Raw genomic sequence first — 115,426 nt, 5'->3', positions numbered from 1 at the left:
TACAGGTGATTGACTCTGAACTGCCAGCTGAGATAATGGGCATAGGACTGATTGCTCTTTCCATTCCAGGTTTCTTTCATACATTCAATAACCTGCTTTTCCCTAATAACAGGCAGGCTGTGTCCCACAAATGCTAGGTGATGGGTGAACCACAGATGAAATACCCATTACGTCTAGGTTATGTGCCAGTTCATTGAAAGAGCTAGAAAAGCAACCTTTTGCAAAAGGTCAATTGTATATAGTTTCCCATTATCTGAATAGTGCAATCCGCAGGAAGTTTTTAAGCCAGGAGATATGCACTTAGAACGGGTTCTGTCTCTCTTTGAAGTCAGCTGGACTCAACTTCCTCGAGTGTAGCTACCTCTGCTTAAGCGCTCAGGTGCACTAAACATGCCCAAAGAACAGCATGGATTACTTACAGGTCTACAGACCTTGAAAATGATGGGCAACCTTGGCCTTCTTAATGTAGTACATGGTGACTTCATCACCAGCTATCGTAACCCTCAAACCTATCTTTTCTGTAATAGGCCAACTCCTACCAATGTGAACCACTCTGCACCATGCTGCTGGTTCAGACTAGAGCATCTGCATCAATGCTTGGACCATCCATAGCTGCTGGAGCCTCTGTCTGGGGAGAGATGCTCAGCTGTTGAACTCACCTGTTTTAGTTTTTGGTTTATGAACATGCTTATATCCCTGCCCTGGAGCTGTAATGCTGTTGAGCAAGTTACATCTAATGCGTTTGCTGCCTGCCAAAGGGCATGAATTTGTGCCTTGTATTTCGTGGGGTAGCCGAGAAATGTGAGTTTTCTGCTGTGCTACAGAAGAGACAACCTTGACTTCAGCTCTTTTGCACAGCTTGACTTAAGTTTAGCTGGGCCACAGTGACTGAACTGTCAGTGTTTCCTTGGCTACTCTTTTTCTTAGCTCCTACCTGTTCCTTTTTTATATATAATCGACCCTTCTCTGTGCTGCTCGCCTCTTATCCTTTCCTGCTTCTAATATTTCCCCCTCTGCTCTCAACAGGTAAGCAGGCCCTAGCCATGTAGCAGTCCACTGTTTTCTTTTGTGCAGAACTTCCCTGATTGTACTTGCTTCTTATACCTAGTGCTGAACATTAATGAGGCTGTAAACCCCTGTTATTCCTAAGCCTATTAGAGGCTTCAGTGGATTATAGTATGATATTAGCTTTATCTCTATCAGCTGATGGCAAAAAGTCACAAGAGTGATGTAGTCATCAGCCCTTGCTACTCAAAGAGCAGCTTCTCTTCCCTCTCTCCCCCCAATTTTTTTTTATGAAAGTGGGGAGGGAATTTTGACAATGCGCTGTTTCCCTCCCTCAGATGCAAAGATTATTTTTTGCTTGCAGTGCACAGGAACAGACTTAAATCCATGCATACATGTAAATAAGCCCACACACGAAAAGGCAAGTGCCTGCAGCTAGGAGCTACATAACCAAACATTGTGTTAGCACTGCTCAGGCAAATCTTTGCTTATATGCATATTTGAGGGGGCTCCTTTGGACCTGTGACTGGATTTTAAAGTTCTGTCCCTGCATAGTGTGTGTGTGTGTGTGTGTGTGTGTGTAAAACATGTGTTTGCTCAGTTACAAGGACAAGCAGAATGAGTGCTTTTGCATTCAGCGCCTGCTTGCACATTTTCCTGTGGGATATGGTTGGTGACGGAGACCAGAATGTTGGAATGCAGGGGCCTTTGGCTTAATAGTGCAGGGCTCTTCTTATGACTACACTTGGAATTAGGGATATCCAACAGAGGGCGCCTGAAAGGAAAAGGGTCATTTCAGACCCTCCAAGTGTCCCTATTCTCCAGGGACAGTCCCAGATTTACAGAAGCTGTCCCACTTTTCCTTAGGACAGGTATGTCCAAAGTCCGCCGGTCGGTTTAATCCGGCCCCTGTGGTAGTTTATTTCCTGGGGTAAAATCCTAAAAAAACCCTCAACTTCAACAACTTCAATCCTCAAAAAAGCTCAACAACTTTGGAGTAAAATCATAAAAAGGTCAACAACCCTGGTTGGCCCTTTGGTCAGCCCTCACAGCCCTCCACTTCATCAAATCTGGCCCTCTTTGAAAAAAGTTTGGACGCCACTGCCTTAGGATGTCCCTATTTTCATTGGAGAAATGTTGGAGGGTATGGAGTCATGTGACCCCTGAGCCAAGGAGATAAGTAACTATACAACCTTTAGAAGACATCTGAAGGCAGCCTGTGTAGGCAGGTTTTTTTACTGTTTTATTATGTTTTTTTTCTATGTTGGCTGGAACAACCCAGTCAGATGGGTGGGGTATAAATAATAAAATTATTATTATTGAATAGAATGTCTATTTTCATGAGAGAAACGTTGGAGGGTTTGCACAATGGGCCTAGGCTTCAGCCCCTGCCATTCCTTTGCCTGCCTGTAAAACAGTTGAAGACCAGCAGGTCCTGTGCAAAACCCACAGCTGTCTTCTTCTAACTATCACCCCTGGAGCACCCAAGGTAAAGGCATACCTGCCTCTTCCCAGAACACTTCTGGCCCTTCATAACATAGCCCAGAACTAGGTGAGAGTGGCTAGAGAGGAACCAGTACAGGATACTGGCAGGACGTATGAACATCAAAATGCCAGCTCATTCTCTCTCTCTCTCTTTAGAAAAACCCAGCCTACATTTAATCTGGATTTCGCCTAACTGCAGAAAAACTGATAAGTGAAAACATGATCTGTAGCTGCACTCATTACTATTACGGAAGCCTTTAAGCATTTGGGAGAGGGGTTTGTTAAGTGGGTGGTGGTGTTTTGGTGGGTGGTCTCTGTCGTCACACACACCCTGCTTCCTTTTGCTCCTGACCTGAGCACCACCTCCCCATTTTGTTCTGGCAGACTCCAATACCGAACAAAAGGCACCTATTTCTGCATCCTGACAGCGCACTTGAATTTCAACGGCCTGGTTAGAGGAGTCTCTGAAGACCTGGTGCAGGCAACCACATACAGTGGGAGAGTACACAATCAGGACATGAGGGCATCTCTAACTGTTCTGTTCAGCATCTCCTGATGCTGTGCCGCCTGGGGCGACATCCCGCCAGGCCTTCTCTGCCCCTTCAAGATGGGGGGGGGGGCTGAGCCCCATCCAGTGGCGTAGCATGGGTTGTCAGCACCCGGGGCAAGGCAAATAATTTGCGCCCCCTAACCCGTGGATTTGCGCCCCCTAACCCTAACCCCCAGATGTTGCGCCCGGTGCGGCCGGCCCCCCCTGCACCCCCCACGCTACGCCACTGGCCCCATCCCAGCGGACATTGGGGGAGGCGCTGTAGAAGCCTCACCCCCATGGAGTTGGTGTGTGCCATCATCCACACCTCTGTCATCCAGGCAAGCAAGAGGCATGATCACATTCCACCCAGGCAAAACCACTTGAGAAGGGGACACAGCTGGAAAGAGAGGTCTGGAGGTGGGCCAAAGGCTCTCTACCTTGGCTATGTAGGAACTGTGGTAAATTTGCCCCCCAGGAGGCCTTGTGGCTGGCAGCGTGTGCTTCTTACCCCACTGAGCTCTCCAACAAAACTGCTCTTCTCCTCGCCCCCACCCCCCTCAGATCAGTATGCAAGAAGAAAAGCAACATTGCAGCTACAGGCAGAATAGAAAGCAAAGGCTTCTTTCTGTTTTGCGGCTTCCCTGAAATATCTGCACACCTTTATGTTGTCGGCCCTTTTGATCTTGGCTTGCAGTCCATGTAGCTGCTGGTGCCAAAGGCTTGGGGCTGCAGAGGCTGTGCAGAGGAAGGCTGAAGAAAAAGTAGGACACCTGAGCTTACAGGAGAAGAAGGAGAAGGAGGAGGAGGAGAAGAAGAGGAGGAGGAGGAGTTTGGATTTGATATCCTGCTTTATCACTGCCCGAAGGAGTCTCAAAGCAGCTAACATTCTCCTTTCCCTTCCTCCCCCACAACAAACACTCTGTGAGGTGAGTGGGGCTGAGAGACTAGCCCAAGGTCACCCAGCAGCTGCATGTGGAGGAGCAGAGATGCAAACCCGGTTCACCAGATTACGAGTCTACCGCTCTTAACCACTACACCACACAGACTCAACGTGCATCTTAGTATTGATGTAGAGCTGTCTATTGGTGTTTGTGCATCTCTTACCATTCAGGTGGGTTCATTAACCTCACTTTCAAGTCCATTGGGGCGGCTTGCTCATGCGCAACACACTTTGCCAGGCTTGCCTGTTACATATTTGTTCCATGGAGTAGCCACTACAGCAAGACACAATGGGAGGTTGGTCAACAGGAGCCTGGGGTCAGAAGCTTCTGGTAAAGACCCTAAATTGGCACTGTTGTTTGGCTTGCTCACTCGAGCCAAGAAAAGAACCTGATAAGCTTGGCTCCTCCTTAGCCAAATCTGCTGGATCACAGCTTTTGCCAATCTGTCACTTCCACAAACAGAGGCAGGTTGTTCAACTAGATGACCTCCTCCTAATTTAATAAATACTTATACAGTCTCTACAATTTTCTAAGCTCTCTTTCTCCCATATGTTGGAGATATAGATATAGATATAGATATAGATATAGATATAGATATAGATATAGATATAGATATAGATGATATAGATATAGATGATATAGATATAGATATAGATAGATATAGATGTAAAAGGCAGCTCCTGCCCATGCAATCACAGTCTAAGGGACATGAAATGAAAGGGGAAAAGGAATGCAGAGGGAAGAGGAAAGCAAGCATTGGGGCATCTAAAAGGTAAAGGTAAAAGGAGCACTGGACAGTTAAGTCCAGTCAAAGGCGACTATGGGGTGCAGTGCTCATCTCACTTCAGGCCAAGGGAGCTGATGTTTGTCCACAGCTTTCCAGGTCATGTGGCCAGCATGACTAAACTGCTTCTGGCGTGACGGAAGCCAGGGTGTATTGAAACACCATTTAACTTCCCACTGCAGTGGTACCTATTTATCTACTTGCACTGGTGTGCTTTTGAACTAAGTTGGCAGGAGCTGGGACAGAGCAATGGGAGCTCACTCCGTCATGGGGATTCGAATCACTGGCCTTCAGATCGGCAAGCCCAAGAAGTTCTATTCCTTCCCTGGCCAACAGATGGGGTCAGGTGTCTCTCTCCCTTGCCGTGTTTCAGGTCTCCTTTAAGTGTATCTGAGGCATAGAAACTTGGATGGAAATTCAAAGTTTTCAAAGGAATGAATCACTAGTGCAAGGACTGGGAAACTCTAGCCTCCCAGGTGCCACAACTACCATCATCACTGACCATAGGCCCTGTTGGCTGGGGCTGATGGGCACTGGAGTCTAACAACATCTGGAGGGCCACCTGTTCCTTGTCCCCCTGCACTAGGGTAAACAAGTCAATATGAACATATCAGTAGAGATAAATAACGTTTTGATTATGGAAATATGTGGAGTACCCATTAGGATAATCAACAAACAGCATGTGGTGTGAACTAATAAAATACACTTTATAGTCAAAACAGGAATTGCTGAGATTCAGTTCACAATTTATGGACAAGGGCTCAGATTCTAAAGACTGTACAGAAGAAGTCCACTCATATGTGTATGGAAGAATCCAGAGCCTCAGCAGTTCACTCCACTGCAGGAAGCAAGCACCAATCTGCATGTTGGTCTTCAGCAGTCCTCAAGAACCTGCCAAAAGAATCACTAGACCCGGAGAATCACTTGGCTGAATCCATTCTCCGAAGTTAACAAAACGCATCTGAGGAGGTAAGCCCATTGAAACGTTAGAAAAGGCAAGCTCTGTGCCGATTACTCTGCTACAGCCTTTCCCTGCCCCCATTTGGTGGTTTTAGACTCTGACTCTCACTTGACTGTTTGGACGGTGGTCAAGGATGATACTAGTTGTAATCCAAAACATCTGGATAGTGCCCGACTGTGAAAGGCTGTTCTGCTACATGAACTTGCAAAGAGTGCCTTTAAATGTAATGCTAATTGTAAGAATGTGTAAAATACATTGACACTGCCACATCATCTGGGCAGCTTACCAAAAAAAAACCGCACAAAAAAAACCTCAATAAAATGTAAATGACCAAAGCAATTAAAACATATCAACACAACTACCCACACAAACAGCATAAAATAATTAAAAACAGCACTAGAACACAGCTCGAGGAAAAAAGCTTGATCCACAGACAGAAATAAAATGTCTGGGAGAATAAAAAGGACTTTTAACTGATGCTGAAAAAAATTTCATTAAGGTAGGTGCTAGGCAAGCTTCCCTGGGGAGGGCATTTTTTAATCAGGGCACTGACCCTCCCCTAAAGGCCCTGTCCCTATTGGCTTGTTGTTTAGTCGTTAAGTTGTGTCCGACTCTTCGTGACCCCATGGACCAGAGCACGCCAGGCACTCCTGTCTTCCACTGCCTCCCACAGTTTGATCAAACTCATGTTGATAGTTTTGAGAACACTGTCCAACTATCTCGTCCTCTGTCATCCCCTTCTCCTTGTGCCCTCAATCTTTCCCAACATCAGGGTCTTTTCCAGGGAGTCTTCTCTCCTCATGAGGTGGCCAAAGTATTGGAGCCTCAACTTCACAATCTGTCCTTCCAGTGAGCACTCAGGGCTGATTTCCTTCAGAATGGATAGGTTTGATCTTCTTGCAGTCCATGGGACTCTCAAGAGTCTCCTCACCCCATTCAGGGAGGGAAACTGGAGGTCTCTGATTAAGATGCATTAGAGTTTCTGCAGGCAACATGTTCACTGAGCATTCATCCTGATTTGCTGGCACAAAGTTTGCATGGAGGTTATACGATCTCCTCTTGATTGAGTTTTTGTTCTGATTTGTATGTGGGGATGTTCTAAGCCAATGAGAATTCATCCTGATTCATTTGTGCAGAGGTTATACAACGGCCCATCAATTGAACGCTACCCTACTCTCTCTCTTTTTTAGTGCATTTCCCCTTCACTTTCTTAACCCCAGATAAGTTTGTGGGGTTTTTTGAGAGGACTTGTTGCAACAGAGCACTGACAGAGTGAATTCAATCGCACAAACCTACATTTCCAGTACGTGATTGAATTCCTCACTGGAAAACAGTGACAGTTTGGAGGCAGCTCAAAAGTGTGGCCAAGTATATAGGGCAGGTTGTGATCCTTCAGGAATTCTGGCCCATCTAAAAACTGAAAAAGGCATTGCAAAATATAGACGTGCTGGTGGCTGAGCAGCCTGACAGAGCATTTGAGATTTCATTATCTCTGCTTCCTTGAGAAACTTGCACTCCAGTTGACAGGGCAGATGCAGGTGATTGATGGAACATATAAAATAATGTGAGAGGAGCCTTGCTGGCCTATCTAGTCTAGAATCCTCTTCCAGACAGGGAGCAACCACATCTCCCTGTGGGCATCTCCCACAGTTGTTCCCAGCGGCTGGTACCCAGATATGGACTCTGGCCATGGGGGGAAGTAAAGACCCCTGCAAATAGATTCACTAAGTAAGAACATAAGAAAAAAATCTGTTGGATCAGGCCAATGCTCCTTGCAGTCCAACATCCTCTTCTCTCAGTGGCCAACCGGATGCTCGTGGCAAACATACAAGCTGCGTAAAGAAGTCCTTTCTTTTATCTTCCAAAATTAATCTTCACTGGACATCTACAAGTTCAATTGTTATACAAAAGGGAGAGAACTGTTTCCCTGCCCACTTTCTTCATGCTCTGCATACTGTACTTTTATTCACTTTATTCTATTTATTAAATTTGCATGCTGCCCTTCATCTAAAGATCTCAGGGCAACTCTCCGCATAAAGATACAAAATACAGATGCAAAATACATAGTAAAAGCAAGAACAAAAACAAAGCAGACTCATAACGCGCCATCCCATAAACACATTAAAAAGGTGGATAAAAGAAGAGAAACGTTTTTGCCTGGCTCCTGACAATGTATAGTGAAGGCGCCAGGTGAGCCTCCCTGGGGAGAGCATCCTACAAACAGGGAGCCACTGCAGAAAAGGCCTGTTTTCATGTTGCCACCCTCCGGACCTCTTGCTCGCCTTTTCTCCAAACTATCAAATCACAAACATAGCAGCCTTTCCCCATAGGGGAGTCTCTGCCTTCCCTTGACCATGTTGGTTGCTCTTTTCTGAACCTTTTCCAGCAAATGGGCTTTACACACAGGGGGCTTCGAGGTGACCTGTTTACATCCCAATTTGTTTGCTGAGTGGTTAGATTACACTGGCTATTTAGACAATGTTACATAAAGCAAATGCTATCTCATGTTTTCCAGTGCGTTTTCCCGTCACTTTCCTTGTCACAAGAAGAAGAGGAGAAGTCAAGTCTTTGGGGGGAAGTGGGTTTATTGTACACCATCTCCAACTCAAATTTAACTGTGCAACCTAAGCAGCAGTTTCGAAGTGTCCACAGTCCTACCACTGGCTTTATAATGTCACCATAATTAATTCATGTGGCTCTGTGAAGAATGCTTCCTGCGTAATAAGCATTTCATTGTAGTCTGTGGTCTGTGCGGTTATCTTCCCACTGAAACAATGTATTAAAGAAGGCTGCTAATAAATCACATTGAGCTAGAAAATAGCAGCAAAAGATTATTTGGAAACTGAATGCAGAGGAACATCCTTTTCCCCTTGAGAACTCTGTCTTAACTGTTTTCGGATCTGATGATAAAAAGCATCCTATCTGAGAAGCTGACGGTGCTTTTAAAACAAATGTCTGCTTAAGGAATCTTTAACTTCTTTTTTGTCATTGATACTGGTAGGTGACCCAGGGGTACTGTCAATGTGGGAGAACAATGAGTGGTCAGAGGGAGAAGAGGAGAAAACTGGGAAGAGGAGGTGGCAGAAGCTGAAGAGGCAACAGGGCTGTGTGAGGAAGGAAAGTCCGTGACAAAGAGAAGTCTCTTGGGAGAGACCAAGAGACAGAGATGAGTCAGGCTGGTGAAGAAGCAAGGGTGTCTGCCCCTCCTGCTGCTACGAGTTCCCCTCCCCCCTGGTTTCCCCGGACCAGGAGAGGCATGGAACAGGAGGAGCAAAGGCAGGCATGCTGGCGTAGTCTCAGATTGCTTGGGGGAAACCCTGGAGAGGAGGGGACTTAGACAACTGTTGGGAGGCAGATGCCTACTGAAGAGAAAGTGACAGGAGATGGAGACCTTCAGGCAGTTGTCACCACTTCCATATAAAAAATATGAAAATCGGCCCCACCTTCAGTTCTTATCAGCTGTCCAGGGCACAGGTCCTTTGCTGTCCTGTATCCCTGTGGAAGATCTTCCCCCAGCCAATTTTTCCAACTTTCTCATTCCTCTCGCACTTCTCTGCCCCTTCCATTGGTGTTTCCAGTGAAGCTGGTTTCCTTCCCACCATCCAATTTGTCCCCTTTTGCAAGTAACTGGCAGTTAATGAGGAACATTGCACTGTGAGGAAAATAAAGTCTGTTTAGTGTCTGTATTTCATTGGCCAATGATGATATAACCGTGGCTGAGGTAGGGTGACTTTTTAACACTGCCTTTTATGATTCTGTCATTATCAGGGCTCATTCAGACGGCACCAGAGCTTATTCCAATCACGTTCTCAGAGAGCAGCCATTGCCGCCGGTTTGCTTTCGCTCCTCTTGTCTGAAGGAATGAAAGCAGCCCACTTCACTCAAGAAGTTCCATCCGCCCTCTGCTCCCCAGAATGACCCGCCGCTTGCACAGGTGCTAAAGTTTCCACGGCATTAATTGGCTGGGCTGTGGCGGCCAGATCGCTATCTGAGTTGTATAATTGGATTTTTGCAAGTTGGCAAGATCAGCCCATTATTCAAACATGGAACTCTAAACGCAAAGTAATGGCTACACAACTTAGATTAAAAGAGGCTGGGGACCTATTAAATATTATCTCATTTGAGCAAATAATTAGATTCCCCCCCCTTCCTGCCACACTCAGGGCCTTTGCCCAATAGGTACTGCTAAAAACTGTCAGATTTCCTGAAGCTGAGAGGCTGGTTTGTTTTCTCTTAGCCACCTGACCATAAAGTAGAGCATTAACAGAATTAAAATGCAAGAGATTTTTTTAAAAATCCCAAACATTTGCATCACTGAGTGCACACAATGAGAGCAAGCATCAAGCTCCAGAATCTGAGCCTTGCAGAGTCTACAAGGTAGACAATGAGCGGCTGACGGCCCCTCGTGCTGGGTATTGGTGGGCGTGAATTGGGTGGTTTCCTTCCACTATAATAATGGGGACAATGAGCCTCTGATTGGAATTCTCTTCCCAGCCCGGCTTCTATTAAATCATTGTAGCAGCCTCCTATTAGCCAGCTGAGCACTGGCTCATGCCATCCACATGCCATAGCCAGGGGTGGCCAGGGCTGTACCACTGGAAGCCATCATTGGAACTGGCAAGGGATGGTTAACCCTATGATGCACAGGGCATTTCCGATTTCATTGACCGCTTTAGCCACTGCAGGGAGAGAAATGCTTTGAAATATTAAGAGTGTCTGAGTTATAAACAAAGCTAGGTGATTGGGGGGGGGGGGGAATAAATTATTTGTACTTTGCCTATCCTAACAACTTTAGAATCTCAATTCCTTCAGATGAAAGTTTAGAATGGGCTGAATGCAGACATAGCCAGACTTAATGGAAACCTCATGAAATCTATGGCTAATTTTAACTCTCATTGATTTTAACTGGTCCGATCTAAACACAGACAAGTCTGGCTCCAACCCAATGTTTTGACTGATGCTGTTCAAATGGGAGAGATTGTTCAGTTAAAGGGAAATCACTGCTCAGCATCCCATTTTATAAATATACATATACTTGCAGTGCTTTTCCCCCCAGGGGGTACCCAAGGGTACACAGTACCAGCAACCTCCTTTTTTGATGTTAGAAAGTGTAGCACTTACTGTAACAACTTCATGGTGAGTACTGACTTCTATTTTTCTAGAAAAAAAACACTGTATACTTGTTATTATATACCAGTTCTATATAACAATGCTGTTACCATCTTGTTTGCAAAAGAAGTCCTCTGTGCGGTGTGCATATCTCCACCAGCACAGTGGTTTTTAAGCCCCCAGTGCAAGCTATCCTTTGTTCACCGAATGTGTAATGAAACAAGCCACACCTATTTCTGAGCAATTCATTTGAACTCCTAGTTAGGATTGCCTGTCAGGCTTCAATATGTAAACCAGCCATATAACCTAAACCTGTTGATTTTCAGCTGTCTTTCTTTCTTTCTTTCTTTCTTTCTTTCTTTCTTTCTTTCTTTCTTTCTTTCTTTCTTCTTCTTTGCATCTCCTTCTCTCCTAATTAAGCAGATGAGACATGCAAACTTCAAAACATTGTGCCTGCAATCCTGAGAGTTACTGTTACACGTGCTCAGTTGCCCACCTTTAACTAGAAGGACTTTATACTCTTACTGGCCACCCCAATCTCTACCGGGCAATGCGGAATTCCAGGGGTCTTGGCACTTAACCAGGGTTTGTGTTTCCTTTGGGGGGAGGGGAAGAGGCACAGTGCAGACCGTAGTGTCTTTATGAAATATGGTTTATTCACATGTATTTACACCCGAGTCAGGGTAGAGAGGGGGGACCAAGCATCACATTTCAAGAGGAGCTTGTTTCCCACAACTGCACAGCATTGAAGGCAGCCGAAGCACCATATTTGCGTCACCTTTACACAGCATGTCCATCCAGCATTCTGCATCACACAGGGGCCCATCTTTCTTCCCCCAAACGCTTGCTAAAATGCAACCCAAGCCTCAAAAGGATACTTTTTTCCCCCTGCAGTGACATCACACCCCCTTGTAACCCTGGCTCCCTCCCAGGTCTGCTATTGTATTTTTGCTAACTAACACACAGCTGGGGGAGGGACTCCACTCCTCCTCTTGTCTGATGTTGAATGCTCCACCTTTTGTCAAGGTAATGACTCTCTCATCACCTGTTTTGTTCTTTGATAGCACATCTCTCAGCCACATTTTTGTGTGCTTCCTCCATGTGAGGTCTGGGGGGTGGCAACATGAAAACGGGCCTTTTCTGCAGTGCCCCCCCCCCAATTTGTGGAATTCTCTCCCCAGGGAGGTTCACCTGGCCCCTTCCTTATATATATTTTAGGAGCCAGGCAAAAACATTCCTCTTCAACCAGACATTTGGCTGATTAATATTCTACTTTTAAATGTGTCTGTGGGAAGGGGAGGTGTTATTGTGTTGCTGTTTTGTTTTACTTACTTACTTGTTTCTATCCTGTATTTTATTCTGTGAACTGCCCTGAGATCTTATGATGAAGGGTGGTATAGTAATCCAATCAGTCAATCAATCAATCAATCAATCTTGAGGAAGCTGCCTTGACTTATTTTTTAGGCCTTGCTAAATCCATTGAACACACTCCACATTTACTAATTTCAGAAATTATGGGGAGAACTTGGAACCCAGGAATTTTAGGGGATCCTTGCCCCCTGCAAACCCATAACAATACCTTTTTTAAAAAATGTTTTAAAATTACTATGTACTCTGTCACAGATCTATGGTCACTCCCTACAGCAAGAGTAGGGAAACCTTTCTCAGATCATGGGCCATGTGGAACTGCCTTCTGGGGCACATGATTGTGATGGATAGGACCATAGGCAAATATGGGCAGAGCAACAGAGGTAACCCTTACTTTTTGTACAGTGGCCTACATTCCAGCCATGCAAAGGCCAGTGATTTCTACACAGACACTCCTCTGACCAACCTGGCTTGATTGGTCTTCTCCCAAATGTCTGGACTGCCATATAGGTGACCAAGAGTCAAAGGACCATCATGCAAGACATGGCAGAAGACCTTTTGGAAATAGTCCTGCAGTAATCAAAAGGCTTTATGAAGGACAGAGGCAAAGAGTTACAACTCAGTCCTCTGTATGTTGACTCAGCAAGTTGTACGGAGGGCTGTCAATGTGCATCAGGCTGAAGCCTCAGGCACAAAACTATTTTAAAAAAACAAGAATAGATTCCTAAAAAAAAAAAAAATGCTCTCAAAACCTAGAACAAACCACGAGGCACTGGAGCATTAGATTTTTCATACATCAAAAAGATGTCTCAAAATCTCAGCTTCCTGAGTGGCAGCCCAGGAAATGCAGCTTTTTTCGTACCATTGATTTCCACTCAATGCCTTTTTGTCATATTTTGTATTACTAACACACAGCAAATGAGCTGTTCGTGCAAGCTCTAAAAGAGCAGAGAAAATCCTATACAAGGAGCCAGGGTCTGAAAAAGGCGGTATGTTCAGACTGTAATTTGTCTGACTGCCCATTCCAGGAAATATCTGATGTAACCAAACCCTGAGCTCAGTGCAATGCATAATTAGCCTCCTCGCATTGGAGTCATCGGATCTAGTGATTAACTGAGATCGACTCTCAAGCAAGGGGAGAAAGTAGGTGAAAGCTAATGTGTTTGTCACTGTGACCTGGGTCATCCATTAATGTACATGAAACTCAAGTCCCCTCCATTCCTGCAAGAAATGGGAGTTTACTCTTCCTCCTAAACACATACTCCTGATTTCCCCAGTTGAAATCTAATTCCTGCCCTGGCCATGTTACCATTTGGAAGGAAGTATTTCAAACTGCCATATGTTCATGGGAGAATCTGTGGGTTTGTGGTTCTTAGCAAAGAACATAGATGTAATTCCGGGCTACAATCAAGCTCTGCTTGGTTACAAAAGGTCATTGGAATCCAGCCTGTTACCAAGGTTCTCAGGCCCCCTGGCACCCTGGAGCATGCCCCTGAATTCCACGACATCGAGCTTCACTCTGCAAACTGTGTGGCTTTTGTAAGCATGACAGAGGAAGCTCATCTTGGCTCCCACTAGGTATCCTCCCTAATAGGAGATAAACTTGCCTTCATTGTCTGAGAAGAGAAGGTGCTTCAGATGTATGCAAATGCCTTAATCTGCAACCAATTCCTGTGCACATCACCAACCCAGACATGGACCTCTATTTGGCCAAACAAAAGCACCTTCTCAATGAGCAAGCAAGTCCTGGTTTTTACTTTTTGAAATATGGCAACCCTAGCTATTTGCATTTCTTAAGTTTAGGATTCTCCATTTCCTCTTTGCTTTTGTACACAACTCTCTTTGCACTGGGTGCTTTTGCAGTTGGTGCTCAGGGTCTGGACTTAGTCTCCCTATTCAATTTTCATCTGCTGCTTAAGGCTGCTGCATACTGCTCTGTTGCAAGCAACGCAAAAGTAGCCTACTTCTGGCTACTTAGCATAGGTAAAGGTAAAGGTACCCCTGCCCGTACGGGCCAGTCTTGCCAGACTCTAGGGTTGTGCGCTCATCTCACTCTATAGGCCGGGAGCCAGTGCTGTCTGCAGACACTTCCGGGTCACGTGGCCAGCGTGACAAGCTGCATCTGGCAAGCCACTATTTACACTATTTAGCACACGGAACGCCGTTTACCTTCCCGCTGGTAAGCGGTCCCTAATTATCTACTTGCACCCGGGGGTGCTTTCGAACTGCTAGGTTGGCAGGCGCTGGGACCGAGCAGCGGGAGCACACCCCACCGCGGGGATTCGAACCACCGACCATGCGATCGACAAGTCCTAGGCGCTGAGGTTTAACCCACAGCGCCACCCACGTCCCCCTACTTAGCATACATACGTTTTATTTTGCAAATTCCAACCTTTCTCCAGTCAACCTTGCTGACCTTTTGTTTAGGAAACCTATTCCTTACGTTCTTGTCCCCAATGGGCCATGAGGTTCAGTCTGCCAGGATTCCATGGATTCCATGGAATACTTCAGGACCCAGCAAGCATCTCCTCCCTCCCTCTTCTACCCTGTCCCCTTGCCTCTTCTCTGTGCTGGTCCATTTCTTCAGGTCTAGTCAGGAACCTAAAGGGAATACAAAACCATGTGCTTTCCTTTTAGTCATTTTTCTGTTCTTAACCATGGTAGTGGGTGGGGGGAGGTTCAAGGAGAAGCCAGGCTGCTTTATTGCGTACTGTACCGCATGGGGTTCAGGGTAACCAGTGAATGTGTGTTACTTTTGGTCTCCCATCATAGGCATATTGCCCATACCATTTGTATACTAGTTTTCCCTGTTGCATTTAGGCCTCCAGGCCACCTGTCACATCCCCAGTACCCTCTCCTTATATAGCAACAATAATATTCCCTGCTTCCATCTATTTTTGCATCCATAGAGATGAGCAATTTTAACCTGTTAGTCCATAAAATTTTGACAATTTTATCCTCTCTAGCCATTTGAATGTTATGGATTTTACACATTTTACTCACTGTAATCATTCTGGTGTTTTATAATAAGCCTTCAGCTCTACCCAGATTTGGATTTGGTGATCTAATACTCACCCCCCTTGGTAATTAAGGTGCAAGGCAACATCCATGAAGAATGCCACAACTCGAGGCCCACATTCTTGAATAACCACATCTCTGTGATTCCATGTGTTTGCATTTGTGCCGTGTGTAAGATGTGCTCAGGTACAACAAGCCTCCCTACCACAGTTTTCAGCAGGACTGGGGAACTTCAGCTCCCTTCAGTCCCACGAAATATGGCTGGGGTGGGGGGGGGAGAGACAGGAGTTACAGTCCAACAACATAAGGAGGACCACAAGCTCCCCAGCACTGGTCTTCAGCATCCAAGGATCTCACTTGAAATTACCTGCTAAACCAGAAATGCCACCTATCCCAGCACTGTGGTATTCTAGCAGTAGTTTATTTGGGTGGGGTTTGCAGGGCGGGGGACTACCTCTCTTTGAAGCTGCTATTCATCCTGGGAAGGAAGCACTCCTTAGAATCAATGGAACCTCCTGAGCTTGAGGACAATTTAACTGAGACTGCAGCACCATGCTGCCTGGTTTTGGTCCTGATGACAGCTCTCCCATGACTGCTATTTACACTTAGGAGAGTGGGAGGGGTGAAATACCTCCACATATTTCATGCTTGGTCCTGGGCTTGTCTCCTGCCTACCACAGCAGTACATATACAGCTTCCTTGTGCCTTGGAGCATTTTTTCTGTCCTCTAGCTCATGGGTAGCCAACATGGTGCCTTCTAGTTGTTGCTGGTCTACAGTTCTCATCCACCCTGGTTGTTGGCTATGCTGTTGGAAGTTGGAGTCCAACGCCATCTGAAGTGCCCCACACTGATTACCCCTGGTCTAGTCTACCAAACCAGGCTGCCAATAGCACAGTATTACAGACAGAGGTGACCACAATAGGACCATGTCCATGGGACTTCTTGCTCTTACATGAAGGTGCAACAAAGCATGCTGCCTGAGCCAATTGTGGTGAACATATGGCAGGTTTGTGTCTGATCATATAAAGGACAACACACACATATGCATGATGGTGTCGTGTTCTGGACTTCACCAACACTGCTGCTACTGTTTTTGGGGTCTCCTCTTGGACACCCTTCAGTCCTAGCCATCACAGCCAAAGACCTGGGATGATGGACTGCAAGCCTGCACCTCTTCAATGAAGCAATATTTCTTTTCCTCAGCAATTTTATTAGGGAGGCAGAGTTAAAAGAAAGTTAGCTATCTATTTCATCTCCTCCAGCACTATTGTGTATAATGACATTTGGCAGACAGCCGATCTGCACCCTGTCAGAAGTGTTGCACCTCATCTCCCTTGATTGGGGAATTTTATGAGCAGCATGACATCATGGGGGTGGGGGGTGGACAAAACAAGCGGAAGCCAAAGCTATGCTTTGTGTCTTCAATCAGCAGTAAGAGCATGTCAGTCCACCATCAATTTCCTGGTTCTCCATTTTAATTAAAAACTGAATTTCCTGAGAAGGTGTTAATTCCCCACCATTGATGCATTAAAAATGCATGTTGAGGGAGATGTGATGGATGGGGGGGAGGTCAACTTGGGGGAGACTTAGACTAAATCAGCAGGTCATCCCAACTGCTGGGAAGGGAAGGAAAGAGTCAAAGGGAAACGACTGGTGCCCAAGGAATGGATTTCATATCTTTTCCACATTGGTTGACCAGAAAGCAAGGATAGGAGGGGAGGGAGAAAAGGGAAAGGGGCAAAGAAGCAGGATGGCAAGGGGAAATGATCAAACAAAAGAAAATGGCACATGGCAAACAGGAAGGCAGGTGTCCTAAGTATAGCAGGCGAGGCATCATTTTGATCAGGGCTGGAGAAACTTTTGCCTGCCAGAGGTTGCTGAGCTTCAGTTCCCACAAGCCCCAACTACCATGGCTGATGATCAGGGTGCTGGGAGTCATAGTCCAGTTTTGTTTGCTTATTCAAAAGAAAACTCCCTAAGCTGTTGAATAAGAAACTGGTGTCTAATTGCTGCTGTGCTGTCAAATAAATTTGGGGCTACCCCATATCCTATAATTCATTGACTAGGAGTCCTTTATTCCCAACACATTCCCTGTAGCTTTATTCTTTGCTGCCCTCCAGTGAGGTTACCTTCCTCAACCTGCCCCTCTGATCCTCATTCTTCCCCCAAACATATTGCCACCGTCATCTTCAGCAGCTATGCTAATTTTGGCATCCTTATAATCTTCCAGTGTCGTATAATTTGTCTCTAGATCTTTCATTCCCCTGGCCCCTCCAACATATTCTAATCCTGTAGAAACAACTTGCTTCACTGTGGCCAGGAGCACACCAAGCTTCATTGAATGCTCTTAATGAATGGAGATCTAATTAAGTCTTTGGTCCTCAGCACTCACACATGGGCACAAACCTCATTGGTCTTGGTGGGATTTACTTCTGAACAAACAAGCATGGGATCTGGAGGCAGATCTGTTAGCCTGAATGTCTCATTTCTTATAGACTAATGATATTTTAAAAAGTAGTCTGGAACTACTTTTGTTGGGATAGAAAAAAATAGCTGGTGCCTTTTTTCTTTTTAAATAAAAGTAAACAGCATATACCACCTAACCATTGTTCTCTGCTCTAATCTGGGAAAATAACCACTCAGCTGATTCATTTCAATCACTAACCTGGTGCATAATGCCCATATGCCTGCGGGTGGCGCTGTGATCTAAACCACTGAGGCTCTTGGGCTTGCTGATAGGAAGGTCGGTGGTTCAAATCCATGTGAGGGGGTAAGCTCCTGTTGTTCTGTCCCAGCTTCTGCCAACCTAGCAGTTCAAAAGCACACCAGTGCAAGTAGATAAATAGGTACCACTGTGGCAGGAAGGCAAATGGTGTTTCTGTGCACTCTGGCACTCGTCATCTGTCCCATTGCGCCAGAAGTGGTTTAGTCATGACCCGGAAAGCTGTCTGTGGACAAATGCAGGCTCTCTCAGCCTGAAGCAAGATGAGCACCTCACCCCATAGTCACTTTTGACTGGACTTAACCATCCAGGGGTCCTTTACCTTAACCTTCTTTACCTTTTGCATGCCTGCATTAAACAGGTGGGTACCCACTTCACCCTACCTGTGTGTGTACAAAAAACTGTTTAGATTGTGCTACAGGATAACCTTGCATTGTGAGAACTTTGAACATATGCCCCTAGGGCCAAAGCAATGAGATCGAGTTCTCAAAAGAGTCCGCTCCTTGCCTCTACACCAGCGTCTTGATGGCGCGTTCTACCCCATCTAATTCTCCCCAAACGACTCCAGCGGAGACCCCACCTATTTCCTAAACAGCCCAAAGCATAGTTCTAGATCAGCACGTCGGACAGCTCTCGGCGCCCTCGGAGCGCTTAGCCAAGCCCGGCGTCGCGGCGGGCACGCCCCCTTCCAGCCCCGACGAGACCTTCCGCCAGCCTCAGCCAGACGACCCCTCCTCCTCCTCTTCCTCCTCCAACCCCTTCCCTTCCGATCCCACCTGCCCACAGCGAAGATGGCGGAGGCGGTGGCTTCAGCCGCCTACGCCAGACGGGTGGGCGCTACCACGGCAGGGAGTGGGAGGGAGGGCGGAGCGGACCATCGGGGCAGCCGGGAGCCATGTTGGGGCTGCGGGAGGAGGCGATGCTGCCGCCGCCGCCGCGGAGCAGCCAGGCCCGCAGGGAAGGCAGGAGCCGCCGCCGCTTCTAGATAGATGGTGGTGGCGGCGGCGGCGCAGGCGGAGAAGGGGGCAGAGCCAGAGGCGAGGCGGGGCCGGAGCAGCGCCAGGCCCGGGCAGGGGGGCGGGGAAGGGGCCGAGGGACCATGGCTGAACGGCGGCAGCAGCAGCAGCAGCCGGGACTACCAAACCGCTGCCGCCGCCGTCCTCGCCAGTGCCGCCGGCTGGGGCTGCTGCTGCTCCTTCTCCTCCCTTTGTTTCCCCTCAGCCTGGGGGAGCCGTCGGACAGAGGGGGCTTGGGCTGCGCCCGCTTGGCTGCGCCTGGAGGGCCGAGCTGCGAGCTGCGCTGCTGCGCTCTCGTCGGGGGACGGTGGGGAGCCTCCTCCGTAGCCAGTGCCCGAGGGGGCGGCTGGGGCTGCGACGGCACCTTCTCTCAGCCCCCGCCGGGGGCCGGCGGTGCCTCCTGGGCTGGCTACGTGACCCCACCGCCGGATAAGAAGAGGAGCCGGCGTCCAGCGAGCGCCCCGGGGGCGTGGGGCAGCTGCTCCCGCTGCTTGTGGATTATAAACGCTTCCGCACTTCTTCCGGATCCCCCACGCCCGGCGTGGTGGTGCCACCGGACTACCCGGGAATGCCTTCTCCAGCGAGCCAGGCTCGGGGCGGACTGGGAGCAGGCGGGCACCTTCTCCAGCCCTTGCAAGCCCGGCGTCGGAAAGCCGGACAATGGAGCTTATAGAGAGACTAGCCGGGCGGCCCCATCCCAATCCCGCCTGCGCGCACCGGGTCTCCACACCCGGAGCCGGCGAGTGCGCCTCTGCGGGCAAAGATTTCCCCGCGTGTGGAACGACACGGACGCGCGTGGGCTGCTGAGATCTGACACAAGAGCGACGAGAGGAGCCGCGACGCCGGCGAAGCCCCTTTGGCTCTCGAGAATGCGCCTCCCTTCTTTTTCCCGCTCGCCCTTCTGCGGGTGGCTCGCCTTGCTGACCTGCCTCCAGCTCCGCGCGGGGCAAGCGGGGCACCCGGGGGCTTCCCGTCGCTGTGCCGGCGGCGAGTGCTGCGGAGCCGGCCAGGAGCAATGCAGCCTCCAGCCTTGGGGAGGGAGAGGTTGGGCAGGAGCTGTTTCAGCACCACCACCGCGCAGGACAGCTCCCGGCGTCTCGCTGGGCGCCCACCCAGACGGAGAACGGAGGAAGCCGGAGCTCTGCCTTCTCTTCCACCCGCTCGACTCCACCAAAGGCTGTTTACAAACTCTTTGTTTCGGCGTGGGTTTTAGGAGTCCCTCCACTCCAGACTTCTTTCCCTACCTGCCGCTAAAACCTACTCACCCAACTATGCAGAATGAGCTAACCCATTCCTCGTGTGCCAAGAAACGGAGGAGAGAGGGGGCATTGCTCCCTTTGCTAAGGACTCGGAGAGCAGCCAATCGCCACCCGCTCTTCCCTCAGTATAATTACCAGGTCCAAGTGGCCGAAAACCAGCCTCCCGGGACCCCTGTGATCACGATGGCAGCCCAAGACCCCGATTCAGGTGAAGGTGGGCGCCTGCTCTATTCCATGGATGCCCTGATGAACAGCAGGTCCCTGGAGTTGTTTAGTATCGATTCCCAAAATGGCCTCATCACCACCACTGAAGTTTTGGACAGAGAAAATATGGACCTGCACTACTTTCGAGTGACTGCGGTGGATCACGGGGCTCCCCGTCTTTCTGCCACCACCATGGTTGCCATTACAGTGGCAGACAGGAATGACCACAATCCAGTATTTGAGCAGAGTGAGTACAGAGAGACTATCCGAGAAAATGTTGAAGAGGGCTACCCTATCTTACAGCTGAGGGCCACAGATGTGGACTCCCCACCCAATGCCAACATCAGGTATCGTTTTGTAAATGAGCAAGCAGCTCACTCTGTCTTTGAAATAGACTCCCGGTCAGGGCTGATCACCACCAGTGGGCAAGTGGACAGGGAGAAAATGGAGAAATATTCTTTAGTGGTGGAGGCAAATGATCAAGGTAAGGAGCCTGGCCCTCGATCGGCCACAGTTAGAGTCTATATCACAGTCCTTGATGAGAATGACAATGTCCCACAGTTCAGTGAGAAGCGGTACATAGTCCAGGTAAGAGAGGATATCAGACCCCACTCGGAAATTTTGAGAGTTACTGCCACTGACTTGGACAAAGACAACAATGCTTTAGTTCATTATAACATCATCAGTGGGAACAGCAGGGGCCAGTTTTCCATTGACAGTGTGACTGGGGAAATACAGGTAGTGGCTCCTTTGGATTTTGAGGTTGAGCGGGAATATGCACTGAGGATACGTGCCCAGGATGCAGGGCGGCCTCCTCTGTCCAACAACACAGGCATGATCAGCATCCAAGTAGTGGACATCAATGATCATGCTCCCATCTTTGTCAGCACCCCTTTTCAAATATCAGTGTTAGAAAATGCCCCTTTTGGCCACTCGGTGATCCACATCCAGGCTGTGGATGCAGATTATGGAGAGAACTCTCGCCTGGAGTACAAACTCACTGGGGTCTCATCTGACACCCCCTTTGTGGTGAACAGTGCCACTGGGTGGATTACTGTGAGTGGCCCCTTGGATCGAGAAACAGTGGAGCACTACTTCTTTGGAGTAGAGGCCCGGGATCATGGCTCCCCTGCGTTGTCTGCCTCTGCAAGTGTCACCATCACTGTAATGGATGTAAATGACAATCGGCCTGAATTTACCCAGAAAGAATATTTTATCCGTCTCAACGAAGATGCTTCCGTGGGGACCAGTGTTCTGAGTGTCACGGCAATTGACCGGGATGTGAACAGTGCCATCAGCTATCAGGTAACAGGTGGGAACACCCGGAACCGTTTTGCCATCAGTACCCAGGCAGGAGTGGGACTAATCACCCTCTCTTTGCCCCTGGATTACAAGCAGGAGAGGCGCTTTGTGCTGACAGTGACAGCCTCTGACCGGACTTTGCATGACACTTGTCATGTCCATATCAACATCACTGATGCCAACACCCATCGGCCAGTGTTCCAGAGCGCCCATTACTCAGTAAGTGTTAACGAGGACCGCCCTGTCGGCAGCACTGTGGTGGTGATCAGTGCCACTGATGATGATGTAGGGGAAAATGCCAGGATTACCTACTACTTGGAGGACAACATTCCTCAGTTTCGCATTGATGCAGACACTGGTGCCATCACGTTGCAAGCACAGTTGGATTATGAGGACCAAGTGACCTACACCCTGGCCATTACAGCCAAAGATAACGGCATCCCTCAGAAAGCAGACACCACCTATGTAGAAATCATGGTGAACGATGTCAATGACAATGCCCCTCAGTTTGTTAGTGCTCACTACCAAGGCATCATCTCGGAAGACAGCCCTCCCTTCACCAGCGTGCTCCAGATCTCCGCCACGGACCGGGATGCCCATGCCAACGGACGAGTGCAGTACACCTTCCAGAATGGGGATGATGGGGATGGAGATTTCACAATAGAACCCACGTCTGGGATTATCCGCACTGTCCGCAGACTGGACAGGGAGAGCATCCCGGTCTACGAACTCACTGCCTATGCCGTGGACAGAGGCATCCCTCCCCAGAGGACACCTGTCCATATTCAAGTTACCGTGCAAGATGTGAATGACAATGCTCCTGTCTTCCCAGCTGAAGAGTTCGAGGTTTTAGTGAAGGAAAATAGCATTGTGGGCTCTGTGGTGGCTCAGATTACAGCTGTTGATCCAGATGAAGGGCCCAATGCACAGATCATGTATCAGATTGTGGAAGGCAACATCCCTGAAATTTTCCAGATGGACATATTTTCAGGTGAGCTCACAGCCCTGATTGACCTGGACTATGAGAGCAAGGCAGAGTATGTGATTGTAGTCCAGGCCACCTCTGCCCCCCTGGTCAGCAGAGCCACAGTCCACATCAAGCTCATTGACCAGAATGATAACAGCCCCATTCTTAAAAACTTCCAGATTCTCTTTAACAACTACGTCTCCAACAAATCCAACACCTTCCCTTCTGGGGTTATAGGGAAGATCCCTGCGTATGACCCAGATGCATCTGACAGACTGTTCTACACCTTTGAACGAGGAAATGAGCTGCACTTGTTGATTGTCAACCAGACTAGTGGGGAACTCCGGCTGAGTCGCAAGCTGGACAACAATCGTCCTTTGGTGGCCTCCATGCTGGTGACCGTCACAGGTAAAGGCAGTTTCAGTGCTTTTGGTGACTGTGGAAAGGTTGCATTTCCTTGACTTATGACAACTGGGCCAGCCTTTTAGCCATGTTAAACGGCGCCAGACTCTCAGTACTGGATGATTATGCCGGGGGTGGAGGATAAGGGGGATGGGGAGAGACTTTGATGGTAATTATGCTGGTGGATCTTTTATTTATTTTCCCCCTGCTTCCTTTAGGGCGTAATAGCTCAGTGGGCTACCAAAAAGGCAAGATTTGATTGCTCGCTATTATCTCGTGGCAGACTCATTTCATAATTTATTAGGCAGAGCCAGGTTCCTGCCCTGAAGAGTTTACAATCTAAATTAGATAAAGTGCGCACAAAGGAAGGGAGAACGGATGCAAATGGGCTGAGACAAACCTGCTTGTTGCGGGGAGGATTAAAAAAAGGGGGGAATGGCTGGAGTGGCTTCCCGGCTCTTTTCTTGGCTTTCTTTTGTTTAGTGCTGGAAACAGCTCACTAAATGTAGAGTGTGTTCCAGCAAGGCCTTTGCAAGAGGAGAATCTGCGTCTGGGTTTGGTTGCAACAAGTGATGTAGCCTGGAGAGCTTTGCCTTCCTAGGAGCTTTCCCCACAGCTGTGGAACTTAATTGGAATTGGGTAGGAAAGAGGGAGGGAGCAGGTTAAGGGTTGCCCAGAGAAAAAGATACCACCTAGTGCAGGATTTCTGAGGCACGGTTGCTGTTTTGTTCAGACCATGCTCCTCTGTTGATTTTAAATCTCCCAGCCTTCCATTGAACTAGCCTGGACTAGCTGGAAGCAGCATGATGACTACCACAGTTTCCACAGGGCTTGTGGGTTTCTGGCACAGTGGTTTAGCATGCTCAGCACCAAAAAGTACCTTGGCTGCAGACAGGGGGTGGGGGGGAAAGGATTTTGTTCTGAGATTTGGTGCAACTGTCCATGACTATCTGTCATTCTGGCCTTCCCAGCAAGGAATTGAGCGGCATGGAAAGATCTACTCTTGTTGCCATGCTGAAGGGAGTTCCTTTTAAATTGGCTTAGGGATATCGTGATGGCAATGATGGCTTATTACCCTCAAGCATATGCCAACAAGTCTCCCCTCTCCCAGATCTCAGCTTTCCCACCTGCAAACCGTGGCAAGGCGGAGTTACTTTTGCAAGCTGCCTTGCTAGCAAAATGCAAAAAGAAGAAGAAAAGAAAGTGCCAACCCATTAGTTTTTTTGGTAATATATTTGAATGCCAATTAGAACTTAGCCTCGGAATTGTCTAGGATGTCAGGGCTCAGCCTTAAAAGAGGAAGTAGTAATGAAGACAGTGGCTCTGAGCTTAATCGGGCTGTCTTTCCCTTGCCCAATAACAGCCTTTGCACATCTGGCTTTGAGAGTTAAAGGCTTCTGGGACAGAAGACATGACATCTGGTCATATATTCAACCCCAGCACCTCTTCTTTTAAGAATCCCATGCTAGACATGTCCATTAAATGCATCTCTAAGCCTATGGATCAGCTGCCTTTCTCAAGGTCTTGACTCCCTCTCTCTCACGGCTCAGGTACACATAATTGAATGCTTTGGAGTTTTCTCTTAAAAACAAGTTGATCCCCCATGGCCAAACTGATATTACTCTAGCTGGCTCTTAGATGCTGCCTCAGACCTAGGCACTGAAAACATCAGTCCCCCCCTTGCTGTAAGATGGAAAATTGTTCCCAGTGCCATTTGGAGTCTTAACAGGCTTTGCCCAAGCCACAACTCACTCATCTTCATCAGGATTTGGCCTGATGGTCAGATTTCATCAAAACTGCTCTTTTTCATTTAATTCACTTAATTGGTCATGTTAACATGTCAGCACGTCTGTCTTGGCTCCAGTCCCTTCTTTGTCCTCCCTGCCCCCCTACTAAACATGGGCTTGGGGGTATTAATTCTACTCCTTTTTAATGTTACCTTTATCATTATCGATTTTGCCGGGTCCATTTTTAAAAGGCCCATAACTGTACTGGCATAAACTAGTTTTGTGCCTGAGTGTAATACCATAGATGGCACTTTGGTAGGTCAGGTCTAGACATATAAAAAACAAATGTGTCTCTAGAAAACTTCCCCTGCACTGTAAGGAGATGTTATTTTAATTTTATTAGTGAGAAGCAGTCATAGGAGAGGAATTACACCAATAGCCAAAGGCCATCAAGGAAAATCTACGTTACGGCCAGGAATAGGACATAGATTGCTTGAGCTGCTCCAATCTCTCGCTCTTTCCGTAAGGCCACCCCCTTCCTTCTGTTGCTAGCAATAGGTGTGCTTGAAAATGGAGCCTAATTATGCCAAATAACCCAACTGTGACTTGTGCAAACGGGTGTGGGAGGAGGCCCCTGTTTATGGGGAGAGACAGAGGAAGGAGGTTGTATGTATCAGTGGCTCACAGGCTTAGTTACCCAGCTGTGTCTAGGGAGACTTACATTATTCATGACTTTCCCCACATCCTTAGCTATCATCTAGCCCTCTCCTATAACCCCCACCCCCCGACTAATTTAGGGAGTGGGCTCGGAAAAGGCAGCCCTTGTTTCCTTCAAAAGGATGGGGGTGCGGGCAATGTGTTCTGCTGGGGCTCATTGCTAGATTGGGGTTCTTCAGGGGTTAATTGTAACTGCAGGGCAGGGCGATATCGTATTCAGGCACACAGGCAGGCATTGGGCGCTGATTACTGGAGAGCTAAGCTGACCTTTTCATGCTTCTGCCAGGGTGCGCTGCTGACGCTGGCTCTGCCTCCCTAACACACTTAACCCCGCACAAAGGCAGGGAGAAATCACATTTTCGGGTCTCACATTAAACTGCCTTAGAACAACAAGGCTCTCTCGAAAGGACAGCGTTGTCATTTCCCCAGCTTCCAGTGTGGAAATGAGGAGAGAAAAGGCTAAGCTCATGCAGGCGAGGAGAAGCATGGAAAGGGAATTAGGCAAAGGAGCCCTCCCTGGGGGCAGGCGAGGAGGTGGGGGAGAGGTGTAGGGGGAGCGGGGGGGGGGGGGCGCTGCGCCTTTTGTTGGCTCTGGTGGTGGCTGAGGATGCTCAGGCCATTTTGTTCAAGCAATCCCTGGATTTTATTTTTGTTGTGTTTTTTTCTTTTCTTTTCTTTTTTAAAAAAGAATCTATTGTTTGTGGAGTACCTCCCATGCCAAGTTGATCCAGTGGAAACAAGTGCCAGAGCTGGTGGCTGGAATCAATGCACAATTAGTCATGTCTAGGAAAGAGGAGGGAGCAATTTACGAAAAAGGATGTTAATGGATGGAAACCCCAGACTTACTACCTTGCTCAATAATGCACAGGCCCCATGCAGAAATTAAGATGGCAAGGCTCAGTCTGTATCATGGGGCACACATTTATTTCAAAAGATCAGCAACTGTTGTTATTATTACAGTCGTACCTTGGTTCTCGGACAGAATCTGTTCTGGAAGTCCATTTGACTTCCGAAAATGTTTGAAAACCAAGGCATGGCTTCCAATTGGCTGCAAGAGCTTCCTACAGCCAATCAGAAGCCGCGGAAGCCCTGTTGGATGTTCGGGTTCCAAAGAATGTTCGCAAACCAGAGCACTCACTTCTGGGTTTGCGGCATTCAGGTGCCAAAACATGTGAGTACCAAGGCGTTCGACAATAATATTGCAGCATTATTATTATTATTATTATTATTATTATTATTATTATTATTATCTTTCATTCCTTCTCCTCCCATGAACTCAACAAATTCCAATAGATGAAACATTTAACTGAGGGCCAGGCTGGACAAATTATTAGTTCTGCAAAATGCTTTTTTTAAAAAGTAAGTTGTAAGTGTGTAAATCTTGATATGGATTGGGGCCAAAATGGCGGGAAAGTGTCCCCACCCTCCATGCCAGGGTCCTGATCCAGATTAGGTGCCCCAGTGCCTGCAATCTCCTTTTTAAAAGACACTCTTGCTGATGGTGCCAATGGCGTCCGATGACTGTGAGAGCTACAAAGCCAGGTTCATATCTCAACTAAGCAGCTGATTCAGTGCCACCACTTTTGGAGCACTCATCGGTTCTGCTTTTGCTGTGGACACATGGAGATGGTCTCACACAGCAGAGAGCCACCGTGGGGAAAGGGTGTGCATCGCCACCCAGCTCAAAAGACACATCCCAACAATTCAGGAAGGCCCAGAGGAGCATCGCAATGTGGTTGAGCACCCATGCACAGATCCCCCATGTGCTAAAAGTGTAAAGCACTTTGGAGAGTCAGCATGGTATATACATGATACTAAGATTATAGCCTTAAGCTCGTCAAATTACAGGGTGAATGTGTATACTATCCTAGCTACTGATGCTGGATCAGAAGATGCTGTCATGAGTGGGTTTAATCCTGTTCATGCGAAGAATTAAAATGAGAGGTGTAAGCCAACGCTATCCCTTTAGGAACAGACTTAATAAAGCTATTGATAAATAGAGAGAATGAGCTGCATCATAGTAATAGGCTTGACTAAAACTTTACATTACTACGATCAAAATGCTTCTTCCCAAAGGGAAGTGAGTATGAATCAGCTAACGGAGTTTCCTTGGAAGTGGGAGGGCAGGATTCCTCCCAGATTCTTCAATTATTTCTGTGAAAGGCCTCATGTCAAAACAGCTAGTGCCGAGGCGGGAGCTTGTTCCGTAGAGACAGGAAGTGCAAGCGGATGTCTGCTGCTGCTTCTGCTGCTGCTGCTGCTGCTGCTGCTGCTGCTTAGAAAAATTAATTCTGGAGATCCAAAGCTGCCTAACCAGCCTGGGGGTGGGAAGCTCTTCTAACAGACCAAGGGCAAAGCTTGATATTACAGTGGTACCTCGGGTTAAGTACTTAATTCGTACCAGAGGCCCGTACTTAGCCTGAAACTGTTCTTAACCTGAAGCACCACTTTAGCTAACGGGGCCTCCTGCTGCCGATGCGCCGCCGGAGCCTGATTTCTGTTCTCATCCTGAAGCAAAGTTCTTAACCTGAAGCACTATTTCTGGGTTAGCGGAGTCTGTAACCTGAAGCGTATGTAACCCGAGGTACCACTGTATAAGGAAGATGAGACAGTCACAGAAAAGAAAAGAAAAGAAAAAGCCCTACTCTGTATGCAGTTCCTTTCTCCTTCTTTGTAGCCCTTCGTTCAGAGATCTGACTGGATCCTTTTCTCCACGCACGCTCCGTGGGCCAAGTGTGACAGGTGGATGGGGCCAACCCCTTCCCATCATCCGATGTGCCAATGACACAAGGTGACCCATTTTTGCATGCACCAATTGTTGGGGCTTAGGTGCTCTGCTCCTGAAACACCCCTTTGGTGTTGCCCCTCCCCCTTCCAGCAGCAACGCTGGCTTCCAAATAAATCCAGCACCCCTACCAGGCACAGCTGCGTCAAAGTTCTTACTCTTCATGGGTGGGGCCAGATCGGTTGCTTCACCTTTTACGCAGCAGTCGTGGGTTTCATGGGTGCACCAGTTTTGCACTGCTGTCTGCAGCACAGGGAAGGCATCGCGCATCTCCAGACACCCAGTGGGTATGTGTCAGGGAGGCATGGACCCAGTCATGGTTCCCTGGCACACACACTAAAATTCAGAGATGTGCACTAATGTTTTCCATGTATACCACAGCAGCCACTGGTATAATAACACTGGCAAGCACAATTGGCAAGCCTAGCATGGGGCTTGAGATTCAGCAAGCAGGAAAACTGGCTTGGGAACCCTAAGGGCTAAGCTCCACACAGGCCTTCCAAACGACTTCTGGAATTCGGCTGTCAGTCAATTATTTGAGTGGCGTTGTAAAACCACAGCGGGTTGCATGCAGCTTTCCATCATTCCTTCATGCAAACTGGGATGAAGTCACTTAGGACCACTGACAATGATCCTATGGACTGCATGTGGAACCGCAAGGACTGTCAGAAGTTTGCATGCCATCCTTTGCAACTTTGAGTCGGATTTTTCCTGAGGTGGTTAAAAACAGGTATCAGGGTGAGGAGATGGCTGAAATTCACATTGTAGAACGTCTTTGAAGATCTGGAATTCTCAAGCTGTCATGGACATCTAGAGCCCCCGGAATGCGCTTGCTGTCAAGACTTCAACTTGAAAAGCTTCATGTGTGTTTCTCCACTGTAGTCAATCAAATTACCCTGGAGCTGAGTTCACCCTCTGCTTTGTGCCAGATGTTTCTCTGGAGGGGTCCCATCTTTGGGATTTGCTCCCTTGTAGGTCTGCCAGAGCTCCAGGCTAGTCATTTTCAGGGTGTCATGCAAGCTGCATGTATTTAGGTTAGCTGTTAATTAACAGTTTTGTAGTGTCCTTGGATTGTGTGTTTTAATCTCCGCATTTAAAGTTTCCAAGGCAAGAGGCACTTTAATTAAATTAGTAATAATGCATCGTGAAAGCCAAATTTGACCTGATTTGCAAAATCGCTTAATTCCCCCAAATAATCACCAGGAACTTTAAAGAGCTGTGGATGCCTTGCAGAAGAAAATAACAAGGGAGGGGGGGACCAAGTAAAGAAGCATTTGCTTCAAAAACAAGCAGCTTTTGTTTTTGCCATTCCTCTTTTTTTCATGGGGCAGTGAGCAATCGGAAGCATTTTAACCCAGAGGTATATGCCAATTAAATTTGGTTAGTTGACATCCTGGTACATGTGTTTAGAATTGCGAGTTTAGTCCACAAAAATCCCATGAAAACATACAGACTTGAAAGATGAGTCATTTCCCTTCTTTTATGACCTGAAAATCATTGGTCTCTGTGTGTGATATCCTTCGTGCCTGCCTGGGCAATTATGGGCGCCTCCAGGCGAACTGCTTATACAGAATCCATCCTGATTTGCTTGCACAAAACTTAAACAAAAGTTAGTCCAGTCTTTGGGGAGCATCCATCGCGACTTGCTTGCAGGGTGTTTATGTGTCTTCCCATTAATCATTCATTCATTTCCAGTGTGCTTTCCTAACCACAAGAAGTCTGCTGGGTTGTCTGTTGTTGTTTTTAAAGTGGATTTGTTGCACCAGTGCTAGAGTGCTTTAATCAGCTTAAATTGTACAAATCTAAACTTTTTCTTGAAAACAGTGGCAGTCTGGCATCCCACATTCTTGTTGCTGTCACTACTGCTGTGACTTGGATTTAATGCTGTATATGGAAGAGGAAAAGCTCTTAGTCCTGGTGGGGATGGGGGTTGGGGTGGGGGGAGCACATCCTGCTGAAATTATTCTGATGTAGGGCTAAAACATTGCACAGTTATAACCACACACCGTTAACTGTCCCCTGGAGTGCTTCCGTACTCAAAAGCCAATATGGATGGTCCCGCATTAGGGACCAATTAGTTCCATCCACTTGGACACAAATTCATGGCCACAGCATCCTTTTGTCAAGGCTAGAGTGCTCTTTTGTGTGTAGTCCAATTGCCCTGGGTAAACCGATCCGCCAAGAGGCATCATTTCCCAGCACTCAGTGTGTGTTGAAAAATAGAAATGCCGTCGAGCCAAGACCAATCTCCTTTACCAGTCACTGTAGCATGTGAACGGCATGAAAAGGGAACCAGCTAGTGCAAATGTTAGGACAAGATCAGCCCCATTTCCCAGTTGCTTTCCTCCTTGCAGCTGCTCCTGAAAGTGCTCATGTGCATAATCAGGTGTATGATTTGACGGTGGTGCATAGATCCCACATATCTATCTATCTATATGCGCAAATGTGTCGCTTCATTTCATAGGCACCAATTGGCAGGGATGGTGTCAAAGTGGCCTAGCATTAAACACCCCTGACAAACATTTGCGCAGGAAATAACACTGCGAAGCCAAAAAAGCAACCCCAGCTCTTGTTCCAATCCTCACATATCAAGTGCCTTTCCCAGCACAAAAGTATTATTTGTGCCAGGGGTGGCACCTGCCAGATCAGAAATGGTGTGCAGTTATCTCCTCTGCCAGGCCAAACAGCAGCTTGCAAGATGGGCAGGCATGAGAGGAGAGAGGCTATTCCTAGAAGTCTTTGGACTATCTTCTCATGTTGCACTAAGAGGATCATATACCAGGTGGTCCAGCCCTACCTAGGACTGGGACCAGTTGGGGTTCAACCTTCCTGATTTGATCTTCTAGATACTCTGAAGGTCTTCCACTATTGAGTTGCTAGTGCTGAACCACAAGTTACCCCTGCCCCAAACCCCTCCTCCGCACAACTATTAAGGGTGTAGTAGTCCATCTGGACGCGGGTGGCACTGTGGGTTAAACCACTGGGCCGCTTGGGCTTGCCTATCGAAAGGTCACGGTTCAAATCCCTGTGATAGGGTGAGCTCCCGTTGCTCAGTCCCAGCTCCTGCCAACCTAGCAGTTCAAAAGCATGTCAAAGTGCAAGTAGATAAATAGGTACAGCTCCGGCAGGAAGGTAAACGGCATTTCCGTGCGCTGCTCTGGTTTCACCAGAAGCGATTTAGTCATTCTGGCCACATGACCCGGAAAAACTGTCTGTGAAAGCGGACAAGTGCTGGCTCCCTCGGCCTGTAAAGCGAGATGAGCGCCGCAACCCCAGAGTTGTTTGCGGCTGGGCTTAATTGTCAGAGGTTCCTTTACCTTTACCTTTTAGTCAATCTGGCCACCCTACAGCTATGAACACAGCTGAATTTTTATTCCAAGTGTGGATTTTAGATTGGGCAGAGTTCTTGTGTGAAAAACCCCAACTTCCTCTAGAAACAATGGACTGGAGAAGTAAATTGAGTGGGTTCAGGCTTATCATAGATTTGAATGACGTCCGGTTTGGGCCTTCCCCTTTTGCATCAGCAGCCATTTCACTGAATGCAACTGATTTGTTGACTTCTGTGGTAGTGGTAGTGGCGCCCGCCCTGTGGAACACCCTCCCATCAGATGTCAAAGAAATAAACAACTATCTGACATTTACAAGACATCTGAAGGCAGCCCTGTTTAGGGAAGTTTTTAATAACTGATGTTTTAATGTATTTTTAACCTTCTGTTGGAAGTCGTCCAGAGTGGCTGAGGAGACCCAGCCGAATGGGCATTGTAGAAATAATAAATTATTATTATATATTATTATTATTCTGTTCTAGGCTAGGCTGAGAAAATGTAATCACTCTTGTTGTCTCTTAAGGGAGAGCGTCAATGGACCATGCAGTGATGCATGTGAGCATCCACCCGCATTTAGCATGTGGCCTGTGTATGTTTTGTAAGGAGACGAAGAGGAGCTTCCTTCCTGGGGGAATTGATCAAAGCAGCTGAGCATTGATCCCTTTCCCCATTTGTATCATCCAGTGCCATGGATCCACTGGCTCATCCAGTACCATGGCTACAAGGGGTGGCTACAGGGGGTGCTAGCTGGGGTGTTGTTGTTTTTTGCCCTGGGTGAAGCCTCCAAGGCATTAATAGCCCACCCTTTAGCCCAAAAGGTTCACAGAGTATCTTCTGAAAACCACTTCTAAGATGGCCAGCAAAACAGGAAATGGGAAATGGGGTTGACGGATCAGCAGCATCCCTGACCCTGAGATTTCAGGATCCAAACCTGAGACCAAGGGGTGGCCCCTGGTGATGTCACAGGGACAAACCCTGGAGACAGAGGTTAATTGGGAGAGGGGAGGGGAGAAGGGAAGACACCTCCCAGAGTTAATTTGCAGCCAGTTCCTACCAAGCTGAAGCTTATAAGCTGCAGGCACAGTCAAATGTGTCAAGATGTGTGTGTACGCAAATGTGCATGCTGGGAGTGCCAAACTGAGTCTTTGACCCGGATGAAATAAAGCCTAGTTTCACCCCTGGGCTCATCCGCACTTCTACTTGCCCTGCCACTTTCCCCCGGGGAAGCCCCTGCTTACTGCTGAATCAGCAAACGTCAATTGGGTTTTCTCTGGATTGACATTAGCTCTGATTTAATGCTAAAGGGAAAGGGCAAAAATGCTCAGAGCCATGCCTAGAGAACATGGGACAAGCAGGAAAGTGCTCGGACCTGTGATTTCTAGGCAGGGGACAAGCATAAGTGTGGATGCTCCCTTTGCCACCAAGTGCTGCCTGGGTTCACTCCTGTAATATTCCAGGAGCAGAGGAACATTCCGCTTAGCTCTGTGCAACCATAACCCCACTCTAGATGCGCATAAATGTTCAGCGAAAGCCACCGTGACCTGTCCATGCAACCACTTGCTGTGCCTGCCTTCGTGTGCCTGCAACTACATGTTGAGGAAGCTCCCTGTGGGAGAGGGACATGAATATTCACCAGCCTCTGGCTCTTCATCAGTTGCCAGGGCCTGCGTTTGTCGAGAATGGCTGAGGCTCTCTGATTAAAATTACTCCTGGGGGGGTTGGCGCTTCCAGCAGGCTTTGGGCTGCCTTTGTGTGTCGATTGAAAGGTGGGGAGGGGGGAGGGGGTCCTCCTCTTAACCATCTGCTTCCCTTTAATGTTGAACAGATTGTGAGTCTGGGCAAGAGGCCGGAGCTACCAGTCAGGATTGCACTGCAAGCGCTACTCGCAACGTAACACAGCCCCTAAAAATAACCCTCGTAGCGTACATTTGCATGTGTGCTTCTGCATGTGCATGCGCACCTGTTCTGCCCACAAGACCACCTTGCTTGCACACAGTGTTTCATGATGACGCATTGTTCCCAAGAAAGCTTGCGAGATTGCCAGCTTACCACTATGTGCTCGGAGCTATGTGGGGAATGAATTGGTCAGAAGAATTGACCGCTCCCTTAATCCTAGAGACCTCTGTCCAGAACTGAATGTGTGGTAAATGCTGTTCTCCTCCCCACTTTACAAGATATTTGATGAGTGCTGATATGCGCTGCTTTCCAAGCCATTTTCTCCTAGGTGGGTTTAATTTGTTCACTCACTTCTTACAGAAGAGCCAGATGACATCGCCGTCGAATCCCTACATCCAATGTTCTCTCTGTTGCCCCTCCATTTATTTTTATTTTTATATTTAAGACTATCTATAGACTGCTTGATTGTAAAACAAACAACAAAACCTCTAAGCAGTTTACAAAAATATAAAGTATTAAAATTATAGATAGAAAGCAGGCATTTTGAAATGTTCAAAAGATGGTTAACAGCTGCAGCAGTTAAAAAGAAATAAAACATGCGTAGCTTTGATGTGTCTGGATACAGTAAAGGTAAAGGGACCCCGGACTGTTAAGTCCAGTCGTGAATGACTCTGGAGTTGTGGCGCTCATCTCGCTTTACTGGCTGAGGGAGCCGGCGTACAGCTTCTGGGTCATGTGGCCAGCATGACTAAGCCGCTTCTGGTGAACCAGAGCAGTGCACGGAAACGCCGTTTACCTTCCTGCCAGAGCGGTACCTATTTATCTACTTGCACTTTGATGTGCTTTCGAACTGCTAGGTTGGCAGGAGCCTGGACTGAGCAATGGGAGCTCACCCCGTCATGGGGATTCAAACTGCCGACCTCCTGACTGGCAAGCCCTAGGCTCTGTGGTTTAGACCATAGCGCCACCCGCGTCCCTTTTTATGTGTCTGGATAGGCAAGGCTAAATAAACATGTTCTAAGCGGGCATTCAAAATAGCACAGTGAACTGCTGCAGTCAAGCCTTCCCAGTCCAGGAATGCTGTGGCTATTGCAGAAATCGCAGGTGGTAAAAGATGCTTCTACCCACCGAGACTACCTGGGCCTCCAGTGACTGAGCTGGGTCCAGAAGCACCCCCAAACTGTGTACCTGCTCCTTCAGAGGGGGTGCAGCCCCATCCAGGGCAGGGAGTTGACCAGTTTCTCTGCCAAAGGAACCACTCACGCACAGTGCCACAGTCTTGCCAGGATTCAAGCTCAGCTTATCTTCTTTCATCCACCACTGCATCCAAACACTGGTCCATGGCTCACACAGCCTCTCCTGAGTCGGATGCTATGGAGAAATAGAGCTCAGTGTTGTCAGTATACTGATGGTCCCTTGCCCCAAGACTCCTAATGACCACTGCCAGCAGCTTCATAGAAATATTCAGTAGTCCTGGGGATAGAACCACCAAGGAAGCAGAAATCGTTCTCCCAATGCTCCTGTCTGGACTCAGTTCCATAGGAAGGGCTGGAACCACTGTAACACAGTTCTGTCCCTCAGTTCCCATTCTATGAAGCCAGTCCAGGGGGATACCATGAAAAGCCACAGAGAGGCTGAGAAGCAAGGTTGCTTTCTGTTAAGTTCATCCATCAGGGCATCCAATGGCAGCTCAGTCCTGTGGCTGAGTTGTGTGACATGGCACTTTAAAGACAACCACAGGGCCCATATAGAGTGGCAAAATGCAACTGTGACTTCTCTTTGCTACTGAATCTTTAATAAATCATTGTGGGCAACTTCCAGGCACAACTGGCCATTTAATTAGTTGCTTCCTACTCAAAGCCTAAGCAGTCCCATTCTCCTCCTCCTCCTCCTCCTCCTCCTCCTCCTCCTCCTCCTCCTTCTTCCCATCATCATCATCATCATCACAATTGCACAATTATGATAATATATAAATAGTAAGGTTGCTTGGGCTACAAGAAGGAAACGACTAATTAAAGGGCCATCAGGAAACGATTAATTAAAGGACCAGATGGTGTCTAATATTCATGGGTTCCAGAGAGTAGGTGATGGCACACCAAAAGGTTGATTGCCTCCCAACTTCACTGCTTGAGATGGCTGTTCTGCCTTGCCTCCTCTCAGGAAGGCAGTTTCTGCTCTGCAGCTTGCTTTGCATAATGAGTAATGCCATGCTCTGTGTGGGGAAGGCTTTTTTCTTCTCTGTTTTGCTGCATCAGAGGCATCAGCAGCCCCCCTGTCAGCCTAATGGTCCATCTAGTGCTGTCCTGCTTACTCTCTGCCTGTCAGCCCCTCCCAGAGTCTTGGGCAGGTGATTTCTCCAGCCCATCCTCCTAGTATCCCTAAGTTGTCAGTGCCAGGGTTTGAAAGCAGGAACTTCTATAAGGAAAGTTTACCCAGGTCCACCGAGCATCGTTCAGTTGTTTCCATCCTTCATTTAAACCCACTGCCATAACCCAAAACTATCCTTGTGCAGCAGCAGCAGTGATCCCTGACACACTGTGACCTGCTGGGGCAAATCAATGCTTGCTATCGATAAGGTGCTGCCTGGCCCAGATGTGAGCAGTGGGAGTGGGCACTGTAGCTGTCTGTTCCGCAAGGGCAGGAACAGGCGGCTCCAGAAAGGGGCGGGAAGAAGAGGCGGCTGGGCCTCTGGGAACAAGCGAGATGGTATAAAGGCCACGTGTGGGGTCAGGGGTGAGCATGGAGGAGCAGCGGGTGAGGTGCAACGTGAGGCCCAGGGAAAGTGTTTCTCTTTGTTCTTTGGGAGGCGAGAACCAGGAAGTGGATCTTTGGATGCCACATCGAAAAGTAGAATTACTTGTGTTTGTTTTTGTCCTTCTTCTGGTGTAATATCCAAACAGGGAAGTTGTGCATCTCTCCCACAGTGGGACGGATGATCTGCCCACAGAGCAATTGGACAGTGCTTGGGTGTGTGGTGCTGCTGTTACGTTGTAAGCATTTGAATACATCTTAATCTGGTAAATCCCTGTTGGGAATCTGCATGGGAATCCCCCTGTATGTCAATCTGAGGTGCCTACAGGAGGAGTAGCATATAGATATGATATAATCTGGTATCACAGGCCATATGTCTATTCTTTCAAATGAATTGGTAGTTTGTTTCTTATTACAGTGGTACCTCGGGTTAAGAACTTAATTAGTTCTGGAGGTCCGTTCTTAACCTGAAACTGTTCTTAACCTGAGGTACTACTTTAGCTAATGGGGCCTCCCGCTGCCGCCATGCGATTTCTGTTCTCATCCTGAAGCAAAGTTCTTAACCCGAGGTACTATTTCTGGGTTAGCAGAGTCTGTAACCTGAAGCGTCTGTAACCTGAGGTACCATTGTACATGTATACATGTTTTATCCTCACAACAACCCTGTGAGGCTGGTTAGGCTTCATGGCTGAGGAGGAAATATTTAAAGTCATTAGAAGAGATAAGATGTGGATTGTTCTATGCGCTAAAATAAAGTGTAATTTTCTCAGGGAATATTTCCTCAGTTTTGAAGGGTGAAGGACTGGATTTACTGTGGAGTGTGTATCTGCTATGTGTGTGCACCCTAAAATTTTATAACAGCACAATCACGAGAATAGAAGAAGCATCTCAGATGTCGAAGGCAGACCCTCCAGTTTGTAAGTGCACCTACAGCCCCCAAAGCATTAGCAACCCCAAGACCATGAAGTCCAGATTTAGAATTACTTAACTGTATTTCTTTCCCTGAGGCAGAGGAGTAGGTGGGGGTGGGGAAATGTCTTTCTCAAGGCATGAGGATGCACAGCAGAATTTCCTGCTTTGGTTCCACATGAGGCTTAAAAAGGGATGATTCAAAGGAGAAATGAAAGCCCCCTGTGCTCCACACCCCCTACATCTCTGACTCCGCCATCGAGAAGATTAGTTCCTGTGTTATTGCACCGGTGCCTCTATTTGCTCTCTTATTCCTCCCTTGCTCTCTTATTCCTCCCTCCACACATTCCCACCCCCCTTCCACCAGCTCTGTCTTATCTCCAGTGCTCCAGGGGTGGTTGGTGCCAGCACCTGAGGCTTCCTCTGGAATTTTCCAGGGCTGCCAAAGGAAATCTCACTCTTTGAAGGACAAAAGAAGAAGAAGGGGAAGGAAGAGCTATTTCCATCCTTAAATCTTCCTGAGCCGTTAACTTCAAACAGGAACGGGAGGAATCAAAGCGCTTGTGTCTGGGCTCTGTGGCTGCCAAGGGAGAAGAAGACAATCAGACCTGAGCCGTACAAGGAGGGGGTGCCATCAACTGCCTTCTCACTGGGTCAGCAGAAAGAGGGCGTTTCTCTCTCTTTTACAACACTGTTTCCTTCCTGGTACATTGGTTCCCATTAGAGCAGCTTCAGAGTGTGGGGGACTGGGGTGCTCTGGGGGGCTGTGATGGAAGCACCCTTGCTTATTACCCTGGCCATATCCATGGCTGGCTGTTTCTGCTTCTACCAAATTCTGCAAACATGATAGTATACCTGAAGGAGCATCTCCACCCCCATTGTTCACTCTGGACACTGGCTCCCAGTACATTTCTGAGCACAATTCAAAGTGTTGGTGCTGACCTGTAAAGTCCTAAATGGTCTCGGCCCGGTATACCTGAAGGAGCGTCTGCACCCCCATCATTCAGCCTGGATACCGAGGTCCAGCTCCAAGGACCTTTTAGCGGTTCCCTCACTGCAAGAAGTGAGGTTACAGGGAACCAGACAGAGGGTCTTCTCGGTAGTGGTGCCCACCCTGTGGAACACCCTCCCACCAGATGTCAAGGAAACAAACAACTATCTGACTTTTAGAAGACATCTGAAGGCAGCCCCGTTTAGGGAAGTTTTTAAGGATTGATGTTTTATTGCATTTTTAATATTCTGTTGGGAGCCACCCAGAGATGGGGGGGGGTGTATTACAGGGGGACTTGGACCAAGTTCCCTTACAGAGATGTTCCTGAACCATGAACACCTGAGGAGGAAAGGTAGGGCCATATCTAGTGCTTAGGCATGCTCAGAGTAGGCCCATTGAAATCAATGGATATGATGAAGGCTGTGATCCTAACCCCACTTTACTCTGGAGTCAATAGACATGACAAACTGATCCTATGTATGCTGCCTTGGATCAGATCAAGGACCGCCTCTCACCATATGAACAGCCCCGGACCCTCTGATCATCATCTGAGGCCTTTTTTCATGTGCCTCCTTGAGAGGTCTGGAGGGTGTCAACACGAGAACAGGCCTTTTCTGCGGTGGCTCCCCGTTTACGGAATGTTCTCCCCCAGGGAGGCTTACCTGACGCCTTTGTTACATATATTTAGGCACCAGGTGAAAATGTTTCTCTATCAGGCCTTTAATTAATCAGACCTTTGGCTGATTAACATTTTATGGCTGTTTTAAATGTGTTTGTGAAGACAGGGTTTTTGGGGTATGTTTTTGTTTTTATTATGTATTCTTTTGTGTTCTTGTTTTGTATTTTTATGTTGTGATCTTTGGGTGTGATCTTTACATGAAGGGCAGTATACAAATTTAATAAATAATAAGAAGAAAATGTTAATAAAAGACTGCCAAATCCAGCATTCTGTGCGAACATTCTACAACTTGGTTGTCCATCAGAAATGGATTCGTACTCAAGCAGCGGAGTCCTGCCTAGCTTATTCCCACCTCTGCTGTAGGAATGGATTAGGTCTTGAAGGTAGCAATTGAGGTGCAGGAAAAGCCGACTTCTTTGGAAACGTCAGCCATTACTGCAGCTGCAGGTGGGATATCAGGCAGAATGCAAGAGCTGCTTTTGATTTCAAGTTCAGGGCCTGATTGCTTTAAGGCAGCCTTACCCAGTCTGGTTTCCCCAGATGTTTTGGACCACAGTCCCCATCATCCCCTTATCTTTGGTCATGAGTCTGACCAGAATCGTAGTCCAGAACAGCTGGAGAGACCCACAATGGGCAAGGCCCATTTAAGGGATGGAGCACAACTTGACCGCATGGCACATGTTTTGCATGGAGAAGACCTCAGCTTCAGTCCCTGCCGTGTCCTGTTGAAATGAACAGGCAACAGAGCAAACAATACTGAGCCACATGGATCTAATAACCTTACCTAGTATAAGGCAGCTCCCCCTATTTCTGTCCTGTATTTAGGAGGTCATTTCACTGAATCCCTCAGGAGGTTAGCACCTTCTTTTAGATCTTTAACAGTCACACAATAAAGTGAACATTCAGCGGGTGAAACATTTCCTGGCCTGAGATGCCGCAGGGGGGAATCTTCTCTGCCTTTTGACAAAGCCCTAACCTCCTAGGGAGCATGCAGCATTGGCCGATTGCCTGAGCTTTCTGTATTGGTTTACTATTCTACAGACACCTCTTCAAGGGTGCTTAGCAATCCCATGGATGATGTGAGCTAATGCATTAAAGACGTCATGGTGCAGAGGACCTCTCTTAGGAAAGACAGTCCAGCCTGTGTTCAGATCCCCATTCCCTTCCAGCTCTAATGCCTCTGGCTGCTTTTAAAAAACGGTGCATTGATAGAATGTGGGAAATGCATTTGCAGCTTCTGCAGGGGGCAAGTTAGTGGAGTGTGCTGGCTAACCCGAGCTGTCAGACAGAAAATCCTCCGCTCAAATCCCAATCAGCCATGAACTCACTAGGTGGCCCTAGGCAAGCCTCCCAGCCTGTCATCTGTGTAATGCGTATAACATACCCTACGTGATAACTTTTGGGATGTCTCTGAACAAATACATTCCCTCTCGAATATTGGCCTATACAGTGGTACCTCAGGTTAAGTACTTAATTCGTTCCGTAGGTCTGTTCTTAACCTGAAACTGTTCTTAACCTGAAGCACCACTTTAGCTAATGGGGCCTCCTGCTGCTGCCACACCACCGGAGCCCGATTTCTGTTCTCATCCTGAAGCAAAGTTCTTAACCCGAGGTACTATTTCTGGGTTAGCGGAGTCTGTAACCTGAAGCGTATGTAACCTGAAGCGTATGTAACCCAAGGTACCACTGTATAGGGAGGTTGCAAAGTGACTGGAGCCCTATCTGCACGCTAAACGGGATTAATCCACACACCTACCTGTGCATCTCTCTGAAACGCAGGTAGGGTTTTGCATTGGATGTTGCTGCCTTTTGCAATCCAAAGCATTGTGGGTGGTGGCGGGGAGCCGGCCTCGATGCTCCCCCGACGAGCCTCCCTTGCAGCCTGCCGTCCAGCGTGACAAGTGGAGCACGAACCCCCTTGTGGGTCTCCCCGGCAGACAGGGCCCATTTGTTGTGTGCTCTGCCTTGAAGTCTAGGTTATGTCAGCGCTGCGGGAGACACCAGATGCAATTATCTGCCATTCTGCAGGGCTGGCAGCTCATGCATAGAGAGGGGAGCGGAAAAGATGCTCCCGCTGTGCTGTCCCTGCAATACAATGCCTCCCTATGCGCCGTGTTAACAGCTCATGACCCCCGGGCTTTTCCTGTCACAAGTCTATTGAGGAAGCTGGCTTAGGTGACAGAGCCCAGGGCTTAAGCTTGAGCCACTTTTCATTGCCAGGCTTCAACCTGGAAACAGGAGGAGTGGGATGCTGACACAGAGATGTACCTGTATGGCTTGCTGAAGATGCTCAGCCTGCCAGCCCTCTCTTAGCACCTCTTTCAAGGTCTCTTCTGTCACATACGGTCATCATATATATATATTTAAGTGCTCAAAACTACCGAGTTTGGTATAATTATGCAGTTGACAAGGCACTGCCTCCAGTATTACAATCCATTGGAGTAGTCTGTAGATGCGTCTCAGAATTGCATCTCTGCAGTGGCACCATTAATATAGGGTAAGGAAGGAGGGGACATTCCCCTTTTGTTTTTCAAACCGCAAATGATGATTTCTGTGTCATTTATTTATGAGGACATTTATATCCCACAATTCCTCCAAGGTGCTCAAGGTGGGGTACACAGCTCTCCCCCTCCTTGTTGTATCCTCACAACAACCCTGGAAGGTTGTTTATTTATTAAATGCCTATACTGCTCTTTATCCAAGGATCACGGCGCGGTTTCGGCAGAGCAATGGTAACTGGCCCAAAGTCACCCAGGGGGCTTCGTGGGTAGGTGGGATTTGAACTCTGGATCTCCCCCAAACTTGGGTCAGTGCTCTAACTGGATGATTCCATGCCCGCCCCCACCTATATCCGTGGCCAACTCACGAGTTCTATTCACAGAATGTCTTGTTATGAGCAATGCAATGAATGAGCCCACCTACTCAATCTATCGTAATGCCTCCTAAGGCATTGCTTGTTTATTTAACACCATCCAAATGCTTAGCAAAGTCCAGAAAGAAAAGGACCCCTGCCCTGAAGAGCTTACAGTCTAAAATTCAATATAGAGGAGACAAGAGAGGGAAAGGATGTAATGGCAAACATGGAGGAGAGAATGTGCATGTATTTCAGTTGCAAGGTTTTATTTCAACTCTACCACAGTGGCCTATAAGCTTTGAAGGTGGGAGAGGAAATGAACACAGAGACCCTCCAGGTGTCTTTTTTTATTGTGTAGTTGTCGTGATTTCTTGCTTGTGACAGTATCAGGGCAGTTCCATGGAATCCCACTTTCCAGAACTGTTTGTGCCTGCAAAGGTTCTAGGGCAGACAAAATGCTGTGTTGACCAACGAGGCAACACTGAATTCCTGTAACTTTTTATATTACAAATATTTGGATGTTATCCCACTTTTGTCCCACTGCAGGGCAAAAGGCAATGATGCTATGACAGTGCAGGAGCAACTCATGAAGGGAAATGATGTGTGAACAGTCCAGGATAAATCCACCACTGATGCACAAATATTGTTTTAGTGGCACAATGCAGGATACAACCCTGCAAACAGCAGCGACAACAAGGCCAGTCAGGAGAGACCCTTTGAAAGTCCTGACTACACTGTGTTGCTGTTTCTAATACATTTTTTTTTTATCGTTCCTCTGTAATATTGCAGAACATGCAATCCTCTGTTCTGATCCTCGCTTTGAACTAATTGTGTTGATGATACTGCCACGGAGCTTATTGGACTCCACTGTGCCTGTTTGCTAATGGAGTGACAAGTTGTGGCTGTTGTTGCTGTGACTCATCTAAAGCATCTGTTCTTCATATGCTGGGAGAGTGTGGAATCATAAAAACACTTTGGCAAGAACTTTATTAGATATGTTAATGGCATCTTAAGAATCATTAGTTTCGTCAAGCTCTTGAGCATCTTCCAGTTGAATGAAGCCTGACTGAACTACAGTAACTGGGTGCACATTAACTTTTTGGGTGCTTGGGGAAGGGCTCACATTCTAGATATCCATGCTAAAGGAAAAGACTCGCCTACCTTCCACCTACTGCAAGGTAACTGACCTGTGTCAATGTTGTCACTATGGTTGCTACTAGAAATTAGTTGCAAAAAGGCTTTTAAAATATACATATTTTTTAAACAGTTTATCATGTTGTTTAGGAGTGTGCTGGATTTCTTTTTGATTCATAGCTTCTAGCAGCGTTCCTCAACCTAGTGTCCTTCAGGTGACTTGGACTACAATTCTCATCAGTCCTTGTCAGCATGATGTGTATTTTGCTTTGCTAGTTACCTTGAGTGAGCTTGTCAGAGAATGATAGGGGGAAATACTAATAAAAATTTGAACACAGTCTTCTCACCCTACCCTACCAATTTGGACGCAGTCTTCTCACCCTACCCTACCAATCTTAGTCTCTCTCTCTCTCTCTCCTCCACACCCACGTGAGCCTCTGAACTGTGCTGCAGATCTGGTTCCCAGCAAGTACCAGTATACATAGAGTAATCTATGGGGAAATGTAAGCAGTTTTCTGCATGGGGCTGTGTGGAATCACATTGCTAAGAGTTGGAGCAGCTTATTTCTGGTATTTCTTACCTACTCTCCCCCTTCAGGTCCCAGAGCAGGTGACATAAAACAAAATCCAATAATGAAACAATGAATATTCAACAAACCATAAAATGACAGCAATCAACGCATAAAACAAATACAACTAATAACACAATTTACAGGGAGCACAACCAAAGACTTATGGTGTAAGTCCAAAAGACTCTATAGGGAGTGAGTTTCACAGCTTTGGGGCTGCCACAAAGAAGGCCCCGTAGGCATGGGGAGTTGCTATTGGAGAGACAGGATTCAGAAGTCCTGCAGCACACCTCAGCATGCAGAATTCATCACAAAAACCTTTAGAACAGGGCAATCTGGGATTGGGGAGGTATAATTCCTGGTGTTTTCAGGGTGTGGCACATGAGTGCCATGGCTTATGTAGCTAAAGCAGCAGCACCTAGGCCCAAAGGGGAAGTATTGGAAGGCTTGGGAGAATCCCAAAGTTTGCAGAAGCCCCTGAACAGCCTAATCAGGACTGAGCATGCTCAGTGGCCATAGAATGTGGGAGGAGGCATTATTGGTTTGTTTTTGTTTTATTGTGTATTACGTATTTTGTGTTCTTGTTTTGCATTGTTATGTTTTTAACTGCCCTGTGATTTTCAGATAAAGGGCAGCTTATAAATTCATAATAGAATAATAGAATGCTGACTGATTGTGGAGGGGGAAATGGATAACCAGGAGCAGGGGATGGAGGGGAGCGGCTGGCATCCTGAACTGGGAGCACGCCTGTAATCCGCTACTCCGCCGTGTGGAATTTGTGAGAGAGGGCCATAGAGCAGCTGAGTTGTATCCCCTAGGTCTCCAGGTAGAGCTGAAAAAGAGTTCCTGCCTAAAACCCTGGAGAGCTTCTGCCTGTCAGTGCAGACAATACTGGGCCAGCTGGAACAATGGTCTGACTCTGGACGTGGGTGGCACTGTGGTCTAAACCACTGATCGGAAGGTTGGCAGTTCGAATCCCCGCGACAGGGTGAGCTCCCATTGCTCTGTCCCAGTTCCTGCCAACCTAGCAGTTCAAAAGTATAGCAGGGTGAGTAGATAAATAGGTACCGTTGTAGCGGGAAGGTAAATGGCATTTCTGTGCGCTCTGGTTTTCGTCACAGTGTTCTGTTGTGCCAGAAGCGGTTTAGTCATGCTGGCCACATGACCTGGAAAGCTGTCTGTGGACAAATGTCGGCTCCCTCGGCCTGAAAGCGAGATGAGCGCTGCACCCCATAATCGCTTTTGACTGGACTTAACCATCCAGGGGTCCTTTACCTTTTACTTTTACCTGACTCTGGATAAGGCAGCTTCCTATATGTTCCTAGAATCTTCTCTCCCCCACCTGGTGCTAACTCAAAAGTCCTCTGTGCAGAGTTAAGCCAGCTTGCTACCTGTTGACACTTGCGGGCACCATTATAACTGTTGTGCAACCACAGCGCATTGCCGAGGGCGCAGAGTTCTGCTAATGCAGTGGCCGCTCTGGCTGGATGTCCCGTGGTGCTTTGTTATAGCTGAGAGGAGCGCACACTCTGGTTATAAATAGCCACAGCTGCACCTCGCCATTTTTCAGCTGCGGGAGAAAATATGAAATGTGTATAAATAAAAGCACAAAGAGAGCAAAGACATATGGGCAGGGAGTAATGGCTTGACTTCTTATTCCTCAGAAACTCTTTTCCAGGAGGGGACCATTCCATCACAGTCATGCCATCTCTCCCTGCTCGCGCTCTCTCTCTCTCTCTCTCTCTCTCTCTCTCTCTCTCTCTCTCTCTCGCTACAGCTATTGTCGGGGACCATCAGAGAGAGGGGGAGGTTCAGGCTAGGAAAGAGGGCACCAGCAAAGAGAAACAATTGTCCATAACACAGGTCCAAGTGTAGAAACATGAGAATCTGTCTTAGACCAAGCTGAGGCATTGGTTTATATTGGGATATGCTCTGACTGGCTGCAGCTTCCCAGGGTTTCAGGCAGGGGTTCTTCCTAGATCTACCACAGAATGCTACCATTTTAACCATTTCTCTCCATTTCTCACCCCCCACAATCTTAATTTCAGTTCTCCACATTTCGAGACCCGTATGTGATTTTATTCTAAATTCCTCGTGTGAAATCCACTAGCAAACTTCTCCTAATGAAAGCATTTGCCTGCAATTTTGCGAAAAATACTCGTTTTTGCAAAAACATTCCCCTCCAATAATGCATTTTAATGCCACTTTCACTAATATGTGTGTTCTAATGCACACTTTACCTTAGTATATGCATTTTTTGTACACTCAACTGGAGAGTTGCATTGCAAAATTCGGAGAAGTGCAAATTTTGAAGGATGGCTGTGTTTCAGTTTGTGTACTGTTCCAGAAAGTGCGAATGAGTGTCAGCGGTGGTCAGGAGCCTGAGAAGTGGGGGGATGCATGGGCCGAGGAGGCAGGTGGGGAGGATGATGATCCAGGGGGAGGGGCCAGTGATTTGTGGGGTTCTGTGCCATCCACGAGGCAGCTGCCGGTGGTGGTGGAAGAGGGGAGTTGAGAGGAGGAGACTGGGCAGCCAGAGAGAGGGTAGAAGGAGACAGGAAAAGAGCTGTGCTGGGTCTCAGAGTCTGGGGAGGCTGTGGTGCTCTCAAAGAGATTTGTGTCTTTGGAATCGCCTGAGTTACTCCCACTGTTATCACCATGCTAGAAGGGAACAGTTAGAGAGGAGCCTTCAGGTCTTTGATTGCACAGTCAGACAAGGAAGTTTAAGAAGGTGGGGAGGCTCCTATGCTGTGACTTCAATGTTTGAGATGGGGCACTGGTCCACAGTCCTAGATTGCCTAGACAGCTAGGTCAGGGGCTGATCTACTATGAAACTAATGAAGCTTAGGTTTCAGGGCCCCTAATCCTGGAAGGACCCCAGGAACAACTTTGGTCCACATTGCTTTTTTAAAAAATGGGTCTAGAAGACGCAATTTGAGTTGCACGACTCAAATTGATTTTTTGTTGCATATATTTCAACTATCTCACAGCTTAAGGGTTAGTAGCACATATGTTGTAAAGGTTGTTGTAAACAACCCCATTTGGAGTCGTTACCCAGACCTCGTTGGGGGCCCCATAACAGTACAATGGTACCTCGGGTTAAGAACTTAATTCGTTCTGGAGGTCCGTTCTTAACCTGAAACCGTTCTTAACCGGGGTACCACTTTAGCCAATGGGGCCTCCCGCTGCTGCTGTGCCGCCGCCGCGCAATTTCCATTCTCATCCTGAAGCAAAGTTCTTAACCCGAGGTACTACTTCCAGGTTAGCGGAGTCTATAACCTGAAGCGTCTGTAACCCGAGATACCACTGCACAACCCTTCAGGGCTCCAGTTAATTGTCCTCGCTGGTTTGGGTGTGTTTGGGACAAGGAGGGAGGTTTGCCTTTAGCTGTGAATGGTATTTAATTTCTACCCCTTCCCTAACCCTCCTACAGCCCCCGTCCTGCTCCAGGAAGAGAAGGGTAGCTGGCAATCGCAAGGCAAGCAAAGCCACTAGCTGGAGAGCACTTGGTGTGTGTATTTTAAGACAAAGTGACAAATAGCATGCGAGTTAAGTCTGAAGATGGAGTACTCCATTTGGTGGTGAATGGCAAGGCTCCTTATGGTGATTGTAAAACATTGCTACAGTCCTGTAAATTTCCTCCGTCTCTTGCTGAGTATCCATAAGCAACAACCCTGCCCTGAAGAGCTTACAGGCGAAAGATGTATTTCAAGGCAAATCACTCATGAGATTCTAGCAATGTTTTTTGCAGAAGTTTGTGCAGGCTGCGGAAAAGCATGCCGCAGGGACCCAGTTCTCTCCTCTGGTCTGAACCTCTGGAGTCTGGAAGCTGCAATTAATACCAATAGATGGCTAACAGGGACAGAGGGAGCTGTATTATGCCAAAACAGAGGATTAGTCCATTGGTGTTATACCACTGAGCCACAGCTCTTTGCCTTCCACTTTCCCCAGCACACGGCCTCACCTTCCATTCCAATGCATCCCTGTCCATATGGCTGTGAACAGCCCAGAGCCACCCCCTTTTTAAATTCCCCTGGTGCTTTCAGGTGTGAGTTTAATACTGCAAGCGAGCCATTGAGTTGTGGCAAATCAGTAACTGGCAACAGACTTCTTTCTTATTGGATTTTCCCTGGATTAAATGGGGGTGGGGAAATATGGGGTGGCATTTTGATGTGTGAAAAACTTGTGTGCATTAGAAACACCAGTCCCACATCCACGCTATATATTTAAAGCAGGCATAGGCAAACTCGGCCCTCCAGATGTTTTGAGACTGCAACTCCCATCATCCCTAGCTAACAGGACCAGTGGTCAGGGATGATGGGAGTTGTAGTCCCAAAACATCTGGAGGGCCGAGTTTGCCTATGCCTTATTTAAAGTGTGTTTAAAGTATGCAGTCGTCCCCCCAAGCATCCTGGGAACTCTTGTTTGTTAAGGCAGCTGGGAACTGTAGCTCTGTGAAGGCGAAACTACAGTTCCCAGGATTATTTGGGGAGGGGGAGCCATGCACTTTAAATGTGCATCAGGAGTGCTTTAAATGCATGGTATGGGCATGACTTGTGTCTGTTCCACCATAGCTATATACTTTATTGTAGAAACTTGGGCCATAACTACCTGAGAGTAGAACTCCGCTCATAGGATTCTCCTGCTGGCTAGGCTGGCCCAATGCCAAAGAGGGCAGGCTCCTGCAACTTTAATCATTGTATAGAAGCTGCAGGAGGTGGAAGGAATTCACACGAATCACCTGCCTTTTTCCACCTGTACGCGTCTGTGAGATGCATTGGATGAAGTGGGCTCTATTCAACAAAAGCTTAGACTAAAACAGTTCGTGCTTAAGTTGCTGTAGTATTCTTGGTTGGTTTCATCCGATGATTGGTTCACCATATCAGAAGTGACCCTCCACATGTGCAGTGTTCCCCTTAGCTGCCTTTATGGGGGACAGAGTGTTCTATGCTCTTGATTTGTGGGCGCTTGCGATAATCCACTTCCAGAACCTCTGCTCCTCCCTCCCCATTCAGAGACTCCCCCCCCAAAAAAAATACAGTATGCAAAACTCATATTCCCATACATAACACCACAACTTTTAGCAGTGTACTTCTGAAAAACACATTCCTGTTAAGTGACCCACAAGCTTTGGAACTGGTCTGTGGTTTCCTGGAGGATTGGTAAAAGGAAGAAAGCTCTGCCATTCTCCTGCAAAGATATGCACCTGCATTGTTCAGCCTGGACACTGAGGTCCAACTCCGAGGGCCTTCTGGTAGTTCCCTCACTGCGAGAAGTGAGGTTACAGGGAACCAGGCAGAGGGACTTCTCGGTAGTGGCACCCACCCTGTGGAACGCCCTCCCATCAGATGTCAAGGAAACAAACAACTATGTGACTTTTAGAAGACATCTGAAGGGCAGCAGCCCTGTTTTGGGAAGTTTTTAATGTTTGATGTTTTATCGTGTTTTTAATATTCTGTTGGGAGCCACCCAGAGTGGCTGGGGAAACCCAGCCAGATGGACAGGGTATAAATAATAATGAAATAAATTGTTGTTGCTTCTGTTGCTGTTGCTGCTGTTGTTGTTGTGCTTTGCTCCTCTTGCCAGTCTCAATTTGTGAGCCAATTTCTCTTGTATCAGGTGTTTGTGTTTGAAGCCCTTCCCTCCGAACCCCTGTCCTAACCTCTCCCTTCTCTGCCCTGCAGACGGGATCCACAGTGTGACAGCCCAGTGCGTCCTGCGCGTCATTGTCATCACCGAGGACATGCTGGCCAACAGCATCACGGTGCGCCTGGAGAACATGTGGCAGGAGCGCTTCCTCTCTCCCCTCCTGGCCAACTTCCTGGAGGGCGTGGCCACTGTCCTGGCCACCCCAAAGGAGGACGTCTTCATCTTCAACATCCAGAACGACACGGACGTCGGCGGGCAGGTGCTGAATGTCAGCTTCTCCGCCATGGCGCCCCGCAGCGGCCATTTCTACAGCTCGGAGGAGCTCCAGGAACAGCTGTACATGAAGCGCATGACTCTGACCGCGGTCTCCATGCTGGAGGTGCTCCCCTTCGACGACAACGTCTGCCTCCGCGAGCCCTGCCAGAACTACATGAAGTGCATCTCGGTGCTCAAGTTTGACAGCTCGGCTCCCTTCATCGCCTCCGTCTCCACCCTCTTCCGGCCCATCCACCCCATCACGGGCCTGCGCTGCCGCTGCCCCCAGGGCTTCACCGGAGACTACTGCGAGATGGAGATCAACCTCTGCTACTCCAACCCCTGCCGCAACGGAGGGGTCTGCACCCGCAAGGAGGGCGGCTATACCTGCATCTGCCACCAGCACTTCACAGGTAAGGCCATGGTCAAACCTCAGCGAAAGAGGAGGCTTGCTGTGCGGCAGTGGCAGTGTTTTCCCAAATGAAATTCTGCTCTCAGGGGCTTCCATATGCCTACTTAGGACCAGGCGGAGTCCTTGTGCCAAAGGGACCCACATTCTGCACTGAGGATACTAGACGTGCTTTACTTGTGTGGGTTCATGCTTCTTGTCACACTGATTTTAAAAATAATAATAATTAAGGCTCAATATAGGCACTACCCATAAACATGTACGCTGGAGGGAGATTGGACTCTGATCTGCCTCCTGGAATATTCTTGCAATAGAACATGCTTGTGGCTGCTGAGACCATATATCACGGGTCCTGAAAGACCTACATTGGCTCCCAGTATATTTCTGAGCACAATTCAAAGTCCTAAATGGCCTCAGCCCAGTATACCTGAAGGAGCATCTCCATCCCCATCATTCTGCCTGGACACTGAGGTTACTGTAAGGTTACAGGGAACCAGGCAGAGGGCCTTCTCAGTAGTGGCGCCCACCCTGTGGAACGCCCTCCCATCAGATGTCAAGGAAACAAACAACTATGTGACTTTTAGAAGACATCTGAAGGGCGGTAGCCCTGTTTTGGGAAGTTTTTAATGTTTGATGTTTTATCATGTTTTTAATATTCTGTTGGGAGCTGCCCAGAGTGGCTGGGGAAATCCAGCCAGATGGGCGGGGTACAAATAATAAATTATTATTATTATTATTATTATTATTATTATTAAATTTTAAATATTAAAGGGTATAGATAAATCATCATCATCATCATCATCATCATCATCATCATCATCACCTTGCCTATTACCGTATTTTTCGCTCTATAAGACGCACCAGACCACAAGATGCACCTAGTTTTTGGAGGAGGAAAACAAGAAAAAATATATTCTGAATCTCAGAAGCCAGAACAGCAAGAGGTGAAAGCAGCAATCCCTCTAGCTGTTCTGGCTTCTGGGATAGCTGCGCAGCCTGCATTCGCTCCATAAGACGCACACACATTTCCCCTTACTTTTGAGGAGGGAAAAAGTGAGTCTTATAGAGCAAAAAATACGGTACTTTTTTAAATAGCCATTTTTAAAAATGCACATTTAAAACACACCGCTTGCTCTCAAGAATCTTGGGAACTGTAGTTTACCCCTCAAAGAGCTACCATTCCCAGCACCTTTGACTACCAACAGTTTCAAGGATTCTTGGTCCTTTAAGTGCATGGTTTGTGCACAACCTCTGTTACGGGGGCTTTAAGTTACAACAACTGTGACTAGAAGAAAAACTTTCCCTCAATCACCTTCTCGCAAGATATTGGATTATTGGTCTGCAAGCCTGACTAACCAACCAAAGCTTATACCAAAGCTGCTTCCAAACGGGAGGCTCTGAGCGCTAATAAATCACTGCTTTTCCACTGTAAGCTATAAGTGGAATTGCAATTGACTTTCTACACTACTGGGGATATTGCACTTTTTCTGCCTGTTCATGGGCACGACAGAGCGGCTGTGGGTGGGGGAGGGAAGATCCAGCCCACCTGAGCAGCCATTTGGAAGTGGGCAAGGCAGAATGCAAAGAATCCTTTTTTTTAAAGGGGGGGGTGCGCGCACGCCTAGCACTTATTAATTTAAGCATGATTCCCCATTGCTACCCATGAAATGCCCATAAACAAAAGTAGTTAATGTTGGTTTGTGACTGGAAGCATTTAATTGGTGAGGGTGGAATAATGTTGCTAAAATGACAGTGACTGAAAAGTGTCCCCCCCTTTATTAGCATTATTTTGCTATAAATCTCTAACGTTATTTTACGTAAGTGTTATTTAACTAACATTTCATTTTTAAAATAAGAATTGTTGATTGGAAGAGTTTAATCAGGAGGAAGAACCCATGATGAACAGGTCCTCCCCATTTATTCTTTTAGAAAGTTAGCATTGTAAAACTTTCCTTTAAGCAATATTGTGCTAATGTTTTATTTATCTTTTTTTTTAAAAAAAATGCTGTTCACTCAAGAGTTTTAAGGCTAACTGGAAGACTGATGGTCTGCAGGGCCACAGGTCCCACATCCCTATTGTAAGGGCTGGAGTTGTGGGATCCAGTTCCCTGCCCGCCTGTCAAAACTGGCACTGCTGGGGTGGGGAGATAAATATCTGGTCTGCAGGCTAGAAATGATTCCCCATTCTTGCTTTAGAGTTTTGGGTTTACTATAATGTAAGCACTCGTCTGCCAGCAGGTGGAGAGTAGCAGGGAGCCAGCTGGGAGGAGAGGAAAATGTGATGGTGATCAGCAGGTACTTTCCATGTTCCATAGTCAGGCTACATGGCCAGCAGCAATGGAGAAGATTTGCAAGCAGACCTAGTTACTTACTAGCAGGGTTCCAGCTTAAGGCTCAACAGGCAGGCTATCTTGCAAAAGAAGGTATTGAGAGAATTGCAGAGATGGACAGGCTGTGAGTTATAAATCTTTGCAACCGCACTTTCCTCCAGGGGAATCGTTCATGCCAGTCTGCTCAAGACTGAAAAGTGCAGGCTCTAGGATGGCAATAGAAGGGGCGGGGACTGTTGTGTGTTACAGCAAGAGCTTAGTGCACCAAATTAGAAATACAGACATCAGGGTTCCAGTTACAGATAGGTAGCCGTGTTGGTCTGCCATAGTCATAGACATCAGGGTTGTGTTTCCAGAGTCTGCTTGTCATCGGAGATGAGAATCATAGAACTGTAGAGTCAGAAGGGACTACAAGGTTCATCTAGTCCAACCTCCTGCATGCAGGAATCTTTTGCCCAACGTGAGGCTCGTACTATGACCCTGGGATTACGTGTTTCATGCCCTACCAACTGAGCTATCCCATGGGTGAGAGGTTGTTCTCAGGGCTGCAGGAATAACTGAGGTTGAAATGTTGATTTCTCCAGCAGATGCCTAGAGTTTGGAAGTAAAATATACTTGAAGAAACGTCATCCAATATCTGTGTACTTGTTCTTGGGAAACCTGCTTAGTATTCCAATGTGTTACTTAATGCTGTCCTAAGAAAAAGGTTGCTTTAGGCATAGACACAGAGCTGTAATAATATTTATTTATTTATTTATTCATACATACATACATATATACCCTGCCCATCTGGCTGGGTTTCCCCAGCCACTCTGGGCAGCTTCCAACAAAATATTAAAAACACAATAAAACATCAAACATTTAAAACTTCCCAAAACAGGGCTGCCTTAAGATGTCTTCTAAAAGTCAGGTAGTTGTTTATTTCCTTGGCATCTGATGGGAGGGTGTTCCACAGGGCAGGCACCACTACTGAGAAGGCCCTCTGCCTGGTTCCCTGTAACCTCACTTCTCACAATGAAGGAACCACCCGAAGGACCTCGGAGCTGGACCTCAGTGTCTGGGCTGAACAATGGTGGTGGAGATGCTCCTTCAGGTATACTGCGCTGAGGCTGTTTCGGGCTTTAAAGGTCAGCACCAACACTTTGAATTGTGCTCGGAAATGTACTGGGAGCCAATGTAGGTCTTTCAGGACCGGTGTTACGTGGTCTTGGCTGTTGTGTTCCAAAGGTTGCAGAGTTGTGACAGCAGTTTTTCTGTTGCATTAATCAAGCTTCTTAGATGTTCCACTGGTAGTCAGACTGGGACTCCAGGCAGCTTACACAAATTAAAACACAGAAGGTTTAAAACATATAAACTCCACCTGGTACGCAGGCTGAGACCCTACCTGCCCGCGGACTGTCTCGCCAGAGTGGTGCATGCTCTAGTTATCTCCCGCTTGGACTACTGCAATGCGCTCTACGTGGGGCTACCTTTGAAGGTGACTCGGAAACTACAACTAATCCAGAATGCGGCAGCTAGACTGGTGACTGGGGGCGGCCGCCGAGACCACATAACACCGGTCTTGAAAGACCTACATTGGCTCCCAGTACGTTTCCGAGCACAATTCAAAGTGCTGGTGTTGACCTTTAAAGCCCTAAAAGGCCTTGGCCCAGTATACCTGAAGGAGCGTCTCCACCCCCATCGTTCTGCCCGGACGCTGAGGTCCAGCGCCGAGGGCCTTCTGGCGGTTCCCTCATTGCGAGAAGCAAAGCTACAAGGAACCAGGCAGAGGGCCTTCTCGGTAGTGGCGCCCACCCTGTGGAACGCCCTCCCATCAGATGTCAAAGCGATAAACAACTACCTGACATTCAGAAGACATCTTAAGGCAGCCCTGTTCAGGGAAGTTTTTAATGTGTGATATTTTAGTGCATTTTTGGTTTCTATGGAAGCCGCCCAGAGTGGCTGGGGAAACCCAGCCAGATGGGCGGGGTACAAATAATAAATTATTATTATTATTATTATTATTATTATTATTATTATTATTAAAGAGTAATTAAACTATAACAGCATTACAACAATATAAAGAAACCTAAGTTTTAGCCAGAGTAGACCTATTGAAGTTAATGGACCTAACACAGTCATATTCATTCTTTATAGTAGATCCATGCTGAGTAAAACTTAGCTGAATGGACTTTAATAGGATTTAAGCAACCTAATGGTTTACAGAAATGCAAGGCTGATCCTGAGCCTTTTATACACAAAAGGAAGGCCTATTGAGCTTAATGAGGCTTCGTTCATGTAATTGTGACATGGTCTTTTCATGAGCAGGATGGATGTGAAGATAGGCATTGCAGTTATTTCGCTTAGATACACACACATGGATGGTTTCTTGCAGCTGAGACAGCTATTAGCATATCATCCCTACCAAGCCTCCTGTTCCCTTGATCTACAGGATAGATCACGTATTCACCGGACAGACAATCAGGAACGGAGGAGCCAGGGGCTGGCGGTTGATAAAAGGATGAGGCAATGGGTAAACTGGCTTTGCACACCTCGGCCTGCCAGGAGGGAGAGACGCGCCTCCAAGCCTGGCTGGGGAAGAGATAAGCAAAGTCAATGGTAATTAACCCTGAACGTCTGAAGTGCAAGCCCACATTAGGAGGAGGGTTAATGTGCACTTGCTTCCCTGTCACTTCCTGGCATCTCCCCAATTTCCTTAGGAGAGTGGACAGGACCAAAAGAACAGAGCAAAGAACCAGTGGAGGAATTAGAGGAGGGAGGGGATGGTTTCATTCTGCCCCTCCCCTTACAGGCTGCTGCTAAGTAGCTCTGTGCTGAGCTGAGCCTACCCAACAGACAGGACTGGTGGATGAAGAAGTGCCTCCCCATCAGATTCTCTGTGTTTATCACTCTCGCTATTTATGTTATATTATGAATACTTACATTCATTATTTAATTTGTAAGCCACTCAGTAGGCTTCTGACCAGTTTTACAAGCGTAAAAATCAATTGCACTGAAATACAAAGCAACCCCATTCAAACATGTATCATTAAAATCGGCAATAAAGCAACCCCAATAAAACAACACAGCAATGAAAACAGGAGACATAAGGTGAGCAGATGCAGAGGAAGGCAGGGCCTTTGGTATTTCTGAATAGGTTTCAGGTTTTCTCGCCCATGCGTGGCAAGCTTTGCTTGCCAAAATCCCCCTCCTCTATACAGCTGTGAAATATCTTCCTTTGTAGTCAGTCAGCCTGGTGCGCAATCTTGCCGCGCATGAGGGGTCTTCCTTTTGGGCCACTGCTTCTGCTCTTCTAATTTTTAGCATTACTGTGGGTAAGCTCCTGGGTCACCAGGCCACAACGCAGAGATGCTGTTTTCACCTGTGCAGTGGCCGTGGGAGACGAGGGTTGCCCAGTCCTGCTACTTCCCCTGATCATTGCCTGCTGCAGTAGGTGAGAGAGAACAGGGTAGGAGAAGTCACACTTACCGCTTCTCCCTTACTACTTCACAACTGGCAATGGTATGAGCAGCATCTGTGGGGTGTAAACTGGCAACCCTATAAACTCCCATGTGGTGATGCTCAATACCTGGAACTGGTAGGCCAACCGGAAGTGACCATTAGGGGGCAAGGAGAGCCCACCTGGGTCAGATCAAAGGTCCGCCGGGTCCACTCTCCTGCTGCCCACATTGCCAACTAGATTATGCTTCCAGGATGGCCACAACCAGGACACAGAGGCACACCCTCAGCATTGCACCATTGCTATCCCCAGAATGGCATCACTATCATAAGAGGGAAAAGGCAGAAACAGATTTACATAAAATGTGCACATTCAAAGGTATAGCCAAAGAGATGCTCTGTATTTATTTGCATTTATGAATTGTTTCCTATAAAATGTTTCCAACAGAAACGTCAACCATTAAAACAATTTCATAGATAAAAACAACTTCAGTGCAGATACAAACTGGGATAGAAAGAAATCTCCTCTTGAAAGGCTGTTTGAAGTAGGAAGGTGCTAAAGGACAAGAGTGGAGGTGCCGGTTGAATCTGTAGCAGGAAGGTCATTCCAGAGGGCAAATGCTGCCACACTAAAGGGCCAATTCCTACATCACACAGAATGGGCCTCCTGAAATGATATCCGCAATTTGGGAGTCATTGGAGCAACCCGCAATTGCCTAACCTTGGCTCCCACAGGTTCATGCTGGGGCTCACAAGCAAGAGACTTCAGATAGAAGCAAAACAGCGGCTATAATTAAAATGCAATCCATCTCACCACAACGAGGAAGATTGCGACCAGGCGACCTGCATGTTTGCTTGTTCTTCTGTGCAGGAGTTTCTAACTGCTAATGAGCATCCACAAGGCCCCTGCTGCTCTCCCTTCTTGTGGGTCTTTCTCTCTGAACTGAAGACCAGATAGCCCTTCAGATAGAGGACTGTAAAGCAGGACACGCGCCCGCCGTGCTGGAGCTAGCATACCTGGTGAATGTCTTTGATTCAAGACCCAAGAAAGGGTCATTAGTGTGGTACAGCCAAAAAGAACCAGAGGTGTAGGAACAGCAGCAGCAGCAGCAGCTGGTGCTATGGAAGTTTGAAGCCCATGAATATTTTGCAAAGCAGGTAGCTTCTGTCTTTCCAGTTGTAACAGATTAAATGTGGCTCCCGCTCCCGTCTTCACTCCCCCTGGTATCAGACTGGAGGGAATCATTACAGATCTCATCAAAGAGAGGGCGCTTTCATTTCAGAGACAATGGGAAATGCCTCAGGTTCCCCTGGGGACGGACTACACGGAGCCCCACCATTCCCTCTTCCTAGATTTAAAGAGGTGGCAGCTCCCTCTTCAATAGCTGCATAGATCATCCTTGATATTTAGCAGAAAGGGGATGAAATGAAGGAGCAGACTGATGAAGGAAGGTGTCTTGCAAACAGCGCTTTTCTCAGCCCTGAATCAGGATGCCCTCTGAGCCCAAATAGGCATTGCTGGCTTGTGTTAGGGGATGCGGGTGGCGCTGTGGGTTAAACCACAGAGCCTAGGACTTGCCGATCAGAAGGTCGGCGGTTCGAATCCCCGTGACAGGGTTAGTTCCTGTTCCTCTGTCCCTGCTCCTGCCAACCTGGCAGTTCAAAAGCACGTCAAAGTGCAAGTAGATAAATAGGTACTGCTCCGGCGGGAAGGTAAACGGCGTTTCTGTGCGCTGCTCTGGTTCGCCAGAAGCGGCTTAGTCATACTGGCCACATGACCCGGAAACTGTACGCCGGCTCCCTCGGCCAATAAAGCGAGATGAGCGCCACAGTCCCAGAGTCGGCCACTACTGGACCTAATGGTCAGGGGTCCCTTTACCTTAGCTTGTGTTGGATTGTGTGTACAGGTAATTTGGTCCATCCTCTATAGACGTTATCTCCTTCTGGATGAATCATAGTCCTTTTAAGGACTATGACTCTTGCACTCATTACTCAGCTTCCTCCAAATCATCACAATTATTACCTATGATGGGTAGGATCATCTCTGAGTGTTGTGGTGCAGAGACAAATAACAAATCTCCTGGTTATTAAAAAGAAAGCTGTCCTAGGGCCACTTGGGAAAGCATTTTTTTCTCTCATTTAATCTGTTCCAGCCCTGCTGAGTTTTCTAGATTACCTTCCTTATTGCATTGTTGATTACTGGCATTAGGGCATATTCCAGTGTCAGCCAGACAGATTTGTACTGTGAGATGACTGTAAATTTGGGTTGTGAAAACAACAGAAGTTTGATCTGTCAACCAGGGATGACTATAATCTGTAATTACAAACCTTGTCTTTTGAATAAGTGTTTTGGAACTGCCTTCTGGTGAATATCAGACCGGCTCCAACCCTTTTGGGAATTCGGCACCCATTGAGGACCTTTTTATTCCACCAGGCCTTCCTAGAATGGTGATCCTGGCCTGGTCACTATTAATTTTGGAACAGTATAATGTTATTTTAATGGGTTTTTATCTGGTATTCATCAAATTGTATCCATTTCTGTTTGGTACATTGCTTTGAGATTCTTTTGGACATAAAGCAATTAAGAAATTTTATAAATAAGTACCGTATTTTTCGCTCTATAAGATGCACCAGGCCACAAGACGCAGCTAGTTTTTGGAGGAAGAAAACAAGAAAAAAAATATTGTGAATCTCAGAAGCCAGAACAGCAAGAGGGATCGCTGTGCAGTGAAAGCAGCAATCCCTCTTGCTGTTCTGGCTGCTGGGATAGCTGCACAGCCTGCATTCGCTCCATAAGACGCACACACATTTCCCCTTACTTTTTAGGAGAGAAAAAGTGAGTCTTATAGAGCAAAAAATACGGTCCATAACTAACTGCCCCATCTCCCCCCACAAGACCCTTAGCCTTCCAGATCTCTTACTGGCTTCAGAGACAGTCTTTTACAAAACCATCTGCTTAAATAGTGCTGCTGGAGATGCATAGCACATGTCCTCCAATGCTGCTTGATACCAGTTTGTTAGTAACAAAACCAATGGACTGGGTGAGCTGTATGTTGGCCTGGTAGCTGTGGCAACTGTCCAGTAGTGTAGCAGGAGGTGTTCATCTTTCCATGCTCCTTGTGGTTAGTTTTCCACCCACAGCTCTAGATCTGCCTAGATTTGTAATACTGCCATTCCAGAGAGCCTCTTTCAGCAAACTAGAGGCATGATGGGCTCCTTAGATCCTAGCCAGCCCTCTCTTTGCCTCTGTCTCTTAAACTCCTCTCTTGTTTCAGCTTCAGAGAAGTGGAGGTGGGAGGACATTGACATTTGCAAACTAACTGTCTTTTCCTGCCACAATCTGGCAAGAAGCAATTGGATTCAAGGCTGTTGGATTCAAGGCTGTGTGGCCCTCATCATAACTGAATATTGGTGGAAGAGCAGGGACCCATCCCCCCGTACTGAGCCCATACCATCTTCTGTAATCAGCATTAGTCCTACAAACATGCAAGGAGACTTGCTGGATCAGATTAAAAGGCCCATTTAGTCCAGCAGTCTGCTCTCAAATGACCTATGAAAAGTCCACAAGGAAAACATGAGCCCAGTAGCATACTTCTGTCAGACTTGGAAGGTGCGAGTGAGTTTAATGCCCATGCGAGGGCTAGACTCTGTGCTCTAGTGAACCAGAGAAGTATTTGAACTTAGGTGTGCTGCGATGCATAGGATATGAGCCTTGCCAACAAACGGTTCAAAGGAATTAGCTCTCAGCTGGGCCTGAGAGTTGTTGTCTCCTCACCTGTGTACGCACTGACAAACCACTGGCAAAGAGAATTTCCCTTTCCCAACACTCTGCATTCTTGCTCAGCCAAGGGAAAACTATAGCAGCAAACCTGACATGCCTGGTATTGGTGACGACAGTGAAGAGTTCAGCTTGTCAGTTCAGCTTGTCGGAAGGAAGGTGTGTGGAATCTGATGGCTCTGCTTCAGGTTCCCCAAGGCACCAAATGGTAGATGGCGACACCAAGTGGCTCTTTGGGGGCACGACAATACAAACAGGAGAGATCTTCCAGAAGCCACATTTAGGGACACAGATTCCAGTTGTGTTGAAAACTGCCTCAACTTGGCAGCTGTAATGAGCAGAGAGATTTGCTGTTGCTAACCACTGCCAGGAGCACCTGATGGTGCCCGTCCAGCAACTGTGGTTCTTCTTTTGAAAGAGATAGATGATGTCCATTTCCCCTAGGGCAGCTGCCTGGCCTGCTTTAAACTAGAGCAATAGGCCTCTTGCTGCCTCCTCAGTAGTCAACAAGCACGGTGATGATGGCAGCCCCATGTACCCTGCCTGCGAGTGGAAATTGCTAATATATGCACATTGTCATACTAGCTCTTACAAAATGCTCCCCGCTGAACATTTCTATCTGGATGGATGACCTTGGTGTTTCATGCTCTTATCAGCTAATTATGAGTCCCCAGGTGATGGCTCTGGCGATACTCGTGTTAGAAAACAAATCTTTTTAATGCATGAAATGATGAGGGAATTGCTAGTCCCCATCCCAAGCTGTTTTAGCGTATACGCCTGGAAATGAGGCCTGCTGAAGCCTCAGGAGAGGAGGCCTATGTAGCTGGTTTGACAAGAACAAGGGCTTTTGATATGTTTATAAACCTGAGGGAAATTCCTCAGCTGAGTTTAATGTGCTTTTGTGAGGAGAACCATACATGGGTGTCCACAGGAGGGAGGCAGTTTACCCTCTCCTGTATGAACCATAATTACCAGCCTTTGATTTTTAAGCAAGCTTTTAGCACTTGTAGAACCTGAGACATGAGACAAAATGTACAGGTATTATTCTCATTTCTTAAAATGAGAAATGGTCACTCTGCCTTTCAGTGTTTTACTTTGCCAGTCGCTCATGGAAAAATTCCTGCAAACATACTTGGAACTATATAAAAGGATTTTGTTCCTGGTAAGGAGGACTCGACTGAGGGATCTGCTGTCATGGCCAGCCCATCAGGAACTTCACACAATCTCTTTCTTTGGGTGACTGGAAGACACCAATTCTAATACGAGTAAATGTTTGCCTTGTGTGTAAAGGAGCTGATCTAATAGACCTTTTCAAATTAGTTCACAGGAGATATTCGCTGAGAGTTCAGTGTAAGTTTCTCCTCGGCCATGCGAAGCGACCAGCAGCTTTCAGGGTGATGGAGCTGAGGTCCTTGAGATAAAGCTGGAGTCTGAAGGAGATGCCATGCCTTGAGTTTTCATGGTTCTCCTTGGTGTATATAGCAGTGGGCAGAGTTTTAGATCTCCAAAGCATGGCTTCCTAAACCAGAAATCTTTGATGCATGAAGTTTTACATAGGGTATAATGAGGAGGAAGAGGCTTATCAGACTGGAAGCTGTTGCAGCTGGTTGGCTTTTCTGGAGCACCACAAACATGATTGACAGTATGCAGACATCTTAGGTGCCTTGTCTTAGCAATCTATATATTACTCCACCCTGTTCAATGCCAGGAACTCTCAGCCTTTGCCCCTTCCACTCCCAGAAGCCCCTTGATCTCTTTTCTTCTGTTTTTCTCCCCCCAACAGGTGATAATTGTGAGGTGGATAGTCGGGCAGGACGCTGCGTCCCTGGCGTATGTAGGAATGGAGGCACCTGCACCAATTCTGCTGATGGCGGCTTTCAATGTCACTGCCCACCTGGGGGCTTCGAAAAGCCTTACTGTGAAGTGTCTACACGTTCCTTCCCCCCAAAATCTTTCATCATGTTCCGAGGACTTCGCCAGAGGTTCCACCTGACCCTCTCCCTCTCGTAAGTTATTTGAGCTGGAGCCTTGTCATGTCAGTTAACAGAATAGCCATCTTTCAGCTGCAGCTGATGATAATCATTTTCCATTCTGCTCTCCAAAATGCATTTGCCTGACCTTTCTGGGTTTCTCCTTCATACTAGATTGGGCTGAGATATGAGCTCTAGCTGAGTGTCTACTCTTCAAATGTGACTTTTTAAAATCTAGCTGGAAGAAAAGAAGATTATTAGAATTAAGGTAAAGGTAAAGGACCCCTGACAGTTAAGTCCAGTCGCGAATGACTCTGGGGTTGCGGTGCTCATCTCGCTTTACTAGCCAAACGGACCTGACGTTTGTCCACAGACAGTTTTTCCGGGTCATGTGGCCAGCATGACTAAGCCGTTTCTGGTGAAACCAGAGCAGCACACGGAAACACTGTTTACCTTCCCACCAGAGTAGTACCTATTTATCTACTTGCACTTTGACATGCTTTTGAACTGCTAGGTTGGCAGGAGCAGGGACTGAGCAACGGGAGCTCACCCCGTCGCAGGGATCCAAACCGCCGACCTTCCGATCAGCAAGCCCTAGGCTCAGTGTTTTAGACCACAGCGCCACCCGCGTTCTGCATTATTAGAATTGCCAACCCCTTTTTTTCTCCTTGCAGAATGGCTCTTATCTTATCTTATCATCTTATCATCATCTTAATCTATTTTAACCACCCTTCACCATAAGGTCCCAAGGGGGTTGCAGCAATTAAAAAACACAATACAGTAGAAATTCAACAAGTGCAGCTTTACCAGATATGGGATGCAATGTTAGCTCTCACTTGTTGAATGTTGGCCTGCCATTTAAGGCAGAAAAAGAAAGACACCAACCCTCCTTTTTCTTGATGGTTGAATCTTAATCTTAATTATTCTGCAGTTGCAACATTCTCTTCAGCCAATTGTACCCGATGAAGTATTACCCCAGGGAATGTCATAATTCATCTCAGGCCCAGGCTAGCTAATTAAGAACTTTCAGAAATGCTTATTCTTTCTCTGCTTTATCACTGTATTGCTTTGTTTAGATTTGCCACCTTAGAGCGCAGTGGCCTCCTAATCTACAACGGACGTCTAAATGAGAAGCATGACTTCTTGGCTGTAGAGATTGTGGATGGGCAGGTCCAGCTGAAGTACTCCACAGGTAGGTGATGTAGATGGGTCCGCAGTACTACTTTCTTACAACGGGGGGGGGGCTCCTTTGTAGAGCTCAGCAGGGAGGAGGAAGAGGGCGAAACCAGAATGAGTTTGCTCTGCCTGACATTGGGTCTGACGCCACCTACTGTTGGCCTCCCTGCCTTCTGCCCTACCAGCTCCAAGGGGCACCAGGCTCCATTCTCTTAGCAAAAGAGGAGTGATGGCCGATGTCTGTGGTTTTTTGGGACCCCTGGTACTGCAAAACATGTTCATGGTAGAATAGGATGGGATGGCATTAGGTCTGGCGCCACCTACTGTTGGCCTCCCTGCCTTCTGCCCTACCAGCTCCAAGGGGCACCAGGCTCCATTCTCTTAGCAACAGAAGAGTGATGGCTGATGTCTGTGGTTTTTTGGGACCCCTGATACTGCAAAACATGTTCATGATAGAATAGGATGGGATGGAAGGAGATGTATTGGAGAGAAAGCAGAATCAGCAATGCAGGACTGCAGAAAGGAGGTGCAAGTGAAACTGTTGTGGGGAGCCACTGGAACTCAAGTGGGTTCCAGAGTTCAAAAGGACTAACACATGATGGGTTGGGGGAGAGGACTGAACACAAACAGTGTACCTGGCCCAGAAAATCATATTAGCAGCCCTGCAGAGGAGCATAGGGCTTCAGGATAGCATTCAGGTTTGAACTCCTGGTTTGCGCCTTGTCTCTTTAGGGTCTGTACCTGAATGTGTGATTCTTTGTGAATCTGTGTGGTGAGACATTGAAGGCAGGGGTAGAACGGGATAAGCTGGTGGGCTGGGTTTCTGTGTTGCACTGTGTTTGCAATCAATGGTGGTGCATTTGTAACCACTGGGACTGAAGAGGAATGCTGGGTGATGCTTTGCACAGGGCAAAAGGGCTGAGTGCAAAAGCTACCCCAAGGATGTTCACTTGGCACCTTCACAACATACCTTTAGGTGTTAGGCAAAGACATTCTCAGGCCTTTAGCTAATCCATGGCCTTTTAAACTGAGGACATGTATAGTTTTTGTTCATTATTATGGTATGTATTGTTGTAAACTGCCCTTTGAACTTCGGATGAAGGGCAGTATAGAAATTTAATAAATTATTATTATAATTAAAGAGTGTTAATGGGAAACCACAAGGTACTATTTATATGTAGGTATAGGGTGTGAGCAGGCATGAAGCTGGAAAAAAAAGCATCAAATGGTGTAGATTGCAAGGGAACATATTTGTATGCGCAGCAATGTTTGTGTTCGCGTGCCTGTATAATATGTATTTGTACGTCGTCGTATCATGTTGGGTCTGAAGGTTACAAACAGTCAAATTAGATTGTGTCTCAGAGGACTAGTTAAGCATGCTTTTCGTGTTGGGATGAATGATGGAGCTGTGTCAGTGGGAAGCCATGTTCTGTTTTAAGCTGTGGTTTAAAAGGCATCCTGTTATATGACACAACAAGACCACCCACCCAAAACCATGTCGGTTATACATCAGGTTCCATCTGAAGATATATAGCCTTTCATGGGCTGCTCAACTTCAAAGGCAATGTTCAGATGTCAAGTGCCTTAAATATAGTTACTGAAAGGGCTGTTATTTCCGGGACTCTTAATGTCTTTGAGTCGATGGTCGGGGTGCAATGGCTGACCACAGCCACAAATAGGAACCCAAGAGCATCAGCTTGTTTGCTTGCTTAGTTGCAGGGGGGGAAATCAGATCAACACTGTGATACTGGACTCCTCAGCTTTGCTTAGGAGTGCATGCATGTTTATGTGCACGAAGGATTTATATTATTTACATTCCGCCTTTCAATCCTAATATCCCATAACCAATTAAATTAAACAATCAACCTATTTAATAAATGATCAAAAATACAAAGAATGAAGGAGGGAACCACACATTTTTTAGGGGGTTGATTCTCTCTGTTGTCTTTTTAAAAAGTCATACTAAAAGCTGCCAATCACCTCCTGTTCCTCAAATTTAATCCTCTTCAAAAAGACACTACCAAGTTGTTACATATCCTAGACAGGATTTGGCTGTAAAGGTTCTTTTTTCACAAGCTGTTCAACATGGGGAGCTGATGTTTGGAAGGGCCAGGCAAAGATTAGCTCCAAGGCAGCTGCCTTTCCTATGTTCCCTTGCCAATATACTTGGAACCATTCGACTGAATCACTTTGAAGGGTGCATGCCTTCTTCCTAACATTGTAGTGCCTTATTCATTTCTTAGAAAGTGTATCTAGAAATACTAAATTAATGCTACTGCATGTTTCAAAGCAACTTCTCTCCCTCTCTGTCTTTGTGCATATGCACAGCACATGTGTTATCATGCTGTCTTCCACAAGTTGTGCTTTTACATACATGCCTACATGTGATGAACTGTCAGTGATTATATGGGCCAAAGTGAGACTCTCTTATCTTGATATGTTTAGAAGAGTGATACTGCTACCACACATTAGCAGTATTCCTTTAGGGTTTGTCAAAGGGAAAAATGTGCCCTTTTCCTTCAAAAGTAACAGCTGTAGGAGGCTCCCAAGCAGGATCAGGATTGCAGGACATGGCAATGACAACTGGGGTGCGATTTAACCCTTCTTGGTGGGTCTGCAGCACAGTGGAGAAGAATTAGCATGCCACCCTGTGCTGTGGTCCTGCTCCTGTTTGGTTCCCTATGACTGCCATTTTTAAAGAAGGAAAAGGGACACATTTTTTAAAATCACACATTTTACATATTGTCTAGTTTGACCTGTAGTCTTCCTGGCTGACATTTCATGATGTCTCTCCTTGCAGGAGAGTCTAGCACCATTGTTGCTCCCTATGTGCCCGGAGGTGTGAGTGATGGGCAATGGCATACAGTGCAGCTTCACTATTACAACAAGGTAGGTGCTGGCATCTTTGGCTTTCTGCCATTGCGATTATTTTGTTATCCTGGTTCTGTCTTCCTCTGCGGTTCTTTTCCACGTGCCATGGATTTTAAGGGGAAATATGATACAGATTCATTCTATCAGATTTTTCTCTCTGGCCTGATTTTGTTTCTTGTACATATATTTTTTTACCTGGCTAACTGCTGCCCCACCCAGCAAACCACTTCTTCGCACATTTAAAAAAATGTGAATTGCATTAGCAGGGGTGTAGTGCTGATAATTAATGGGATCAGACCAGGAATGGAGAGGTGGTTGAACTCTTTCCTTCTGGAGAGGGAAATTAGCCTAGTTGCAGTCTTGAGGAAAAAACCCCTCTGTTCTGAAAATGGTCTTTGCTTTGCAGCAAATTTTCCCTCTAATGCTAACCGTTGCTTCAAAGGAAGGATTTTCTGCAGACATGCATCGGGAGGGTTACATTAAATAAGAATCTGATGTTCTTTGTCCCTTCCTAGTTTTTTTTCTGCAGGGATTCTGCTCCCCACCCACCCGCATCTTGCATTCCGACTTGTCTTTTTTTTCTGAATGTTTCATTGGGACATTAATGAATTGAGAATAAGGCAATGTGGCTTTTTTGTTTGGGTGATGCCTGCTTAGTCCTTGCTTTATCATTCCAGCCCAAGATCAGCTCCCTGGGCTCTGTGCAGGGGCCTTCCAAAGAAAAAGTGGCCATTCTGATGGTGGACAAATGCGATGCATCTGTGGCACTGCAGTTCGGCAACGAGATTGGGAACTACTCCTGTGCAGCAGAGGGGGTGCAGTCCAGTTCCAAAAAGTGAGTGTTTCCCACTTGCAGCTAGACCAGAAATGTGCTGCCCACTCTTCCAAGAGCTAAGTAGAAACACCTTTCCTTACCCCCCGCCCAAATGCAGTCAAAGCTCCCTCTCCAGTTCATGCTCAAGTGGAAGTTGGGAAGGAGAAGCTTGGAGCGTGGTCACGTGATTTATAATAAGCCACAGTGTGAGCGGGAGTCTCACAGTTACCATACAGACTGCTCTGTGCTATTGTGTCTCTCTGGGTTTTTGCCTGCCTCCCCATCCCACAGCTACAGAAGCAGCTGCAGTTTTTATTACTCAGCTCTGTATCCTGTATAGGAGGAATGGCTAATCTGTGACCCTCCATATGTAGTTGGACTCCAACTCCCTTCAACCCTGACCAGCCAGCACAACACCACACCAGCCAGCATGGTGTAGTGGCTAGAGTGTCAGACTAGGGCCTGGGAGACCAGGGTTCAAATCCCTACTCTGCTATGAAGCTCACTGGGTGACCTCGGGCCAGCCACTGCCTCTCAGCCTAATCCACCTCATAGGTCTGTTGTGGGGATTAATTGAGGAGGGGAAGAACCATGTATGTCATCTTGAGCTCCTTGGAAGAAACAGTGGGATAGAAATCAATAAATAATAAATAGTCAATGGTCAGGGATGCTGGGAGTTGTAGTGCAGGAACATCTGGAGGGCACAACTTTGGCTACCCCAATACACACACATACACACATGCTGTCTAACGCCAAAATAGACTTTACAAAACTAAGTTGCACAAACCACAGAAATACAAATATCCATAATTAAAATGCACAATAAAGCAGTACCTTTAGAACAGTGTAGCGATTGCAAGCAGGAGCCTCGGGCAATCCTCTGGACACCCTACTTGTCAGGTCCACTGCACTTGCCTGTGTGTGATGGCTCAGACTGGCTAGAAAGCATTGCGTATGTACAAAGCAATCCAGAGCTTCGATCCAGGCAAGGGAAATATTAGCTTTTCGTTTTGCAAATTTTGTTTTGCTTGTGGCTGTTTCTGTGTAACTAAGTCATGCATCAGAAGTCACCTAAAGAAAGAGGGCTGAGAGAGGAAAGTGGAGAGTTGAGGATAGCAGGGCAAAAATGGAATGGGGGTTAAGGAAAGGGTGGGAAGAGGGGAAGTGGAGATTGCAAACACACTGAAAGGCAGAGAAAGTTAGAAGCAAATAGGAATGAATGGCAAGGAAAGAAGATAGTCTTTATACTGGACTAGGTCGACACACACACTACATGCAAGCCTCTGCTCAAAAGAAGAGCTGGATATAATGAAAAATAGAAGCAAGGGAATGGGACATGAGAAAAGTTTGAACATGACTTCTGAAATAACAAGAGGCCTCTTAATATTGGAGTGTCAGTTTTGGAAAGAACGCTGTCGAAGACTTTATACAAGTCAAGCTTCATTTTCAAGATTTTCCTTAGTTGGGATTAGTGGATTGTGTTACCAACTGATGTTTGTTTGTGAGTGTCAGAATCGGTCATGGGTCTCAAATAATCGTGCGACAGCCTTATTTGCATTGGTTCTTGGATGCTAACACTTGCTTTTCAGTGAACCGAATGAAATGGTGGGCTTGTAAAGGTTTTTTATCAATGACTTTCATTAAGAAAACCCCAAATTACCCACTACACAGGCCTTTCTCATAGTGTTCTTCAGAATGTCTAAGACCATTTAACACAAATTGATCTACCCTTTAAAAACCTTGTAACACACAAAATCAGGGGTGGTTAATTCAGTGAAAGTCTAGAGGTCTTCCTGTCATTTCAGTTCACGTATACAAAGCGGGGATGAAAATTAAAATTGTGAGTGGTAACTATTCTGTAGTAAGGACAACTGTGATGGCTTCATTTTATTTATATATTTATTTTCCACCGCTTGATACCAAACTAGGCTTCTGAGTAGTTTATATAGCATGTTTTGAATGTTTCAAGCACTAATTATATATCATCTCAGTAATGCTTACGGCAACCTTGCAAGGTAGGTTGATATTACATACCGTTTGTCAAAGTTATAATGGCAAGACCCTAGAGGACTCTATATGCTAAATATCTAACAGCATCAATGAGAGTGTGGGCTGGTGGGATGAATTTCATTTTTTCTTTCTTCCTTGTGGTGATATGTGGAAGATCTGGTGTCCCACCACAGTCCTGGCTGCCAATGGCTTGTCCTAAATCCTGCATGCTTGGCTCAGGGAGGGTGGGACTACCTGAACAGTATGGCTGCCTTTTATGTCAAAACGCCTGTGCACGGGGCTTCTGCATTTCCCTGATCTGTAGATTAAGCAAAACGCTTGTCCCCTTTCCCATTATACTCCCATTTCTAGCTTAAAGGTAACCTTTCGGAAAGCTGACCCGCAGCAAATACCACTTACGGGCCTTTTCTTCCTCCAGATCGCTGGACCTCACTGGGCCTTTGCTCCTTGGAGGGGTCCCCAATCTGCCTGAGAACTTTCCAGTGGAGCACAGGGAGTTTGTGGGGTGCATGAGAGATCTGTACATTGACAGTAAACGCATTGACCTGGCTTCCTACATTGCAAACAATGGGACCGCAACAGGTAATGTCAGCTGCTTAACCATGGATGGCTCTGCCAAGCCATGGCTCATTCCTCAACCATATCATCCTTGCCTTCCATTGCAGTGTTGCAAAGAGCTTGGCTATAGCTGGCTTGATGGTTCAGGGAACCAGGCCGTTGTTTTAATTATACCAAAGGCTGCACCAGTACCAGCTGGCCCTCTCTTTTGTAGCTCTGGCAAGACTCCTGGAAGAAGAGAGGTTCAGCCCTGTATGTTTATTGGCCCTTTGTTTTATCTAATGAACGTGCATGACCATTTGGCTGACGCTACGATTGTAATACTAATAAGGGCACCTCTGCTTTCTCATTGCCCGGGCAGGACGTGGGCCAGACCCAAACCACTGACCTAATGGGAAAGGCTCTGTATCCTCAGGTCACCATCCCAAATCAGTCTTTCCCACTGTGGATTTCTTGGGGACTTCATACTTGTTGTGCCTAACCAAAAAGGCATTTCCAGAGGGAAAGGTGAGACTTGGAGAGGACCATTCTTGGTGTCTGCTGCAGCTTCCAGACATTGTGAAGAAAGGCAGTGCTTGAAGGACTGAATGAGGAAATTGATGGCATCGGGAGATGTTCCTGCCTATTGTTAATGTTCAACATTGAGGGCCTGTTATCATAGTTTAGGGAAGTTGGGAGTTGAAGCCAAAGAAGAAGCTATTCCAAGTAACATCCTTTGTCCTCACTTGTGCTGTCCATCTGCAATGTCCCCAGGTTGCCATGCCAAGCACTCCTTCTGTGATTCCAACCCCTGCAAGAACAGTGGCACCTGCACTGTGGGCTGGTCTTCCTTCTCCTGCGAATGCCCAGTAGGCTTTGGAGGCAAGGAGTGCAGGCATGGTGAGTGTAACTTGGTGAAATATTCAGGAGGCACGTGGAAGGGGTGGCCGGGACTGTCATGGGAGTGCCAGCCAGGAGGTATGGTCAAAACGAAACGCAACACTTCAGCCTTGGAAAGGTTCTGTTGGAAGGGGATGTGGGTTCCCAAGGAACGTCAGGCAAAACTGATAGTACGTTTAGTATTCAGTGTCAAAACATACTGCCTTATAGAGCACATATGTATATCTAAATTGTGACTTTTCCCTTTAAACTGCTTGTGAGTGGTAGTCAGGAAAGAATCAGGCATCAGTTTTGAGGATGTTGAAGAGAAAAGCACAATTTCACAGAGGAACATAGGCTTGACTGAGTCAGGCCATTGGCCCATCTTGCTCAGTATTATCTCACTGACTGGCAGCAACCGTTCAGGATTTCAGACCAAGGTCTCTCCCAGCCCAACTTGGAGATGCATGGGATTGTACCTACATGCAAAGCACGTGCTCTAACACTTAGCTAAAAATAAAATAAACCAGCCCTCAAATGTTTTTTTTTTTTTTTTTAGTCTGTAGAATCATCAAAATTTGTGGTTCTCAAGTGTTTGGCCCAGACCTGCTAGACCTGTCAGACCTGTCATCTGGTCATGTTGCTTGCCTTTCTTCTGCACAGTGTGTCCACTCCTCAGCATTTTAAGTGAGATTAAACCTCCAGCTCCTCTCCCCAGGCCGAATCTAGGGGCATTTCCTTGGCACAAAATGGCACAAAACTCATTGGAGTGAAGGAAGCAAGGGGGGCTTTGGGGCATCTCCCGTCACAAGCTTCATCACACTGTTCTGATGCTCCTCTTTTCTTTTCCAGCCATGCATCACCCTCACCATTTCCGTGGCAACAGCATTCTTTTCTGGGACTTCAAGAATGAAGTGAAGATCTCCACCCCCTGGTATATGGGCCTGGCATTCCGGACACGCAAACTGAACGGAGTGCTGCTTCAGGCCCATGCTGGCCAGTACACCACCATACTCTGCCAGGTACCGTTCCCAGTACCCACAAGCCTATCATCTGCTTCCACTCTGTGCTGTAAGCATTGTGACAGGTATTCATTCCACTCAAAGCTGTAAAACCAAAGCTCATCTAGCTCAGGGGCTGACTGTGACCTTCCAGCCTCCAGGCCTCTCTGGCCTTTGGAAATCTCCCTTGGATCCATCTCTTACCAGCCTCGCTCTGAGCTTTCTTGGGTCTTGCTCCCTGGGTAGAATTTGCTCCATTCTAACGTTGCCCTTTCTTTAGCTGGACTCCGGCCTGCTCTCCTTCATGGTGAACAGGGGCTCTGGACGCACCACCAAGCTCCTCCTCGATCAGATGCACTTGAATGATGGGACGTGGCACGACCTCCAGCTACAGCTACAGGACGTCCGGAGTGGTCGAGAGACACGTTACATCATCACCCTCAACCTGGACTTTGGCTTTTACCAGGTGAGCCCTGAAGGTGGGGGCACATTATCTCCAAATGATCCACATTTTGTGAGTCTTCTTCCACCCTTGTAAGCATTTTTAACAGAACTTTGTTGCCTGTTTCCTTCTCTCTCTCCCTCTCTCTCTCTATATGACCAATACTAATGGTCTCTTCCAGCCTTGTAACTGAGAGCTTCTTTTTAGAACATGTAGAGAACATGTAAAGTATGAAATTGCTATTGGTTGGGTTTCTTTTCTCAGGACACTGTAGTTGTTGGAAATGAGCTACATGGCCTGAAAGTGAAGCATCTCCATGTTGGGGGAATCCTGGAGTCTGGTAAAGTGCATCACGGTTTGGAGGGTTGCATCCAGGTAAGTCCCAGCAATTTTCCAAATGTCAAACCTTCTCCGTTTTGATTCTGTGACAGGCAGTTTTCACAAATGGGAGATTTAAGAAAACAAAGAAACGCAAAGGTCACATCCGTACCGTACGTTAAAGCATCACTATACCACTTTTAACAGTCACGGAGAATCTTGGGGACCTTCATTGGTTAAGGGTGCTGGAAATTGAGTATTTGGGAGTTCAGCATCCTTAACAAACTACAGCTCCCAGGGTTCTTTGGGGGAAGCCATGACTGTTAAAGTGGTATAAGAGTGCTTTAAATCTATAGTACAGATGTGACGCAAGCCACAGATTTTTTCCCTTGCAGGGACTGCCACTCTTTGTGGGCAGAAGTGGTGGGACGGCTTTCTATAGGACACCTGAATAGTTGGTAATAAGGGAAGAGAAAACATCAGGAAAGCTTGGCAATTTTATAAAAGAGTCGCTACTACTTGAGAGGCTGGCCAAATGGTCCATTGGCTTTCCTAAAGAGATCCTGTATAATGCCCCCTTTCACTTGGCTTTCAGGGAGTACGCCTGGGTGACACAGCCACAGGGATGGCATTACCCAAGCCCAGCAGTGCTCTGAACGTGGAAGCAGGATGTACTGTGCCCAACCCTTGTGACTCCAACCCTTGCCCTGCCAACAGTCTGTGCCAGGACAAGTGGCAAAGCTACACTTGCATCTGCCAGCCAGGTAGGAGATGCACAACCCTAACCCCAACCCCAACCCCAACCCCAACCCTAACCCAGCCAAGTAGGAGATGCACAAGCAACACAGATCCTTCACTTGCCCATGATTTTCACAAGCTGCCCAGTCATTTTGTGTGTGTGGAGGTGGGGGTGTCCTCAGTTCAGTGATCAAATAAGCCAAATTTTTCAGCCAAAGGTGTGTAAATCAAGCAGATTTGCACAATCCCTATACCTCAATCATAGCCTTTGGCTTCTTCTGTTGCAGGATTTTCTTTTTGGATGGGTGGGTGTAAGAGAGAATTGATAAGGGCTTGGCACTGCGATCCACTCCACCTTAATAAACTCGCTGGGTTCAGTTAGAACATTACTTCTAACCTGTCCTTCCAGGTTACTATGGTGCCAACTGCGTTGACGCCTGTCATCTGAACCCCTGCAAGAACAAGTCAGTGTGTCGGCGGAAGCCTGGGGCTCCCCATGGCTATGTCTGCGAATGTGGAGAGAATCACTTTGGGCAATATTGTGAGCACAGGTGAGATCCAGGACTGCTCCCGTACTTCTCAACATCCTATGGGCCTAGGTAAAGCTCTTTTCCCTATTCATTTGGTTTCCTCCACTCCAGTCTTTAACAGATAGGCCACTGAGGAGAAAAACCAGAGAATTTCGTTCTTTGTCCATCCATTTGTTCCTCCCATTAGAGTTGATTAGCAGCTTACTTTGGACATGGCTAATTAGCAGTGAGGTGATCTGAGCATATCAGTGTGAGATGGGGCAGGCCGCACAATTCGTGACCCACCAAGGCAGGTGGCTGGCAGCCCCTACCCACATTTACGCAATATGGGGAAGAGAGGAAAACCAAGAAGGTGATCAAGCTCCTAGAAGACTGATAAAGATGGCTGTTGTGCTGTGATGGATGTATAACATCAGGGATCCATCTGACTTTCCCCCCTGCAGGATGGATCAGCAGTGTCCCAAGGGCTGGTGGGGGAATCCAACATGTGGGCCCTGCAACTGCGATGCGGCCAAAGGATTTGACCCAGACTGTAATAAGACCAATGGGCAATGTCGCTGTAAGGTAAGAAAACGGAGCTTTCTTTCTCTCTGTGAAATGTTTTGGGGCTCTGCTCCCCTTAGGATCTGAGGAAGCGTTTGACTCACTTTGCCCACCACCCGCAATATAGCCTTTCAACCCTCTCCAATGTCATAATGCTTGCACCAAGCTTTGGGAATGTAAACCTCACCTTGATATTCATTCTCATGCATTTCCAGTTTTTGTTCTTAGGTCTCTTGACCCAGTGCAGCATAGCGGTTAGAGTCTTGGACTCGGACCTGAGATGACCAGGGTTCAAATCGCTGCTCAGCCATGATCTTAGCCTGGTCAATCTCACTCAGTCTAGCCTAGCTCGCAGGATTGTTGTGAAGATAAATGGGTAGTGGGAGGAATCACAAGAACCATGTATACCAACCTTGAGCCTCTTGGAGGAAAGGTGGGAAATAAATCAATAAAAATTGTGTGATTGCTGGGATAGTAGAGTATGAGACTCTTCATCTCGGGGTCCTGGGTTTGAGCCACACATTGGACAAAAGTTTCGTGCATTGCAGGAGGTTGGACTGGACGACCCTTGAGGTCCCTTCCATTTCTATGTTTCTATGCGCCACCTGGCAAGAGTCCTCCATTTCCTTCTCTCAATACCTGTGCCTGCCTGCCTTCTTGCCTGTTATCAGCACGTCACTCCTTGACCCAAACCCAACGCTACAGGCTTAGGAATAGTGCTTGAACCAGGATAGAGACTGTTTAAGGAACCGAGAAGCTGCTGTTCACTCTGGCGCTTCCTAGGCATGGTGGATTGGGAAGACCCTGCATCATCAGATGGCCAAAAGCACTTTGGGAGCACTGGAATGGAGGAAGCAGGGCTGGCACACTGCTGCCAATCCCACCCCCCTACTAACACCCACACCCACTTGTGCAGCCAAGTTTGGCTTTCACTCAAAAGCAGCTGCCAGGGGCAGGGCAGGGCCCAGCAGCAGAGCTGGATCAGGTCAGCAAAGGAACCTTCTGAGCCCCTGGGACCCTGAACCAGTGTCCCCAAGCTGACTGGCTGCCGGTACCAGGCCTGGGAGGCAGGAACAGCTTATGTGTTTCTGCAACTTGGGTCTCCAGCTATTGTTGGACTACAACTCCCATCACCCCTGATCACTAGCCAGCAGGACTATTGGGATGATGGGAGTTGTAGTCCAACAACAGCTGGGGACCCAAGTTGGAGAAACACTGTATTGAATCTCCCTATTCTGACTGACCGGCTGGACTGGGCTGGGCCGGGCTCTGCTTTCTGCTGCCCTAACAGTGCTCCTCTCTTTGTCCCACCAGGCCCTGCTCCCTTTCTCCTGCTTGTTTCATTGGGCTCCCTTATGTCGGCCCTCCCTTCTTGCCCACAGTTTGCCCTTTGCTCCCTCTGCCGCCCCGCTCCTCCTCCTGCGACCCGGCTCTCTAACCGCCTCCCCTGCCCCTCTCCCTTCTCCCCGCAGGAGTTCCACTACCGCCCCAAAGGGAGCGACACTTGCCTCCCCTGTGACTGCTACCCCATCGGCTCCTCCTCCCGTTCCTGCGACCAGGAAGTGGGCCAGTGCCACTGCAGGCCTGGCGTGATTGGCCGGCAGTGCAACAGCTGTGACAGCCCTTTTGCCGAGGTGACACCCAGTGGGTGCCAGGGTGAGTAGGCGTCCACATTTCTAAACAGTTCTGAGGGAGCCGCCCATCTCCCCTGTCAAACTGGCTTCTCCTCAGGTCGTATAAATCTTTCGCCTTTTGCTCTGCCCGTTTTTGCTTCTGGCCCTTCAGGAAGTCCAAATAAATGGGGGGGGTGTCAGCCAATTTGAGGGGAATAGTCATTTTCCCCAATTTTTGGAAGGGGGGATATGTCTCTCCTCTCATTCGCCAATGGCTTTGTTGTAAGTTGATGGGAGAGTAAACTCAGGGTGCTTTAGAGGGGTTCATCATGAGAGCAGCTTCAGCACTGAAACTTCATGGAAGATGGCAGCTTAAGCTGAAAGACAAGCAATTCACAGTACAGGCAACATAGAAAAAATCTGAACTGGATCAGTACATTTCTTGTTTCAGGACTAAATGCAAATCATCTCGTTCCCAATGAGCCAACCTTCCCACCTTTATTCATTCCATATTTTAACATAATTAGTTAGCATGACCATATTTGAGACATTTATCCGTCATAGAGGCTTCCTGGCCGCTCTCAAGTACTATATGAAATTCTTTCTGCAGAACACAACTCTGCACAGATTCTGTATCACACAACTCGGGTCTATGCTGCAAAGGATTTGGAAGTTGCCCCTCTGGGTCCCTTCAGCAGTTCACAGCCTAATATTTCTTTAATGAGTTGTATCATCCCCCGCAGTAATTTTAGATTTTTCTCACAAGGCCACTGTATGCGCATAAAATCTGCTGCCTCTGTAGTTTTGTGGTCTAGGTTCCTTTTTTGTGCTTTGTAAGCTATTAAATACCATTGAAAATTGAAATTTCATTTTAGACAATGTTTTATTTTATTCAATGTTACACTGATCAGTTTTGAGAGTTCTTCGAAGGCCTCCCTGTCTTCAGTCAAGGAATTGTGTGGAATAAAACCCCTCCCTTAGATTCCCTGTGACTTATGTTTCTGTGTTTGGCTTCACAGTGCTCTACGATGCATGTCCTAAATCTTTGAGATCAGGGGTTTGGTGGCCTCAAACCAAGTTCGGCTTGACAGCTGTGGTGCCTTGTCCCAAAGGTTCACTGGGTAAGTGTTTCCACTTGCAGGGTGATGACTTTATGGACAGATTGGATCTGTCCTGTTTGGTTTCAGCAGACCCAAATCACTGCTAGTCCCCCTTCTTCTAAGACATATCCTTTCTGTCTTCTTTTTTCCAACACTGTCCTAGCTGATTTCTGGGAGCCATTGTCATCCATAAGATTTTGAAGAAATTGGGCCTTCTGAAGTAGGCTCAAAGATGTTTGTTGTCCAGGCAATAGACTATTTCTGACAGTAAATAGAAATGTGTTGGTGATGCTGCCAGGGTTCAGGATTTTTGAGTTGGAAGAGACCTCCAGCCCAATCACCCACCCCCGGCTCAGTGCAGAAATCTCCAAAGCATCCCTGTCAGAGAGCATCCCAACAAGCTGATTTGTAAATATATTGATGGCGCTTTTAACAGGTGGTGGTTGTTTTGCATTATCTTAGCCTTCTTATTGCTGTGCTTTCCTTTGTACTTTTGTTGCTGTTCTAGTGTTTTTTACTGCCTTTGAATTCTTGATCGCCACTGGGTGGAAAGGTGAGAGATGTAGGGTGGAATTCAGAGAGGTGCTAAGGAGATCACTTAGTCAGTGCAAGCATTTCTGCTTGCCCTACAGAACAATCTCTCCTCTTCCCCCCCCCCCCACACACATGTGCTGCTTTGAGGGGGCCAAATTGGGGGTGCATGGGTGGCACAGGGGATAAGAAAGGGAGGAAGCCCCATTGCACTAGCACAACTATTTATCTGATCAACAAATAAATACTTCCAGCAAATGAGAGCCAATCATCTCCTGGGGCAACCTGTCCACTAGGAAGCTCTTACCACTAGGAGGTTTCTCCTCAAGTTTATGCTACCCTTCCATTCTCACCTCTTAGTTCTAGCACTGCCTTGTACTACTGCCATCCTTAGTGGGGGTTGCAGGGCATTGGGTGGTCCCATTCATTTCCACATATAGATGCTCTGATCAAGGCACAGCATTTGGCAGAATGATTTGGGGAAGTGTTGTCTTTTAGGCTCAAGGAGATGGGTTGCCTTGGAAAGGTTACAGATTGGGGGGGGAGTGTCGCACCATTGTTTTGTTTAAGCCATTTGTTTAAGCCATGCAAATATACTCTTTGGATAAGTTTTGTGGTACCCTAAAAGCAAAGAAACGATACACACACAGGAGTGGGAACCTTTTGCACAGTTGCCTTTCAGCAGAGACTCTGTCCTGGGAAACTCACAGTGCATTAGCATTGCTTTAGAACTTTTAATGTTGTCCCTTTTCTCTACGTTTCTTTCTCTTCCACCTGTGCAGGTTTGCGGGGTGCAGGTAAGGCCTATTGCTGTCTCTTTTCCTCCCCTCACCTGCTTTATAAGGGCTGCTTTGTGTGGCTTCTCCATTCCCTGCTTCCTGCTTGAGACACCGCTGGACCCCACACTTTCCCCATCAGCTGCAAGGGCTGCTGGCACTATCGTTCTTGCCTTGCTTGGCCCTGATTTCCTTGTAATCCTGCCTGAACCTTCAGCTACTTTGCCTTTCACCAGACACTAACCTGCAGAAAATGGCCTGCAATTCCCCCTTTTTATTTCCTCCCACTCCCTCTGCGCTTGCATAACCTGCTTCCGCTTCTGCTTACTGCCTTGATGTTCTCTTAGGAATTATGAGCAATTCCTCAACCATCCCTACCAAGCAATGAGCCCTGAAACTGAGAGGTGGAATGCCAGCACAGCCAATGGTGTAGACTGTGCCTGCTTTCCACCTCTCAGTTTCAGGACATAATAATAATGGTGATGGTGGTGATGGTGATGGTGATGGTGATGATGATGATGGAGCACGTGTTGGCAAAAGCTAGTACGAACATAAGAAATCGGCTTGGTTGTTGCCTGCTGTGTTGGCTTTCTTGCTTTCTGCTAATTATTGTCTTGGCCATGCCACATGTTTTACCAAGTGTGCTCTCAGCAAGGAGATGCAGCCAGTCCTGGCTCACTGGATGAAGATACATAAATACACATGTTTGCAGACCCTCAGTTGCTGCATTCACCCTTCACATTTTTAGGTATATGCCAGTGGAGGCTGGTCCATTGGGCAGATGGGACACTACCCCACCAAACTTTGCCTGCCCTTAGCCAGCCCCCACGTACTTGCCTCCTTACTTACAACTAGTTTAGGGGGTGGCACTGGCTGTCAGCATGCTCCTCCTTAGTCTCAGTTTTGCTCTTGTAGAATTCAGCAAGGTAGGGACAAAATCAGAGCAGGCTCCATCTTTCATTGGCTGTGGTTCCATGTAGTGTTGCCTCCTTGCTTTCCACCCTATCCATCCCAATGGGCACCAGCCTCCATCTGTGTCTGCTTAAATGTCTTAGGTGCACACCTCAAAAAGCAGCCCAGAGTGCCACTTTCTAATAAAGAGGAAAAGGAAAGAAGGGCATTGAATTGTACAATAAGAGGGTTTGGCTGCATGCAGACTTATCTTCACGTGCAACATTTTCTTCTGTGGAATAAGCTCAGTTTCTACCCCACTTTATAAGACCACATGTACAATCTTTGGATTCTAGTTCTTGTGCTTCAGGCAGGCCAACTTTCTTGCTATTGTTGTTTAACCTCAAGAGCCTTGCATGATTAACTGCTCAAACCTTTTCCTTGATGCTTCCCCTCAGTTTTTTACAGGTAGTTTTTTTACACTGCTCTGTGAAGGGGCTGGGGACTGACACAAGGGCCAGACATTCATCGCTGTAATTCTGGCTGCTGCTGAAACTCAGGACAGGTTCCCCCAGATCTTGATTCAGGGAAGATGGTTATATATGTTCAAAAACTGGGTGACTTGGGGAGCAGTCCAGTCTCGGCCGTACAGCTTGTCGTAATAGCTGGCCCTACAGGCAACAGAAGAGGGCCAGACAATCCGCCCGTCGCACCAATGGACCAGCTGAGCAACATAGATCTGCAGGGCTCATGATATCCTAGCCCTTGGAAAGGACTTTCCCAGACTTTCTCCCTGACAGCGTTTAACAAAAAGTGTGGAGGATTGAGCCTAGAATCTTGAGCTAGCAGAATGGGTAGCCTTCCACTGTGGAAGCTTTAGCAACTACCTGGGGCATCTCAGTTGACTGGACTGTGGACACTCTATTCAACACAGGAGATCTCAGCTCAGATATACTTGCTAAGGAGCAGCATTCGTTTGCCTCCAGCATTGATTTATGTAATCCTGGCCCTGCCATAACTTCATTTCCCCTCCCCATTTGTAAAGCAGCAAAGATGACAGATTCACCTGCCATGCTTTTGAACTATTAGAGATCACAGCTGTTGTTACTTTGCTGATGTCTTTCCCATTCAGGTCATTGCTGAACACACTTCTAGTGCCACCGGTGAGGATGGCAGATGGCGCAGGTCATGCTGATAATGGTGTCAGTGCTGTTTGTGATATGGAATATAGCATTAAGGGTGTCTTAATGCTCCCACTAGATATCTATATCACTTCTGTATAGATATTGGTAGTGTGGGCCTTCTGGCTTTCTGTGATGCTGGTGACATTCAAGTGTTCTAGAAAGCTGCATGGCTGTGATTGGTGCCACAAATGCTGGGACCTTGCGCTCCAGTGCAGTGTTCTGTGGCTTAAACACAATTTGGGACTGTCACGTTTCTTTGACTTAAAACATGCAAGTCTTTAGCCCTTTGGGTTGCAGAAAAATTGAAAACATGCAGGTGGCATGTCGGGGCTAAGCCAGGCATTATGTGCAAACATGTGTACTTTGCCCCAAACATACCTCTCCTCCCCACTGAAAAATGGCTTGTGATGTGGAGGAGGTGATGTGGAGTGGAGAAACAGTGGATGAAAGATGGCGTTTTTCTGCTCCAAATTGTACATGTCCTCTGATCTGGCTATCACTCAGAATCTAAGAGGAACATAGAAAACTGCTTTGCTCTGAGTCTAGGCTTTGGCCTATCTAGCTCAGTGTTGTCTGCACTGACAGGCAGCAGCTCTCCGGGATTTCAGACAGGGGAATCTCTCAGCTCTACCTGGCAATGCTGGGAATTGAACTTGAAATCCTCTGCATGCAAAGCAGATGTCCTACCACTGAGCTGTTGCCTTTTCCCAAAAGAGGTTTAGCGAGGGATCCCCACCCCCACTTGTCCTGGGTGTGGATCTTTCATGCTTCACTCAGATCCTCAGCTCTTCCTTCCTTCTCCCTATGTTTGTACATGCCTCCTACCCTCTGGAGTCCTCCTCAACTTTCCTTATCAAATGTGTCACTGTCAAAGAAGCATCAGTTCTGCAAACATAATTGATAAGGGAATAACATCTTGCCCCAATCCAGAGAAATCTAGTCATGCTAAAGTCCCATACAACCAGTTGGTCAAACTTGCTGGATGTCTGTATGAGAACTAACCCAGTTTTCATTTTTTTAAAAAATAAAATAAAAAATTGCAATCTCGGTTTGGAGAGCAGTTGTCCCTCCCAGTAGCACTTGACAAATCATTATCATGATTCAAAACTTCCTCCCCTCATTTGATCGGCTCTGCGGGCGTACAGTGAGAGATGGTTCATTCTCAGGAGTGCACAAGGCAAAAAATAGAAAAGACCGCATTCAGCCATTGGCTGATAATGAGCTATATTAGCTTGCCCAATGAAATTTTAATTCTACATCAGTTCTGATTTGCTGTAGCTGTGCATTGATCCTTCTTTGTGGAGTCGTCTCAAGTGACTCTTATGGTAGTCCAGAAAGTCTTACAAATCAGAAATTGTTTTTGAGCTTGATAAGGGTTTGCACAACATAATATTTACCCCTCTCCTTCAAAAGCTTTTATCTGTCCGTTCCTGGGGTAACTGAAATATCATGTGATGTGCTAGATACATGGCAGAGAATCTGTGACTGGTGAGTTCTCTCAGGCCTAGCCTGAAAACAATTAACCCCAGCATTTGGGGGGACTCTCACAAAATTCAAATGTGAAATCAGGGTGGTGACCTTAGCAAAGGGCTTGTAGATGCTAATGTAGGGTCTGTGCAGCCTCCTCTGAATCTGTTCCCTCACTGATGCTGGTGTTCTGTGTTGGTGGTATTGCCAATGCTTTGTTCAGTGAGCCTGACCTGGCATGATGCTGTTGCCCTGACATTCTCTTAGTGGGAGGCAGCAGCAACAGCAGGGAATGTCCTCCTCTGTCACTCATTTCTTAACTTAGCCATTCTTCCTTCTCTAAGGTGCAGCAGTTCGGCACTGTGATGAGGAAAGAGGCTGGTTGGAACCCGATCTCTTCAACTGCACATCACCTGCCTTCAAGGAGCTCTCAGCATTGGTAACCCTCTCTGTCTGTCTGTCTCCTGTCTGGGTGGGCTTTGCTTGGCTCACAGTTGTCGTATTTCTGAGCTGCATAAGCAACACAGTATCTGTGCAAAGCCTACGCTGACTACCCTAGTATGTCTGCGCAGCATATTATGTGTGTTATGGGCTGCATACATACAGCCTGCTTCAGAATGAATGTTGTCAGCAGTGCATGGCTTCTCTCCCGAGTGTTAGGTCTACGTTTATGCTAAAACAGTGGTTTTCAAACTTTCCTGGCCTGTTTTGTCCAATGACTCTGAACTCGTTCCTGCAAAAAGCCTGCACCGAATCTGTTGGTTTGATTCTGCTGACCCACAGCAAAGGTGAGAGTGCAAGCAGAGGCTTGTACAGCAATAACTTCTGAAGCATAAAGGATGCTGAGGTCTGACTAAATTGAGTAGCCCATCGAGGGCATTCAAAGTGCAAAACTTACCCTTAGGGCTGAAACTGACTAGGCCATAAACTGTGTGCCATCCAGTCAGATTGATCAATCACCACTCAGTTGAGTTGCCTGGAATTAGAAGAGACAGCTAATTGAACGTTAGGAAAGCAGAATGAGCAGCTTCTGCCCACCCCATCTCTCTGCAGTGGGGCTCCTCCCTCCATTGTTATACCATTAGCCAAATACTTAGATAGATGCTTCTACCACCCTATCAATAAGAGGGAATCTGCTCCCCTAACTCTAGAGAAACAAATGCCTTTACGCATCCTGCTTACATGACATCATATACACCAGGCATGGTAAAGAAACTTAGCATAGGTAGTTCTACCTAAGATCCATATGGCTCTTTCATAGAGAAAAGCAGAGTGAGGGTGGGGATAAAGTACAGAAATTTGAGGATAAATTTTGGCAAGTGTTAAGGGCTATATTTTATTAAGAGATAGGGACGCGGGTGGCGCTGTGGTCTAAACCACTGAGCCTATTGGGCTTGCCGACTGGAAGGTTGTTGGTTCTAATCCCCGCGATGGAGTGAGCTCCCATTGCTCTTTCCCAGCTCCTGCCAACCTAGCAGTTCAAAAGCACACCAGTGCAAGTAGATAAATAGGTACCACTGTGGTTAGAAGGTAAATGGTGTTTCCATGCGCTCTGGTTTCTGTCACAGTGTTCCATTACGCCAGAAGCAGTTTAGTCATGCTGGCCACTTGACCCAGAAAGCTGTCAGTGGACAAACGCCGGCTCCCTTGGCCTGAAAGTGAGATGAGCACCGCAACCCCATAGTCGCCTTTGACTGGGCTTAACCATCCAGGGATCCTTTACCTTTACCTTTTTTATTGCTTTACCATAAAATCCTCTCTCTCTCTCTTTCTGCTTCCTTTCCCCCCAGAGGATTTAATATCAGAACCATCTGTTAACTAGATGTTTCTCTTCTCTCATTCCCTTGTTGACACAGTAAATGCTAGAATTTGGTCATGAACACAGTGGCAGTTTCACCTCTAGCTAGTTCTGTTTCACGGTTTCCAGTGGTCCCTAATCCCCACCACTTCATCAGCAACATCATAAGAAGCCCCTTTCCTCTCTGTGTGATTTGCACCTCTTTAAAAACAGGACCTATGTTTCAGTTCCTAGAGGCACTGCACGGTCCCCCACATACCCACCTCCCTGGTTTTCTGTGTTGGTAGCTGGAAGGTCTGGAAAGGAACGAGACGGAACTGAACACCATAGAAGCCAAGAAGCTGGCCCACCAACTGCGGGCAGTGACAGATCAGATGGAGCGCTACTTCGGCAATGACGTTCACATCACCTATCGCCTTTTGTCCCACTTGATGGCGTTTGAGAGCAGGCAGCATGGCTTTGGCCTGACAGCCACCCAGGATGCCCACTTCAATGAGGTGAGAGGAGTTTTTCTGGTTACTGAGCATGCTGGGAATATGGATGGAGGGGGATTTAGGCCGCAAAGAAGCTGCTCGCCCATCCTATTGACAGGTAGAATCCTCAAGGAAGTGGGTGGCAGGGGGAGTCGCAGGGCTTAGATGCTTTTCTCTATGAAGCTGATCACAGAAGATGCTGCCAAAGAAACACAACACATAACAGGACATTTCCTACCTGCTGCGCTCATGCTACAGAGCTTGCTTATTTATTTACTTACTATATCTCTAGATTGGGCAGCTTACAATAAAAATGATTTAAGATATTTAAAACATCTTGAGCAAAGATGGCTTAGCTGTAGGTAAGGATGGGGGGAGCAATTTGATTCAGTTTGCATTTCAAGGGGAATATACCTAATCAGTTCTTTTCAAATCAATACGCAAACTGAAATTCGTTCTAGTGTGAATTTTGCAGTGCAGAAACTCCAGCCAAGTGAGGTGTACAGAACTGCATATACTAGGATGGAGTTACACTGGACTTCCCCATTCTGCTTCATTGGTTATACTACAGTGCTTCCTCAATGTTATTGCATTATGTTATTGCCTTTGATACCCTTGACCACTGTGCCCTCCTGCGTCATCTTCTGGGGTAGGTATCTGAGTACTACAGTGGTTCCTCTTCCACCAGCATGTTCAAGTCCAGGGGGTAACTCTGGGGAATGCCCTTTGTACCCGCAGCACAGAGGTTCCAGAGGGCACCATTTTGTCCCCAATGTTATTTAGCATCTATATGAAGCCATTGGGGGTGGTCATTAGGAGTTTTGGAGCAAAGTGCCAAGTTTCCACAAGTGCTCTTTTTCTTTCTTTTCACTGTGTGCACCTTATCTGCAAGCATTTTCTCACGGCAGCAATGTTTCTTTCAAACAACCATTTCAACGGGATAACTTGTGAATCTAGAGGCCCTTTATTTCTTCTCACCTGTTTTGTTTTATCCAAACCCCCCTTTCCCTTGCGCTGTTTTATTTATCCTCACGACTGGCACATGAGAAAATAATCTCCTTATTTTCTTCGCAACCTTTCCCACATTTCCCATTGCCCTTTCTACACATACTTTTAATTGGTTCCTGTGTGGTATACCCATCTGCTCACGGGCTTATAGGAAAAGACTCTGATCAGAAGCATTTGCTCTTCAAATATCCAGCCACCCCTCCTCTGCCCCCTCTTTACCCGGGTCTTCCCTCCACCCCAAATCCACCTTATACAACACTTGCATAATTCTGAAATAAAGCCTCTTGCACCTACTGTCCAAAAGCCTCAAAACAAGTAGCCTCTAATAGATTCTTGAGGCAGGTGTCTAGACAAGAAAGTGCCTGATTTGAAAAGGCAATTTATTACCTTTCTTCTGTGATTAGCCTCCCACCTAAAAGATCCATGTACCCATCCAGTTTAAGATTGAGATGTCAGGGATTAAACCTGAGACCATCTGCATTAAAAATATGTGCTCAGCCACGAGATACAGCCTTTCCCCATCTGGTCAGCGCCTGGATGGGAGATTGCTTGGGAACCAATGTATGCTCCCCTGGGCTCCATCGTGGAAGAAAGGTGGGCTACAAATGAAATAAATGATTTAAAAGCCAAATAATTCTGGAAACTGCAGCCTTCTAAAAGACAGTGGGGTTGTGTCCCACACGAGTCCTATTCAGAGCAGATCTGCTGAAATTAATAGACATGACTTGCTTTGGATCATTAATTTCTTTGTGTCTATTCTAAGTAGCACTGAGTGGGATGCAGCCCATTGTGCGAGGAGTATTTCTACATCCTCTGATGTTCCACCTCTGATCTTTGCCCTGTAGAACCTGCTGCGGGCCGGCAGCTCGGTGCTGGCCTTAGATAACCAAGAGCACTGGGAAGCATTGTTGCAGAACGACCACAGCAGCGCAGGACTGATGGAACAGCTGAGAGAGTACACAGGCACACTCGCCAGCAACATGAAACTCACCTACCTCAACCCTGTTGGCGTGGTGACCCCCAATATTGGTAAGTAGAAGCACTGCGTGGGGAGGGGAGGTGTTGCTGGAAGACCGCAAGCAGCTCACTGACCACCCTGAAGATCTGTATGATCTGTGCCACCATCTGTGAACTCCTGACTTGCAGGCAGCCATGGGCTTGCTGAGGATGTATTGGGTTTCTGGGGTAGAAGCTGGAGTAGCACAGGCTCAATCGTGGGGGCAAGGCAGCACGGGGGGAGAGGACTGCTAGAATGCCACACCAGTGGGAGGTCAGGTGTGAATGCATTTCTTGGCCTGCCTTACACTGTTCCTTTTAAGTTTTGTGGGCAAGTGTTGGCAAGCCATTGGCTTCGTCCCATGTAGGTGCTTCATGCCTCATGCATGCAGACGTAATACAGGTATGTTTTCTGCAGTTGGGCAGGAAACCTCCCAAAGCAGGCCTTCTCTTACAAACAGATGCCTATGACTACATTGCCCGTGCACATCTATTTACTAGAAACCACTGTGGAAAGTAGCTCTGAGAGCATCAAACATGCTCCACCAGTAAACATAAGCCAGCATATTTGTGCCTTACTTGATCCTTATGCATGATTTTCCATTGAAGCTGGAAGCATCTCTCTGGCCAAGGGGCCCTTTTCATTTCTCATCATTCACTCAGGTAGGCCAACTCATACCTCATATCTGCTCCTCTCTCTCTCTTCCCCTCCATGCAGTGCTCAGCATTGACCGCATGGAGAACCACACCCACTTCAGGAGGCGTTACCCCCGATATCACAGCACCCTCTTCCGTGGCCAGGTCATGTGGGACCCACACACCCACGTCGTGCTTCCCCTCTCAGTCCTTACACCCCACAAAGTGGAAGGTAAGTGACTGAGCTCCACCAGGCCCAGAGCAAGGTAACCAAGAACCCAAGAAGTGATTGCCTCCTTCCCAGCATGCTTCATTCAGGTTGCACTGGGCACCCATTTATGTTCCTTTGGGCAGTGCTGTGGGGAAAGAGCAAAGTGCACACGGATGTCTCATGGCTGGAACCCCCTCGGAGAGCTTCCCGTTCTTCTTTTGGAGCCTTGGAGAAGGACTGTTTAATTTACTTGAAGCATTGTTAGAAGTTTGTGATCAGTTGGCTTTGTAACAGAAGAAGCCCTTTGCTTCTCATGAGAGAAAGGCCCGGGAGAAGTTTCTGGTGGGAAGCAGCACCTTCTGAGCAACAAAAAGACAGCTCTCCTTTGGGACAGGGGCAAACCTTTAGCCCATGGGCTTATCTTGGCCCACCAGGGATTCCAGTTTGGCCCATGTTGCCGTTTTTGTGAAACCACACCTTGTTAATCAGATTACCTCCGCTCAATGGGTGGATGATATTGGCAGATGGGAGGGTTTGATGGTCAATGCCTGAAGAAAGCAGACTTGAACCCTCTGCCCATCAGGTGATTGGTTGGGGGGTTTCAATGCTGCTTGGTCACTATCACCCCGTGCCTACCCCGCTGATTGACTTTGACAAGTGGTCAGGACCACCCACCAGTCAATCACTTGGTGTCACTATGATGTCAGATGATTGACAGGTGTGTGATCTCGCCCACCTGTCAAGAATTCACTCCTGGGGTTAGAGGGAGATAAATATCTGGCCTGCTGAGCCAAATAGGTGCCCTACCCCTGTGTTGAAGGGGGAGGAATTTCCTTCTGCTTCAAAGGATTGGCCCGTTGGGCTCAATGGGCTCAGCTCAGTCAAAGTATAAGAACTTGAGAGATGATACCACCACAATGCTAGGCACCTCTCTCCTCTTCTGTCCTGCCTCAAAATGGTGCACAGCAGAAATACCATTGGTTCCTTCCTGTTCTGCCTTCCCAGCTCCAGCTCCCAGCACAGCAGCACTGACACTGGTAAACAGTGAAACCAATGACACTGTGGAAACCTCCCCTCCCAAGCACTTCCTCCCAGAACCAGAGCCTGCTGTAACCATCCTCATCCTCATAATTTACCGTACTCTAGGAGGACTTCTTCCTGCCCGCTACCAGGTGGATCGGCGCAATCTCAGGTACCACTCATTGCTTACTCCTCTTCTGGGCTCTTTGCTACCATCTCAAGTCCTACGACTCCGACTTGAATGGACCATAAACAGTTTGTCGAGGATTGGTCAGCAATAGCCCACTCTCCCGTTGCGTGGACCAGTCTGGGCGCAGTGGTGTTGCCAGGTGGCATCAAGTAACAAGCTGCCTTTGTTCTTTGCAGGCTGCCCAAAAACCCTGTTATGAACTCCCCCATAGTGAGCGTGTCTGTCTTCAGCAACCACACTTTCCTCCAGAGCACTTTGGCGACCCCGTTAGTGCTAGAATTCCGCCTGCTGGAGACAGCCAACCGCAGCAAGCCCCTCTGTGTCCAGTGGAATCACTCCAGCCAGTAAGTTGCTTTGCTGCCTCTTTCCCAGGGAGCCATCCTTCGCTTCCTTTTTTACTTTGAGGCCCTATTCATTTGAAATGCTTCTAAGCCACCCTTTGCCCAATGGATTCCATGATGGGCATAAAAATTCCATGATGGGCATAAAAATTATTCAAAGCATAAATACAATTAGCGGTCTTCAAGTAAATAATTGTGCATGTGGAACAACTTCTGCTTTCACAGTTAGGCGTTCCTCCCCCTGCACATACCCTGCGCCATCCCCAAATCTGCTCCAGAACATTGGGGGGAACCCCTAGAACAGATTTAGGGTGTGTGTGCAGGGAAGAGGTGGGGGTAGATTCCATGGCACAAAAAGAAATCCTTGCATTGATGGACTGTTCACCTCAGTCTGCTGAATTCCATTCACAGGCACCCTCCATAGTAACTTAAAGATATAGGGTGATAGCTATTGTTAGTTATACTCAGAGAAAATGCATTAAAATCAATGGACCTGAGTCTGACCCGAAAAGGTCGATGATTCAAGCATAATTCATAGATCCTCAGTGAGTATCCTCATGCCTGCCTCTAAAAGAAAATGTCACCTTGAAGACTCTTTCCTTTGAGGCCTCTCTTTTTGGATTTCTTTGTGACTGCAGGATTGAGCCCACTGGCTTCTGGACAGCACGGGACTGTGATCTTGTTTATCGAAACGCCACGCATGTTCGCTGCCATTGCTCCCAGTTTGGCACTTTTGGGGTCCTGATGGACAGCTCCCACCGAGAGGTAATTCTGATGACAAGGTCACAGCAAGACCTAGAAAGTGATAAGTGAGGTGCGATCAGAGAGGCCAGGGATAAAAAGCAAAACAGTGGGCCTTGATATCGCTAAAGACCAAACTAGATGTGTCAGAGACAGCCATGTTTGTTTACTCATGTGCACTGTATAAAGCAGGGAATGAGTGGGAGGTCTAATTTCCAGGAGTGGCTGGCAAGGAAACACCATGGAGCCACAAGAGTGTTGTTGGCATTTAGTAAACCATGGTTAATAAACCATGGCTTGGTGTTAACATGCCCATCAGGTTACTGTGTGCTTCCTTCTCTAACTTTCTCCTTTTGCCTTTGGTTTCTCCTTGCAGCAACTGGAAGGTGACCTGGAGACTTTGGCCATTGTGACCTATTCCTTGGTGTCCCTCTCCCTTCTGTTCTTGCTGCTGGCCTTCTCCTTCCTGATATGCCTGAAAGGTCTCAAGTCCAACACGCGGGGAATCCACTGCAACATCTCGGTCACCCTCTTCTTCTCTGAGCTGCTCTTCCTCTTGGGTATCAACCGCACTGAAAACCAGGTGAGAGGAGGAGGAGCAAGAGGCAAGTCCTAGGTTCAGCATGTTTGGAGGCTTAGAGCTATGTGTGCCACACGGTCTGCACCCCCCAACTAAGACTGCTGCTCTTAGTCTAGGACACTGTCCCACTGCCAGTACTGAAATAAGATTCAGCTGCCAAACCTGTCAGCTGCTGCATATGGAATTTTGGAGGAGGCATCTTGTGCTTTGCCTTAGGCCACAAAATGTCTTGGGCTCCTGAAGCAATAGAGGGAAATGTTGTACAATATTAGTTTCAGATCAGTGGCAAGCTACTCACGCTATTTTAGAGGATGCCTTTGAATTGTGGTGCTCTTGCTTGTTTCAGTTCTTCTGCACTGTGATTGCCATCTTGCTGCACTACTTCTTCCTCTCGACTTTTGCGTGGCTTTTTGTGCAAGGCCTCCACATCTACCGCATGCAGACGGAGGCCCGCAACATCAACTATGGAGCAATGAGGTTCTACTACGCCATTGGCTGGGGCGTCCCTGCCATCATCACTGGTAAGTGCAGATGTGCTTAGGAAGTGAGGGTTTCCTTTTCCCTCTCTCGCTCTCTGCCTCTAGAAAGAAATGTATCCTGCCAATTGACATGCAGAATGTGCTTAGTTTGGAACAAACCTACAGTAGAGCTTCGAACTGTGCCTTTTCTGCGATGCCATGTGACCAAGACGTTATGCATAAGCTGCAGGCATTGCAGTCTTTATCGCCCCAGTTCCCACAGCCGTTGCTCAGCTGAAATGCTGTGGGTAACTGCTTGTGTCAGTCATAAGCCTATGTCTCTGGGGAGCCAAGACTTCAGGTCTTCTTTTGTGTGGCTAGTCAGCAGCAAGACTCACAGATCAGAGGCTCTCAAACTTTGTCATAGAAATGAGCCTCCTGGGGTATAAAAGCCTTTTCAAAAGCAAGACCACTGGAGAGTTCTGTTTGTAGCATTCCTGCTCATGATTGCATCAGAAGCTGAGTAGATCAAAGGAGAACCGGAGGAAGCAGGTTTACATTGACCTACAAGGATGTGGAAAGTATATTGACTAGGAATGTAGAACATAATACATTGTTCGGCTGACCTTCTTCCTTCCTTTTGGACAGGATTATCTGTTGGCTTAGATCCAGAGGGCTTTGGGAATCCAGATTTCTGCTGGATTTCCATCCATGATAAACTGATCTGGAGTTTTGCAGGGCCCATTGCCGTTGTCATTGTGGTAAGCACGTCTCACATTTCTTCAGTCTCTTTGCCAGGATGCTGTAGCCTTTCCATTTCCTCGCTCAGCATATTTGGTCCCCGTTCTGCTGTACCTCTGCTTCCTTTTCCTGTCATTAATGTTTAGTGTTGCACTTATTTTTCTTCTCTCTCCTCTCCCCCTGCCCCCCCCCAGTTTGGCCCTTCATTCTTATTTTATCATTTCTGTCCAGTCTCTAGAAATATGTGACATAATACAAGTGAATAAAATAATGCACAGCATGGAGAAAGTGGACAAAGAAGAGTTCTCTCTCTATAAAAAGACTAGAACTTGCGAACATTCAATAAAGCTGAATGTTGGATGATTCAGACAAAAGAAAGTAGTTCTTCCCAGAGTGCATAGTTAAAGCATGGAATTGGCTCTCGCAGGAGGCAGTAATGGCTACCAACTTGGATGGCTTTAAAAGAGGATTAGACAGATTCATGGAGGATAAGGCTATCACTGGTACCAGCTGTTGCTCCAGTGTAAGAGGCAATATACTTCTGCATTCCAGTTGCTGGAAACCTCAGGAGAGGAGAGTGCTCTGGCGCTCAAGTCCTTCTTGCAAGTTTCTTGTGGGCATCTGTTTGGGGATGCTGGACACAGATGGGCTCCTGGCCTGATCCAGCTCAACTTTCATGTACTTTTCCACACTTTATGACTCTGGGGGCTTGTGAGCCTTTAAGCATTGTGACCCCATCCTTGGCGATCTTCTCATCTTTTGCCCTGTCCCATGAATCGGAAGAGGAGTCGGAAGAGGGGAGACAAAGCTTTTCTTTTGCAGAGTCCAGTGAAGCCGGCTGTGCAATGCACACCAAATACAGCATCCTCAAAGACAGTGTGGGCAGTGTTGACAAGCAAGAGCATGAAAGTGAGGAAGGGTGGGATATAGACAATAAATATAAAACAAAACAGAGTTTTCCACTTGAGTGCCTGTTCCTAACTAGCCAGTCTGCTTCCAGATGAATGGGGTGATGTTTCTGCTGGTTGCAAAGATGCTGTGCTCACCAGGCCAGAAGGAAGCCAAGAAGAAATCGGTTCTGTGAGTATTAACTTATCACAATGATCTGCTCAGACAGAAACGTGCTCTGTAGTGCCTGAGCATCACTTTTCCATTCCCCGTAAGTGTCCTTCCACTTTTCTGTCACTCTGCCTTGAGATGCTCTCCTTCTAAATGTCATCTGGATTGTCTGCCTCCTCCACAACTGAAGTTGCTTGAGGCAGAAGTGGTGAGTTTTGTCAGTACTCAGCTAGTATTGGCCGCTGTCACTTGTTTTGTGAGTTAGGGAAACACCCTGCACCCTCAGCACTAAAGAGTTGCCCTCTTGGGAGCCTGTTCCCAGAACATTTTATGGGTGTGGCTGGATTGTGTAGAAATGGGTTTGTGACTCTCCTTAGTGTCTCTTGCCCTGCAGCTCAACCACAGGTTCTAACCTCTGTGTCTGTCCTTCTGGATGGCTCTTTCTCTCTGTCTCTCTCTATCTCTCTCCAGTATGACGCTGCGAAGCTCCTTCGTTCTGCTTCTAGTTATTAGCACTGCTTGGCTCTTTGGCCTCTTGGCTGTCAACAACAGTGTCCTGGCTTTCCACTACCTCTACACTGTCCTCTGCAGCCTTCAGGTAACTCTCTGCACTAGGATAAGGATGGTCAGGCAGGGATCAGGATATGGTGGAGCAGACAAAGAGGATAGTGGCTTCTGGTGGGAGCAATCCTGCAGAACATAACTAATTCTCACCAGTTCCCCCAAATGAACCACATGTGGTTTGGGAGTCATAAGTCTACACCTTCTTCACTCACAAATATCTCTGGATCAAGTCACATGTGCCAATCTGGTGTGATTGCTCCATTACATTACGCTTGAGGGTGTGCAGATCTAAATAAATTGCAAACGCAACTGGCACATTTGTTGTAAATTGCACATGCTTTGTAAGTATCGATATATCAGCCAGTAAGTGTGTGGTGATTAACATACCAAGCAATGCATGATGGCAGCCCTTCCAGTCCAGAAGCAAGACATTTTGTGTTTTAATATGAACCTACCTAATTCACATTTCCCAAAACAATGCATGCTGTTTCCAAATTTTGCCATGGATTTCTCCAACCAAAATACATGGTACAAAATGCACGTGAGGAATTTTCCTTAAAACACATTGCAAACTGAAAATGCGGCAAACTGAATTTAAGACTGGAGGGAATGCAAAATTGACCAGATTTGCACATCCCTATTTTCAAGTACATACATTAAAACTTTTACAGAAGGCATTTGCATGAAAAAAATTAAATAGGAAGCAAGGAATTATGGTAATGAGTGAAACATATAGAGGGGGAGCAGAAATTAGTCTACCACCACCCTAGAATTCACTTGCTAAGATTCTTGCGAAATATTACTTAAAGGCAAATTAAATATCTTGTGACTTTGCAGACATTTTGAGATATCCGGTGGTGGCTGTACATATGCTTATTTCAGTACTTCTGATTTGCTGTAGTCTTGTTAGATCTCTATACTCACAGAGCTTCCTGTAGTTTATGTGTAGATTCATATTTGCCTGCTTCTATGTAGAGTTTTCCTATCCTTGAGCTCACATAGAGACTAATTGCTCCCTCTAGCGGAAAGCTAATGTAGTCATTCTGGTAATTAGATCTTTAACACTCAGCATTTATGTAGTAGTGGTTTTGTGCATGTTCTGTAACAAAGAGGAAGAATTTGGATTGCCATATGCCATGCAAGACAGGACAAGTGGATGGTGCGCACCCCACTTTCCTGGTCCATCTTCAGTGACTCATAAATGGCATTTGCGGCTCAGATTCAGTAACTGCACATAGGCCATTGGCAGAGCATATGTGCTCCATACAGAAGATTCCTCTTCAGCCCCTGGCATCTCCAGGTATAGCTGCCTGAAATCTGGAGAGCTGCTTCTAGTCAGAATGCCAATGGCCTGACACAGCGTAACACCAATTTCTAGGTTTCAGATTCACAGCCCCTCTTCCCTACCCCCCCACAGGGCTTGGCAGTACTGATTCTGTTCTGTGTGCTGAACAAGGAGGTACAGGAAGCCTGGAAACTAGCCTGCCTTGGCAAGAAGGGTCAGGGCGAGGAATCCACCAGAAGCGGTCAGGTGGGAGCTGCGTTTGATCTTACTTGTTGGGTTAAGGGAGATGGGAGGATAACTTGCTCCATCCAAAGCCTAGGATACTGTCCTCTCCTGAAAGAGACCTTAACACTTTGATCAAAAAGTGCAGGAGGACTGCCTTGTAGTCACCTGGCCTATCCCAGGCATGCATCCTTGAAGGGGTTCAGGCCTTCCTCCTACTGCCCGCGTTACTTCTAAAAGAAATAGTCCTTTTAGTGTATCCGGGGCAAGGGGAGCCTTTTCCTTTTCCAAGGGGAGTCTGAAGAACTGGAATCCAGAACTGAACCACTCTTGGGCAGGCCAGTTTTGACAGGTTGGCATGGAAGCGCCTCAGGCATCTTCCTAGAGAGGCTACTCTGTGTTCCCCCCCCCACTCTCCCACTCCAGGGTCCCAATGCCTACAACAACACGGCGCTCTTTGAGGAAAGCGGCCTCATCCGTATCACCCTGGGAGCCTCCACCATCTCTTCTGTCAGCAGTGTGCGCTCAGCTCGGACCCATTCCAGCCAGCAGGGATACCTCAGGTGAGCAGCAGCAGGAGGGATGAGTCTCTGTGCTGCCCACCCTCAGCACCACTTGAGAACATACAGCTATAGGCACTTGCGTGCTGAGAAGGGTAGCCTTTCCGCTGGAGACTAAACAGCCCCTGGGACTTAATTGCAGTTCCTCTGCTTGCGAAGCTGGGTATGAAAGCAAATGAAATGGCAATGCAGATCGGAATGGTTCTTTCCCTCTCGTCCCTCAAAATGACACCCCTCACCTCCACATTTCTCTCTTGATGCAGGACAGAGATTCCCAGAAGAACAGAGATGATGATGATGATGATGATGATGATGATGATGATGATGATGATAATAATAATAATAATAATAATAATAATAACAACAACAACAACAATAATTTTTTAAAAACCAGCAACAGAGCTCATGGAATATACTTGTACCATGGTCCGGATTCAACTAATTCCTGCATTGCACGGGGTTGGACTAGATGAGCCTCGGGGTCCCTTCCAACTCTACAGTTCTATGATTCTTAATCAGTTCTGCTAGCAGAAGCTAGTGCAAAGAATCCCACTAGCCCAATGGCGCTTTCCCCAATTTTCCTCCCTGCTACACAAGGATTTGCTCTGAAGCATTGAGAGAACTCCCAGAACAGCACATGGGACGAGGAGAAAGGAGATTGTTCCATCAGCCATGCGGAAATGCTTGCGTTGACAGAACAATCTCCTTAGCACTATGTTGAATTCCACCCTATGATAGGTGTCCATGGACTAGGCCTGTCTAACAAACCTTTTTACCACTGTACACTTCCCAGTGTTGATTTCTGACCTCTCACTTGAAGAGACAGACAAGAGTTCTGAGTATTTCTCTCTTACGAGTTTCAGAGAGAACATGATGGCGCATCAAGGCTCTGCTCTGGATAACAACTTGCTCAACCATGCTGGTCCAACAGACCTTGACATAGCAATGTTTCATCGTGACGCAGGGCCAGGTAAGGCCAAAATCCAGGTGGCATGCTTCTGATGGGGAAGTCTGTGGCTGTCAAAGATGAAGGGGTGTCTCCAGATCCCAAATTAAAAAGAAATCTTCTAATGCTGTATGCCATCTTGACACATCTTTATATATACTGAGCACTGACCTGTCCTGCAACAAGGGCAAGTGACTAAGTAAGCAGACTTTTCTAGGGAAGGGAAGAAGTAGCAAGTTCCCTCCCCTCCAGGGTTTTTCCTAAGCAATCTGAGACTGCACCTGTGCAAAATTAACTTCTCCTCTGATCTTTTCATGCCTCTTCTGGTTCTGGGTGACCAGTGGGTGGGATCTTGTCACAGCAGGAGGGGGAGACACTTGTGACTCTTCACCAGCCTGCCTCATCTCTGCCTCTTAGCTTCCCTCTTCTCCTGCCTCAGCTTCTGCCTCTGATCCTGACACAGACTCTCCCAGCTCACACAGCCCTGTTGTCCCTTCAGCTTCCAATACCTCCTCCTCCTAGTCTTCTCCCTCTGACCTCTCATCATTGTCCCACCACCACTCCCTGGACTCTGAGCCTTCTTCCCTTTGGGGTTCCTCAGCTGGTTCTTCCCACAATTCCTCTGCATCCAACCAGTCCCTGACAGTGGGAACCACCATTCTAATGTTTTGTCCTTTAGAGGCTTTGAACCAGTGACATGGTATGTGCTGCTAGACCAACCCATTGTTCCAGTTTGGCAGAGTTCATAACTTCAGCTTGCTCAGGAGAGGGCAGTTTATGTACTGGAAAGCTCTTAGCCATCACTTGGAAAGCTGTTCCCTCAACCCCACCTTCTTCACATGTGTTACATATCTCCCTGCAGATCAAGACTCTGACTCGGACAGCGACCTCTCTCTTGACGAAGAGCGCAGCCTCTCGATTCCATCATCAGAGAGCGAGGAAAACGTGCATCTCCGCGGCAGGTTCCAGCGCCAGTTCAAAAGGGCAGCACACAGCGAGAGGCTCCTCACCAACCCTTCCAACACCACACCCAAAGGCAAGTGCTGCTGGGCAGAGAAACACCTTGATTCTCAGGCCAAGCTGGGCAACAAGCTCTGAGCTGTGCACTGTGTAACATGTCAGGGCCCATTACAAAACATGGAACGCACATCTTAAGACAGGATTGTAAATCTTGTGGTCTCTTGGACTCCATTTCCCATAATACACAGCCCACATGGCCCAGTGGTCAAGGATTTGCCTGTGGGTAGCTCCTCTTAAGATTAAGGAGCCTGCATTTCACTGCGAAGAAGAAAAATAATTGTGCATGTGAATTAAACTAAATACTTAATTGCTGTCTTAGTCTTCTTGCATGATCTCTTCCAACTCATGCAGGCACTCTGAGATCTCTGCAAACATCCCAAAGGGGGCGTTACCTGATGGTCTGTATATTACCTTCAGTACAGGTGTCATCCAGGCACTTGTTATTTCTCTGCCCCCAGAGCTGCACAGCATGCAGTGGATGCTACACAGTGGGGAGTTGGCCATGTGCCACATCCCTAGTAGTTTTGCATCATCCACTGCAAAGGATGGAAGACTTAACCAATTCTTCCTCACAGCACGTAGTCAAATACCCTGGCGAATTCTCACATTAATCTGCTGAGATGCATTTTGTCAGCCTTGTAATATACCAGCCATGTCCTCCCTCTAGATGTAGATGGCAATGACCTGATGTCCTATTGGCCAGCGCTGGGCGAATGCGAAGTTCACCCCTGCTCCCTCCAGAAATGGGGCTCTGAGCGGAAACTTGGGTTCGATGCCAGTAAGGACGCTGCCAATAACAACCAGCCGGACCTGGCCTTGACCAGTGGCGATGAGAACTCCCTCACCCAGACCCAGAGGCAGCGGAAAGGTAGGAAAAATGGAACTGCAGCCTGTGTGCTGTAGTGGCAAGCAGGGCCAGTGTGGGAGAGCCATGTGGCCCAGGCCTCAACCTCAAAGGGGGCTTCCCATTCAGATGCTTGTTGATTCTTTTGACTTTTTATAAGCCTCACAGCTGCTTTTATGAGTAGTGGATCAAATTGTGTCACACTCACTCAGCTTAGAGCTATTATTATTAATTCCACCCCACCCCCTGTGATTGTTTCATTGTCTTTTATTATTATGCTATGTCAATTCTGTTTTTAATATTGTACACCGCCCTGAGATCTTCGGATAAAGGGTAGTATATAAATTGAATTAATTATCATCATCTGTGAAATTCCACAAAAGTGTGGTTTCCCTCAGTAATGAGTGCATTTGCACAGAAATAGGCTAGAAAAGAATTTGTTAAAGCTCCTTGTCTCCTTTTTCTTTTATTTCTTTTGTCCAGGGAGGGGGAGCACCTTGAATTGTTTTCATGTGTCATAATTTTATTGTCGCTGCCTTTATTATGGCTCAGAAGCTCAGAAGGAAGTGACCCAGGCCTACATGGGCCTCTAAGATGGCCTAGTGGCAAATCCCCACTCATCCATGATGCTTGCTGGGTAGCTTGGGGTCCAGGGAAAGTCAGGGGCATAGTGTAGTGTTAGAACACATGCTTTGAATGAGAAAGATCCCTGGCATCTCCAGAAATGGCTGGGGAAAACTCCTGTCTCAAACAGAGAGAGCTACTACTGGTCAGTATAGGAGGGGATCCTGAGATAAATGGGCCAGTGTTCTGACTTGGTATAAGCAAACCCCTGTGTTGCAATACAGAATAATCTGCTCAAATGCAACCGCAACACATGGCTAATAAATTTAGTAAATGTATTATTATCAGTGGTTAGTATGTCATCCACTGACCTTCCTTATTTTTCACGTAAGAGGATTTATATACTGCTTAATGATCAAAGCCACAAAGCAGTTTACATAAAATATACATTTGAAATACCAGCAAACACAAGATGTTAAAAACAAGATGGCCTAGATTTTAAATAAAATAGCCAATTTAAATATATACCTAATGAAATACAATTGCATGTTATAACACATGCCAAATGAACACGTCTGGGGTAGCATTAAAAAAGGGTTTTGGCATATGCCAAAAATACAGAAAAGGTGCCTCCGTGGACATGGATTTCCAGAGTGTAGGTTCTGCCATAATGAAGGATAGAATCCTTCCAACATTGTGTATCACTTGTAAAATGCTAGTTCCACAGATTGAAGTGGTTGAGTGGACATACAAAGGATAAGGTAAGCAGAAACAGAAGGAAGAAACCATAAAGAGAGACACAGGAGGAGGGATATTGACAGAGAAGAGTAAATGTAGGACAAGGAAACTTTCTCTTATCAACAGAAATGCAAAAGTGACCTGCTATTAGGAAACAGGATAGAGTAAGATGACTATAGATAGGATGGGCATTGCCAGTGGGAAGCTCTACCTGGGAGAGAGTCTCATCCTTCTCACCTTCTGCTCTGCTTGCATTGTGTAGGTATCCTGAAGAATCGGCTCCAGTACCCTCCGACTTTGCAAGGCCTGCCCTCCGTGGGCAGGATGGCCAACGACCTTTCCTGGTACAAAACCTCCACCTTGGGCCACCGGGCCGTCCCTGCCGCTTCTTACGGCAGGATCTATTCGGGGGCAGGCAGCCTCTCTCAGCCCGCGAGCCGCTACTCTTCCCGGGAGCAGCTGGACATGCTGATGAGGAGGCAGATGTCCAGAGAGCAGCTGAGCCGCAACATCTCCGGCGAGTGTCTCGAAGCGGTTGCCAGCAGGCACGGCTCTCGAGAGCGTTTGGACACCATCCTGAACAGGCCTGGGTCAAGGGAGCACCTAGACACGATCCTCAGCCGCCACGGGTCCAGAGAGCACCTTGCAAGCATACCCAGCAGGCATGGGTCTCAAGAAAATGTAGCAGAAGCAGCTTCTGGACACGATCAAAGAGATCATGGGAACACCCTACCCAGGAGGCAGGGATCTAGAGACCATCTAGATACTTTGCCCTGTAGATTTGGGTCAAGAGAACCGCTAGACTGTGGGGGAGCAGTCAGGGAGTTCTCTAGGGAATGGCTAAACACTATGCCGAACAGGCAAGCCTCGAGAGATCGGACGGACACACTGCCAAGTCGAGACCCTTCTCGAGAACAGCTGGATCTGCTTTCCAGGAAGCAGCCTCTGAGGGAGCAGCTGGCAACTGCTAGGCAGACGTCGAGAGAGCAGCTGGACTTTTTATCCAGAAGATCTAATTCCAGAGAGCATCTGGACATAGTGCCTGGCAGGCAGGCTTCTCGGGAAAACCTGGAGCCTCTTTCCAGACAGCAGCCTTCCAGGGAAAACCTTGAACTCCTCTCCAGGAGGCTCCCTTCTAGAGAAAATCTAGAAGCCATCCCCAGCCGCCACCCCTCCACAGAGCAATTAGATATCCTTTCTTCCATCCTAGCATCTTTTAACTCCTCTGTCCTGTCCTCTGTGCAATCCTCCAGCACGCCCTCAGGCCCACAGACCACACCCACGCCTTCCGTGGCCCAGACTTCCTCGACACCCTCCATGCCGTGCCCTTCACCACCTCGCTCTGCAACATCCCACAGTATTTCCGAGCTCTCGCCAGACTCAGAGTAAGTGGCTTCCTTTCTGAGGGGGCATTTCCCCCCTCCTTGGTCCAATTCATGTAGCCTGTGACCTATCAAGTAAGGTGGGTGAAGTTAGAAATGTGGATCTCTTTGTTGAAGAGAAAACAGCTGAGCGAGAGAAAATCTTGATTCAGGGGTGGAGAAGGTATTCGCATGTCAGGAAGGGTTGTGATTTTCTTGCCCTGAACTAGGTGCTTGGGATTCACCACCACTCAGTGTGGCCTAAAAGCCCCATCAGTTGCAGGACTGAGCTGAAAATTCTCGCTGGAGAACTTTTGGCTGAAAATTGGGAAGCAGTCAGGAAGTTGGGAAATTGTGAAGAATTGCTGGCATAATCTGGGGAGGGGGCCACATTTCCTTAAACTCATATATGCAGTTCGTTCTGAACAGAGATGTTCTGTTTTTAGGCGCCTTAAGAAAGGAATGTCCATCTTAATTATATCTTTCCTTTCTTCCTATCCCCCCTGCAAAGAATAACAAGAAGTGAAGGTCATTCCTGAGGGGTCCAGCTGCTGTGAGAACAAAGGAAGAAGCAGGAATGGTTGCTGGGGCCAGGCACTTCCAGCAGAGGATTGGGAATCCCTCAGGGCACCTACCACGGAAGGACTGAGGCTGACTGGGGGCCCAGATCAACCACGTGCAGAACTCGTGGGCCGAGAGTCAGGCAAGACCTGGCTGTGGAAGAAAGGTGTCTTTGAAGGGGGGGTACCTCTGTGCCACACTGGCCACTCTCCCTGCTCCGAGGGAATGAGGTGGGGAAGTTAACACACCATGAGCAAATCATATAAACAAAAACAACAACAACCCAGACCAATTGAAATCTTCCTTTCTGATACATTTCTATACTCTGTGCAACCGTGAAAGGGTGGGAGGGTCCGGGAAGGGGTTTTTTATACATTTTTGTAACTTTGTAATCAGAGAGAAGAGAAATTTCTATGGTTATTTTTACGGTCCTGCTGTTTCCGTTGCCGTGATGCTGATCTCATTTGTCTTTGGCAGTGATAACGTCCGAACTGTGGCATGATGCTATGCAGGCCTCTTCTCCAAGTGAGGGCTCCTCAGAGGGCCTTGCAGGGTAGGAAAAATGGAGCGACAGATCATTTGAAGGCCCTCTTCAGACTGCCCTTTAGGCAGGCCCCTGCCTGACATCCTCACGGTGGCAGCACTAAGTGGCGGCCATCTTGCTGGGGAAGGGGCAGGCCCAAACACCCCCCCCCACTGGCCCAAGCTGTCAGTCCCATGATTGGACCCTTGAATGCGCCAAAATTCCCACATTCCCTTAGCCAGGAGCTTTCGTGGAGCTCTTGTGAATGCTTCCCCATGTGGGCACAGCTTTACTGCTTCAATTTAGAGGCCTCGCATATATTTTATATGCTCTTCCATACACGGCCTCCGTCCTCTTCTCAGACATTTTTGCAGCCAGAGTGGGTATTGGGAACGATCCATCCTGTGAGGCTGGGCTGACAGTGAAGAGATGGAAGAATCTGAGCCCTCTAAGGTGCCTCTTCCTAAACTTAGCCTTGATCCAGCCGTGGCGCACATGAGAAACTTGCGTTTCTCTTCCTCTTTCTCATTCATTTTCTTCCTTCATGACAAGGGCATTAACCATGGTGCTTCGCTGTCAGCCTACCTTCTCCTACCAATTTCCTATTCCTTGGGCCCTGAGTGTGAATGTCATGGTATACAGTGTTTAGGACACAACTTCGAAAACAGGGTGGCTTGTTTTTTCCCCCGTGGGGCTCTTACATTTAACAGCAGCAGGAATTTAGCAGGTCAGGATCTACCCCTGACTACAGCCACCTGCTGAATTTTTTTGGCATCACACACACAGCATTGAAAAATTCAGAATGATATGTTTAAAAAACAAAAGTTCAGAAGTCCTGCCTGGGGTTTGTGGGGGCGGGAAATGGGCAACCTTCACTAAAAGCTGAAAGAGAGATTGGAGAATTCTCCAAAGCATCCCATTTTGAATGGGACCCCCGCCCTGAGGTTTCAAAAGAAATCCTTTGTGGAAAACTTATTTCCTTCCACCCAACCTCTGCATGTTCCCTCTCATCAAATGAAGAAGAAAGCATTGTGAGGATTCCAGACATTCCATTAATGTGATGCTGATCTCATTCATCTTGGCAGTGATTGGCCTAAACTGACAGGATGCTCTTCTGCATTATTTTCAAAACCTTGTTTTTAAAGGGTCCTTCAATAGTTTCCCCACCCGTGGAATAACATTATTTTATATTTGTGGTATGCTATACCACTGATGTAATCCACATGTGGTGAGGTTATTGATTACTCAGGAAGTATCTATGTCAATCTGAGGCTTATCCCATAGTGCCAGCCTTCCCCAATTCCCATCAGTATCAGTACCATGGTCGCCAATGGTCAGGGACAATGGGAGCCCAAAACATCTGGAGGGCACCAGGTTGGAGAAGGGTACCAGAGTGGCACCCCAAGCTTACGCAGAAGTGGCACCTGACTTGCTTCCACCATCTCTCCATACCTTTCATGCTGCTGCTCAGGTCTGCCACTGACTCCTGGCATTCATAAGCAAGTGCTAATCTTCCAGGAGTTCTCTCTGTAATTCTGCAGTTTGGATACTGATACGGATCTAGAAAACCTACGAATATGAGCTATAGACCACAACCGAATTAAACAAGGGAGGAAATCCTTCATTCATCGTTTTCAGTTAGCAGTTCATGTCCTGGTGTGCATATATACAAAACAACACAAATATGTTCTCTAGGTAGAAACTAGTGAAATCCAGTTGTGATTTATGGTGCAATCCTATATATGTTATGGCGCAATCCTATACATGTTATGGTGCAATCCTATTGTTTGCATGGAAATGTCCCACTATTTTTATGGAGTTTACTCTCTAGTGAGTAAGTATGCATAAGGACTGTAGCCCTAAGTCTCATTACAGTAGTACCAAAGCATTTTAACTGTACACTTTCGCCTCACTTATTCCAGAATTAGTCAATAGCTTTGACTTGCTCATTTTTTCACAGTACAGTACATGATTTCTTACTCCCTGGACTGTAAGCATTTCTCTCTTGTCTTGAAATGAAGTAAACATTTACATCATTGTATGTAGTTGTACATGGACACACACACACACACACACACACACACCTCCAGCTCTAAACCAAATGCATTTCCAGGTGCTTTTGTTTTTAACAAATTATAGCTCTCAATGGCCTTAAAAGATTCAGAAAAGCTGCTTTGCTGTCAAAAGCCATCCTTTCTATCCAGGCATTAGAAGAAACGGCCCTCATCACTGCACTCGTGCTTATTTAAATTGAAATAGAAATGCAAAATGCACACAAACACACACAAAGCAACAACCTGTAATTCTAATTTGCTTTTCACACTTTATTCCACTCTTCCTTTGGGGTGCCCATATACTCATTTCTTCTTTGTCCTAGGAGTGTGGCAGTCTAGTCAACTCTCAAGGGCACCCAGTTAATTTTGGGGCCTCGGTGCACAACTGTTTGTTTTCTTTTTAACCACACTTTTTTAAAAGCAATAGTGGGGTACCACTAGTGGTGTTTAACTCCGCTTAGGACTGTTCGCCTCTCCAGATTACCCTTTCATTGTGCATTCATGATGATTTGCGCTCATGATGGTGTCAGGGCAGTTATACACAATCCCTGCCAGTGCTTTTGCTCCTGCAAAAGTTCCAGGGTAGACAAACAAGTTGGTGTGTGTCCCATAAGCTTCCTGCTGAAATCCTGTGAATTTTCACTCCACAAATGGGCTGAGGTGGAGAAGTGCCCCACTTTTATTGCGCCAGAGTGGAAGAGTGCCTTTCCAGACAGCAATAATGTGGTGACACTGAGGAAATGTCGCAGAACAACCAATAAAACCCTTGCCCTCGCCCAGATCAGAGAGTAGGACCTGAATGTTCATAAGGGCAAGTGATACAGTCCCTTGGTGGCAATGCGTTCTCTCAGAACCATCACCAAGAATTGCCTGTTTGAAAGCAGAACCGTCCATTAAAATCTCCAAGTTAGGGAGAAGGCAGCCTCTTCCCAGATATGTTAAATTCATTTTCTTCCAATTACAGGGATAATTTGAGAAGGTTGCGTCCAAATAACACCCTACACACACACACGCGCGCACACACACTGAGGAGTGTACCACATATCTGTCTGAATGTTTAAATTTCTAGCTCTGGTGGCCGAGAGGATTGTGCTTATAAGAGAAGCAACTGGTCTTTTGGTGCTATATAAGATCTACTTCCAATCTCAGGCTTCCCTTTCATGTTGATGTCTCTTAACTCACTTTCAGCAGCGACAATGCTCCGTTTACTGCCTTATTACCACAGAATGCTACAGCTTAATGTTAAACAAAACTGACTTAATGTTTACACTGGGGGACTTTTTTTCTGTGATGGTCCAAGGTGGGTGGCAGCTGGCTTGTGGCCGCCCCTTCCACTCGCTCAGGCCAGACGCCTTTTGATTGGTCTAATTGTGACTAAGAAAAAGGAATGGGGTTTTTCTTTTTTAATGATTCTCAAATACATTCCACAGTCTGTTACCCTGGGAGGGAAAGGGCTCCCGTTAGCCTTCTGGCCTTTCCCACTTGTTGCCTGAGCAAAGGTGGGATTGCTCCAGCTTTTGCTCAGAGCTGCCTTTATCCTCCCATGTAGAAATGGAGGAAACCATTATGTGCCAAGCCAAGAGGCAGGTGGCAATCTACCTCTGCTGCCAAGCAGAGGGCACAGTTATCACTGACCCTTGCAAAGGCAGAAGATGGGGGATTGGGCCCAGAAAAAAAAAATATTAAGCAGAACTTACTTGTTTATAAGAATCAAGCTAGGAAGAAACGAGGCTGAGAAGCAAGCAAAGACCCAGGCATGCTTTTGTGCAAATATGTAAAAGAAATGAAATGCAACTTCTTTCTCATGTAAAAGTGCAGATCATTCCAGACGTGCTGAATGCAAAAGTCCTTTGTGTACTCATCATCCCTGAATGTGACCTGTTGGGCTCCATTAAAGAGCTTGTTTACACTGGGTTTTTTTCAGTCTGTGTATGTATATATAGCCAAACCAGGATCCAGATTTTCTCTTTGTTCCACTGATCTCAAGAAAGAATGTCTCCTACTTTCTTTGGATGCTGTTTGTACTTTCTACCCTCTTTATAATTCAATTGATGTCTGCAATGTTTATTGATCATCAAAAAGAAAAGAAAAGTAAGCTAGTTGGTGGGTTGGTGGAATACTGGAGATTCTGTTTTCATTTTAAACTGATTTATATTGGAACCAGGCTTTTCTCTCTCTTCGGGAAGGGCTTGATTGGGTGAGTGGCTATGTTTTCTTGTGGGTTCGATTCAATATCTAGAAGAGGCCATGCCATCAAAGGAAAGCCCTCATCTCTCTCTCTCACACACACACATAACTGCATCAGTACAGATCTTTCTTACAAGGAGGCTTCCATTTTCAGAACCTCCACTTCTACTTCCCAGCATGTTGAACATGGTTTTGTCTTGGAGGGGTGCGAGGCCATCAAACCCACCAAAGCTGTGTGCAGATTGTCCTGGTCTACCAGGGCACTCCTTTAACAACACCGACCCTGTTTGTTAGTTTGAGGAAGAAAGCAGATGGGTCATGTTCAGAGGCGCTACTTCTGCCCAAGAGGTTTGCATGCCTCTTTGTGGGTAAGGAAAGGATCCACCGAACTCATCAAATGCTTCGCAGAGATGTGTGCCAAAAAGAATGACACTGAGCTATAGGCAAAAGTGTCAGCCTCTCTCATGCCTTCCTAGTTGTTTGCTGTGTTGCTGCTGACAGCTGGCACTCTTATCACTGCCTTGAAGAGCTCAGAATGTTTCTGGGAGGAGGCATTCCCCATCCCCGTCTCTTTCCTGGGAGATGAAGTTGCCGTGCGAATCTGCAGAGCGGTTCTTTGATTGTACATGTGGTGGCCTAGGCTCTGGAGAGCATCTGTTTTGGTTGGTTAATTCTATTTTTCGTCTTTCCCTCCCCCTCTCCAGTTTGTTGGCAAGGGGCAGAGAGAGGTCTGTGGACGTCCTCCCCAGCCATGTAAAATTGTACCATGAAAGCAACAGATTTGGAAATAAAAGATAAAACACAGTGTGGCTCCCTCGTTTTGTGCCTGTCTGCTTCTTACTGCTTCATTCATGGAAAAAAGTATGGCAGAAATGCTTATATGATGATGAGCCATGCTGAAGTTCTAGGGTTTTTGAAAGTTTCATGATGAGGATGAGGAAATTAAAAGACTGGTCCTCTCCACTGGATAAAATGGTACCCCGCTGAACAAGACAAGGGAGCTTATGGCCCTCCAGATGTCATTGGACTCCAGCACCCATCAGTCCCCACTAGCGTGATCAATGGTCCACAGTGATGGGAATTGTAGTCCAGCAACACCAGAAGGGCTTCTAGTTAACCGCCCTGGTAAACCAGTAAGAATCACTTGGAGAACTATTGGACTGCAGGGCTTATTCTGTTCAATTTACAATGTGAGTCTGTGCCTACCTCCTCAAGATTTAAGTCCCACATTTCAATACAGCCTACCTGCTTCCAAGTAAATGTGTGCAGGACACACTCCTCTCTGCATGTCTCCTCAAAATTCATTTCTGTTGAGTTCAGTGGAACTTAATCACGGGTGAGCGTTATGAAGGCTTGCAGCCTTAATCATGAATGACATCAATCAGTGCTGTTTTTCTAAAAAGAATGTTTAGGGGTACTCTCATTTTCCTACTCATATTGAAATACTGCCCCTCAATGAGGCCAAACTTAGATTCACAAAATATTAAGGGGTATGTGTCCCCCTGTGTCCCCCCAGAAAAAAAGCACTGACATTAATTGATTACTAATTTTTTTATTGATGGTCAGTCATCATAGTTGGATAAGTATCTCTTTGAAAACAATAGCTAAACATGGAAGGAAGAAAAAGTAACCCAATAGCTTTGTCCAACTTTGGAACACTCAAGGAATGCGTTACTGAGCATACCGGAGTTTTATTTTCCTCTGAAGAGTGAAGAGGGATAAATATTTACAGCAAACCATGGATCCACCCTCCACTCCACCCCATGAACAATCTTAAACTTGCTTTCTTCTTCCGGCTACTATTTGAGCTGACTCCAGAGTGAAAAGCTTGTAAAGGGCATATGAGCAATTGCTTTGCTAGGACAGACCAAAGGTCGCTCTACTGTAGCGTCCCATTTTCAACAGAAACCAGTCAAATGACTGGGTGGTCACAAGCAAGGCGTGAATGGAGGGACATTCCCCTGTCCTCCATCTCCAGTAACTGATACATAGAGGCTCTGTTGATACATCATGACTAAAAGCCAGGCATAGGCAAACTTGGCCCTCCAGATGTTTTGGGACTACAACTCCCATCATCCCTAGCTAACAGGAACAGAGGTCAGGGATGATGGGAGTTGTAGTCCCAAAACATCTGGAGGGCCGAGTTTGCCTATATCTGCTAAAAGCCATTGACAGATATAAAAGCAAGAGTAGGTCATCTTATCCAAGCTTTGATTATAATTATAATATTAATGATGATTAATAATAATAATAATAAAACCCCACCCATCTGGCCAGGCCTCCCCAACCACTCTGGGGAGATGCTCCTTCAGGTATACTGGGCCGAGGCCATTTAGGGTTTTAAAGGTCAGCACCAACACTTTGAATTGTGCCCATCTCCTAAGCATCAGGTCCCACTGATGGAATGTCAACCATCCTGAACTATTAACTAGTAATCTACATTTGAACAACTAGTTTTTAATTCTACATAGACATTAAAAAAAAAAAACTTCCCTCAAATATCTACAAGATTATCTGTGATGTGATCACAGGGGATCTAATCTCATTAAAATCTGTATTGGAAATGCATGTACACTGTGGAACTGACAACGCAGACTGGCGAAAACTTGGTGGGGAAACCCTTTGAAGTCAGTGTTTGCTAAAATGAGGGAAAGTGGTTTTAAAACAATTCACAGATGGCACCAGACACCCATGAAATGCCACAGGTGAATATCTCTTTCAACTGCTTTATGTTGAAGAGGATGTCAACAGCTATGTTCCATATTTCCATATATGGTTGGGATTGCAAACTGGTACAATTATTTTGGAAAAAAACTCTCCGAATAAATTTATTCTATTATGGGACAGGTGATTTACAACCTGATCCAAGGCTTGCTTTGTTATATCTATAAGGTAAAGGTAAAGGTACCCCTGCCCGTACGGGCCAGTCTTTACAGACTCTAGGGTTGTGCGCTCATCTCACTCTAGAGGCCGGGAGCCAGCGCTGTCCGCAGACACTTCCGGGTCACGTGGCCAGCGTGACAAAGCTGCTCTGGCGAACCGGCACCAGAGCAGCACACGGAAATGCCGTTTACCTTCCCGCTATACAGCGGTACCTATTTATCTACTTGCACTTAAGGGTGCTTTCGAACTGCTAGGTGGGCAGGAGCTGGGACCGAACGACGGGAGCTCACCCCGCCGTGGCGATTCGACCCGCCGACCATGCGATCGGCAAGTCCTAGGCGCTGAGGTTTTACCCACAGCGCCACCCGCGTCCCTGTTATATCTATAGATGAACATAATAATTTACTGCTTAAAGACTTACTAATCTTCTTCATGGCTGCAGATGGAAATATTGGAAAACATCTACTAACTTAACCCTAGAGGCATGGTGGTGCGGAGGATGCCCCTAGCTGGGTGCCTTGCTTTGCACTCCTCATGGTCGTGTCTTTGTTTAATCCCACCTGGGACAAACACCCAAGGGCATTTACTTGACAATCTTTTTTTAAAAAAAATCTGAAGCATCCAGCTAGGTGCCCCCTTTATTCTCTGCTGCAGCAAAGGACAGCCTCCACAGAATGAGTCTAATGAGAACTGCCTCGAACAGTCCTTTTATCCTGCAAACTGCCCTGAGATCTACTGATGAATGCTGGTATACACATTTAACAAATAAATAAATGATCGGAAATTTTTTGAACTACAGCCATGCACAGTTTATGTTTCTTTGTTCCCTGCTGATGCTTGCATAGGTCTTATGCTGTCTGCACATGCTCAGTTACCCCCGTGCTGACTCATACCCTGCTTTCTTGATTCTAAACAAAAGAACTTTGAGTATGCAGTTACAATATGTTGCAATGTGAGGCTGACACACCTCACTTACCTCTAACCTTCCCTGTTCATATGTAACTGTCGGGTTCACACAAACAGTGGCAGGCATCTTGCACTCCCTGTCTTCTCTTTTGCTTCAGGATGCTAGCAGAGTAGAATTGCGGAGCTGAAAGGGACCCGGGGTCATCCAGCCCAAATTCCAGCAATGCAGGAATCTCAACATCATCCACAGGAAGATGGAACACAAACCCTTATGGAGAAACTAGGCATCTTGGAGCGCTAAGAAACACAAAGACAGCTTTGAAATTGCATGGCCCATTCTTCCTTGAAATCACGATTGTCCTTCTCACGCAGCTTATATGTCAACTTTGCCAACTCCGCACAACTCATCAGTTTTTTTTCCATTGTTCTTTTGTTGGGATTTCCTCATTCTTCCCTCCTTGTAATACAAGACTCTTGCCGCTGTTGTAGCATACATAAATAAGTTATTTATCTTCTTTGGCAGGTCTTGTCCTAAAATCCCTAGCAAAAATGCTTCTGGTTTTTTAATAAATGTCATTTTAAACATTTTTTTTCAATTCATTATATATCATCTCTCTTTTATTTTTACTTCTCTACAGTCCCACCACATATGATACAAAGTACCTTCTTTTTCTTTACATTTCCAACATGTATTTGACCTGGTTTTATACACTATTTACTAGCTATTTAAAAAGACAACAAAAGGATTTGGACTCCTTGGCAGGTTTTGAATAAACATCCACAAATTTATTAGTAGAACATATGATAGATAAGGCAATTATATGTACAATTTTACAAAATGCAGAGAAAAATATGTAAAAACAAATCAAAGAGGGGAGTTGAGGGAAGTCTCTGGAGGGTGGGAGAGGGAGGGGGGAATGTAATTGGTTATATTGATTTATAAATTGATTTGTTAAAAGTTACTAATAAAAAAATGTTAAAAAGAAAGAAAGAAAAGAAAAGAAAAGAGAAAAGAAAAGAAAAGAAAAGAAAAGAAAAGAAAAGAAAAGAAAAGAAAAGAAAAGAAAAGAAACTGCATGGTGTTGTCCCCTCACCGCCATCTCCGCATAGCTCACTCTGGGAAAATTGGTTGAAACAGAGGGTGGAAGGCACCTACCGGATGTAACCAACTCTAAACCATTACACAGACCTGCATAATGTTTGACTACATCATTAATATTGTTTATGAGTGCGATGTTTCTGTGGGGGGGTGGTAATATGGGGAATGTTTGCTATATGTATTTTTGAAGAACTGAAAAAGAAAGTTAAGCTTGTCAGCCAGCAGCCGTAACAGTAGGTAAGATCCAACTGGCAGTTCAGCTGCAACAGTACTCTGGCTTTGGGATGTCATTCGTCTACACGGGATTTGCTCCTTCCTGATTGTGAAGAGGACTGACAATTAGCTTTGAAGCAAAAGAACTCATGGGCGGGTAAGAAGCAAGAACAGACTACAAGAAAGCGAGCAAAGAAAACTAGGCAGGCACAGGAGAGTGAAAGCATAAGTGATAAGACTGAAAGGTCTCTGGGTCCTTTTCTGCAAGGACCTCGTTTATAGCTTAATTGAGGGGTTGTGTCTCTCTTGCTTAAGTAGCAATTCAGCCTTGAACAAGCAGATAAGGAAAGGAGTGGTTTAATGGGAATCCAATAGCCAGTAACCGGATAGGAGGAGGGCCTAAAGTCTGCCTTGCTCTTGGCTCTAGCCATATTGTTATAGACATAAGACCTATCTGGTCCAGTGATCAGTTCTCACCGTGGCCAGCCAGGTGTCCAAAGGGAGACCATAAGCAGGAACTGGGCACAAGAGCACTGCCCTACTCCACTTTCCAGCAACCACTATTCAGAAGCATGCCACCTCTCACTGAGGAGGTAGAACATACCCATCAGGGTTAGTAGCCCCTGATAATTTTAGCCTATGAGAATTTGACTCATCCTCTTATGAGGCCATCCAAGCTGCTGGTGACACACACACCCCCACTGTCTTTGTGGGACAGCATTCCATAATTTAGCTAGGTGCTGTGTGAAGTATTTTCTTTTGTCGGTCCTGAATTGTCCAACGTTCAACTTTATTAGATGTCCAAAAATGAACAGCCTTATTTACTAATTTCACAGAATTTATACACTGCTTGATTGTACAAAAACAAACAAACTCAAATAGAATAATACGGAATGTTAAGTTGTGGGTGAACATATCAGATGACACAGCGATTATTCAAACAGCTCTTGTTTATTCACAGGCCAGAACAGAACTGAACTGAAGGGTTCAGCCAGCCTGCTTATATAGCGCTCCACTAGAACGCAACAGTAACTACTTTCTGTAACTATCCAATCACTGAACGTCACTTTCAATCCCTTATTTGCATATGTGGACCTGAGTGAAAACTATCTACAGAATCCCCCTGCTGGCCCAAGGTGAGAACTTCAGTACATAACACAGAATATATGACTTTGACCATTTTTGCCCCAATGTGTACAGTACACTGATACCATGGAAGCCGAATGCCTTGGCTCCTGAACAAATTGGCTCCCGAACAATCGAAACCCGGAAGTGAGTGTTCCGGTTTTTGAACGATTTTCAAAAGCTGAATGTCCAGTGTGGCTTCCAATAGGCTACAGGATGCTCCCGCGGCCAATCGGAAGCCGTGCTTTGGTTTTCGAATGGTTCCGGGAGTCGAACAGACTCCTGGAACGCATTCTGTTTGAGAACCAAAGTACGACTGTACTTACATTTGCCATTTTCTGTTTCTCCATGCCATGCAAAACTTTATAAACGTTATCATGTTGCTGCTTTCTCACCTTTTCTCTGAACTAAGAAGTCCCAAATTCTTCAGCCTTTCTTCACCAGGGAGTCACTTCATCCCCTTGGTCATTTCAGTTGCCCTTTCTGAACTCTACCAGGGCTCCACTCAGCAGAATGAGTTGGAGTCTGCCCCCAAGCGCCATTCTCTGCCCTGCCCCCTGCCAAATGCAGCAACCACATTTTGAGGTTGGTGAAGTGATATACACATATATGTTGCCATCATTCTAAAGATGACCCCACACCCATAAGACCACTAAGTCCATAATCTGAAATTTCCTAACAGTATTGCCACATGGCCTGCTGGAAAGTCCTGTGATTGTTCTCATTGGCTTGACTGCATCGCATTTGGGTCTTGAATCTGCGAGCCAGGCTTCATTGTTGTCATTTCATTCATTTCCCCCATAATCATCTAAAAATAGTAAGGTGGCATACTGGTCATGATTCAAAGGGTTTAAGAAGACACAAAAACAAAACCCACTGCTGTCCTACACCTGATCTTGTTATCAAGGTCATGGAGTACACAAAGGATCGAATTGCCATCTGCAATCTATAATTTCATAACAAGATAAGGAAGGTGATCGGGGCCTTCCATGCGTGTAACTCATAAGAGCATGGGCCACGATTCCACAGAAAAGAGCACACCATGTTCCCCAGGGTTTGGCAAACACCAGCACCTGCCAGTGGATGCTGAATGTAGAACACATCAGCCAGGAGAATTTGCACTTCCAATGTGAGTCTCCTCAGATGCAATAACATGTCAGCCAGACAACAGCACTCAAAGAAGACATGGAGCAGAGTTTGTGTAGGGGGTGTCCTCTGATGCCATCCCAGTCTCCAGGTGGTGCAAGACTCAAGGGGTTCCAGATGCTTTCCCCTTTGGGTTTGCATTTCCTTTTGGAAATGAGGCACAGTGGAGACTGGTATCTTTATGATATATGGTTTGTTTACACATATATGCAACCTGAGTCTACGATGGAGGGGTTCACAGTGTTAACACCCCCAAAAGATCCTGCTTCTCTCATAGCTGCAGCCTCAGATTCAAACAGATATCAAGCATTGCTAACCCTCTGCTTGCTGTTTTTCCCATAGCTTCTTAACATCACACAAAGCTTTGCCCTAAAAACTCGGGCTTTGTCTTTCTAACCATCTAAGAGCTGGAGGAGGGCCCCCACCCAATTGTCTCCTGGCACAGGGCCCCTTTCCCTCTTTTGTTTTAATGGCCCTGGCAATCACCTCATGAGGAAGCTAGCCTGACCTATATTTGAACACTCATTTTTATTTATTTGTTGGTTAAATTTGTATCCTGCCCTCCATCCAAAAATCTCAGGGCGGTTCACTACATAAAAATACAAGATAAAAAACACAAAACACATAATAAAAGCAAGAGCAAACGCAAAACAAACCACGGTTAGCCACTGTGAGAGCAGAGTGATGGAATAGATGAGCCTTTGGCTTGATCCTACAGGTCTATTACATTTTTAATGGTTGTGCACTAGATAAAAACTGCTTCGTAATGGAATTATGGAGAAAGACAGAATTTTGGGAGACTGGTAGTTCGCTGGAGGCTGTAGAATAATTCTTTTCATACCTTAAACAGAATAACTGCAAGCAAAGCTAACTATATAAAGCAGGAATGAGGGTCCTAGGATGCAAATACCATTGGCTCTGGCCAGCACTGCCAAAGGTCAGGAATGATGGGAGTTGTATCTGGAGGACCGCAGGTTTTGTGGTGTAAGAGGAGAGGCCAAAAAGAGGAAAGAGAACGGACCCAGAGTTGTGGCACACAGAGACAAATAAAAACAGATGTTTTAATGACAGTGCCAAAACAGATATCAACAACATTCTCAACTCCCTGAGGAAAGCATGGCTCAGATTAGAAAAGCGTAGCACACAAGCTGCTATCACAGCAATAAGACTTAAGACCAGTAGTTACAGAAGCAGCAGAAGCTAGATTTATAGGGATTAGAAGCCTGGCACCCACAAATTCATAACAATATGTTGTCATCATTCTAAAGATGACCCCACCCCCATAAGACCATTAAGTTCACAATCTGAAATTTCCTAATGGCATTGCTGCATGGGCTATATGAAGCACTGGAAAATCCCGTGATCGCTCTCATTGGCTTGACGGTATCACATTTGTATCTTGAGTGTGTGACCCAAGCTTTATTGTTGTCATTTAATTCATTTCCTACTGTAATAATCTAAAAATAACAAGGTGGCATGGCATGCTGTCCTCTGGTCATGATTCAGCAACAGAGAGCTTAACGAGACAAAAAAACAAAAACAAAACCCACCACAGTCCAACATCTGATCTTGTTATCAAGGTCATGGAGTACACAAAGGATTGAATTGCCATCTGCGATCTATAATTTCATAACAAGATAAGGAAGGTGATTGGGGCCTTCCATGTGTGTAACTCATAAGAGCATGGGCCACGATTCCACAGAAAAGAGCACACCATGTTCCCCAGGGTTTGGCAAACACCAGCACTTACCAATGGTTGCTGATTGTAGGACACATCTGCCAGGAGCATTTGCATTTCCTATGTGAGTCTCCTCAGATTCAATAACAGATTCAGTAACGGATACCAGAACAGAGACTGGTATCTTTATGTTATATGGTTTATTTATACATAGATGAGTTCAGATGCAAAAACATTTCAGCCAGACAACAGTACTAGAAGAGGACATGGAGCAGAATCTGTGAGGTGTGTTGTCTGGGGAGTGGCTGTGGCCTGAGGAGAGTCCTGAAGGAGGGTTAGAGATGCCTAAGGATCAGCTTTGACCCCATGCCTGAGGCTGCCCATCTCTGCCCTAGACCTCTGAAGCCAAAGAAGAAGCCTTCAGATTCTAGCATGTTCTACTGCACTCAAGTCCTGCTTGTGGGCTTCCCATAGACCTATGATTGGCCACTGCAAGAACAATGTGCTGGACTAGATGGGCCTTTGGCCTGATCCAGCAGGGCTCTACTCATGTGGAGGAAAAGGGACAGAGAAGGAAGATGAGACTAATGTGATTAAGGCACTCTGCTTCTGAATTCTCACTGGTTGATGTAAACATGCCAACACTGGAGCAGAGATGGTGAGAGTCACCCAGTTACTGACTTTCTGCTAATGTTTCCAGTCTCAATGATTTGTGGGGAGGGAGTACCTAGTCTTGCCATCCACTGCCTGATACCTGTGTCTAGAAGTGTGTTCCCCCAAAAAAATAAATGGGTACAGTTTACATCCTTCGTTCATAGTTTATTTTCCACCTTTAGGAACAGGTTATCTCAAGGTGACTTGGAAATAAAATGTTTTTAAAAGTATTTTTTATTAATTGTTACCCATATAGTCCAAATAACAAAATAGAATTTCCTGGGACAAACACATGAAAACCAAACCAAACCAAACCAAACCAAGGCTGGCATGACTGTTATATTCATTCACAAGAAAAAATGATAAAGCTGGTTATACAGATATTTGCAATGAGATACAGACAGGTAAGTGGAGAGTACCTTTGTAAGAAAGGAGAGAACAGGAGTGTGGTGCACATGACTTTCGGAATATACAGAAACATAAACCTATAGCTGAAACCATCAGAGGCACAAGGTGTACCAAAAATAAAATGCTCCATATTACATAAAGGGAAAAAAACCAAGCTATTCAGTGTTACTTATCCCACATTTCTTGAGAAACTTCTAGAAGGGCAAATGTAATTTTTCTTTTTTTCTTTTTTTTATTTATTCAATAACATCCCACAATTTTTAAAAACTACAATAAAATATATAATTAAAAATGCAACAGCTGCGTTTTCACTTTGTTTTTTAAATGAGAACCAAATAAAACAAAAAAAAGTCTCCTAAAGGGAGAGTCTATTTAGCTTTTCTGGAATTGGTAAGAATGGCAACCGAGAACAACACCAATCCATCTCTGAACAAGAAACAGAAAATATCTTATTTTATAAAGGTAGGCTATAGTATAGGCAAATGAGAATGGTTATGCAGGATGGCTAAGTCTTTGGAGGTGTAAATAAGCAAAGAATAGTGATTGCTTTAAGGGAAGGACACAAAGACAAAGCAAGTTCATAATGAATTCTGGGTAGCATAAAATTCACGAGGGGCTTTGGGTACAAAAAAGAAAGAGCATTGAGTTAAATCCCCGTTGCTAAGGGTCAAAGGGTTATTTGAGGAATTTTAATGATCAAGGCCAGAGTTTATCTGAAGTTTGTTGGATGGTCAATCTATAATTGAAGGTCAAAAGTGTACCTGAAGTTTGGCTATCAATTACTAGTCTAGAAATAATGGAATCCATTTTGTGTAGGGAGTATGCAAACATGAGAAAATTGAGAGTCATTGAAATATACTCAGAGTCGAGAGTGGATTTCATGCTCTTTATTCAGCTCATAGCGGTGAGGAGGAATGGAAGTTCCCCCAGGATGTCTGCTGTGTATGCATTATTTACACAATGGGCCCCA

At 46.7% G+C, this 115,426-nt stretch overlaps 1 protein-coding gene across 1 annotated transcript; it reads left to right on the top strand.

The window, feature by feature from the left end:
* Positions 1-18,811: 18,811 nt before the first annotated feature.
* Positions 18,812-105,148, top strand: CELSR3 (cadherin EGF LAG seven-pass G-type receptor 3). The gene is made up of 36 exons (XM_083602814.1): positions 18,812-23,082; positions 49,098-49,730; positions 61,056-61,278; positions 62,319-62,434; positions 65,219-65,307; positions 65,967-66,124; positions 68,532-68,695; positions 69,425-69,550; positions 70,382-70,551; positions 70,811-70,996; positions 71,237-71,347; positions 71,886-72,054; positions 72,438-72,579; positions 73,002-73,122; positions 74,574-74,757; positions 75,734-75,835; positions 77,128-77,142; positions 81,008-81,102; positions 82,749-82,958; positions 84,788-84,971; positions 85,657-85,806; positions 86,791-86,977; positions 87,172-87,339; positions 87,975-88,101; positions 88,454-88,660; positions 89,004-89,178; positions 89,764-89,876; positions 90,857-90,936; positions 91,387-91,513; positions 92,897-93,010; positions 93,413-93,549; positions 94,410-94,516; positions 95,355-95,528; positions 96,180-96,380; positions 97,921-99,043; positions 99,531-105,148. The coding sequence occupies exons 1-36, from the start codon at positions 19,026-19,028 to the stop codon at positions 99,556-99,558; spliced, it is 10,473 nt and encodes a 3,490-aa protein (XP_083458940.1). The 5' UTR covers positions 18,812-19,025; the 3' UTR covers positions 99,559-105,148.
* Positions 105,149-115,426: the final 10,278 nt, after the last annotated feature.

Source organism: Podarcis filfolensis (assembly GCF_964270895.1).
Source record: "Podarcis filfolensis genome assembly, chromosome: 2".
NCBI lineage: Eukaryota > Metazoa > Chordata > Lepidosauria > Squamata > Lacertidae > Podarcis > Podarcis filfolensis.
This window is presented reverse-complemented; position numbering and strand designations above follow the sequence as displayed.

Excerpts from the sequence above, each read along its gene's own strand:
- CELSR3 (XM_083602814.1), top strand. The coding sequence starts at position 19,026 with ATGGCTGAACGGCGGCAGCAGCAGCAGCAGCCGGGACTACCAAACCGC. Across the intron at positions 66,125-68,531 it reads GTGCAGTCCAGTTCCAAAAA|ATCGCTGGACCTCACTGGGC; the intron begins GTGAGTGTTTCC and ends TTCTTCCTCCAG. Across the intron at positions 68,696-69,424 it reads AAACAATGGGACCGCAACAG|GTTGCCATGCCAAGCACTCC; the intron begins GTAATGTCAGCT and ends CAATGTCCCCAG.